At 34.2% G+C, this 132,500-nt stretch overlaps 2 protein-coding genes across 2 annotated transcripts in view; one reads left to right on the top strand and one right to left on the bottom strand.

Moving 5' to 3' along the window:
* The window catches only part of LOC109045522 (CLIP-associating protein 1-like), a 77,175-nt gene extending 73,911 nt beyond the window's left edge, over window positions 1-3,264 (top strand). The window contains 1 exon segment of the mRNA XM_042733462.1: window positions 1,544-3,264. Coding sequence (XP_042589396.1) covers window positions 1,544-1,630 — 87 coding nt within the window. The 3' untranslated portion in view covers window positions 1,631-3,264.
* Window positions 3,265-35,345: 32,081 nt separating this feature from the next.
* gli2b (GLI family zinc finger 2b) lies at window positions 35,346-120,446 on the bottom strand. Its single transcript, XM_042734660.1, has 15 exons — window positions 120,117-120,446; window positions 104,065-104,190; window positions 74,428-74,533; window positions 63,485-63,681; window positions 60,274-60,450; window positions 53,268-53,469; window positions 53,159-53,188; window positions 52,370-52,526; window positions 50,946-51,056; window positions 46,075-46,209; window positions 44,148-44,297; window positions 43,021-43,185; window positions 40,949-41,230; window positions 39,016-39,340; window positions 35,346-38,906 (listed from the first exon to the last, which is right to left on the bottom strand). The coding sequence occupies exons 2-15, from the start codon at window positions 104,177-104,179 to the stop codon at window positions 36,733-36,735; spliced, it is 4,326 nt and encodes a 1,441-aa protein (XP_042590594.1). The 5' UTR covers window positions 104,180-104,190; window positions 120,117-120,446; the 3' UTR covers window positions 35,346-36,732.
* Window positions 120,447-132,500: the final 12,054 nt, after the last annotated feature.

Genomic DNA, 132,500 nt, shown 5'->3' with positions numbered 1-132,500 from the left:
TATTTCTGTGATGCGCAGCTGTATTTTCAGCATCATTACTCCAGTCTTCAGTGTCACATGATCTTCTGAAATCATTCTAATATGATGATTTACTGCTCAAGAAACATTTCTGATTATTATCAATGTTGAAAACAGATGTGCTGCACAATATTTTTAGGAAACCGTGATACATTTATTTTTCAAGATGAATAGAAAGTTCAAAAGAACAGCATTTATTTGAAATAGACATTTTTGTAACATTATAAATGTCTTCACTGACACTTTTGATCAATTTAATGCATCTGTGTTGAATAAAAGTATTATTTTCTTTCAAAATATAAAAATTTCTTACTGATCTCAAACTTTTAAATGACAGTGTATATGTGATGATGCCCTTTTTTTGCCTCTTAGGTCTCTTAGAAAGCAGCATAATGTTCCAGTGTTATTTTATTATTATGGTTATACTATAATAGTTTTTGTAGATATTTTGTATGGGTTTTATTTTTTTTCTATTTTTATTTCACTTTTTACAGTGTTAGTAATTTTGTTTTGTCATTTTTAGTTTGCTTTTTTTTTTTTTTTTTTTTTTTTTATAAATGTCTATAGTTTTTATTAGGTGTTTAGTTTATTTAATTTTAGTTATTTTAAACTTAAAAAAAGAGAAATGTTGCCTTGGCAACTAGCTAATAGATATATATATATATTTTTGTAATGTTTTTTCAAGTATAGAAAATTATTTTATGGTTTTAGTTACCTACTGTAAAAAATGACAGTGAATTTAACAGTAAAAGACTGTAAAAATGCTACAGTAAAAACCTGTTAAATGGTGAATGGTAAATTCCCCTACTATATACAATGAAAAACTGTATTGTACATTACATGTATATTTATGGTAGTATACCTTTTTTTAAAGTGAAAAACAAACAAACATGTAATTTACAGTGAATAACCGTAAAATGACATTCCCAGATTTCCCTGCGTTAAATTTGAAATAGCTATTTCGTAGTTTTTACTTATCAGTTTTGTATATTAGGGTTGTGTGTTACACCTAATGTTGTTAAATGAGTGTTTATTGCATTATTTCAGTTTCATGCGTGTTAACATGAAGGTGTTTAGAGTTTGAGTGTGAATCACTCTGTGCACCTTCTATATATAATTATTTAAAAGCTGCTTGTGATGGGCTTTGGTTCATCATGTGACTTTCTCATCACAACCTGCTTTTGGTGGTTATCAGTGTATTACAAAGGTACAAAACAGATTTCAATACTTCGGTAGGTTGGTATATTAACATTATATCAGTTAATGAAATTACGGTATTTAACTGTAAATTTAAGTTAAAACCGTAAAACTTAAAATGTTGCTACCGTATTTTTTACAGGAACATTCCGGCAACTACAGCTGCTGGTTAATCGTTAAATTTTACGTTTTTTATTTTTTTATTTTTTATAATAACCCTGTAGATGTTCCTTTCTTTTTATTTTGTGAGCGTTTTCAGCAGTGCACCTGTGATCCCTTATAATACTGTCTATCTAGGCAGCTGACGGGTCTGATTTTCTCTCTACAGATGAAGCTGCTGAATCTGTACATCAAGCGAGCTCAAACCACCAACAGCACCAGCAGCAGTTCTTCAGATGTCTCGTCTCACAGCTGAATCACTCCTCCATGCGTCCTCAAGCTCTCCCCCATTATTTTGCACATTTGCGAGTAGATCTCTAGCTGCACGTGATTCAGTGAACAGGTGCAAACACTTACAACATTCAACTAGAGCCCGCTGAGGTTTGTGCTTGGCTGCGTTTGTCCAACATACTGTGTGTGTGTGTGTGCGCAGCAGTCGTGCCTCTGTGTGTAAGAGAAACTGTTTTTATTGCTCTTTTACTGTTGCTGTGGCGTTTATCGTCCTTATATTCAAAGCACACATAGTGTTCTGTCCGATCAGCCAATCAGAAGTCGTCTTACCTCTCTTTAGTGAATGTAACGCCCATTTTTACGTCTTTAACGCCGCTGCCTCAAGTTCTCTAGGATGCTCTTTTAGTGACAAGAATCATTTTTGGGCATTTAAGAATATGCAAGAACCGAGATTGTATTTTGTACAGTATTTGTTTTATTTCCGGCCAACAGGCGAAGAGCTTTTGACTGTAAGAATGATGAATATTAGCGCAAATTTAGTTCGAAATCTCACATTCCAGCGCCGCACAGAAGAGCCACGATTAGTCATCAACACTAACATGGAGATTTATGATAAATATCTCCTTTTCTTTTTATTTAAGGACCACATTCATGTTTTTTGCGTACAAAATATACAATCTGATAATCTGAGATATAAATAATTCAGTGAGAAAGTATTAGAATATTCCTCAGAAATGATCCAAAACAAAACTGAATCATTACATTAAAGATTCACTTACACACACATACACTAAATTTATGATATAAATCAACATAAAAGCAGAATTCTAAACTTTTTAGAGCGATAATTGTAACTAAAAATAATCCAAATTGGATTTTTACTAGTTAAATTGCTGTTTTAACCCAGTTGTTGTGGTTTAGGGAGGTTTGCGCCTGTTTGTGCCGTTTAAAGTGCTAAGTTAGTCTTTTTGTACCCAGTTTTAAATCTTGGTGCTTAAATGAATCACTCTGTGCTTTTGCTGGATGTTTAACTTCAGATTTAATTCCTTTCCCTGCTTTGATTTTAAAGGCCTTATGAAAAGAAAGTCACATTATTCAGTCTTGTTAGAAATCCCAAAGAACATTCCACACAAAAAAAAAAGGTGTTTTTGTGGAGTGAATCATCTACAATCCTTCTAGTGATGATTCATTTAGAATAAAAAAGAGAATGTATTTTAAACGTTTCTTATTTAGAAGATTTCTGGACTCCACATGGTTAAGGCGGTCGATTCACACAGAGCTGAAGAACTGATTCAGTGTCTTTCACTACACAAACGTCACTACTGTTCACTTCATTATATGTGAAGCTGAGAGAATCAAATATGATATTTGTAAATACTTTATAGGGCACTACTTACAGACCTGCTTGAATCTTTAATTCCGTTTGACAAGAGCAACTCAGATCATTGAGTTAACCCCTAGTTAACTGGATGAAGTTGTTTAACTGAAGGGAATTGTGCATCAACGCTTTGCTAATGGCGGTAGATTGAGACATAGAGCTTCACGTGTTTAATATCCACGTCTGTATTTATTTGACACTGCGGCTGTATATATGACCTGGTTTTGTTCATGTTCACCTGTGTAGAATTTGCTCTAGATAAACCAAACCTGAGTTTTCCACTTCTGTGTCTGCGTGAGTTTTATTTTGTGTCATTATTGCACTGGATAGGATATTAATGATTTCTGATTATGCAGCGGCTTGTCATCTGTTCTTTAAATATTCATCCAGGTGTTGATATTGAGGTTATTGATGGTGATTCACTGCTGGTTTAACGCTGACGTCTCTGTGTTTTCTCGTTCGGATCTGTCGACGTCCTCTGTGAGTTTTCATCATTTAATCAGGTCAGTCAGGGATTGTGATGAACAGACATGCAATGTTTTTAATTGCAGGATGTTTCGTCAGAGCAGGAAACTTCAGTAGAATAATATAATTAATTAATGGCCAAATAATGGTTTACTTTTTATATTTGGATAATAAAAATAACTGAAAATAGAATGTCTTTTTCCCCCTCGATCTGATGTTTTAACATAAGTGCTGTTTTAAATTCAAAAGCTGAATTTTAAGAACAGGCCCAAATCATATTTTACCCCAAAACCAAAAATAAAATAAAATAAAATAAATAAAGCCTGTTGTAGGCCATTAACAATTTGTGAAGACATTGTAATTATCATTAGGCTATCTTTTAATAATTTACCTTTGCATTATGTAAATTTGAATTTGATGCACTTGAAATGGAATATTTGATCTTAAATATGTTAAATTACCAATATCCTTTAATAATTTACTTTTGCAAATTTAATCTTAATCAAGGTTTAATTTCGGCAATGGTGGGGACGTAACGGCAGATATCCGACATTTAATTGTTTGATCAAAATTATCGTTAGGGACAATCTAGTAGTGTCTGATATCGGTGGGATCATGTCATAGCGTCTCTACTAAATTCTACACCCTTGAAAATCATTACAAGCGATGTCTGACTTTGGAAACTATAGTTCTCTCCTTAAGACGTGTTTTTTGGGGGGCGTTAAATAATGGCACAGTAATTTGACGAGCACAAAACGCGTTGCTTGATTCATTTGAATACTCTCTTCCCATAAATTTTCAGGAAGGGGAACTCCTAGAAAAGCATATTCAATAAGGTCAGGCGCAAAAATAACGGTGTTCATGCACTTTCAGAGCTAATTCTTCTCTGCGCGTCTTTAGTAAAACCTGACAGTACTATTTTAATGCCAAAAGACTGTTAGTAAAACTGGCCCCAAGACTCGTAGCGCTGATCCCGATTCATTCAATCGTGAAATGATTCACGAACCCGCTCCGGAGTTCTAAATAAAACGATTCACTATACGCGATTTGAAATCCCGATCTGAATCAAATGATTTGCGATACGAAATCCGATTGGAGCTCTTCGAAACGGATTCGGAGTTTCGAAAAGCTCCGTTTCGCTCATCACTGTATACATGCTTTTAAAATAATTGTCAAAATTCGAAAATAAATCGCTCTTTTGAACTAGTTGTTGCTAGTGAATCGCTTGAACTGATGAAGTCACGAGTTTGAATCACTCAATTGATTCGGTTTGTCTGTTCCTCTTTTCGCGTCTTCAGTCATGTTAACACGACACTGTCAGCTTTACTACTGGCTTAACTCACTAGTTATATGACATTAACTGATATATGCGAAAAAAGTATGATGTTTACAAATAAAACATCAGATATTTCCATGCCAAAGATGACATCCAACACAAAAATATTCTAAAAACATATTCAGGTGAGGAAACCAGTTTACTGCTAACTAGTGAAAAACTCCATTAATATGACGAGCTGCAGCTCAAAATACATGTTAGTTGGACACATTGCGCTTTATGATGGCGTTTGTAGCTTAATTCACTGTATTTGAAATCATTTGAGCTGCAGTTCAGTTGCTGACAGTTCAATAGGAAATCAGTGGAAAGCATCCAGTTACTTAATTGGGAATGTTAAATTTATATATTGTAATATATATTTGAGAGATGATTGATGTATCTGATTGTATTAGTCTATATAGAGTGATGATTTTCAATGTAAAAAGAGCAGATGAACACAAAACAGCAGAACAACATAAAATTAAAGAGAGTAAACTTTATCATTCAACTAAACACTTTGGCTCTTATATGATCCTACTCCACACATGTATTAAATGTGTATTTCTAGCGTATTTCTTTAACTTGTCAGGTAATATCAATTTTGTGACCTATTTCAGATGCAGCCAAAATTACAACAACAGTGCAGGGGTTGCATTCACATGAGTGTTTGATCAAAATGATTGCTAGGGACAATTTAGTAGTTGCTGGATATTGGTAGAGACATGTCACTAAATTCCACATCCTTGATCTTAAATGTTAATCAATATGATCAATATCCTGGGATAATCTGAATGTAAATTGTGCACATTTGAATTTGATGGAATTGGATACTTTGATTTTAAGTTATCAATACCTTTGGATGTTGTACAAAGTTTAATTTGAGAATTGGATCTGAAATATGTTTGATTGTCATGAAAATAATGACAGAATGCCAGAAATCTGGTCCTGTTTAATTTTATTTATTTTTTTTCCAGTTGATTTCGGGTGGAATATGACCTGAACATGTTAAAAGGCTTTGTGAGACGGAGTTAAAGCTCTCAGAAAGTCTCTCTCTGGCTCTGCTTCTCTCTGTCCGTCCGGCTGAAGGTCACGGGTGTCAGTAATGAGATGCTCTTTCATCTGTCACTCTGATGTCTGAAGACTCGCTGGACTTTCACTCCAGAACTTCACAAGTTTCAGTCTTTTAGTCATTACCTGCACGTCATTCTGTCCTTTGGTTATCTTACTGCTGCTTTTCTATCTTACTATGTACTTTTAATGGATTTATTGTTTAATAAGAGGTGACATGGCATCCATGATTGACTTTTGGAAGTTTATGACTGGAAAATTATTCATTATGAAGGTAATCTCACTTCTGTGTCCCACCAGCAGGTGGAGATAAAACGAAGCTGAAGCTCTTGAAGGATCAGATTCTGGACATGGAAGACTAGCATACTGCATACTGCACACTATACTCAAGGTTCATGACTTTGCATTTGGGTTTACCAGAGATTAGAAGAAAAAAAAACCTTAATATGGATTTATAGAGTGTGTTATGTAATTACACTGGGGAAAATGGTGTAGAATTTACTTTATTAAATACATTTTTAAATAAAACAAAAATTCAGGTATCACACTGAATTAAGTGTGACATTTTAAAGTAGAAATAATAGATAGGTTTTCTTGTAAAACCTACCCAAATAATGTTTTATTAACTTACTCACAACAATCTATTTTTTTTTTACATTTTAAAATTCCTTTATATTTCATGTATTACATGAAACATGAATACTGGATACTGTTTACTATTTTAGTCTATGTGAAACAGCATGTGGTATGCCATGTTAAATATTTCAAACATTATTTTTTTTATTGCAAAGTAAAAACAGCACTGCGTTTGAAATACATAAAACATGAAAGGAAAGAGTTAAAAATAAGCTTGTAATCTAAATTTGTATGACCAAATTATGAGTCAAAAAATAAATAATTGTGGCATATAGTGTAATATTTTGTCAAATGTAATATGCATACTGCAAAAAGTGTGCTAGTAGTATGATGCAATTCCAACCATACTTGTAGCTTTACTTACATAACATTTACAAACTTCACAAAGTCTCTGGTGCACTATGCAGATATCAGTATTATAAAGCTGAAAGAAGCTCAATCGTGTCTCAAACATCTTGTTTTATAGTCCCAGATATTAAAGTCATTTGGTCCAAGCGTCCATTCGTACTCTGAGATCATGGTGAAATGACACAACGCTGTCTGAATCATGAATGACACGATGATAATCATTGATGTCTGGAGAGGTACATGTGTCCTGACACCCCATCACTGTCCTGCAGTCAGAGGAAGAGCATCATCATCATCATCATCTGCGATGGAGATGCAGTGAAGCTGAAAATCTGTGATTGTATTAGTCTGTGAGATCAGCCGCTGACAGAGCCCTTAACACGGAGAAATTGATTTACTGTAGACTTCAGCAGTGGTGGAGTATCATGGGGATTCATTTATGAGCTCAACGATTCCTGTGGCAAAAAAAGCATAAAATAATTATGAACTGATATGAGATTGTGTTGATATATCAGTGCATGTAATTTTTAAGGTGAATAAATGCATCCAAAACAGTAATATATAATATTTATATAGATCAGTGATTTTTTATTATTGTTAAATGCTTGAAAAAACAACATCAATAAAAATTGTCATCATTGTTAAATCATAACAATACACCAACAGTCCTGGGTCATTCAGTCTTTTAGTCCAGAGAAAGTGCCCAGCCCTTCAGAAAAGCCATTCTCATTGCTTTTAATTCAATAAATTCAAAAAAACAGGTTTGCATTTAGAAAATGTAGCCTACATTTATGAATATGATATTTAGCTAACAGGATAAGATTTATGAAGTATCACCTTTTTTTCACATTCACGAAAACCAAAAATTACATTTCTATAAGTGAACTCAAAATTAGGATTCACATAACATTTGATAAAAATCAAGAATGTCACATCAAAACGATGTTGTGTAAGAGCAATTCCACAATAAATGTAAAGAGGTTTGAGAGTTCTGGTTATGTGAACATTAAGAGAACATTCAGTTTTATCATTTTGCAAACACTATAGGAACTTTTGAATGTTCTGATAGAAATAATAACAAAAAATGTCAGACAGATGTCCAACTAAAATGTTTTAGAAAACCAAAATCTTTTTATGAATGATGTATAAATAATGTTTTTGTGCTAACTTTATAAAGACCAAACAACTTTAAACAAATGTTCTGTCAATGTAAGGCTACTGAATGAACATTTGTTCAAGAACTTTGCCAGAATGTTAGCAGGGAACGTTCTTAGAATGTTCTGGCAAGGTCCTCTCAAGGTTATGTAAACAGACATTCTTCCAGTAACATTAACAGAAGAAATGCAGTTTATTCAAAGTTACCTGGTTTTTGAGAATTCTCAAAATGAAGCACAAAAATGTCATTGTTTGCATTTTTTAAACGTTACTACTACTTTCAGAACATTCAAAAGTAACATTCCCATAAAGTTTGCAAAAAATTGGAACGTTCGTATAACCTTAAAAAAATAAAAAATACTGGACTTTTTGAAAGTTCAGTTTCAGAAATAATATTTTCGACTTATTTTTGTTAGCTGGGATGAGGAGGGGGGAGTGAATAATTGCTTGCATGCTCATCTGAGATTTCGTATTTCCAGGTTGCGTCCTAAATCTTTGTTTGAGGTTCCCCGTACACCTGTAATTGTTTATTCGGAGGCGCGAGTCCCGGCGCAGGTATAAACCCGGCGGCGGGCGCTCATTAGCGGCGCTTCTCTCCGCGGTGGCCGCGTCTCATCTCCGCCGCGCCACCTCATCAACATTCACCCAGCCGGAGAAAATTAATTCTATTAAAGGGGCTCAATTCCCTCCGCCAGACCTCACTGTTTAAACATCTTTTTAGTGTATGATTAGAGCATATTTCCCAAACCTGGCCGGGAGTGGCGGCTGGGTCGGGGAAGTCGAGCGAATGAAAGAGGACGACTTCATTGTGCGATGACTGGACCATAAATCATCGGCCGTTTTCTATAAATCACGGCAGATGGCAGGGAGCGAGCGCGGGCTCGTGGGAGTCCGCCGGCCCCGGTGCATGCAGGGAAGCGCGGACTGCGGCAGACGCTGGCAGCCGAGCGGGTCATCGAGGAACGGGCCGCGGTGATGAGATGCAGACCCGGAGGTCCGAGAGACCCACCTCTCCATACTGGCCGCGTTTAACACGTCTAATCGGCCTGATTAATATGTATGCGCGCTGGCTCCCTCGGCCCATGTGAGGCCTGTCAGGCTGACATTAGATGTCTCGTGTTCAGGGATTCCGGGAGGTGGCCGTTCTGTCATCCATTCTGATTATAAAGATGTAATTGAGCAGACTATGAAATTTAATGCGGTCGCATTGCAGCATTTCTCAGTGCTTGAGAAATATACAGACTCCAATCAGCTCAGTGTCATCATCTGACCACAGCCAGACTTCTGCAGCACAATAATAAGCCCAGAAACATTATTACTGCGGTATTACAGAGAACTATTTACATTTACATTTGCATTTTGGATTTGGATTTTTCTACCCAGCTAACAGGGAACGTGTAACGTTTTTTGTAAGGTAATGTTTATAGAAAATGTTCTTAGAATGTTCATATCTTGGGTGAAAATAAAGTTAACAGGACGTTGTGAGAAACTTTTTTTGTTGCCTTCAAATAACATTCTACTCACGACAAGAAAATTGAAAGGTCAGTGTTTAAGAAACATTTCAAAACAATGTTTCCACAACGATTTTATAGCCTACGTTTGTTACCCGGGTCTCTGACGTTGTTCAGGTTGCTTGTTTTTCCCGGCCTGGTCTTGATAGGAATCCAGGTCAGTAACACAAATCATCTTTATGCATAAAACACTAGCTCACCAATAAGCGCTTTAATCCAAGTCCCAAATTACTCAGTAATAATCTTCTCTTGTATATATGAGAATGCAAACAAGATTTGAGAGTCATGGGAGCAAATTTGGGTCTGTTGTTCACATAAAGCATCATGTGACTTTAGAAGACCTCAAATATAGTACTTTTATGATGCTTTTACATTTGCGTTCATGCATTTTGCAGATGCTTTTATCCGAAGTGACATGCATTGCATTTAAGGTATATGATTTATTAGCTCTTGCATTCCCTGGGAATCAGAGCCATGACCTTTGACCTACAGGAATACAAAGATCTAGAAAGATTCAAGTATTCTCTTTACCTTTCACTCTCTACAGTAAACTAAACCATTGCACCAAATCTGCAGTTGGTCAGTTTTTCCCTTGTAGACTGAAGAGTTAGGCCTGTAAATTTATGATAAGGAATCTCTGACATGGTCAGAGGTCAAAGGTCATGCTTAGAAGAATCTAGTGTGTAACAAAACTGGCTGAATTTGGATTAGCATCTATTTCAGAAATAGCATGAGTAGTATGCTATTTTGTGCTAAATTACAACAAGTGGATATAAATGCAGGATTGTTTCATTTTCTAATTCAGTTTGATCATTAAAAATAATACAAGCACAATTTGTTGCACAATTTGTTGTATTAGGATCATTTATGACGAGGTACAGTTTTATATACAATAAAGTATTAAATCAAAGTATCTACTTTCCCATCACCAATGAGGTGTACACTTTCCAAAGCAAGTAGACAAAGTCATCATGCACTCTAAATGACTTGATTCATTCATGTTTCTGGAGATATTGTGAAAGATTAATTGGTGCATGTTATTCTAAATATCATAAAATCATAAAATGACACCCTGAAACGTCTGCTTTATAAATTGTCACTGGAAAAAAATATGTAATTTCTAATCCAGATACTGATGGATGAATTTCAGACGTAGGAATTTCTAGTGAATGTGCTGAACTGTTGTTTTTCACGCTTCTCTTGTGTCCTTTCTTAAACGAGACTCTGGTTTTGTGTGCTCTTCTCCTGCGTGTTGACCTTGATTCTACAGTGACCTCACTAAATAAAGCATCTCTTCCTCACACATGCAGACATCTTTATGGTTTTGCTGTTTATTGTGCGTCTGGAGTATTTAAATCACCTCTGAATTACACCTGTGGCCTGCGTTTATACCTCTGTTTATTTACTGACACTGTCAGCTTATGAAAAATGCTTTTTAAACTGATGTTAAATGTCACTTACTAATAGAACAATTTATACATGCTGCAGTTATACCAAGTCACGTCCAATTTTGTTTAACATTTACGTTGATGCATTTAACAGATACTCCTTTCCAAAGGGTTTCCTGGCAAACCACATGCAGATGAGAAGACTTTACACATGCAGAGACGTGAGGGTGAGCTTTTCAGTCATCAGTTCAAGTTATCAATTAAAAACATTATAAATGCATTTGAAATGTTTACTGAAGCATGTATGTTTCGATGTGTATTTGCACAAATCATCAAACAGCACATTGGTTTGGTCCTCCCCCAGGGGGCGTGTTATGCTGATAATTCACGTGCTCTCATGTGTTTATGACTCAGACTTGTTGCATTCTTGTATTATTTCTTAGATGCTCTAATATTGTTTACTGTAGTAAACTGGGACACTGCAGCATATTAAAGAGTCACTTGGGGACAAAAACACTTTTTTTTAATCATCTTTAAAAGCTGTCATAATATCTTCGTTCATTTGACTGATTTGTGATATAATTAAACATCATAAGTCACAAAGTATTATAAAATGTAATACTTATTTTAAGGTAGTTAATCTGAATGCAAAATAATGCATATTTGCAAATATATGTTTCAACACATATTTACATAAATATATTTCTAGCACTATATTTTTTTGCATATTTTGACAATATATTTTAAACATATAAATAAATATATTTTAAACATATAAATATATTCCATAAAATTTTAAAATATATTTTGCCCTCCATATATATGAATCAAAGAAAACACATTCATATTTGAAGAAAACTTTATGTGTTCTCTATAACGTGTGATCATATAACACATATGAATAAAAATCAACAAGAAACAAACTTTACAATGTTTAAAAAACACATTTTTAAATGATTATTATTACATATACTGCTTATTTTTTTATATATGTATAATCCAAAAATTAAGATGTATGAAATTATTATAAATCTAATCTGATCTCTAGAAGGCTATTTCATCAATATTTGCATATGCATAAATGTAGGATATTATAAGATTGTAAATGTGTTTTCTTGCCCCTGAAATAAATTATGGAATATATTTTGTGACCTAAATATAGTTATTTATTTAATAAAAGTTTTTAATTAAGCTTCACAACGTACAATATATTTTTTTAAATTTATTTAAAATTTATTTTGGCCAGAATTATTATCATCATTATTATTATTATTATTATTATTATTTTGCAGTATGGGTTGTTTATGTACATTTTACAACAACTTCAAGCACAGGTCATGCAAAAAATTTCGAGAACTATTGGTATTAAAATGATATAATCGATGCTTATATGCTTAAATAAAGGAAATAACATTTCAATGTGATGTGTAAGACTGAATATAGTTTGAGACGTGTGTGTGATTGTTGGTAAAGAATGGCTTCCTCTGAGCCTCTGGATTTATGTCAGTGTCCGGGCTCCAGGCCCTCGGACCCTCTGATCTGCTTTAGCTCTGGTGACCTTTGACCCCCGGGGCCATCAGGGACACGCGCTCTGCTCTGATTGGCTGAGAGCTAGTTTAGGAGTGTTCACCGTCAATCGCTCTCTGTGTTTAACCGCGACTGGGCTTCAGCCAGAGCTCACATCTGTTTGAAATTGCCACCTCTGCTAATTACGCACGGTTGCTTTTGTTTGTTATTGTTTGTTTTGTGATCCATAAACAGGGTTTAATGGTCAGAGCCTGTACCGGATCACCGGGGGGCTGCTGCTGCTCCCTTTCATGTCTCACAGTAAATGATCTGTGTTTTGTAATATGAAAAAACAGAAATAAACAATGCTCAGATCAGCATGCATTAACTCCTTCAGTGCAGATGCAAAACACATTTCATATCAGCTTTTGAGGACATTTATTGACTTTAATCCATGAGTGTATGTTATGGTTTGGTTTATCACTACTGATATTTCTAATTTGTAATCTAATTCTGAAAATAATATTAGTATATTTCTCTAATGGTTTAATCATAAAAATAATGTATATAACTGTAAGTGTTATCTTACTATCATTGAGATACTATTTTAGTTTTTTAAGATTATATATATATATATTAATAGAAATGAGAGATGTTGCCTTGATGTGTCGCTGAAATAAGTATTTTTTTATTTTATTATTATTAGTAACTTATATTTTATTAAATATTTCATTTAACATATATTTCATAATACAATATTTCAGTTAACATTTCTTCCAGTTAACATTATTTTTTTTTATTTTAGTTTTTTTTTAACATAACCACCAAATTAACAATGCTTTTTATTTAATAAACAATTAAATGCAATATTTCATTAATAAACCAATAATCAAAATCAAATCTATATATTATTGTCCAGCTATTTTATATGAATTTGGATACATTTGACTTAATACATAACATTAAACACACATTAAATCAAATATATATTTTTTTGTTTTTAATTTATGTATTGGTATTTTTAAATATGAAAAAAAACATAAAAAAAAATTACATTTTTTTAAATTAATAATTTGTCAAGGAAATTTTTTTACTGAGTTTTGACTGCTAAATACAACATGAACACAGGCTATTAAGATATTATAAACATTAACTTTACATATTTCTGTAAAGCTGCTTTGAAACAATGTGTATTGTAAAAAAAAGTGTATTACAAATACATTTCACTTGACTTTACACATTAATCACACATTAAAAACAAATATAGATATTTTCCATTTTTACTTAATAGATTTTTTTTTTTTTTTTATACATTAATTTGTCAGAGCTTTGTGACTGCTAAATGCAACTCTAAGGCATGAAGATATCATCAGGATTATATTTTTCTGTAAAGCTGCTTTAAAATAATGTGTTTTTTGAAAAGTGAAAAAAACAAAAAACTTGACTGAAAACCAAATCTAGATCCTTTGCTTTACCGCATACTTCATTCTCTTAACGGACTATAAACCTGGCCGATTGCTCTCAAGATAAAGTGTTTGTACATTTGAGTGTCTCTGAGAAGGTTTCTCTCGTTCTCTAGTCAAACAGAAGAGCAGAAGTGCAAAAGCAGAGCTCTCACATGCATCAATTCCTCTGGTAGATCACACTTAAAAGAGGAGCAGGCCCATTAGCCTTTTCTCTCTTTTCCCTTCCCTCTTTTTTTCTCCTCGTTCCTCGTTCATGTCCAGCTGGCGGCTCACCAGGGCTTCTCCTTCCCCGGCGAGACCCTTCAAACACTTCGTTAAAAGAGGACAACTGAGGCAAGTGTTTCAGCGTGAGTCCTTGGCTGAATAGTAAACTCAGTTCTGCTCGCGGACAGAAGACAACGAGGCGCTCGTGAGACTGGATCTGTGTAGAACTGCATCTGAACTTCACAGCCTGTAGATGTGATCGTGTTGAATTATCTGCAACAGCACTTCCTGCAGACACTGTCCATACTACATACTGTACACTACTAGTATGCAGTTTTAAGCTCTTTTAGTGTAATTGTAGAAACGTCCAGCTTCAGTTCGAGCTTCTAGTGTCAGATCTTGAGTGATTTTGATCAAGTAAAGGTCAGAATAACTGCAGTAATATCTCCAGATGAACTCTTACTGGACTTTACTTGATTCTCCATCAATCATGTTTTAGAGTCTCAAATCTGATCATCAGGATCTTTTGAGGAGCGTTTGTTTCCAGAAGCTTTACTTTCACTGTTCCTCAGCGGAGGAATGATCTTCACAAGCCTCCAGAACATCTCACATCTTCTGAGGAGCCTTTATTTCTTCATCTCTCAATCACTGCATTATATGTTTGGATCATTTACATCTCATCTTACTGAGACACATTACTGGAGATATAGAGTGACGACCCAACAGGAAACGTTCTCACAACATCAACTAATGTTTTTTAAAAGTTATATAAATGTTAGGACAATAAATTCTTAAAGAAATGATTATTAATGAACTTTATTAATATTTGATAGACATTGACATTGAGAGAAAATGTTCTTTGTACAACATTCTCGGAACGTCCTTTATGATATTATTTGTACTTAATGAAAGTTGTCATGATGTTGAGAGAACATTAAACAAACATTCTAATAATATTATATTTTGGATCAAATTTAAATTAGTACAGTGTTGCAAGAAATGTTTTAAGAGCCTTTAAATAACATTCTGATTACGATAACACTGGACATTTTAATGTTCTTAGAATATTAAAAATAAATGTTTAAATAACACTATATTTTGGCTGAACAAAGATAGTTGAACATTGTTAGAAACATTGTTTTAACTTTTAAATAACATTCTAATCAAAGCAAGAAAAATATATTTTACAAACAATGTTCCAACAACGTTTTTAGGCATATCTACATCATTTTCACTGTAATAAAGATCTCATTGATTTACATTAGAAACATCTGAATTTCATTGCTTTTTTCTAGATATCAGCATTTGCACCAAATTGCATATTTTTGCTCAGTTTAAGTGTCTGAATAAAACTGAGCTGCTTTTTCTCTTCATATTCTCACTATATCAGACTATATGAGCCATAAAATCCTGGTGGACCAAATATAATACTCAAAAGAAAACAAAAACATATGCAAACTTTTGAAAAACATATTTTTTTTCTAAAGGTTCTATGAACTGAACATTTATAAAAACTTTTGTGTGTGTGTGTGTGTGTGTTTACTATTATTTCATGTGTCAGGCTTTACAGGGTTAAATTATATTCCCAAGCTCTTTTGCATCCAGAAAGTGATGTATTCCCAAGTGAAAAAAAGGAGCAGGGCTTTATTGTATTTATAAATGGACTGATTTGATGTTAAAAAAAAATTGTCTTGTGCATAACATGCACTTATGAAATCAGGAACATGCCTTAGGAACGTAAATAGAAGATGCTGATTTCATGTTGACTATAAGATCGTTCAATGATTCTGAACATGTTTGTTTGCACATTAAAGCAAAACTCTGCAGGCCGGTCGGTCTTAAAATCTGTGTGTGTTCTGTGTTTTCTCTTTCATCCCGCTCTGAGGAGTGAACGCTGCTCCTGTCATTGTCTTTCCCTTGTTTAGGTTTCTGTTTCTGCTCTTTTTGCATTAAACCTCGAAGTGACGTATAGATTCTGGCACAGTGTGTGAGAAGAATTTCTAGACGTTTGCATGTGATGCGACTGGATTTTGCAGATAGAGCCGCTTCGGTTATCTGTGTGGGATCCTGAAAGGAGGGAAATGAGGAAGAGGAAGGTGTTAGAGGTCAAGGGCAGCAGCTGTGAAGGTGGAACGGTTTCTCCCTTATCCTCGTGCAGTCGGCTGTCAGGAAGCCCCCAAAACACTGACATTAATGCAAATTATAGTTTGATAATTTAATAACTCGGCCGGCTTGATCTGTCCGTTTTATTGTAATTATCATCAGCCAGGGGGTTGCGTTCCATCATGGTAAAATAAACATCATCTATCATCCTTGCTGATGATTAGCCCGTGACAGGCCGGGGAAGCTGGTTTGCATAAATCAGGCCTGATGCCGTCTGCATGAGTCCGGCTCTATTTTTCACAGGCCCAGATTAGATGGTGTCCGCTGGGCTTGGTATAAGGTCATTGCTGTGGCAATAATCAGAGCTGGATCAACAGTGTATTACTGCCATACATCCAACTAGTTAGTTAATGGAGTCTAAAACACAGCATCTGCTGGTTGACTGCAGGCTGGATGTGTTTCAGTGCTGCAGGATGACAGTGAATATCTGTTTAAAGCTTTGGAATATAACTTTCTTTCTTCTTTCTTTCTTTCTTTCTTTCTTTCTTGATAGAAGATATTTTTAAAGGAAGAGTTCACCCAAAATCTACATTTTCTCTCAGGTCATCCAAGCTGTAGATGAGTTTGTTTCTTCATCAGATTTGTAGAAATGTAGCATTGCATCCGTGTCTCTGCAATGGGTCCTCTGCAGTGAATGGGTGCCGTCAGAATGAGAGTCCAAACAGCTAATAAAAACATCACAATAATCCACAAGTAATCCACACCACTCCAGTCCATCAGTTAACATCTTGAGAAGACAAAAGCGTGTTTGTAAGAAACAAATCCATCATTAAGACCATCAACATCAACATCAACATCAACATCAATTTACCTTTAAACCATTGCTTCCAGCTAAAATATGTCCATAATCCATAATAATGCTTCCTCCAGTGAAAAAGTCCATATCGTGTTGTCTCTCAAAATCAAAATCCAGCCACATATTTGTTTAGAGCTGTTTTGGCATGTAAACGGTGCTTAATCTGTGCAGATTTCTCTCCTGATTCAGACCAGAACACATTTTCACTGAAGGAAGCCTTATTATTGATTATGGATTCATATTTTAGCTAAAAACATCTCAGTGATAGATTTGTTTCTTACAAACCCATGGCTTTTGGCTTCTCAAGACATTAACTGCTGGACTGGAGTGGTGTGGATTACTTGTGGATTATTGTGATGCTTTTATCAGCTGTTTGGACTCTCATTCTGACGGCACCCATTCACTGCAGAGCATCCATTGCTGAGACACTGATGCAATGCTACATTTCTCCAAACTTGATGAAGAATCAAACTTATCTACATCTTGTATGACCTGAGGGTGAGCACATTTTCAGCGAATTTTCATTTTGGGGTGAAATATTCCTTTAAGTTCCAGAAAAGAATTGTGTAAATCATATTGTCATGTTTGAAGAACAGACCCAAATTTAAAGGAGTGATATCATATGTGTTTTATTTATTTTTCTCCCCCATGCAGTGCACTCATAATGTTAGTAAAATGTTTTTGTGTGTCAAAAGAGTTTAGTTTAGATGGCAATTTTTCATCTGTGATTTGAAAATGTGAAATTAGTTTTGCATTGTCCTTCAGTTCATATTTTATAACACAATAAGCGCTAAATATGCTGCAAATCTCATGCATACTTCTGTAAATGCAGAATTTGCATATTTGCATGAACTATTAAGGCAAGACCTTACAGGTGAATATTAACTAGTAGATTAACCAGGTGATAAATCACAGTACATTAAGATAATTGTTTTGTATTACACATTTTCTGAAATGTTATGTTTGAAAATGCAGGTAAGGCACTGTATAAAGCCAGGTTCAAAATTTGTTTTATTTTGTTGACATATTAGAGTTAAAGGTTTTTACTGAGGGGATTTTGGATTTCTCTTTTTATCACTCCATAAATCAGAAAACACTGTCAACAGCTAGAAATAAGTACATTTTGATCATGTTTTTAGGAATAAAATGTTAATAAACAAACAAACCCCTCAGTAAAAACCTTCATGATATAGATGGGAATAAAACTGCAAATGTTTGTGCATGTAAGTGCTGCAGAAGTAGAAGAGAAAAGTTTTAAATATAGGCTATGTATTGTAACTGAAATCTACAGATGCAAATTGATAAAGTGAAGTGATAAAATCAGTGCAAATGCTATATGAACAAACCCCTCAGTAAAAACCTTCAGAATATAGACAGGAATAAAACTGTAAAATCTGGTGTATGTAAGTGCTGAAGAAGTGGAGAAAAAACTTTTGAACATATGTATTGTAGCTGAAATCTACAGGCGCAAATAGATAAAGTGCAGTCATAAAATCAGTGTGAATGATATATGAACAAACCCCTCAGTAAAAACCTTCAGAATATAGACAGGAATAAAACTGTAAAGTCTGGTGTATGTAAGTGCTGCAGAAGTGGAGAAAAAACTTTTGAACATATGTATTGTAGCTGAAATCTACAGACGCAAATAGATGAAGTGCAGTCATAAAATCAGTGTGAATGATATATGAACAAACCCCTCAGTAAAAACCTTCAGAATATAGACAGGAATAAAACTGTAAAGTCTGGTGTATGTAAGTGCTGCAGAAGTGGAGAAAAAACTTTTGAACATATGTATTGTACAGAAATCTACAGACACAAAGAGATAAAGTGCAATAAAATAAACACTTAAATGTATGTGTTTTATATTTTCTGTCCTCTAATGTAAAAGAATATATATTATTGAAGCAAAATAGGACAAAATCATAAAAACTGATTAGTTCATGGGATAATAAATAAATACAATACAATAAAATCTTGGAAGTCACTCTAGCTAACTTTTAGGAAACCATTACAATATATTATGTACATGTTGGTTTTATTCTAAATGGTTTCATTATTTGTCTTGATGTATCATTTATAGTAGAAAAATAAGTATTTCATGCAGTCAAACATGTTCATCGAATGACAGAGACAGCATGCGTGTTTGAACTCTTTCATGAGGGAAGAGCTCTGAACCTGAAGCCTTTCTCTCTTACCACAACAGAAGACGTTCGCATGCACCGCCAGTCTTTGTGAAGATGTAAGCTGCATTATTTATGTTCAAACCGCCGTTACATTGCTGACCCGTGTGGCATTGAGATGAAAGCGAGGTGGCCGCTGTGTTTTGGGTTTGGTGGGATGAGTTTGGGCTGTTTGGGTAAGTGGGTTTGTCCTGGGACCGCTGTTTTTTCCTTTAGTTGAACTCATTTTCATCAAGCCCTTTTAGTGCAAAACTCCTTAATTTCTTTATAATATTTCTAATATGAAAGCTCTTACAACTATATATTTTTTTATAATATAAAAATATTCACAAAAACAACATGGCTCATAATATTAATAAAATAAATATTATGAAGTGTGTACACTATGCAAAGTATGAGAATGCTGTATGCAAACAGAATACACTTTGTAAGATATTGTATCCCACAAGGCACTGCACTCAACATTACTTTCCTTTTCAATTACACTGTAAAGAATTATTTTTCAAAGTTGTAAATACAACAAAAATTACTGGAGTATGCTTTATAAGAAAATACTTTTTCAATCTTTCTGATTCAAATTTCTGTGCTAAATTGAATGTGTTATTTGCCATTTTTTTGTAATTATTTGTAAAATTTACTAGCAATTTCTACACCAATTTTTTATGTAAATAAGTAATATAATTTATTTTATAATATATGTTTTTGTACTGAATTTTTCATAATTTAAATATTATTTTCAATTGTATTATTTTTGTAATATTTTTAAATAATATCTTTCTAGGCATTGTACGTTTAAAAAATCACTACATACTGTACCATTTAATTATTTACTTATAGCAGGAAACAGTTAATTAGTATAATTGCATTTATTTCAGCTTTTTACTAACATTTTGAATATTTTATTCTTATATTTTTCTTTTTCTTTTTAAATTAAGTTACATTTTTTAGTAATTTTTGTTGTTTTTTTGTCACTTTTATAAATGTCTGTATAGTTTTTATAAATTTTTATTTTAGTTTTGGTTATTTTAGTAGTTTAGTTCATTTTAAACTAAACAGAATTTAGAAATGTTTCCTTGGCAACTAGCTGACATAAGTAAAAATTTTTTAACGTTTTATTTTATTTCTGTTCATTTTTATTTTATTTCCAATTAAACATTTTTAATGGTTTTATTTTTATTTTTATTTTAAATATAGTAAGCAACAGTTTTATTTTAGTATCATTATGGTTATTCTAGTTTTTATTAATATTGTGAATTAACTTTTTTATATTTTCCTTTTTCACTTGAATTTTTTAAAATTTTTAAGCAATTTAGTTGTGCTTATGTCATTTTCATTAATTTATTTTTTAAAATGTTTTTGCAATTTTAATTTCTTCTATTTCATTATTTTTATTTCAGTTTTGGTTATTTAGTACATCAAGTTAAAGCAAACAAAAATGGGAAATGTTTCCTTGGTAACTTGCTGAAATAAAATAAGGTTAAGTGTATTTATATTTTATTTCAAGTGACAATTTATTTATTAATTTATTATTTTTTTTTATGTTTTTAGTATGTTAACGATAGGCAATATAAAGTAGTGTGCGGTATGCATCAATTTGTTATTTGTAATTTTATTGTTATTGTTTTTTTTAAATCTGCATATATAGTGTTTAACAGTAGTATGCAGTATGCAGTGTGCATCCTCTCCTGCTGCAGCTTCATTGAAGCGTCTTTGGGCTCATCAGCGCCACTCATGATGTCCAGCTCAAGGTCTAGACTTGATCTCTGACCTCCTCGTGTCTTTTTCTTTGCTTTGACTCTGACCTGCATGCCAAGGGGATGCTGGGGGAATGTTTTCCCCACAGCCCCATAATGTGTGTGTTCAAAACACCTCTGGTGCTAAAAGCCGCCGGCGTTTTGTGAAGTGAAAATCTGCTCTAAATTTAACTGGATGACACACTCTTATTTCCCTCCTTCATAGACAGATGGAGGGAGAGATGAATAGATGACAGAGGGATGATAGACGAGAGTTTGTCTGTCCAACATGAAGAAATAGTCCAGGTCAATAAAACTGATAAAAAATAAATAATAATAATTAAATAAACAAAAATAGTGAATGCATTAGCTAACACGATCTAGCAATGAACAATAAATATTATTAAATAAATATAACAATTAATCATTTTAATAAATAATTAAATATTTATTAGAATATATATATGCTTTTAAAAAATAATATATTTGTATGTATTTAAACCCCAGAGTTTGTTTTGTTTGGCTGTGTTAAAATAGTAAAAATAAGGCATAAATGAAGAAAAGCATTGGAAAGTGAATATCTCTACTTGTTTGATAAGGATTTCATGACACGATTAGGATGATCTATTACTGAAACACGTCTCGACATCCAAAAGCGCAACCAAAACATCCGTCTCTTCAGATCAAAATGGATAATGCGTATCACAAGAGCTCTTTATCACAATTGTCCCTAAAAGTCCCCAAAACAGATGGTATGTTATTTCAAAAACCAGACCGGATGCTATTTTGCATAGAAACATGGCATGAATATTTATGTGTAATTATTTCATGACACTGACAGACCTGGAGTCCAGGAATCGTCTCGCGGGCCGCAGCGAAAATCACTGGCAGAATAAGAAATATAGTTTTAGGGACAGAAAAACTGTCCCACTTATGGATGAGGAGAACTGACTCCTTTCACATCTATACCCCTTTAAAAAAAAAATTAAATTAAAAAAACAACAAATATATACATAACAAAATGATCCTTGTTAATTTTTGCTTTGTGTCATACTTTTCAATTTGGTTTTGTGCTGTTTATTTTTATAAACAGAGTGAAGTAGTTATTTTTTTTTAAGTATAATTGAGAAGCTATTGTAGTTTTTGTTCATTGAATTCGTTTTTATTTTTAAATGTTTTCATTTTAATTGTCGTTAAACTTCTAATAATTTTGTTGTGTGCATTTAAAAAAAATGTAATATAGTTTTTACAAATTTTTTTTAAGTTTAAGTTACTTTAGTGCCTCACGTTGAACTAATAATTAAATAACTTATAAATAAATAAGTAACTTAATAAGTTTATTTATGTTTTATTTCAGTTAATGTTTATTTTATTATATTTTAATTCATTATTTATTATTATTATATATCATTATTAATAACCCTGTTTCTTTTTTATATTTTTCAGTATTGCATAAAAATTTCTTTATACATTTTAATAAATAATACATTATTTATAGAGTGATTTTCAAGGTACTCAAAAACTATATGTTTTTAAAGCAATATTTTTGTAGTTTTTGGGGGGGGGGTTTTGTGCTAATGTTTTTCTTTTTCTTTTTCTGAAGGATACATATGATGCTTGACTTTTAAAAAAATATTTATAATTAATTTTTTTTATGTATTTATTTATTCGTCAGTGAATATTTTTTTGATTGTTTTGAGCAGAGCATGTGTTGGTGTTCATGCAGGTCTACATGCATCTAAAGGACTTTCCTTGCACCTCTATACTGTGATTGATCCGGTCTTTCTTCCGGCTCCAGAGCCGATCTCAGTCCGGGCCGCTGCGTTGAGACGGGGTTATGGCGGCCAGATGGAGCTCGTTTGTGGTAAATCTAGACGAGCTTATAACACTTGAGTTAGCATTCCTGCTAAAGCTGTGCCAGATGCACTGCCAAACACACACAATCACATTTATGATGCTCCGGAAGGCTCAGGAAAGCTTTACTAGCGTACTGTTGTGTTACCATCATTGATATCCTATCAGAGTTTTTGTCAATATTTTGAATTAATTTTTATATTTTCTGTTTTCACTTTAATTTTAGTTAAAGTTTTAGTAATTTGTTGTGTGGTTTGGTCATTTTTATAATTTTATTATTATTTTTTAAATATAACTGTATAGTTTTTATGAATTTTCATTTATTAGTTTTTATTTTTATATTTTGTCTTCACTTTTCAGTCTTATTAATTTAGTTTTTTTTGTTGTTGTAATTGTTAATGTCTATATATTTGATATTATTTTTATTTATTCGTTTTAGCTATTTTAGTACTTCAAGTAGAAAAAAATGAGATTTGTTGCCTTGACAACTTTTTTTTTTTTATTTCAGTTAATGTTTAATTTATTTCAGTTAATGAAAATGTTTTTTATGGTTACAGTTTTAGTCTTAGTTTTAGTTAACTGTAATAAGTCTGAGAAGGCAAGTATATATCTATTTTCCATCATGGGATAAAAAAATAGAAAAGGTAATTGCAACATTTTGTCTCATAATGTGTACTATTTTTCGTGTAAGTTAATATTCCACAATATCAGACTTTTTATATAATTTGATTTCAAGATATAATAAACTCAGAATTGCAAGAAAAGCAAATACATTTAAAAAAAAAAAAAATTTAAATAGCCTATTCTTTAAAAATATTTGTACATTTTTAAAAATATTTCTGAAATATTTTTACTGAGCATTTTCAATGCATTCTTAGTTTTTTGGTAAAGGATATATATGATGCCTGCCTTTAAATTTTTTTTAATATATTTTGAAATATATTTCTACATATATTTGTAACTACATAGAATGTATTCTGATATTTCTGCTAAAGGTTTATTATTAAAGGTTTTGGTAAACGTTTATTATTTAATGCCATTTTTTTTTTACATATTTAAAAAAAAACATTTAAATATATATATTTTTTTCAATATTTAATTTTGTTTCAAACTTTGAAAAAATATGATTTTTTTTAATAATTAAAATATACACATATATATATATATATATATATATATATATATATATATATATATATATATATATATATATATATATATATATATATTTTTTTTTTAAATATATTTCTAAGTATACTTTATGGATACATGTGAGGCCTTCCTTTACATAAAAAAAAAATAATGTTTAAAAATAGATTTACAATTTTTTTCAGTACATTTATTACATATTTTCTATTATATATATATTTTTTGTTTTTATTTTATTTTTGTAAAATATTTTAATAATATATTTCTAAACACATTTATAACTTTATGGATTCATACGATGCCTTTTACGTTTTTTTTATTTTTTTATTTTTACAATATTTTAAAGAATATATTTATTTTATATATATATATACACACACATATATATACACATATATATATATATATTACATTTTTTTTGTAAAATGTTTGTACAATATATTTTTAGATATATTTATTCACTCATTATGGAATATATTTACTGAGCTTTGTTCAGTGCATTTTGAAATTTTTGATGAAATAAATGTGATGCCTGACTAAAAGAAGGTACTTTAGAAGGACACTTACTGATGCTACAGTCTTTATGTCAGGCCTATGATACCTTAAAATGCTGTCTAGGTAGGGAGCTCACTAGGGTTTCATAATGAAAACACACAGCTCTGTAGTTTTCTTTGGCTGTGGTTCTCCTGGTGTTGGTTAGACGATCCGCCGCAGGGTCCGTCCCCACCGTCGCTGACCTCTGGGCACTACAGAATTATGCATTTAGAAATATTAATATTCACCAGACCCGCCCTCCTGACCCCCGGCATCAGCCGCTCACTCTGATTGGCTACTGCTGTCGTATTATAATGAGGAGGGCAGAAGTCAGTGGGACAGAGCCATGAGATATTAATAAGTCTTAAAATCGGCCCCTGAGGGCCGCCGCTCTGCTCATAGCACCTTTAAATTTGCAGGATCTCCATCATTCTTGTGAGCCTTTGCCACGACTCTCATCTGCCTCTGGCTCGTGTTTCTGACTCGACGGAGCTTCAGACCCACACAAACCAGAAATCACTAATCAGCTCTAATATCTCAATTGCATCTCCTACACTGAAAAAAAATCTGCTGCTGGAAACAATTTTTTTTAATACTCCAGTAATCGTTATTAAGAACTTTGAAAAAAAAAAAAAAAATGCTGTTTTGTTTTGCAACATAGAAATGTTGATAACATGCAACATTAACACACATTAAAACAAATATGTAACCAAGGACCACTAAACCAGTCATAAGGGTCATAAGGTTTATACATCATCTGAAAGCTGAATAAATAATCTTTCCATTGATGTATGGTTTATTAGGACAAGACAATATTAGGCTGAGATACAACTTTTTGTTTTGCTGAGCTTTGTGCAATTCATTCTGGGATTTTTAGTCAGTGATACATGTGCTGCCAGACTCTTTTAAAAATATTTTTAAAATATTTTTTAAAATATATTTTATTTTGTTGATTTTAACAATTTATTTTTAAATATAAGTATTTACTTCTCAGTGAATGTTTTTACTGTGCTTTGTGCAATGCATTCTGGAATTTTTTGGTGAGGATACATGCAATGCCAGACTTTAAAAACAAATATATTTTAAAAAATATATTTTAAAATATACATTTTATATTTAACAATATATTTTTAAATATTTAAAAAAACAAATATATATATATTTTAAAAATAATTTAAATATATTTATTCACATGTCAGTGAATATTTGAGCTGATCCACATTAATTGTATAGCGCTGTTCTCTTAATGTATGACAACTAGTGACTCATTTGAATCATTTTTATTTCTTGAGGAATTTTAGTAAAAATATTTGAGATTTAAATAATCTCTTTAATATCTCAGTTGTGTCCAACACTGAAAAATACTCCAGTAATCTAATTAACAACTTAAAAAATAATTTTTCATAATCGCACATTACAAACTAATATATATATATATATATATTTATTATTATATATTTAATGTCATTTAAAAAAATGTTTATTCACTTGTGAGGGAATATTTTTTAGTTTTGTGTTTTAGTTTTTTTTTTTTTCATTTTCACTTCACAGTGAATATTTAAGCTGCTTCACATTCATTTTATAGCTCTTTTCTCTTACTAGATGACAACTAGTGACCCATTTGACTAGTTTTTACTTTTTTATGTGAGGAATTTTAGTAAAAATATTTGCAATTTAACTGAAATGTCACAAGATGAGCTATAAAAACCTCTCTAAAGACAGTCTGTGTGAAACTGATCATTTCATCAGTTTCAGGACAAGGTTAGACATGATTCTTGGAGGCGTTTCGTTTTGTCCGCCCGTCTGTCCTGGTGTTTCTCTGTCTGCTGTTTGACGTGCCTTTACTGGCCTTGTCAGGGTTTGAGGGTCATGTTTCTGCTCATGACAGGAAGGAAGACGCTTCAGCAGAGACACATTCATCTACACACTGCATGAGTCTGTTTGGAAACATCTGCTATTATTGGAGGATATAATGACTTTATATATACAGAATCTGCACAATCATTATTATTTAAAAAATACAAGATGATCAGAAATACTGCATTTTGTTTCTGTGATTCTTGCAGTTTTCCAGCATCTTCTGGTCATTCGAAGTCTTTCCGGCAGTGATTGTGTGTCGTTGAGATCCATCATCAAACTGAAGACACATGAGGGACTCAAACACAGCTATTACAACACTGGAGGAATCTTCACCTACTTCCAGTTGTCACGTATAATCAAATTGGCACCTTAATTTATGTTAAACTCACTTCAAAAATGTAATTAAATCTCTTGGAGGTTACAAAAAAAAAAAAAAAAAAAAGTAATTCTGGCGCATTATGAAAAACGTCATTTTTTTTTAAACAGTGAAAAGATGCTAATATTAAAGGGGAAAATTATATATATATATATATATATATATATATATAAGCTACATCTTTTCACTGTTTAAAAAAATGACAATTTTCATAATGCACCAGATTTACTTTTTTTTATTTATATTTTTTGTAAGTAACCTGCAAGAGATTCAACTACAAGTCAGTTTAACATTATGTAAGGTGAAATTTGCAGCCGATTTGATTATACGTAACAACTGGAGGCAATATTATAATACATACATACATACATACATACATATGTGTGTGTGGAAAATATGTAAATAAATAAATAAATAAATAAATAAATAAATAAGATATTTTGTATAGTGATTAATGCTGAACTAACTAACTAAATAAATAAATAAATAAATAAAGCATATCCCTGCAATTCTCATTACTGTAATTAAAGAAAATACATAAAATAATAAATATCAAAAAAATCTGAAATTATTATTTCAGCCTATTTTAGTACTATTAAGATATTTTGCGTAGTGATTAATTCAAAACTAAACAAACAAATAAATAAATAAAAATGAGCACATCCCTCAACGATTCTCATTGCTTTAATGCATAAATAAATATATATAAAAATAAGTAATGACTACCCTGCCTGTTTTAGAACTATTAAGATATTCTGCATTGTGATTAATGCTAAATAAATAAATAAATAAATACGCAAATCCCTCCACAATTTTCATTACTAAAAACACGCTTTAGTGTCTTACTGCTTTATTTTACAACAGCTTTGAATGTGGCTCGTTCAGTCAGATGTACATATCTAATAAAGTGTATAAGCGATCTGGAATATCATAGTTTAATGTGCCACATGCAGAAACTGTTTTCATTTAACAGCAGGTGAAGAGACATGACTCTGTGAAGTCCTAACAGTGTCATGATGCCACCGGGGTCGGACCGAGCCGAACACCCAGAATCTGTCCGACACGACGCAGCTCTCCGAGCCTTAGATTAAAGACTCCGTTATAATAAAACACGGGGCTCAGATCATCAACCTGAGTCTGATGAGGAACCTCGGAGGGTTTCGGCTGCTTTAAAGGTGTCCTTCCCTTTCATCAGCAGTCTTTCAGTCAACACGTCACAGTTAATGCGGATCAGGAGCCGCGGTTCTCCGGGGCTTTGCCCGCAGGCGTCTCTCTGAGACCGGGAGAGAGATCTGAGAGCAGGCCACCAGAAGAAGAAGCTGGAGAGTGCTTGAGGAGTCTCTCTCTCTCTTCATTAATTAGCTCTCACAATAGCTCGTCAGGGTTCGAGTGCTGCTCGTGATAGACTCCAGAGACGTGTGAGATGAGAGCGTTTCTGAAGCCTGTTGAGCTCCACACCGGCAAACGCTGCTTTCGAATGCATCTGTCTGTGGATTAGAACTTGAGCATCTTGTTTCAGTGAGTGGAACAGTTCAGTTTGTCTAGCTGGGTCAGTTTCACAAAGAACACCTGCAGCTCCTATTTCACCCCGAAATTTAAAACAAATAAATAAATAGATAAAATTAATTAGGCTATATCCATTAATTAGTCTTATTACTGTAATGCAAATAAGTAAATAAAATAAAACATAAAACATTATAATTTTAGCCTATTTTAGAACTATTAGGATGTTTTGCATGGTGATTAATGCATAAATCAATCAATCAATCAATCAATCAATCAATCAATCAATCAATCAATGTTAAGCATAACCCGCCACAATTTTCATTAATGTAATGCAGAAAATAAATAAGAAATGATTATTTAAGACTAGTTTAGGATTAAGGTACTTTGCATAGTAATTAATACAGAGACAATTAAAAAAGCACATCCCTCCCCATTTCTTATTACTGTAATGCAATGATGGCAATAATAATAATAATAATAATAAATATTTTATTAGAATATTTTATTTGAGATTTTAAGATATTTTGCACTGTGATTAACACAAAAAATAAAATAAAATAAAAAATAAAAAATATATATTTTTAATGATATTATTACACACTCAGAACTTTTAAGATATATTGCATTGTGATTAAATAAATAAATCAATCAATAAATAAGAACATTCTTCCACAATTATCTTTACTGTAATGCAATAATAATAATAATAATAATAATACAAAAAAATATATTGACATTTATATTGAGCAAACTATTTTTATCCAGGGTAACTTACAAATGAGAAATACAACACAGTGATTTATCCTGAAGTGATTCATCAAGTGATTCATCAAGTGATTCAGTGATTCATCAAGAAGGCAACAGCACAAGAAGTGCTAAAAATACCAAAGTTTCAAACATTATCTAAAAGAAAAGCACACTAATAATAATTATTATATACATACATACATATATGGACTTTTGGGGTGTAATGTACTGTGGCAGGTTTTTCTGAGATTCAACAGTCAGACTGTAATTCTGTAATAATACAAGTGAAGTATGCAGTGTTATGATATACTATATACTCTTGCATACGATATGTTTCTGGACTTATAATGACTCAAAAATGAATTTAGATTTTCCTCAAACCCAAGCTGGAGTCCAGAGGAGAAATTTACATGTTATTATTATAGTAAAATGAATGACCTATCAAGGATTCCAGCACATGATCCATCAAAGAAGAATAAAACAGGCCGTGTGAATGTCGTCTTACAGTAATAATGACGTAGAGCTGTAAAAGTGGGACAGAAGATCCACAAACCCTGAAAGTCCTGAATAAATCTTAACTGGACCACAGGCTAAAACGCCCTGGTTCTGCATTAAAAATAAATAAATAAATAAATAAAATAAAAAACTAAAAATTAAACTTAAATAAATAAATAATTGATTGATTGATTATTTCAGCCTATTTTAGAGCTTTTAAAATATTTTGCATAATAGTTAATGAATATATATATAAATAACATAGGTCTCTAGGATCAAACATTTATTATTTTAATTTGCATTTTAATTCACAAATCACTTTAAATGCTCTTCACCTCTACAAGTGGGTGAGACCAAAACAGCACAAGTGTTATGCTGGGACACTCAAATACTTTATTTCACTGATTTAAACACTTTTTTTTTTTCCCTTTTCCAGAATTGAATGGAACCAAATTGCAATTAAGTTCACTTAAATCCTGTGAATTTGTGAATGAATCAAAAAAATTACAATATACGGTATAAAAAGGATAAATAATGCATTTAAAAATGTGATTTTAAAGAGATAAAGAGTAAAGCAGTTAAATTTCCACTATAATTCATTGCTGTTCATTTAAGAGAGATGATGGGTCAATGACGTTTCCAATATCGACTGTTATGTCAATAAAATAAAATAAAATATTTCTGTTATATTTTACACTAAGTATAAATTTTCAAAATAATTTCTAACATGTAGAAAAAAAGAGAAAGTTTAATCTCTAGAGTTTTGTAGCCTCATAACGACATCAGCAGTAACCTGGACATGTCGTCAGATGAAAGGAGAATCTGATCTGTCTTTGATGTTTTCTGAGTTTCCAGACACTGACAGCAGCCAGTTTGTGTGCGAGTGCTTACCGCAGGTCAGGAGCAAGAAATCAACCCGTGCTTGATTTAATCCCTCACAATAGTGACCGGCCGTAAAGAAGGTTTTCATTTATACAGCTCGAAAAATGTTCCTGACTGGTGTCTTAGTGCATTTTCTGCAATATGGAAAAATCAGGCTGCATCAAAGCTCCGCAATGAAAGGCTAGTAAAGTATGTTAACATGAAGATATGACAAAGATTTTTGGTACACATTATCTTTAAGGTGTCCGTTTTGCTGAGTGTGGTCATAGAATGAGTAAAAATGTTGATGGCAACAATAGTGACTGTCGGGATAATACAGTGCATTTAGGTATATACATATACATACAATTGTTGTTGCACTAAAATGTTGCAACGTCAAAGTTACAGTGAATACTGCACTGAATTAAAATTTCAAATGTTACAAATAAGTTACAATATTAATGTTGTAATACTGGAAGCACTAATATAAATATTTTATGATATATTTTACAATAAAGTAACAATTTTTAAAATAAGTTGATGGTTGTATTTTTTGTCTTTTATCTCAGTATTCCTATCAATGTTGTATAAGGGGTTTTTATGCATAAGAGTAACCTCAGAATGTGATTAAACATAGCAGGGCTAAGATATATACTGTAGGCCTAACAATTTTGATAACTGCAGAAAAACAGTGTGTTAATTCAGTATAGTACACATTATCCCACTGGTCACAATTGTGACCAACCATAAAACACAATTTTTCCCGCACTAGTCCAAAATTACTAATGACACATTATTTGGATATTTTCGTGTCTGGGAAAATTTGGGGATTAAATGGGTTAAGCGCGTTTTGAATTGAACTATTTTTAGAGTTTATACAAAAAAAAATCTGTTTTATAAGAGAAGTCACTGACTTTTTGTGACAGATGGGATACAGCTTATGGCATTTCTAATTCATTCCTATGGTATCCGTAAACGGTGATTGAGTATCGCACAACTCTGACTGAAATTCAATGACGTCAAGGCTGTAATGTGATTGGTTATCAAAGGGGTCATATGACGTTGCTAAAAATAACATTATTTTGTGTATTTGGTGTAATGAGATGTGTTTATGCGGTTTAAGGATCAAAAAACACATTATTTTCCACATACTGTACATTATTTGTTTCTCCTCTATGCCCCGCCTTTCTGAAACGCATCAATTTTTACAAAGCTCATCATTCTGAAAAGCGAGGTGTGTTCTGATTGGCCAGCTATCCAGTTCATTGTGATTGGCCGAATACCTCAAGCATGTGACAGAAATGTAATGCCCCTTAACATACTGTGATGGCGTCTGCCGGCACGATGAGACAGAACCAATAAAACCCATTACAAACAAAGGCATTTGTTTCATCCAGTGGGGACATAATTACTGATTATAATGACTTATACTGTATTTTTACGCGTTGCGTTGCGTATCACGCCGCGTAACATAAAACCATGTCTAAATTTGTGATCGGAGAAACAACAAACAACTAGCACTACTCTACACTGCTCAAAACTCTTTGAATTATCAGTGGCAAATTCTATAAATATGAAAACGTACTTACAGGCTGTGAGTCAGAAGAGCCAGACTCTCCTTGCAAAGTTGGAACTGCCCCACTTTATAGAAACAGACATTGGCATTTTAGGCTACTCTCACAAGAAACAGTCCTCGTCCTCCATAAAATGCGCTGCACACATCTGAATATTTGGGTCAGAATTTTAAATAACAGTGTTGAAATACAACTTTACCACTGATTTCTAGGTGTGTCCTCTTTTGAAAGGCCAAACAATGTAGTATCGCTTTCACAACGAAACACACAGGGTCTCCACAACATGGCGGCAGCGAATAAAAGTTACACCTTCTTTCTTTACGTGAACATTTGGGCAGTGTTATGCAAATCTTCCCACATCGTGACATAGACATGTAGGGCGTGTTTAAACGAGGCGATTTAGAAGGGCGAGGACCAGTCTTAACTTTTATAAAGAATGTCTCTTTGGGTTTGAGCCTTTGCAACTTTAGGGATCTTATCTATGCACGAACAGTGGACTCCAAAAAGAAAAGAAAAATTTTAATTGCATCATATGATCCCTTTAAGACACACGTGATCCAAGTTAGCTGTTACGCTTTCTCCAATAGCAAGTAACACAGACCATCTCATTTCCCATTGTTCTCTCTTCTGACTGCCGTTATCAGCCTCTCTCAATTTTTTTTCCTTTTATTGAAAGTCAAGAAAACACTATCGTTGAGTTTTTCTTTTGCTATTTGAGCAAATGAAAAAGGTTTCCGTGACCTCTCATAAGATCTCGGGAAAAAACTTAAGATTTATTTCCGGAACATGATACATGATGGGATATACTAAGCTCCAGATTGGTATTCTAGATAGTGTGGATTTTAGTGTGCATTAAGGGCACTGCGCTTTGGCATTTTTAAGACCTGGGACAGTCTTGCACATGTACACATGCTCTCAAGTGGCCAAGACTAGTTGGGTTAACTTCAATAGCAGTGAATGGGAGATAACCACAAATATATTTTATATTATTAATATTATAGTGGAACTAACTTTACCCTGTGCTGACATAATGTCCGAATTTGTTTTTGTTTTTTTTGAAAAATGCTAATCTCTGGCCCAGTGCACTGACTAGCGGCGGTCTGTTTGCGTGTGTGAGCGCGCGTCTCGTCCTGCAGTGTGTTAATTAGCGTCTCTTTCTGCCCGTGTCTTTAATTGATTGATCGGCCGGTGTGTGTGTGGAGTTCTCCGGTCTGCTCTTGCTGCTCACCCAATCCGTCACGCCGCTGCTCATGCGGACAGCAGCACTACATTACAGCATCGTTAGCTCAACGATCTCCTGAGCCCCGCTCTCAACACACACCATTACCAAATCCCACAAGCCCACGCTCTCCTTCTCCTATTATATCTGTCTGTCTTTCTCTGCAGCTCTCGTTGGACTCTGAGGGGAAGTTAATGGTTGCTGTATTCCTGTCCCATATAAAGTTTCAAGTGACACTGTTTGGGATACTTTTAAGAGAAACGGTCAAAATTTACCTTCACGTCAGGTCAGACGCCATTTGAATTTAACTACAAGACTAACGGTCTTTACAACTTAACCTTAAGCCGAGTTCAGACTGCACGATTTTCAAAGTAGTCGGGTCACTGTTTTTTTCACACTGCATGACTATCTTGGCCAGCATTCAGTCGCTGCTGTGTTCACACTGCACGATGGATCGGCGACAGAAGGTTTCACACTTGCATGACTTTACAATTGGAAGAATCGCAGACAACTCTGTCTGGCACGCAAACTACGTTTCACAACCAAACACACGTGAGATGTGACAATGAAACAACACGATATCACGCATGCAAGACCAGAGTTCTCACGTGAGACTGGGATTATTATTAAAAATTTTAGCCCGCAAGAAGCTAGCAATACGAATTGCCTGTGCGCTGATTTGCAGCGAGAAAAAGAAAAGAAGCCATGCTTGCTGATATTGTGGTCTATTAGTCCTCCCCGAACTCCCCCGCTGCTCTGTAACTTGCTCTCTCATTGGCTGTCGGTCATCGCCGATGTAGTTTTCAGTAAGAACACTTTTCACACAGCATGATTTTGAACCACTGACAGGTCCAGATATTTAGCATGCCAAATATCTCACGGGCGTCGGCGACTCGTCGGCGATTCTCTCAGATCGCGTCTTTGCTTATTCACACTGCGTGATTGTCACTCGCGTAAACAAGCACCGATTTGCCTGTGATTTCGGGCATTTGTCAGCGATTTCACAAAACCTGTCGGCGAGCCAAAAACTGGGCTAAAATCGTGCAGTCTGAACTCGGCTTTACAGCTTTCAAAACTGTTTTAAGTAGTTTTGTCTACTGAAATATATATATTTTTTTCTGTCTGAAAGACATTTAGTCAGCTTAACAATGTTAAACAGTACTATCCATCCCTCACGAAAAAAAAAAAGAAATAAATAGATGAAAAACAAGGTTAATATAGTTAAACTATGGTAACCACAAATTAACCATGGTATTTGTAGTAAAACTGTGGCTATACAAATAGTATACACCAAAAAAATTATTATACACTCTTACTTTAATAAAACCATGTTTAATTTTTGTAAGGGATTGAAGACAAGGGATTTAGCACATGTAGGCTACTTCTTTCCCTCACAGCCTAATTTTCATTCCTGTCAAAATTTAAATATGGTGCTACCCTCACTTAAGTTCAAATTTGTTAAGTTGTATTGACAGTGTTTTTGGCTAGAAGCGTTTCTGAAATTGAAAAAAATATATATGCGAATGCATTGCACTTACAATGGACATCTGTATAGCAGATGTTGGATTTGGATAAATAAACATATAAACAGTGTTTATTTATTTTACATATTTCTTTTCTAGAATTTTATATTTCATAGCCTCATTACTTTTCACCTTTATCCAGAGGAGGAATAATGCCACAAAAACAGTTCATGCTTGGAGTTTAGTAACATGAGATGTGCCACAATGTTCTCAGAAAAGTACAAGCTTGTAAAGATGACATGGATTTCAGCTTTCATCATGTAAAACCAATAAACCTGGTAACCTGAAGGTAGACATAAGGATAAGATGTAAGTGATGTAACAATTCTTACATAGAGAAAATCCATCTATGGGAATTACGTCAGAAATAAGTCAAAAAAATTGTCACTGGCAATCAATAGCATGTCAGAAATGCCCGTGATAATCAAAAACCATGCAAATATGAAATGAGTAAATTTAGTATCATCTTTATAAACAAATCGCTCTAGATAGCATGCACACTTTATTTGTCTTATATCATTAAGGCAGATGCAGTTGTCTCAGAAGGTCACTAGGGTCGCGTCTTTACAATGCCCTTCAACCCACTGCACGTGCTCTTGCAATTTCCCTTTTGTCCGCTCTCAAACTTCAACGCTTTTTGCCGATTTTTCTTTTTTCTTTTTTTTAATCCTCATAATATACCTCCCAAGCCCATTTCACCTCCCATATAAAATACCAGGAAATACACTGGAGATCAAACGAGGCCTCGGCTGAATTCACTGTCAGAATAAAACCATTTGTTCCTGAGGCTTTTACTCTGAAGACCTCGTCCCTGGACCGTTTCCTTCTTCAAGTGTGTGTTTTATGTGGTTTAGGCAGGCGCTCCTCTGAGGTCAGTCTGCCACTGTTCATTTGAGAAAACATGGTGGTTTACTCCAGAACCTGCTCAGTATGCACAAGACGCGTGTTCAGTTCTCTTAAAGTAGCCTGCTCTCCAATGAAATGAAAAGAAAAACAATTTCTAAAGTCATGTGACTGCTGCCTGACTTGTCTTCAAGTGACCGACATGTGGCATACAAGCAAGGGAAATGCATTAGCAGCACAGGATAAGAGCAGATTGCATTTACGTTCTACATCCATTAACACTCAGGACTTAACACTTAATTCCTGTAGCTCAATCAGTAAAGCATGGTGCTAACAATGGCAAGGTTATGGGTTTGATTCCCAGGGAAAGCAAGAATGGATGTGTTCACTGAATGCAATGTAAACTGATCTGCATAAAACCAAAGGCATTAAACTCTTAGTTGAATATTCTTCATGAACGTCTTGCGTATAAAATGAAGAAGCAAACAACACTCTAGTAGAAAAGCAACAATATTGTATTTCATTAAAAATGTACAAAAGATATCTACATGATCCAGACTTGTTAAATGAATCTGTGTACAACAGGATAGTTTAAATGTGTTTCTGTATATTGAGTTCAACAATCCAAGATAATCAGTTGTGCGGTTTGCTCAGGCTGTTTGGTTCAGACTTTAGGGTCGCAGTCTCTTTAGAGCGCCTGTGATTCCTGTGATTCCATTCAGGTCTTCAGTAAATCAAAGCAAAATGAGGGATTTCTAATTCTCAACTACACTTTCAAGTGTCAAGTTTTACATTTCATAATATTTTATCTGCATATTTATTTGGAACCGCTCTCCTGTCTAGTACAAATAAGGATAGGAAGCATAATATTACATTTAATTTACAGAATATACAAAACCTCTTCATATCCATTGAAGAGGACAGAAAGGATACAGTCCCATACTGCTAGAGTAATGTAATTCCTGCATATGCTTGTGCACAGCGAGGCACTTGTTCCTGTGTTCATGTCATCAGTTCAGAAGTCGTATAAAAATACAGGACTGTCGCTTATCAAATTCTCTGTCTGTTCATATGTGCTGTACATACACTGGTCTAAGGCAAAGTATGGCTTCTTGAACAAAACAAAAAGATGCTACCAAAGTTTAATACTAATACTATACATAATAAACTTTTAAAAAGCATGTAAAAATGTTTATGCAATATTTTGTCCATGTTCAAAGTCATACACCTTAAAAGCTGTTTCTTTAAATCTTGTGCTTGTACTTCCTGTTATTCCTATGACATCATATTGAGGAACTTGCTCTCCTCTGCGAGCGCAGTCAGCATGGAGCTCATGTCTCCGATGGCCATGTTGCCGATTCCCACAGGTACTGGGGGCAATGTCACTGAGTTCCTGGGTGTTGTGAGACGCGAGGAATTCTGGGATAGGCTGTGGAGGATGGTGGGGCTTAAAGTTCCGGACATGAGGCTGGAGTGATCGCCATCATCCAGCATGGCATCAAAGTCGATCTGCGGATGCTCTGCTCCATTTGAATCCACTGTGCTGGAGACCTGATTTGTTTCAGGGGAGCCCACAGCAGCCATGGCTGCGCTCTCTGCATCTGCCATTCCCAGACTGCTGGAATGGAACATGTGAATCTGCCCAGTGTAGAACATGCCATTGGTATTTGTACGGGTGACACCCACATCGGCCAATTTTTTGGGACTGGCTTCGGAGGTGTCATATGTGGGGCTAAAGTTGGATTGTGGGTAACCAAGTTGCTGCGCTGCAGTTGTTGTTGGCCCTGAGAGATGCCGGCTGTAGGGTTTGGGTTCTGTGGGCGGCCTTGGCTGTAGCAGTCTGTGGTTTCCGTTCAGCGTGGGATTCTGGGCTGGAATGCCATAACCTTGCTGGTTGATGTTCATCTGGGAATAATTTCCCTGACTATTTGGAAAAGTGGGATTGCTTTGACTAGCCACCGGCTGAGCTCGTACCCTGTTATTCTGGACGCTGCCAGGCTGTGCTGTCAGCGTTTTACCAGACGGACTTAGCAAATCTACACTGATGTCATTCGAAGCAGAACCCTGATGGTAACCATGCAGAAAGTTAGCCTGCTCTGTGTTAGCCGGGCATAGCGGATGCCTCTGGTTGATCCTCTGGGAATTAAACTCGCTATTCCGTTGCACGTGACTCTGCTGGGCAGCGTGAGTGAGGTTGTGACTCATCAGCCCAACTTGTTGGTTGGAGTTGACGTTCTGAAAAGGACCGAGGTTTTGTTTTTGTTGGAGTGCGGTGAGGTCTCCCCTCCCTGATCCCTGCTTGGTTTGGCCGTTAGATGAATCCACTGTCCCTGAACTGACCTCATTCCACTGCACCGGCATCTGGCTTTTAGTGTCACTGGGGGAACCTGGAAATGTCTGCTGGGAGCTTGGAACTGCAGTTTGTCGCGTTACTGCATTCATGTTGCCCTCCACCAAGGCTAGGCGTCTCTGGTAATGGGACTGCTGCGGGGAGCCAAAGCTGTGGATGTTCTGTCCAGGGTGGTGGCGGTACGTGGTCCCTGCATGTTGGACAGAATCTCCATTTTGGGATGTAAGGTACTGAACGACATCATCAGGCAACATCACTACATCATCAAGACCATTGATTTGATTGTCCATGTCACTGGCCATGGTTTCCATCACCACATTCTCAGAAATGCTAGGAGGTCGGGGTGGATATAGGTGGTGGTTTACATTAACCTCGGACTGGCTGTTGATTTGTGAAAAGTGTCGACTAGATGCAGGAGGGTGTACCGACTGATAGGGGTTCACATTGGACATGCTGTAGTAACGTTGCTGGAGGGAATGCTGCTCTGTTCCTACTCTTTTAACTGGGTCGCTCGCTCTTCGAGTGATGTTTCCCGTCACCTCATGGGGCAAGACACTACGGTGAGCATAGCTGGTGTCACTACTCCTTCTGGGAACTGAAGGGGGATGGATAGGGAGCATGGCTATTTCATGGGAATCCCCTAACAGGGCCATTCGAGTCCTCAGGCTCATGCAGTCCATATTAGGAAGAGGGGTGGGTGGAGCACCTCCTGTGGCAGCAGCATACTTGGCTTTGAGTCTGTAGTGTTGGGCAGGAGTCAGACTGAGTAGACTGTGGAGTCCTCCACATTGGCTGGCTTCACTGGACCTTCTAGACAAATCGGTGGAAATGGGGTCGTAGGAGTCGGCCGAACTGATGTTGTTAAGACGGCCACCAGGTTGCGAGGTTTGGCTGGACCGGCGGCTGGAATAGCAAGGCGAGATTCCAGATGAACGACGACTGAAGGTGTAAGCTGAGCTCACGGTGCTGGCTAGGCTGTCACGACGCTCCACCAGCTGACTCAGAACCGTAGTCTCTCCAGGACAAAGGTCGCCCAAGCGTGGGCTGGAGATGGAAAGCCCTGGATCACACAGACCACCAGAACCTTCCAATAAAGAACCTGCAGCAGAGAATAGCTGAATTTAGAGAAATAAAAACTAAATTTGGGGGATGCATCAGTGGTGGAAATGTGATCAAATCATAGTTTTCGTTTCCGTTTGTTTACTCACCAGTATTGATGGGTGGAAGCTTGGTGCTGGGGGCAGGAGGAGTTGGGTTTGCCCAGGAGCACGAGTCCCTCACCGACTTCAGCCTTTCCTGCTTCAGGTGCGCGAGTCTGTAAGCAGGGCTAGCGTTCTTCCGAAGATGGAGGCCCAACATCCCTGTGGAGACGGTGGAATCCATGAGGGGCGCGTCGTCCAGGGTGCTCAGATCTCCCGTGCTGCCCCCGCTGAGTCCCATCGGCTCTACTCCACCGTCATGGTGGGAGGCACTGCCAAGTGGTGACGGCTCGCTGCTACATGATGACTGACCACCAGGGCTGGACTGATGCATCTGAGGGGGACAGATGAAAAGTTTGATTACCCAAGAAGCTCAATGGAGAGAATGACCTAAAAGGGACGGAATGCAAACACAGCCCCATGCAAACACACAACCCTTACAATCACTTTCCCAAGTGTAAATTGCAAATAATGAGCATACTGAGTCGAGGTTTGGGAAAACACCCTTCCTCTAGACACATCCCACTTCTTTTTCATCCCCCTCACGATCTTCTCGGAAAGCTAGGTTAAGTGCCTGACAAATCGTTATTTCCTATGGCAACCTCTTTGTGTATTATGCATGTGGCCTGGCATGAATACACAAAGGGGAATGCTCTCAACATAAATAAGGTACGCATGTCTTTGTAGTCACGTCATTTGACGGCACATCTCTTGAATGAAGCAAATGTATTCTGTCCCCACGTGAACGAGGGGAGCCGTTCTTGATCACAGCTTGATCACTGGCACGATTTGTTCAGGACACAAAAACAGTCCCACTGATATAATATTAATCCCCTAATGGCTTTTATCCTTGAGTGCCGGGTGGGAGCGTTAGATCTCGGGACTGTGGGGGGATTGGGCTGGATTGTTAGGGTGGAAGCCCATGGGAAATTAGAAGCCCTCTGTGTGCCAACAGATCTCAGGCAATTACACAATGAAGGGGTCCAAATTTTTTAAAGCAGTGATGAATTCAACACCCAAATATCTTTGACAGAAGAGGTGTATTATCATACTGTTTCCCGAATTTGATTTTACAGCACTGTGTGTGTTTTTCATGATATAACCCCACAGAAAAAAAGAACAGATTAAAAATAAAAAAGAGAGAATCATGTATAAGACATTTACCATGCATGCTGTAAATGGGCAGCTGACATAAACAGAAAAAGACAATATTAAAAATATTTATAGAAATCTAATTTAAATATTCTGGGAAACCGGAGACTATTTAAAAAATGGACTGGTCATGAATTTACATATTACCCTTAAAAAATCAATTAGCGTCTTGTTGAGTGACTCAAAAAATCAAGTTCTAATTAGCCAATCTCTTGGGGATCATTGAAAATATTGCAATTTTTTTAGTTTGAGCTTGTTAGTTTGAAATGAAGAAGATACATTTGTAATGTATGTGCAGTTACTTTCATATTCATATCCTTTACACAAATATATTTTGATGTTGGAAAAAAGGTAAAAATCCTTTCATTTGTCAACTGCCCAATAAGAATAACTGTGGAAACCAACTTATATTAAGACATTAAAACAGGATCCGCGCTCACCTCAGTAAAGTCTGTCCTTACGGAAAGTGTATGGGAGAGAAACAGGAAAGAGATAGCAGGAAGCACATGTAGAGAGAGCGGTTAAAGATGGACAGATCTCTGCAGCATGCTTTGTTAGTATGTCTGGATTAGCATAACCTCTGATGGACAAAAACATTTTAATGTATATTTAATCAGCAATGAATAATATATTTGAGAGTACAGATTACAGGCATGCAAAAAAACGATTCTTGTTATTCAAATTACATACATTTTGTTATGCATCCATAAAGATCAAACACAATCGTTTTTTGGGCCAGAAACATACTTGTGTAAAGTTTGTTTTGGGCCTCGTTCACACTAGATCTTACCATAGAGTTCTCTGTTTTTATGGACTTGACCTGCAGATAGTCCTCGACTCCTCTAGTCGTGCTGTTGGCTTCGAGCTTCTCCTCCGCCGTTCGGCCTGAAAGCTTGGTCCCCGCTTCGTTCTCTCCATTTTCCTTGGGCGGATGAGGTCGGGATGGCAGGTCGCCGCGTTGTTTCTTGGTGACGTGAGCTTCGGGGCCGTGGACGGTTTTGACGTGTTTCCGGAGCGAGCTGGGATCGGTGTAGCGCTTCGTGCAGCCCGGGATCTTACACACGTAGGGTTTCTGCAGAGATAAATATCACTCGGTTTCACACGACGCTCTAACAGTCAAATGTACGACTCTGAATTAGAGTTTTATCTCTTCCTGTTAAGTCAGATTATCTTCAAATGGAGCGGTGGATGAATACACAATTAGAGGAATAAATTACGGTGCGTACGATGACATACTGATTGTGCAAATGCTAAGCGTTTGTGATGCATGGCTGTTTACTAATAAAGTTGAGACGAAATGATCTTTCTCCCTCCTTAAACTCGTGATGGATCAACCGAGAACAGAAATGGCGCCAGGTTTCATTTTCTATGCGCGGTCTGCAGGTGGTCTGTTTCTCCGTTGGGGACGTGCTTGATTCTCACTAATGTATTGTGGGTTGCCGTACTCATTAGCTTCACAGCTCATTATTCACGTGCACACATTGCGCACACGTTGCCGGTTAATGGGACAGCGTTGGGCGTCCAGGAGCAATCACTACACATGATGAGGGAATGCGTAAACAAATCTAATTCTGGCCTAAATTTGTTAGCGTATGCTGAAAATGGCACATTTACATAGCATTAGGCAGTTAGCAGATCCTTAATGCCACAGTGAAGTAGATTATCTGATCCTTCCTCTGAAGAACGACTAGTGGGGCGGCATACACCCGAAACTCCCGCGTGGATGACGCTAACTGATCTAATGGAGTCGACCCACGTCTTCGTTCTGAGTTTATAGGAATATTTTGTCATAAGCTGCTACCCAAATGTCGCTAGTTGATTGATAGCGCTTTGTGAAGAACAAACTGAAATTTAAGTTGTTTCTTGAGTTAACACTCATGGTCACCATCCACTTCCACTGTTTGTAAAAGAGCATCTTAAATGTCACATAATCTGTCAAGATGAAGTCTAGGTCACCCCAATATTAAACAAAAATATTTAAAAAGAAAATTAAGGCTATAGGACCATTAAGATGGATTGCATTTCGACAGTATTTTCATGATTCACCTACCTAATTCTAATTACTATTTTTATTATTACCATGAAAATGTCATTTTCATTACTAAAATGCAAACATATTTAAAATATTATTTATTAATTTACTTAAAAATATTTATACACAATGATAGCATCTGCTGTACTGTTTTTTTATTTATTTTCAATTAACAATTTATGCTTATTTAAATAAGACCTTTACAGTGTTTTGATTGGCTGTAATACTGTAAATTATGAAAAAAATCTGAAGTAATATATTTTTATTAGTAAAATATTAGTTATTATATTTATTATTAGTTAATTAATATTATATTTATTATTAGTAAAATATTTATATTACTTTACTAAATTAAATATACATCAAGGTATCATTTGTTGTGCTGCTGTTTTATATATTTTAATTTAACATGGTGTGCTTATTTAAATAAAACGTATTACAATATTGGCTGTAATACAGTAAATACTGAAAAAAAAGGAAAAAAAAGAAAGAAAAGTAAATATCAATGCAAAAATATTACTTTTTAATACTTTACTAAGATATTTATACATTATGGTAGCATTTGTTATACTGCTGTTGTATTTATTTATGTTTATTGAAATGTATTAGAGTATTTTGATTGGTTGTAATTCAATAACTTATGTAAAACTCAAAAGTCAAAAAGGATATATATATATATATATATATATATATATATATATATATATATTACATTATGGTTTGAAATATTACCTGGATGTGTTCATATCATGTATGAAGTACAGAATTCTGTGAATGTCTGTGTAAACACTTTGACTGCAGAGTTGTGCCAGATGCGAGTGTGTGTTTACCTCGTTGGAGTGTGTGCGGTTCTGGTGTTTGGCTCGGTCCGAGGCGTTGGAGAAGGCCTTGTTGCAGCCCTCGTGCTCACACACATAGGGTTTCTCTCCGGTGTGTGAGCGTAGGTGTGTTTTCAGATTCTCCAGACGTGAGTATGCCTTAGAGCAGCCCTCGAACTGAAACACACACATTCATTAAGCTCATCTGACAGATACTTTTATCCAAAGCCACTTGCTTTGCAATGTAAGATTTCCTTATTTATTTATTTATTTTACTTTTTTTTCCCCTGGAAAACAAACCCGTGACCATGGAGTTGCTAGTACCATGATTTTTTGTTTGGAATTCACACATAATTATGTATTTAAGTTTTCTTAGCTGTTGTTTTCGGACATTTCTAAATTATTTTTATTATTATCATTATTATTATTGTTCATATAAAAATCCAAGTTATCCTAGCTGTAGTTTGAGGACATTGCATTTAAATCTTGTTTTGTTTTTTTTTTGTGTGGGGTGGGGGTGGCTGTACTATTGTGAATTTTTTTTAGTATGTATGTATTTATTTATTTATTTTAAATGCACTTTTAAAGTGTAAAAATCCAAGTTTTCTTAGCTGTAGTTTGAGGACATTGAATTTTTTTTTTTTTGGCTGTAGTTTTGAGACATTAAGTATTTATTTATTTCTTTTTCGTACATTTAAAATGTTTTCATTATTAATATAAAAAGTTAGATTTTTGATATTATTATTATTTGTTTATTTTTTTTCTTTAAGAATAAAAATGCATTTTTTTAGCTTGTAGTTTTAGAACATTTAAATATATATATATATATATATATATATATATATATATATATAAAAAATCCAATTTTTTTATACATTTTTAAAATATAAGAATCATAAAAGTCGTTTTAGGTGTAAATTAGGATCATTTGCATTATTCAATTTTTATTTATTTATTTATTTTATTTTGTATACATTTTTTAAAACATAAAAATTCTTAGCTGTAGTTTGGGGACATTTACATGTTTATTTGTAATGCTTTTTTAAAGTATAAATGGTTAGAGTTAACCTGTACTAGGTCTACAGTATGCCCTCATGCAGACAGCTAGTTATCTGTAGGTGTGTGTGTGACTGACTCACAGTGCACTTGTGTGGTTTCTCTCCAGTGTGTCTGCGCATATGAACCACCAGCATGTACTGCGCTTTAAAGGGCTTCTGCTCGCGCGAACACTCCTCCCAGCGGCACACGAACTCCTTCTTCTCCCCGTGGATGTGTTCGTTATTGATGTGCTGCGAACACACAAACACAACAGCTCACTTTCACTCTGTCTCAGACGTCTTTTCTCCCTTTGTAATGTCAGCGTTGTGTTTAAGGTCTAATTGGCCGTGCCATTTTCACGTGTCATGCGAAAAAACAACACAATTGGCGTCGTTTGGACGTAAGACTTGAGAAAATAAAGCAATTTGAGCTTCTGAGGAGCCTATTTGCCTATTGGCCAATTGAAGAGCAGTGCTATCCATCACGAGCGTCTGTGTTCTCTACATCTGACAGACGGGAATAAGAAAATGTGATGGTGTGTGATTGTGAGAGAGTGCATTTTTAAAACGAGAAACCTCAGATCTCAGAGAGACACAAATTTACAATTACTAACACTCTCTGCGTACTTAAGCAAACGGCTTTTAAGGGATTCTTGGGAATGTACACAAAGTGGCTCCAGTGCCTTTCAAACGCTGCAGGATCGTTTCTCTTAAATTTTCTTAATCATGTTTAAAGCCTTAGTGTCATTGAATTGGGTCAAAGGTGTTTGTCTGGTGTGTGTTCACGACTAACTGCTTTCTGTGTGTTGGTTTGATGTGCTTGATCTATCCCAGCATGCACTTGTCCTGTGGCGTTTCTGTGGCATTCCAGCCGATCAGTGAAGCAGAAAGAGAGACGGAGAGAAAGAGCTGTCCATGCCACTGAAGCACACTGATTCACTCTCACTGTCCCTTCAGCCACTAGATCACACACTCACGTCTGTTTACACAAGTGATACTCACTGATAACGGCTCGTTACAGGCTTAAAGAGGAACAAACACTTGTGTTCATTCACATGCGCGTTCAACAGTCATTCACAAGTGATCTGGAGCAGTTCAGTGTTGTATAACATGATGGAAAGTCTACAGATGTGTGGGTGGATTGTTTCCAGCTCCTGAATGATTCTGAATATTGAATATACAGATGATTAAAAAATTTACCTAAACATTAAATTATTATAAATAAGATTCTGATTTTTAATTATAATTAATATAATATATTTATTTTATAAACTATATATAATATTTAAAATACAGTTATGGCTTTACATCAACCTCTAACATTCAACAAACCTCATATTTTGGTTGGAAATTAAAATAACTAACCTACTGGACATTAAAATCCAGTATTTGAAAAAAAAGTAAAAATTTAATTATTATATATAAAATCTTTAAAATATAATTAATGTTATCTATTAATTATATAAAATATGCATAAAATTCATTATGATAAATTGTTTCAGTGTTGACCAACTTTTATTGAACCAAATCTTTTTAGAGTGATTTAAGTCTTTATATCATGCATTTATTTTCTTGGATTGTTAACCTGTGGTATTCTAAAGCTGCTTGGCTCCACTTATCATCTGCTGAGACAGATTTACCCCGCGCCCTTTGGGTCACAGGTCAAGAGGTCAGAGGTCAATGACACCTCTCACCACTCAGCTGCCTCGGTCAAAAATGAGTCAGTAACTTTAGGTAAAAGACGGGACACCTGTGGACTACATTGCACACAAAAACAGTAAACGCTTTGTCATAATGTCACGTCCAATCTGGTTTCTCACTATAACTGCAGGTGAGGCAGGCTCTTCCTGTATAAGATGCAAAAAAATGGGAAGTGTATAGAAACTAATAAATATTGATTCTGCCGGTATTCATTGATAAGTTGACCCTGTTCCAACTGAGCGCAGCTCTGAAACGCTCACCTGTGTCAGCCGTCTGTCAGACTATCCCATAACAGCCCTCACACACACACACACACACACACACTTACATGCACCAGCTGTTCCTGCGTGTCGTACTCTTTGCTGCAGCCCTCCCAGTGGCAGTTGGTCTCGTACACCACCTCAGCCTCCTGTTTGCAGTCATCCAAGTCTTCCTTCAGGTCCACTGCGCCGCCCAGATGGTCCTGAGGGGGAACAGCAGCGTTACAGCATAAACGCTCTTTAGCGGACTGCTTTGTTAGCAAGAGAAAACGGGTCTCATTTGGTATTAATTGCGTGAATTATTTGTAACTGGATTATTACACAAGAGATCTTCTGATGAAAAATTTCCAGTTATTTTTAATGAATTTAGAGTATTCTTGCATAAAACCCACCCTAAACACCTTCATATAAAGGCTTTCCTATACAGCCTTTCTTTTCTTACTCTTCATATATAAAATTTAATATATTTACCATTCAGTATCTACAGTATGTAAATAATTTTATCTTAACTCATTTATAACAACACCCAAAGTATGTAATTTTTTTGTACATGTGGTATCAGTTTTTCTTACATTTTTGTTAATTTATAATCATTTCTAGTAGAAAATTATTGATGAATCATATGTTTGTGAAAACATTTGCACACAGACTTACAGACTGATGAAAATGTTCAATGACTGTCATGTCTTTTTGATCAGTTTATGCAATATTTACGCAAATTAAATTTAGCAGTAGTATTTTTCTTTAAAAATAGTCCCAAAGGGAGCCAAAGCATCAAGCTTTACATATTGGGAAACAATGCATAGACTTAGACGCAACACACCCAGCTGGCATCGGACGAAGGAAAGAAGTTGACACCAACAATGGACAGACGTTACATTTTGGATGGAAATGAAAATCGAGCTGATGTCAAAACCCAACGCTGGCTTGTTGTCAATCCCCAACATTGGCTTTAAATTAATTTCTAACATTGAACACCCGTTGAATTTTGGTTGGAAATTAAAATCTGTTTGACGTCAAAACCCAGAGCTGACTTGATGAGCAACTTTCAAAATAGGACAGACATTGAAATTTGGTTGGAAATAAAAATAGAGTCAGCATTAAAACCCAATGTTGGCTTGTTGTCTACCTCCAACTTTGAACACATGTTGAATTTTGGTTAGAATTGAAAATTGGTTTGACATAAAAGTTCAAGTGTGGCTTGATATCCACTTCCGAAGTTGAACAGATTTTGAATTTTAGTTAAAATTGAACATTGGGTTGACATCGAAACCCAAAGCTGACTTGATGTGGACCTACTGTACAACAGACAGACATTGAAATATGGTTATAAATGAAAACTGGTTTGATGTTAAATCCCCAGATTTGACATAAAGTCAACTTCTAACAGTGGACAGATTGGTTGGAAAAGAAAATCAGGTTGATGTTAAAACTACACATTGGCTTGACGTCAACCTTTTAACATTGGCTTAATGTTAACAGTGAACACAAGTTGCATTTGGATTGCAAATGAAAATGGGTTTGACTTCAAAATGTAGCATTGGTTTGACGTCAAACTCCAATGGTGGACAGACGTTGAATTTTGGATGGAAATGAAAATTTGGTGACATAGAAGCTCAGTTTGGCTTGATATCAACTTCCAAAATTGAACAGATGTTGAGTTTTAGTTGGAAGTGAAAATTGGGTTGAGATCAAAACCTAGAGCTGACTTAATGTCAACTTCTAACATAAGACAAATGTTGAATTTTTGGTTGGAAATGAAAATCAGATTGACGTTAAAACAACGTTGACTTGAGGTTGACCTCCAACATTGGCTTTATGTTAACACTGAACACAAGTTACATTTTGGTTGGAAATGCAAATCAGGTTGACGTCAAAATGCAACACTGTTTTGACGTTACCTCCAACACTGGACAGACTTTAAATTTTGGTCAGAAACAAAAATTGTGTTGATGTCAAAACCCAAACATTAGACAGTTGTTAAATTTTGATTGATAACCAAAATTGTGTTGACATACAAAACACAACATTGGCTTGATGTTAGCCTCCAACATTGGATAGAGATTGAATTTTGGTTTTTCGACTTAAAACCAACAAAATATCAACGTTATCTGTTATTACTATTCTATGTGAAACTGACATTGGTTTTAGACATACATACACACTGCACTTTAACTTTAACAGTTCAACACCGAACTATTAATACAATAATCTACCTGCTACCACTGGATTCCATCCAATGCACATCCATAACATTTCTGTACCCAGCCCACGTACACTCTGTTGCACCTTAGCATATTTTCATGCGTATATATGTCTACATAATGTAGAATGTTGTACATTCTGTGTATAGTGTATAATGTGTAGTGCTAACTGTATGTATGTACATATTTGCGTAAAATGTTTAGTGCTAACTGTAAGTATGTCCAATAGTACACTGTGTGTACTGACTATATGTATGTGCATATTGCATATTTTCACCCTGTTGAAGTCTGTATGGTTATATGTTAACTGTTTCTGCAATTTCTGGTGCACGCTCCCAAGAATTTCACTCACCAAGGCACATGTGCTGTGGTGATGTGACAATAAAAGTGACTTGACTTACATTCAACCTATTTTCAACCAAATATCTTACGATATTAGCAGGCACTGTGCACAAAAAAGGCATGCAAAACGTGCTGTTGTACTCTATATCGGCACTCCTGATATATACAGTATACAACGCTGATATATATATCAGGACGAAGACGAACATTGGACTGATGTAAAATTTTGGTTGTAAAAAAATTGGGTTGATGTCAAAACCCAAACACTAGACAGACGTTGAATTTTGTTTGCAAACAAAAATTGTTTACATCAAAAATCCAGAATTGGTTCAACATGAAAAAAATAACATTAAAAAAAGTAGAATCTTGATTAATACCATGACTAAAAACCAACAAAATATCAATGTCATCAGTCATCACTTTTCTACGTCAAAGTGACGTTATATATTCAACCTATTTTCAACCAAATATCAACATTTAATGATGTTAGTGGCCATTGGGCAGAAAAACGACGTGCAAAACGTGCTGTTGTGCTCAATATCGGCACTCCCTGAACGTTGATATATTATTTACAACGTACAATATTAGACAGACATAAAATGTTGGTTGAAAACAAAAACTGGTTTGACGTCAAAATCAAAACAATGGACAGACGTTGAATTTTGTTTGCAAACGAAAATCATATTGACATTGAATTTGACATAAAAAAATGCTGAATCTTGTCAACGACAAACGGCATGCGAAACGTGCCGTTGTGCTCTATATCAGCACTCCCTGAATGCTGATATATTATTTACTCTGCCAAAATTGTAGCACGAAGACGAAGCATTAATTGTGCGCTTGTAGCGATGCGTGTGTGGTGTTAAGAGCGATCGGACCGCTACACTGCTGTGGGTAGCGATGCAACACACACACACGGCATGCTGACTGCAGCATGTTTATCTCTGCCCCGTGAGCTATCTTCATCAATTCTGTTGGCCCCAAGACGACGCCAGCCACCTTATTCCCCATGCATCAAGCACCAACCTGCCTCACCGCTAAGAGCAGCCGCAGATTTGTCAAAAGATGAGCCGTGTGCGCGAGAGAGAGAAAGAGAGAGGGAAAAAACTCTCAGGTGACAATAACGGCCGGCCAATATTTCATTAAAATGAAGTGCTCTGGCACAGTTTACACGGCCGCAAGAGAAACGTGGCAAGCGAGCCAGCGCGTGTAAAGCTCTTATCAGCTGGAGTTTTTCTTGCGCGGTGCGTGTGAAGAAGGGGGTCAGGGGACGCCGGTGGCTCCCGGGGGCCTCCTGGCCCGTCATTGATCAGTACGGAGCGTTTCCGAGAGAAAAATCCACAGTTTTTTTTTTTTTTTTTTTTGGAATAACAGGATGTATGGGCCTTTCGCCGCCTGTTGTTTCTTTAAGTTTACCGTCTTCTGTTCCATAATAGTCAGCTGCCTACCTAGACAGCATTTTAAGGGATCATAGATTATTACAAGTCAGATTCAATAGAAGCATCTCAAAGCTATCCAAGAATGCACGGCTACAACGTTAGAAAAAAATCTAATATGCATTCAAGAGATGCTGATTTTAAATGTATATTATTCAGTAATGAAAAATATTGCCACTAAAAATAGTTAAATAAATCTAATTAAAATGAAATTTAACATTAATGTTTATTTATTTATTTTTAAATACACCACACACACACAAACATTATTGGTTTAATATTTTTGTATTAATATGAAATATATATATATAATTATTTTAACAGTATATATTAATCTAATAAATTATATTTTATTTTAATATTTACCATAAAAAAAAAATTAATTAATTTTTGTAATATTATTATACCAATATATTAATACAATACATTCCACTTTATATTAATATTAAAATGAAGTATAATTATAAGTATAATATATCAAATCTGCAGGGAATATTAATCTAAAATTAATTAATATATAATAAAATAGTTAAATCTAATTAAAATGGAAATGATTATACTAACTTAATCATTTAATATTATAATTAATATATATATATATATATATATATATATATTATAAAATAATTCATGAATTAATATAATTATATTTTAATGACATAAATGTATTTATTAATATTAAATATTAATATAATACATTCTACCTTATATTAATATTAAAATATAATATAAATGCTTCAGTTAACATTATAATTTAAATAATAAATTAATTCATTAATTAATATAAATATATTGATATATTCATATAACAAAATGTATTTTATATTCATATTAAAATTTTATTTACTCAATATGTGTGTGTGGACCTTGAGGTTCCAGTTGGTTTAGGATGTAATCTTCTATGATGTAGACAGTCAGCTCCCCAGGTTTTGAGACAGAGCCACAGTATTTTCTTACCGGAGAACAAGGAGACACAGGTCGCGGCCCGTCCAACTCTGTCTTGACCTTTGACCTCTTGTTGTTCAGGGGGTTTACCGTGCTGCTGACTGCAGAGTCGCCATTTGTGTTCTAAAGAAGGAGTGAAGGAAAGAGAGAGCAGCAGTCAGTATGGAGACGCCACCGTCTGCAGTGAGTACATGTGATGTGAACACAGCATCGTTTAGCTCCGAAGTGCTGACAGACTCAGTGTGTGGTTTGGAAACGCTGAACGTAACAGCAGCACAACCACATGTCCTTAAAGTGTACTTACAGAAAGTACTGGTAATATAAGGTAACTACATGGGGTAGGGTTAGGTTCAGGGTTAGTACCTAGTTATTGTAATTACTATAATAAGTACATAGTATGCACACGAGGAACAGGACTGTAAAATAAAGTGCTAACAACATTATAATAAAATATGCTAATTTATAGTAAAATATTTATGAATTTATATATTATTTGAAAAGCACTTTTAATAAATCATTTTATGTATAAAAGGTGCTATACAAATAATAATAATATATTTTAATATAATATAATCATTTATTGTGAAATAATAATAATTATTAGTAATAATAACTGCATAGCAACTTTTAAAGATAAATTATTAATGTGTATAAAAGTTGCTTAAACTACTCCTACTAATTGGTTATTATCAGTACAATAAATATAATAGTATAATAAAATAAATATTTATATATTTATTTTAAGATTATTATTACAGCTAAAATATAATATAATAAAATATAATAATTTATAAAATATTATTATTATTATTATTACTACTTCTGCTATTTGAATAGCACCTTTTATAAATAAACTAATTTTATAAATAAAACATAAATATGTAATATAAATATATAAACAATTAATCTATAAAAGGTGCTACACAAATATATTAATAATAATTTGCACAATTGTTATTTAACATGGATTAACATTTTTATTATTTTATTAATAATAATACAATTATTTGTATAGCACCTTTTATACATAACATTAACAGTAATAATAATAATATAAAATATATTTTTTTATAAAATATTTATTAATTATTATTATTACTACTATTACTAATTATTATGTATATGTATTATGTATAAAATGTGCTATAAAAATTTAATAATAATATTAATAATGATAGTTTACAATAAATTATTTAACCAATGATTATATTTTCATTACTTTTAATTATTATTATTATTATTATTATTAATTTGTATAGCAACTTTTGAACATAAAATTAATATAAAATTAAATTAAAAAAATATTAATTTAATATAATATAAAATAAAATAAAAATATAAAAATGAATGTTAATAATTTTAAAAGAATATAAAAATAATCTAATAAAAAGCCTTGTAAGAAAGTGATGTGCGGCTGCTGAGTGTGGCTGTGTTACCAGGGTCTGGGGGTCTCTGGCGGAGGGCGTCTGCAGGGAGGAGAGGCTCAGCGGGGGTCTGCTGGAGAAGCTGGGAGACGGCTGGAGGAGCGGCGGCGTGTGTCCAAACGCACTGAGGACACTCCACCGGAACAACAGATTCCGATAACCCAAACGACTAACTGAATCAAACAAAAAAAACTAACAACCAAACCAAACAAAAACTGCAGGGTTCCAACCCAGTCTTAAAAAGCATTGTTGCCAGGGTCTCGGTGTTCTTGGCTAGTTTTATAATGTACTATACCAAATATGGAGAAAATCACCTTTAAAGTTGTTCAAATGAAGTTCTTAGCAATGTATATTACTAATCAAAAATTAATTGATTTTTGATGATAAATTTGTTTTAAATCATCAAATACAAAGTAAATAAAATGGTAAAGAATTTAAGTAAACTCAAAATGGATTTCATGGGGCCCTAAATGAAAATTCAGCTTTATGAAAAAAAGTTCGATTTACATTCATTCTCAAGGTCTAAACATTTCCTTTTATATTGATGGTAAATGAATATTGTGATAAATATCCATATCGTATGACATGGGGAAGAAAAAATATTGTCAAATTTTTCTGGCCATATTGCCCAGCCCTAATTTTAAATTTTATCATGAAAGGTGCTGAAAAATAAAAGACAGATACAGAATACAGATTAAATAACTAAATATGCACACAGTACATATAAACAAGTCTGCCAAAAATCCAAAACATAGAATGAAAAAAATCTAAATGTTTGTTGCATTAATGGAATAAAGCTGCTGTGAGCTGTGGTTGGGGCCAAAAATTGGGCTATTTTTCATTCTTTTTGGGCAGGTTTTTAGTAAGCTTTGGGCTGGAATTTTTTCTGGGACCTGGCAACCCTGAATACCTGATGCCTCCGACGGACAGGTGTCCATAAGAGCTGCTGGCGGCCGAGCTGGAGCGAGAGTTGTTGATGTAGGCCACCAGAGAGTTGGGCGAGGTGCGGATCATGGTCTGCAGGTCGATGCTGGCGTCTGAGAGCGGAGAGATGGACAGAGCTCGCTTCCGACTCAAACGCGGTGTCAGACGAGGGCTGGGAAACCGCGACACTGTTGAGACATCAAATCAGAATAGATTTTACTCTCTCAATAAATGTTTATTGTGCAATTCATCAATTATTAAAAAAAAAAAAAAAATTCCATTGGGATTTAAAAACCAGTTAATATCAGTTGATCAATCAAAAATATTTAAAATATTACTTTAAATAGAAAATGGTGTTATAATATAATATAAAACATCTAATAATATTTAAAATAAAATATTGTATTTTTTTACAGTGTGTAAAAATAATACAAATATTTTAAGTATTATTTTTCAAATAAATAAGTATTTAAAATATACCTAAATAATTAATTTATGAATTAAAGTGCCCCTACAGTTTGGTAATTTGTTAATACTGTGTATTATTAATATAAGGCTTTATAATATTAATTAAAAATAAAAAAGTTTAAATATTACATTAAACTATTAAAACATATATTTATAATATTTACAAATAAAAATGTATTTCATTAATTATAAAATAACATTTAATTATTTAATAATTAACATTCCCCTATAGTTACTTTGGTAATATTGTGGGTAAAAAAAAAAAAAAAAAATATTTACTTTCAATTTTATTTTACTTTTCAATGCATCAATGCAAATTTTTCAGGATTTGAAATCCAATCAATATCAACCAGTCAATAAAAATATTTGAATATCAGGATTTTAAATTCAATCAATAATTCTGTTTAATCGATAATGGAATCAGTCCACCAAACTGCTAACATGATCAGGTCAGGTGATCAATACTTCTGTTTCTCTTTCTCTCGCTCAGGAGAATCTCAGCGTGTCATTTCTAGTTTCGCCCAGCGCTGAGCTATTTCAGGAACCGTGTGTGTGAGTGTGTGTGTGTGTGTGAGGCACGACTGCATGATCGATGCTCTCACACACCCTCTGCGACTCACAGCTCCGCAGGAAAGAGCCGGACCCCATCAATAAGAGCTCAAGACTGATTCCTGGCCACGGAAAACAGAATATACTGTACGCAGATAACGAGACTTCACTGGGAAACTGGCGTGAATTCATAACAAACTTTATGAAAAAACAAAAACAAAATGGCACCAGTTTTGGGACAGTATCTGTTTCTTTCTGTTTCTGTTCTTTCTGTATCTTTGCAGATCACCGTTTTGAGGAAGTTTTTTTTCAAACTGTGCAAGAAAATGCTCTTAAAGTTCATTAATACTTAGTAATAAAATTAAATGTTATATTTTAAATATTATTCTAGAAAATTATTTTAAGAATATTCTTAAAAACTTGTGTATTTAAATGTTATTTTTAATAAAATCTTTTATTTTAAAATAATAAACATTTTAAATAAATAATTAAAAACATTATTGAAATAGTTAAAATATTAAGTAAAATATATTTTACAGTATTTAAAAGTAGTAGTTAAAATATTACTTAAAATTATTATTTTAGTTTTCAATTAATATATATATCACTAAACAAATTTATTAATACTAATAAATATGTCTTTATCTTCAAATATAAATATTTAAATTAAAAAAAAAATATATATATATATATACAAATCAAAAAAAAATTACATTTTAAAAGTGTCCCTACAGTTACCTAAAAAAAGTAAAAATAATAATAAATAAATAAAATCAAGTCAAAGCATACTGAAATTGAGTTTAAAGTGACTCATTGAATTCAAGGCCGAACAGGATTAGTGAAAAAATAAACCGGTTAGGTGAACTGTCTTAATCGTCTCCATCTCAAACTCAGCATGACCTCATTTTGATTTGATTTGAGATAATTAATCCTTTCCAATAAATTACCGTAATTATCCAGATAACAATCAAACTATTGCAGACTTGACTTTGTTTAATGAGGGTAATTTACAGAACTGATTCTGGCTCGTAAAGGAATGTGTGTGAATAACAAGTGTGTGTTTGCGTGTCTACGGCTCACGATCATCTTAGTAAGATCAACTGGGATTCAAAACACTTTCTGAGAGATACAGTTATCATCAAATGTCTGCGCTGTTAAACCGGACGTCTGATTATTCAGGTAGCTAGCTTGCTAACTTGTGTAGAGTATGTTTCAGACTGATCTGTTTGCTATTTCAGTGGAGAATTATTTAGACAACTGCAGAAAACTCAACAGGTGCAAAGCATTACACCCGGTGTGTGTGTGTGTGTGAGACTCTGGCAACCGGACGTCCATAATGATTTCATCACGTGCCGTGCCAACACAAGCAGGATTACACAAATCATTTCTTTGTGTGTGCATGGACTGGTTCCCCACAGACCTCAGTGCTAATAAATAATCCCTCAGCTTTGTTGCCGTGAGGGTCATTACTCTTAGCATGGGCTAATGTTTGCTGTCATGTTCAGGCATCGGTCGGAGCTCCTAACACGTCTTTAGCACTAAGAGCCGCCTCAGGACCCAAATCCAGAGAGAACAGACACTAAAAATACAAAAGGCCAAGAAAACCAAACATAAAACTCACAACATCAATGTCTTACTGGAGTCTTTTGGAGCCACTGATGTGTGTCCAAATGTGGACATTATCATATTGGCCAAACGTATCAAGAGCGCTCAGCAATGGCAGCGACATTTGTCTCTGTTACACCTTCACCTCAGTGGAAATGAATTTTTTAATGTGATTTTTCCCCCCTATAGAGGACAGATCTGCTTTCAGATACATATTACACACATTTGAGTATGTAGTAAGCCATACTGTAGAATTGCGTTCCGATAACATGCACCAAGCGTTTGCATTTAGCTAAATTTCTGCGAACAAATGTCAGTTTTTGGAGGTGACAATGTCCAAACTTCAGAAAATTAGGCACACATGCACACCAGGACAATATCAGATTGCACACCAAATTTGAGCAATTTCCACCTATAGGTGGCGCTATAACAAAAATAACAAAAATCAGAAAACTGTAACCGCGATCAAGTTTACCCCAAAATTACCTCACCTCAGCAGAAGTTATTTTATTATAGTGACCTTACAACCCCAGAGAGGACAGATGTACTTTTAGAGACATACTACACATGCTTGAGTATGTTACAAGTCATATAATTGTATTTCGATTCCATGCACCAAATATTCCCATGTAGCTAAATTCATATGAACAAATATGGGTTTTTGGATGTGACAATGTCCAAACTTCAAAAAATTTGGCACACATGCACAAAAGGACAGTCTGAAATTGCACACCAATTCTAAGCAATTTCCACCAATAGGTGGCGCTACAACTAAAAACAAATATCAAAAGTGTCACTGTGATCAGTTTTATCCCAAATTTTACCACAAAAAACAAATGTATCTGCAATATCCACAGAACCTTATACTGAATTTTTCCGATTGTGGTGACACTCTCCACTTTTCTAATCTTTTTGAACCATATGATTGCCAGTAATTGCTATATTTTTTATGCTAACAGTGACTGTGGCATGACCAAACAACATATAACCATGGAAAATTAGGTATTTTTAAACTCCAAAGTAGCTTTTACAACCTTCTAACTGCTATGAACAAACATGGGTTTTTGGATGTGATGATGTCCGAACTTCACAAAATTTGGCACACATGCACACCAGGACAGTCTGAGATCACACACCAAATATAAGCAATTTCCACTGATAGGTGGTGTCATAATTGAAAAAAATAAATAAAACTGTAACTGTAACTGTAACATCCACAGGACTTTATGCTGAATTTTGCCAGTTGTGTTAATGTTCTCCACTTTCCTAATCCATTTGGATCTAATGATTGCAATATTTTTGATGGTTACACCAGTTCTTGCTGCTTCATTGTTTATACAATTAGTGTACCCTTGGGTTAATCGTGACTAAACGGCATATAACCATGGAAAATGTGGTGTTTTTTCAAACTCTGAAGTTTCCTTTACAACCTTCTAGCTGGCTTTGCTTGACTTATCATATCTCTCATTCTCTTTCTATCTCTTTGTAACTGACTCACGCTGTTTCCCGTCAAAGCGCGGGACACGCTCCACTGTCAGCGTCCAAACACATCTGTGTAAAAGCTGTCGGGAAGCATCAGCGGCTCCGGACGGGACGCAGATCAAAGCCAGATGGAGTTAGCACAGCTAAATGAGCTATTCATTCATGTTGCTTCAGCAAAGCCCGAGATCTGCACGCACACACGCCTGGACGTCACGCTAAAGAGCGAGAGCGGACCGAGATTGTTTGTTTTTCAACTCGGATTGTTTGAAGGAGACAAATGTTTGTTCTATAGAGAGCCAGAGACCTACTGTATATCACCATGTGTTTGTTTGAAATAACACCTCCGTCTCTCTGTGGACTATTAGTCACAGCGGCTTGTCATGGTATTTTCACTCTGACTGATTCACAGAACAGCAAAGAACTGTGTTAAATACAGAAGAGACAGTTAAATAAACACAACATAATGCACCTGTTAATAATGTGATGCTTCAGTGACTGTGATTCAGATGTACAGAAATTCCAAAAGCAATAAATCAATAATTATGAATATGATAGCCTGACAAATGTTCTTTACAATACCTCTAACTTACCAGGCGTGGAGTGATGAGTTATCTGTCCGTGAACACTGAATATGAAACTGGTGCGTGACAAAACATAAAAACAGCAAATCTCATGATATTTGATGCTTAATGTTTAATGAGGAGCCAGATTTTGGACCAATGAAATGTCAAAAGGGGCAGAGCTATCCAGTGGAATGCACATAAATAAAAACCAAACAATCTACTACTTGCTCGGTCACTCATCACTTGGTTTGTTAAGGCAGTATACTCCATTATTTAGTAGTAATTTTTAAATGAAATTTCATGACCAGCTCCAGCTTCACTATCTTGAACTTTACAACTTGTTTTACTAAACGAGCAGTTATGGATAATTTGGGCCACTGCATTATTCTTCCCACAGAATCATGTCCACTTCCTGTCTGTCCTAAACAGGGTAACTAAAACAATAAATAAATAAATAAATAAATAAATAAATAAATAAATAAATAAATAAATAAATACAATTTAACTAAAGAGTAAAAAAAAAAAAAAACAACCAAAAAAAAAAACCTTTTATTTCAGCTAGTTGCCAAAATAACTAGTGACTAAGATAACTAAAACTGAAATTAAAGTGAATAAAACAATATAGATATATTTAAAAATCTAAAATAAATAAAAAAGAAAAAATACAACAAAATAATAACAACTTGAACTAAAATAGAAACATATAATAAAAACGAATTCAAAATATTAATAAAACTATAACGGTACTAGTACTATTTTTTAGCTCCATTTAAGCTTAAAAACTAAAATAACTAAAACTGAAATAAAAGTAAAAAAAAACCCCCAAAAAAACAGTAAAGATATATTTTTTAAAAATGACAAAAACAACAAAATTACCAAATCTTTAAACAGAAAATATGAAAATAAAAACTAAATTAAAATATTAATAAAAACCATAACAGTACTAGTCCCATTTTAGTTCCATTTAATCTTAAAAACTAATATAACTAAAACTATAACTGATAAAAGTGAATTTTGCATCCGATGGCCCCTTTAAAAAACTAAAATAACAAAAACTAAAACTGATATAAAAATGAAATAAAACTACATAAATACATAAAAAAATGAAGAAATGACTACTAAAACTTTAACTGAAATTGAAATAAGAACAGAAAATGTATAAATAAAAAACCTTCCCCTTTTAAGGCAATTTAGGAAGCGCTGGATGACAGAAAGAAATAACACAGAAACGTCTGGCGTGTGAAGCATCCTGCCAGTGTTTGGAGAGCATCAGCTGCAAGCGGATGCTGAACATGAGAGTTTATTTATTTTACTGTCTGCCGGTGTAAGAATCTTAGAGAAATGTGTGTTTAAAAAGTCCTTTGAAGTATTATCCTGGAAAGACGCTTTGGATAAAAGTGTCTGCTTAATGAATAAATGGAAAGAAACATGGATTCTCTTAGCACAACAAATAACATGCATTTTAAAAGTTATACAGACAAACACACGCTGTAAAAAAAATTACGTAAAATTTACGGTAAAAAAGGCAGCTGTGATTGTTAAAACTTTACCGTAAAAAATATGGTAGCAACATGTTAGGTTTTACGGTTTTAACTTAAATTTACATTTAAATACCATTATTTCATTAACTGATATAATGTTAATATACCAACCTATTTAACTCTCTGGAGTCTGAGGGTGTTTTGGGGCCCTGGAGAAGTTTTGACATTTGTGTTTTTTTTCAGTTGCTTATAAACATTTTAATGAATGTACTGAAATCTGTTTTGTACCTTTGTAATACAATGATAACCACCAAAAGCAGGCTGTGATGAGAAAGTAACCTGACAAGCCCATCACAAGCAGCTATTAAATATTATTATACAGAAGGTGCACAGAGTCATTCACACTCACAAACACTAAACACCTTCATGTTAACACGCATGAAAGTGAAATAATGCGATAAACATTCATTTAACAACATTAGGTGTAACATACAAACCTAATATACAAAACTGATAAGAAAAAACTATGAAGAAACATTGTTATTTAAAACAACAACAACAACAAAAAAAACATCAAATTTGAAATGTAACACAGGTAATTCTGGGAATGTCAATTTACGGTTGTTTACTGTAAATTATACATTGATAATATACAATTATACATCCAAAAACGGTATACTATAGTAAAATTACATGTAATGTCCAATACAGTTTTTCACCGTATATAGTAGGGGAACTTACCGTTAAGCATTTAACAAGTTTTTACTGTTGCATTTTACAGTCTTTTACTGTTAAATTCACGGTCGTTTTTTACAGTGCATGCCTGTGTGTCTGTGGAACTCACCGTCCACCGGAGTGAAATATTCGGGCAGGTGAGCGGCGGCTCCGGCCCCCTGCATCAGCAGCTCTCCGTACGGGTTCCTGTGTCCCGTCATCAGGTGGTAATAGTCTGCGGGGGTCGCGCCGGGAGGCGGAGGGGGCAAACCGAACAAACCTCGCTCCTTCAGATGCTCGTGAGCCACTGCCGAGCACAGACATAGAGAAGAGAGAGTTAAAGAGGCATGTATTCATGGAAACAGGACTAAATCTTCAGGATAATCACAACTATGAGCTCATTAACATATGACCAACCCACATTTGCATTATACACTTCCTCAGTTTTCAGAAACTGATGAAAAACTGTGTGAATTATGCCTAGAGCAGTGTTATTTTAGTATTATTTATATAACATTATAGTATTATATACTATTATAACATTCTTTTTTGATATTGTGAAGTGGCTTTTATTTTTATATATTTTTCAGTATATATTTTAATTTTAGTTTCATTTTATTACAGGCTTTTGCCATTTTTTATTAGCTTTTTAAAATAAATAATATTAATATTAGTTCATTCATATTAATTAATATTAGCTTTAATTCAGTATATTTTAAGTTTTAGTTTTAGTAATTTTAGTAACATATTTAGCATTCAGGGTCATTATTGTTAACTAACTGAAACAAACAACAACAACAACAAAACTAAATTGCTAAAACTTTAAAATTAACATAAAAGCAGAAAATACATAAATAAAAACAAATGTAAAATATTAATAAAAACTAATACAATAAAAAACGAATTAATAAAAATAACAGTATCTCAATGACCATCATCTCTTAGTAATTTTATGTGCTTTTTGTTTTGGTCATTTAAATTTTTTATTTTATTTTAAACTTTAGTTTTATTTTTAAGTACTATTTAAGCTTAAATTTTATTAAATTTATAACATTTTAGCATGTTGCAATAACTGAAAAAAAAAATAATTCTAGTTTATTTAATTAATTTTATTTTATTTAATTAATAGTTTTAGCTACAAAAACACTGATGCAGTGTCAGCCAATCAGAACAGACATCATTTGCATATAACCTTAAAGTCTTAAAGGTGCAGTAGAAAAATAGCCTTGGTGGAAAATGATCATTCAAAAATAAAATATCTGTTTTGGTGCAAGAAACATTAACCAACATTATAAGTGAAGCTGTACAGACTCAGTCCAGAGGCGTGAGGTCAAGGGCCCTACAGTAAGAACATGTTGACATCTGCACCTACTAAACGTCTTATAAAAGTGTCAGCAGCAATCAGACACAGCATGTTTAATGCTGAAGAATAAGTTACAAGCGCTTAAGACAGAAACATGCTCCATGTAAGCATGCAAACGCAGTGAATGCTGGTCAATGCACTGCAAGTGTGTCATATAACACCTTTTGAGGATCTCCCAGAATGCAAACGAACAACAAAACAGTCCCTTATAAAAAACTATCCTTCACTATAGAAATAACTCCCTCTGCCAATGAACACAATCAGAAAGCGTCCTGGATCCTCTCTCAAAGCCTCTCATTTCTATATATTCTGACTTGAATAACAAGCACGCTCTTAAAAAACAAGCCATAACTAACGGCCTGCCTTCGTCTAAAAAAAAGCCAGATCAGACTCGACCGCATCCAATTCAACGCCAACCCTACCCGTCCGCATTCGCTCGGGCTCAAATAGCCCCATTCCTCTTTCTCGTGGCTCTTTTACGTCTTTATCGCTGTCGGGATCTCCTGCGCGCTGCTTATTTGAGTTTAAAGGAGCAAACACATTACGGCTGACAGACTGTGAAGCGTGATTTATATGTCACTCCGTCGGCCTGTAATTGTAATTCAGCTCCGAGGAGAGGCCTGTCGTCGCTTCGGGATGGAAACTGGAAATTCTGCCTCGTATTCATTTCCAGAGCGGCCCTCGAAGGGCAAATCGCAGGACGGGAAAGTTTCACGTGTTTGACAATTCATTGCAATGCATTTGCAAGTGGCCAAACCCAAATACATGCACACATACTCAGACAAAACAGCAGCTTTCAAAATTACGATCATTAGAAGTGAAGTTTTGAAATGCGGAATTTGCAAACCCTCGGCTGAGGCTCAAATAACCCCCATCTGGATCTGGAAAGACTAGTTTTGGGTCAGTAACACTTTTTAATGTTTTTGAAAGATCTTTTATGCTCACAAAGGTTGTATTTATTTTACAAAAAATACTATAAAAATATTAGAATTTCATACAGCTGTGTTCTCTGTGAATCTCTGTTAAAGTGTAATTTATTTCTGTGATGTGCAGCTGTATTTTCAGCATCATTACTCCAGTCTTCAGTGTCACATGATCTTCAGAAATCATTCTAAGATGCTGATTAGCTGCTCAAGAAACATTTCTGATTATTATCAATGTTGAAAACAGTTGAACTGCACAATATTTTTGTAGAAACTGTGATACATTTTATTTTTCAGGATTTACAGATGAATAGAAAGTTCAAAAGAACATAACATTTTGCAACATTATAAATGTCTTTACTGTCACTTTTGAACAATTTAATGCATACTTGCTGAATACAAATATTAATTTCTTTATTTTTTTATTTTAGTACAAACTGCTTTGACTACAGAAATAATTTGCAAATAAACAAATAAAAATGGTTAATTAAAAAAATATTAGAATGTAATATTTCTCTGTACAAAAAAAAATTAAATACACATTTATTATTTTATTATTTATTGATATTTATTAAGCATTATTATAACTACATAAAATGTACAAAATAATAAATAAAAACAAAATAATAATTATGATTAAATATTATAATATAGTATTATTTCTCTGTACAACCCACCAAAAAATAAATAAATACATATTTATTATTTTATTATTTATTGATATTTATTAATTATTATTATAACTAAATACAAATGTACGTTTACAAAATAATAAATAAATACAAAATAATAATTATTACTAAATATTATAATATAGTAATATTTCTCTGTACAAAATCCCCCCAAATATTTTTTAATACATATTTATTATTTTATTATTTATTGATATGTATTAATTATTATTATTACTAAATAAAAATTTACAAAAAGAATTATTATTACTAAATACTATAATATCGTAATATTTCTCTGTACAAAAGAAAAAAAAAATGGAGTATTTAAGAAAGCTAATGAACTGATGAAAAGCGAGTGCTGTGTGCTGGAGTTTGACTGACCTTCGGCTGGACTCAGTCCTCTGGCTGCTGAGATCATGGAGAGCGTGGGGCTGCTGTGCGCTGAGCGAAGGTAATGCTCCACGTGTGGAGAGACGTAAGAGTGCGGCGGGAGGAAGCTGGACTCGCCGGCGGCTCCCGGAGACAGACGGATCAGAGAGATGTCAGAGATCACCGGGCTGCCCGCCAAACCTGCAGGACTGGAGAGAAAAACAGATCACCAACAGCACATTTACCAGAAAAACACAGTCAGAATGAACTGAAAACCAGCTTCAGAGATTTAAACAACCTGCTCTGAAGGTTAAAGATTCTCGCTTCTCACGCCTTCCTTCTAATGAAAGTATAAACTGTCAAAAACGCCTCTTCTCTTCTTCCATAGTGCAAAGAGGTTATGGGGCTGCATGAGTCGAGGAAAAAATTCAATTGCATTTTTTTCAGTTTGAAATTGTGATTTCGGTGGGTAAATGTGATAAAAATGTATTATTATTATTTTATGGCCATATTGATACATAATCACAATATTTCGCATTTTAATTGTATTTGCATTTAATTACATTAAACTACACACACACACACACACACACACACACACACACACAATAATGAATAAATTGCACATTTTAATACTTACTATTATTAAGTGTAACACTTCAGACAAGATTCTATTTTTTTAGAGGATCTGATTTTTCTCCTAAAATTTTAAATTGTAATCACAATTTTCATCAAAAAAAATCACACTTAGATTTTAATTGCAAATCAGAAATAAAAATATAAAAATGACTAAATAAAAAAATATATATATATATTACTAAATGCTATTATATGATAATATTTTACTGTAATAAAAACGTTTGAGAATTTAAGAAAAATAATATACTACTACTACTACTAATTTTAGTTTATATATCAACGTTAAAATTACAATACAAATATTTATGGATGCTTAATTTCTTCATTTTTAAAAGTTTAACTGCTGAACTTTTATTCTGACAGAAAACTTTACAAAGCATTTTTTTGTTGTTGTTGTTTATAAATGCTTCTCAATACTATTTTGGAAAGATGATTGTTGCATGCTCTGAAACGTGCAAAGCATGTGTGATTTTGGTTTTATTTGCATAGATGGTGCATAGATTAGCTGGAGAACCATGAACCTCTGAGATCATTTCTGTGCGTTTGCTGAACATTTAATTTGCTGTATTCACTCAGCAGATCTTTAAGCAGGTTTGTCTGTCCCGTCAAACACTTTGACACACGCTGATCACATTATTCAATGTTTGACACAGAGCGTCTCGTTTATGAGAGTTTGCCATAACTAATATTCCTGAGGTTTGGGGCTGGACTCGTCTGAGGTGTGATGGGAAAAACTCTCAAACACAATCCAGACCACTTTCAAACCACGGACACACTTGCATTTGCCTCTTTTCCATCCCTCCTTCAAGGAAACTTCTCGCTGGAGCTCAGGATCATTTCACTTTAAGCTCTTGATGATTTCTGATGATTCCCAGACGGGAAAATAAAGCGGTGGGATTTCAAATTCAACCACATGCCAAACGTTTGAGGAGGGTATATATATATATATATATATATATATATATATATATATATATATATATATATATATATATATATATATATATATATATATATATATATATATTTTTTTTTTTTTTTTTTTTTTCCAAATGGAAGTGTTACAAATAAATAGAATATATGATAAAATACATAATAAGTTTATTATCCACAAAAACTTTCTTTATGCTCTTACAATATTATTTTTTCATTTAAAAGTCATAAATTATATAATAAAATATAATGTATAATTAAAAAGTTTAATATTCCAAAATAATAATAAAAAAGCATACTTATACTATATATACTTAATACTTACAATATAATATATAATAAAAAATTTATTGCAATTAAAATTAATGTTATACTTGAAAAAAGTCACATTAATAAGATTAATGTTACACATTTTGGAAATATTTTAATAGCTATTTTCATTTTATTCTAATTGAAACACTTGAAATTTTTAATTATAGGACAAAATTTGGACTTTTTTAGGATGACCAGATTTTTCTCTGAAAATGTATATTTTATGAAGTATTTTAAAAGCTTTTCTTTTATTATTTTAATTAAAACACTTGAAAATAAAAAAAATAATAAATAAATAAATAAATAAATAAATAAATAAATAAATAAATATGCTTGAAACCTTGAACAAATGCATTCAAGTTTTAAAGGATCTGATTTTTCTCCTAAAATTCTTTGGAACAGATAAAAAAACACAAATGAATCGACAAAATCTCAGCTTGTTCTCTGTGGTGTCTATGAGAAACAACAGACATATTTCTCTTTCCAGTGCATTTTTTATTCTCATTCACGATCATTAAACTTTATTCAATTGCTCCACAGCCAATATCTTATTAGCAAGTTACTGATGTTTTTCCAGCCAGTTTTAATGACATGGAAATCAAACCAGCAGCTAAAGATGAGAAACTATGATTGTAATGATTTCTCTATGATGCAACAGAACAAACGAATCGGTTTGACTACAGTAAAGTCTTCTTGTTTCAAATCTCTGACCATAATAAAACATCTTGATCTTCTCAAAATAAAGCTGAAAAACTGCAAACAGCGAGCATGTATGTATATCAGACACATGCATACTTAATACCGGCCTCTCTTTCAAACAAAAGACACACAGCCCGGGCGGTGCTTAAATAAGTAATGTAATATTCAGATTGAACACGCTTAGCCTGTGGAGTGATTCTCATTTTCATAGCAAGAACAACAAAGACGGGTGCTGAAACATGGCCTGTTCTGCACCGGGGGATTGTGGGACCTCACGAGCCTCTTTCACACCTCCTTTCACACCCTCCTACAGAGAGCCGGGGCTTCAGGCTCCCAGAATGCAGCGCGGTAACGGTGCTGATAAACGATCAGAGCCAGAATCCAGTAAATCTCAGCATCCTGAGACTCTAAACGCAGCCGGATCTGACGGGCCACTCAGAGATTCAACACGCCTGCAATCACTCACACACCTCATACACAGAGTGTTCACTATATGTGTCCCTGCAGCACAGAAGCAGTCATAAGTAGCACAGGTATATTTGTAGCAATAGACAACAATACATTGTATGAGTCACAATTATACATTTTTCTTTATTCCAAAAATCATTAGGATATTAAGTAAAGATCATGTTCCATGAAGATATTTAGTAAACCTCCTACTGTAAATATAGTAAACTTAATTTTTGATTAGTAATATGCATTGCTAAGAATTCATTTGAACAACTTTAAAAATGATTTTCTCAATATTTAGATTTTTTTGCTCCCTCAGATTCCAGATTTTCAAATAGTTGTATCTCAGACAAATATTGTCCTCCTAACAAACCATACATCAATTGAGAGATTATTTATTCAGCTTATTTATTTCAGATGATGCATAAATCTCAATTTCAAAAAATTGACCCTTTTGGCTGGTTTTGTGCTCCAGGGTCACATGAGGAGCGAATGAATTTGGTCACAAATGTAAGTATTTAGACAGGAGCAAATAAGGGCAAGTTGTTTATTTTTCATTGGCTCAGGTTAAAAAATATAGATGTGAATCATAACCCTAATTTTTTTTATAACTGGATGATTTTTTTTTTTTTTTCAGTGTATGACTTACATAGAATCTAGTTTATTGTATTATATTGTATTGTATATATATATATATATATATATATATATATATATATATATCATTTTTAATTATATAATTAAAAAAAAATACTTTTTAAATTTTTTAAACAATATTCTAAATAAGTTTACATGTTGTATGTACCATGTACATTTCCAAACATTAATTTTTGACAATACTAAATAAAATATGCACTTAATTAGCAACAGGGAGTGATTTTGGACACAGCACTGGACTGCCGTCCTAATATTTATGGCACATTCACTTTTTTTGGCTGTGATTTGATTAGCACCTTTGCATAAAGACGATAGCAAATACCTGTTATCTTCCTGCCATAACAGCGAGAAAGCACAATCACAGCACATAAATACACACTCATTCCCTCTATTAATCTGCCATTATATTGTCCTGAGTAATGAAAGCATCGCATGAGTCCAGCATTTCTGCGTTTATTGTTCAGCAGCGTGAGTGTGTTTGACTCCGTCACGAGGCCATTGTTTGTGTGGAGCAGCAGATGGGGAGAGCACCTGTTTCCAGAGCGTGCCAGGCTGTCAGGTGCCCATGCACTGGCATTACTGAGCGATTTAGTTTGCTTTAACACCCATTCACACGCGCCGCGGGGCTCCAGAGCTTCACATACACACTCGCTCTCCAACATCTCAAACACTCCTCCACATTCAATACAGACAATCCTGAGAAACAGAGCACAGAAATCTCACAGGTGTCTCCTCGAGAGATCTCAACAGTGTCTCAGAATGTGCTCCATGTCACCAGAGCATGCAAAGTCACGTGATGAAATCATCTGAGCTGCTCCGCATTCATTTTATAGCTCTAACCTAGTCAACATTTGAAGTGGATCGAAACCTTTCATCAAAGTTGTCTAAAAACCCAAACCAAAATGTGTTCATGTATTAGGACAACTTTGATGAACTTTTTTGATCCAAATGTTTTGATTTAAATGTTGGCTACTATATATTCTCATATTTATTTATTTATTTATTTTTTTTTTACACAGCAAATGCTATATTTAATTAAAACATGTTATAAAATTTAATTAATTAATTATTATCATTATACGGTATTTGTGATAAATGTATGGTAACAAGAATAATATACATAAAACATTTAAATAACAAGTTATTACTAAAAAAAATACATTGAAAATAAGCACTATATATAGAGTAAATAGATAGATAGATAGATAGATAGATAGATAGATAGATAGATAGATAGATAGATAGATAGATAGATAGATAAAATATGAATATCTGTGTGCAGTGTGAAATATGGTATAAAATGTGTCTAAATAATAAGAATAATACACATGAAGCATTTAAATAACTTCATAAATTATTAATAAATAAATTAATTAAAAAAATACATGGCATTTAGAGAAAATCTGTGTTAATATAAATTAAATATAAAATATGTAAAAAAAAAAATGTGCAAATATAAAATATATCTGCATTTCAGCATGTATACAGTAAGTGTAAGAACAATTAACAACTGAATGCCTTAAATATTATTTTCATATTTCATGTTTGTTTCTGTCAATTGTGGGGAATTTTTCAAAGACTTCTATTACTTTTATACTGACCAAACAATATTTTCTATCCCCTAACCCTAAACCTACCCCTTACAGAAAACCTGTTTGCATTCTTGCACTTTCAGATAAACGTCATGTACTATTTTTACAAAAATTTTCCCCTTGTGGGGACTGCAGGCTGGTCCCTACAATGTCAAACATTTCAGGTTTTACTATCCATGTAGGTCCCCACAATGGAGCATAAACAAGTACACACACACACACACACACACACACACACACACACACACACACACACACACACACACACACACGTATCTATATTTCATTGTATATGTCCAGTATGAATGCATCTGAAAACTACTGTACACTGATGTACTAGTGGCTGTATCTCTGTGTGTATCTGTTTGTGTTTGTGTGTGTGTGTGTGCGGTGCCAGTGATAAATTGCTCTATGACAGGAACTCGTCTCCACCTGGGGGCTGATACTCTGATTTAGATAAATCACATTTCTGCCACATAGCCACAGCGTGCTCACACACACACACACACACACACACACACACACACACACACACACACACACACACACACACACACACACACACACACACACACACACACACACACACACACACACACACACACACAGACAGTCCCCAAACTCTCACAGAACAAACAATACTTCCATACTTCCTCACATACAAACACAAGCAGAGGACAGCGGCCTACATACTAACACTGCTTCAGATGACTGATGCTTAACGTCAAACCTCAACTGAGAAAACCTGATTCCCGATTTCAGTCTCACACCATCTGACTGACACCTAAACCAATCAACCACAGCTTATGTTTTGAGACAAGAAAATCAGAAATCAGACATAAATATAGCTGCAAGCAGCGATACAGGGGCTGTAGCGCAGTGCAGAGAAGGAAGAGCCAAAATCAAAAACAGCAGAAACTGAATGACCATAAAAGTAAGCTGGTACAGAAGTATAGCTGAGAACGAACTCAGAATGAACAGAAGTTCAAATGGAAATGAACACAGCATGGATAAATCATTTATTTCTAATCTAGGAGCAATAAATATTTGCACAATGTGGATTTGGATAACAAAGTAATCAAAACAGCATAGCACCATTTTATAAAGTTGCACCACACGAGACTCAAATCCACCACTCAGCTGACACACATTCAACCGGCTGCAGAGGAGAAGTTTAGGTGTGAGAATGAGCTCACAAAAGCATGACTTAGCATGCTACTGATTTTTATGGTTCATATGTCAAATGGTTTAAAAGATATTGCAATTAATGACAAATTTAAAAATGTATTACACATGGTGAAGCTGATCCTGGCAAAACTGATATCCACAGATTCAGCATGACCCAATGACTAACTGTTTAAAAGTTATAAGCCAAATAGCAATTTTTCATGTCTCACAATCCATAGGTGGCGCTGTTCCCAACTTTGGCATGGACCCACATACCATGCTGTTGATGAAGTGCATCAAGTTTCATTTTGATTGATCAAAGTTTGGCTGAGATACAGCCTCTGAACCAATTTTGGGTCGACCTTGGTTAAGCTCACAGCAACATAACTTTTTTTTGACTAGTAGGTCAAAAAATTAAGTTCAGTCATTTCTGCAACTCAGTCCACTTAATGTAAGATATTCAATGTGATCATCATGAGGTGAGTGATCAGGTGTACTATGTTTAATTTTTCTAGAATTAAGGGTTCAAGAGTTATTACCATTTCAATGTTGCATTTTTGAACTGGTGGTGGCGCTATAGAGTTGGTCCTAGAGACCCTAATGTTGGTCAGATCACTATTCATGGCCATCACTACAAGTGTGCCAAATTTCATCATTTTCCTATGTTCCGTTCATAGGGCTGCCGTAGACTCCCATTGGACAAAAAGAAGAAAAATCAGTACAGATATATATATATATACATATATTAGTCCAACTTTATGTCTACAAGCTTTCAGTCGATTAACACAGAAAATAGCTTCAACTCACCCCTCAGTCTGTAAAAAAAAAAGAAGAAAAAAAAATACAAACAGAAATTTCAACAGAGTTTCAACAGCATTTAAAACCATTTTCACAGTGCTGCACACTTCTCAGCTGAACTTCCATTGTAAGTACATTACTGCAAACGTGTTTCTTGTTCGTTTTTACAAACTTAAGGACAATTGGACTAAACCACAGAGGCAAAGTATTTTCTGAAACCAAAGACACTTTTTCCCGCAGTGTCGGATCAGTGGAAGCGTCCTGACGTCTCGCCGGAAGCTTCCTGACACTCTCTTGGCCGAGAAGCAACGCTGACAAGTGGGAGGTTCGTTGGGAAGAGCCTTCCTCTGCCTGGGAGAATTCCCACGGCGCTCCTGTCCTCTACGCAGATGAATCGCACCGTCCGTTGTCATTTGAGCCAGCTCCAGAAAAAAAGCTACGTTTTCTCCCCCTCGCTTTGTCAAAGGCAGGGAAAAAAAATGAAGAACGAAAGCAAGATATCCATAGGGGAAGCTTCCTACGGCCGCTCGGCTGACAGCTCTGACAAAATAACCAGCACCCTCATTATTTTATATGCAAACAATGATAAAACGAACTGTATGGAGATGTCATGTTAGACAATCAGCTTGGAGACCCTTGACATGTCGCCCGGCGACTGTAACAAAGTGTCCCGGCTTGCCACGGGCGACACCGCGCTTAATTTGCTGCACAATGTGCCTGTAATTAGATGAATTTGGCTCAGGCAGAGGAAAAGACAGCCAGATCAAGGTCTTGATGAATTAGGGGTCCACTGTCAAGATCAAATCACATTAATCAAAGCGAGCGAGTGTTGAGACAGCTAGTCTCCCCCCAACACGGCTCTATGTGTGATGAATAGGCTAGCTGCTAGCGGGCCGACCGAATGTATCACCATCAAAATCTGTGAATTTAAATGTAACAACGCTACTTCGAGAATTCTATCGATTTATTCTGCTCTTTTAAGATAAACCTTCCTTCGAGCCTCCAGACCCCGTTTCAAAAAAGACGAGGAGGGAAAAAAAGCTCTGTGGTGTTGTATTTAAGGGAAAACAACAAAGTGTAACTTCAAAAACTAGCGTGGCCCAGTTTATGTTCTGTTTTCTACAATACCGCCGCTGCCGATCCGCTAGAAATTCACGTGGGATGTGTGAAGCTCTGAAGGTCTGGAGGTTAACCTACATTACCACTGTTGATCACCACACCTGAACCGGAGGATGCTGGGAAAACCGAAGACCTTCGGGCTGGACGGCTAAGGAAGATCTTTGTTTGGAGAGCCACGACTAAACCTTTAGGAAAGAAAAATTTCTGGAATATCTCAACTGTTTCTCCTAGACATCAATGAAATCAAATGCTCAAGTCGCCTAATTCTCAAATCTTTCTCCCATAGATATCTATAAGATATCTCAGCAATGTACTTGGCTTTTTCCATCCCAGTCTGCAGTCAAGTCAGAGATCTCAATATGAACTCAATCATTTCTCATTAAATTCTCAAATGTGCTCAGAGTTTTCTACCAAAATCTGCAATCGAGGGTCAAAAGTCTCAATGTGAACTCAATCATTTCAGATTAAATTCTCAAATGTGCTCAGCATTTTCTACCAAAATCTGTGATCAAAAGTCAGAGATCTTAATATAAACTCAATGATTTCTCATTAAATTCTTTCTACCAAAACCTGCAATCAAAAGTCAGAGATCTCAATATAAACTCAATCATTTCTCATTAAATTCTTTCTAACAAAACCTGCAATTAAAAGTCAGAGATCTCAATATGAATGCAATAATTTCTCATTAAATTCTCAAATGTGCTCAGCGTTTTCTACCAAAATCTGCGATCAAAAGTAAGAAATCTCAATGTGAACTCAATTATTTCTTACCAAATTCTCAAAAGTACTCAGCGTTTTCTACCAAAGTCTGGTTATGAGTCAGAAATCTCAACATGAACTCAATCATTCCAAACACTGGAGATAAAATTGATACTCACTATGAACATAATAAGAGATCTCATTATGAACTAAATTATTTCTCATCATGTTTTCAATAAGATCAAATGATTTTAGAGGTCCATAAATGTATTTATAAATTTATAAATTTATATAATAATAGATAAAGTTGAGCTGCAAACCCCATTATTCTTGTTTCTCCTTGTAATCTCACATATGTCTCTTTTAGTTCAGAAGAGAACTCAGCAATGTGCACAGCCTTTTTCCATAAAAGTCTTCAATGAAAAGTTAAAGATCTCAATATGAACTCAATCATTTCTCATCAAATACTCAGAAGAACAAATGATCTAAACTGCTATGTAATTTCATAGGTTTTTGCATGTAATTTGTCAATTGGGTCTCACTGAGGAATTCCAGGAGAAACATCTGAGACAAAATTGATACTTCAAAAACCCCCAGAAAACTCAATGGTGTGTCCTGATTCTCACATTTCTACCCACTAATCTCACATGTGCCTCTTCTAGAGTTTCAGAAGAGATCTCAACAATGTGCTCAGATTTTTACAAGACACTGCATTCAAATTCAGAGATCTCAACATGAACTCAATAATTTCTCATAAAATTCTCCAAATATGCTCAGCATTTTCTTCCAAAGTTTGTTTAAAAGTCAAAGATCTCAAAATGAGCTCAAACATTTATCATCAAATTCTCCCAAGATCAAATGATCTGAGCTTTTACCAACAGGCTATTGAACGCGTAATTTCAATTAACGGTTTAAGGCTTTAAGGAATTTGTGGAGAAACAACTGAGACAAAATTGAAACTTTAACAAAACAAAACTATAAACACAATGAAGCGTCCTGATTCTCAAATTTCTTCTGTCATCTCACGTCTCCACTAGTTTCAGAAGAGATCTCAGTCCGAGATCTCAATGTGAGCTCAATAATTTCTCATGAAATTCTCAACTGAGCACAGCATTTTGTACTAAAGTCTATTTATAAGTAAGTGATCTCAACATGAGCTCAAACATTTCTCATCAAATTCTCCCAAAGTTCTATCAACACACTAATTTTATAGATTGTGCATAGAATTTATATCAATGGTTAGACAAAATTGATACAAAATTGATACTCAAAGCTAAAAACTTATTAAACAGTGTCCTGAGATATGAAAGAGCAAACTGTGAGCAATAAAACTTGATAATCATAGCATACTGCTTTCCTCTAAGATAGCTACCTGAAGTACACACCATACATGAAGACATGAGAGTCCCTCACAAAAATTTATGAACTAAGTTAAACTGGAAAAAGTATCTGCTCAATGCCTTAAAGGTAATTCAAAGAATTAAACGAGACGAAGATGAGAGAAGAAAAGTTTATATTCTCCTCTCCAGATGTTTGATCCAGTGATCTGCACTAATCTCTTTCCTGGATTCTGAGATTTACCCAGCCTTGAGTTTTGCATCTGGCACAGAAACAAGGCAAGAGTTTATATGTTTTCTAAACGGTTAAACCAAGAACCGAATGACGTAGCTCAGATTTCGTTTTAAATCTGGACGTCCATTTCAGTCGTATGCTTTTTATGAAGCATCATTTCAGGATCATCTGATTACCCTGCATTTGAATGCTGCATGTCTGCGTGTATTCTGACCGCAGGGATAAACAAAGCAGACGCTTTATTTGCGAGCGCAGAGATTATTTATATTCACAAACGCTGAGAATCAGAGCCAGAAATGGACAGAGCTGCAGGCTCACCCGTGCAGAGCGTGGAGCGCATGGGGCTCGTAGTGGTATCTCCCCTCGTGGTGACGCACGTCGATGGGGATCGGAGAATGGAAAGTCGGGAAGATGTGATGAGGGCCTGCAAGAGAGAAAGAGAGGGAGAGAGAGAGTTGAGAAAAAGCCAAGACTTTCAAAAATAAATTTCAAAGGCAACAGCGCTACAATAAAGTAACATGAATTTCAGAGCGCGCTGAGCAGTTTCGTGTAAAATATTGGCACTATCACACAAGAGTGGAGGAATAAATAAATAATCAAAGTATCCTAAGAAATCCTACATCCCCAACATAAAAGATATCCAACTGGGCTTTTGACAAAGACCTGCAGCTAGACGCTCTTTGAACTCGTACAGATGATGGACGTTGTGAAGAAAAAAACCATCCGGGACGCAAACTGGGGCTGACAGCGCAGGGAGAGAATATTCTTCAGCCCGGCATCGTTGCCTCATGCTGGGCCGTGCCAACCGGAGCATCTCCCTACTGAACCGACCACGTCCCTGACACTTTACTGGCTCCGAAACGAGTCCAAAACGAAGGTGCCAGGGCGATGTGAAATCAGAGGAGGTCAGGCCTTTGAAATCAAACCTCTAACTAACAAGAGAGAGTTTTTTTTGACTAGAAGCTGTTACCCGTTGCCTCAGCGTTTTACAGTCTGCCGTATATGTTGGCTGTCGTTCCTTTTCATCATAACTCCTTTGGCTGGATCATTTTATTTGAGCCCGAAGAGAATCAGAATCAGCACTTTGCTGTAATAAAGCCTCCGTTGGCTCGGGACGTCCCGTTAAAGGCCAACAGAGCTTCATTAGCAGTTATGATAACGGGAAACCACATTTGGTGGTTTCTTTGCCATATGCAAAGAGCTGTTTGCAGTGGTAAAGTCTTAACTAGTTTTCCCATCTAATTAGTCTTTCGCTCCTGGAGCTCCTTCAATCTTTTCATGCATGCCCTGCGAAAATAAACGGATAAAAAAGAAACGGGTCCAAATCAAAGCAGATTTAAAAGCTTTCCTGTTCTCTAGGCTTTCACATTTTTGATAAAAAAAAAACTGATTACATGTAATTTGGATTACGTAATCGGATTACATTTTATAACGCTCAATCAGATTACAGTTACTTTTTGTGGATTACATAATTCACACAAAGTAAATCATTCATAATTTACTGATTCCCGCTTCTTCTTCTTTTTTTTAGATTTCCTTTCTAAAACTCCTACTGTGTGTCATACCATTTAGCTTTGACTACAGTATATTCCCAACATAAAATTGTCATGTAAATAAATTTGCAAACCATGCTTCTGAATTTGGGTGAAAAAAACACCTCTTGAGCAATCAAACCGTGCATGGAACAAATAATTATGTAAGTTACTAAAAACTGCCGATGTATGGTTAATGCATTTAATGATGTTGATATATATGCTTTTTAAAATCATTATGGTATGATTGATGGTAAGTTTAAAACAAGTTAGATAAAAAAGGTAATCTAAAAGTAATCTTAAATGTACTCAGATTACCTAAAAATGTTACTAACTGCAGTTTTCATCATGTCATCTGCAATCAGTAATGGATTACAATATGTAAGTAATCTACCCAGCTCTGGTTACTAATGTGTTTTGACTGGTGTTACTATGTACAAACTAACACTAACAATAAGCACTAGTACTAGTAATGCTTGATTTAGCAGGAATGAGAGGAGGGTAAGTGAATCAGCTGATCTCTGGACTGTATTAACATTCTTTAGGGCGGCACCACTGGGAGGGTGAGGGGTGACCCGGGGAGGTCAGAGGTCATGGGTCATTATCCACACCTGGGGTTCACCAGCAGCTCCTCCAGAGGATTCACACACTCAACAGAAGCAGTGTGAGTCAGCAGTCTCTCACACTCTCCCTCGCTCTGCTTCTCTGTCAATTTGTTCAAACCCTTCAGAATGGCAGACAAGAGCATCCCAAAGGACAGGAAATGACCCGCTGCTTTTCCTGTCTCTCTCTTTCACTTCACATTTACATAATGTAAAACTTAAAGGGACAGCGCGCCAACAATACAAAACTGAAGTCGTTTATTCACCTTGATGTTGTTACAAACCTTCAACAGAAGACAAATGAAGACGTTTTGTAGAATGTTGTCGGAAGGGAGTATTTTTCAACTATTTTTTCCCCAATTCTATAATACTTTTATGGTGTTTTAAAGCTTAAAGGGATAGTTCACCTCAAAATTAACATTTTTTCATCATTTACTCACCCTTATGTTGTTCCAAACCTGTACTGTATGAATTTCTTTCATAAAAGATAAAAAATATTTTGAGGAATTGGTAACAAGACAGTTGATGGTAGCCATAGGGGGAAAAATACTATGGAAGTCAATGGCTACCAGCAACTGTTTGGCAACCAGCAACATTCCTCAAAATATCTTCTTTTGTATTCAACAAAAGATGAAAACTTGATTCACCAAGATTTTTCAGTCACTAATGACAAAATCCTCATAAAAAAAAAAAAAAAAAACTTTTATGTTGTTTTTAATCAGTCATAGATCCCATCAGCCTGAGCATTCTGCTAAACGTCTCATTTTGATCTACAGAAGAAAAAAACAAAAACAAAACGACAACACGAAGGTAGTTACATGACAGAGTTTTCATTTTCAGGTCATCTACCACTTTAAGTCGCCCTCAAGATTAGTTTCTTTGACTAAACTCAGCCTGTTTTGTTCTGTTTATCTTATAGTTTGTCTGCAGAATCACAAACTTACCAAAGGAGACACTGAAACGCTGAGATCTAAGTGCTTGCGCTTAAATTCAGTAAATCAGACGTGATTCTAAGCGATCTTTATTTATACAGTCTGCGTATTCTGCATGTTTTTAGCACCATCAAATCAGCTGCGTGACTAGCCAGAGTCATGAGTTCCCTTTATAGTTTTTGTCATGGAAAATGCCTCAGGTTGCCTTTAATTGATGAAAAACACCATAAAAACACACCTGACATGCACAACAGTAATGCCACACAGCTGTCGAAAGCACAACAGCAGTCTAAAACACGCAACTGGAGCACAAAGCTCTGGCCTGACCTTTACACTAAAAATAAAGGTTCTTTATTGGCATCAATGGTTCCACAAAGATCCTTTACCATCTATAGAACCTTTTCATTCCACAAAAGGTTCCTCTAGTGAAAAATAAATATACACAACTATATCTGAAATACACTTATTTCATGCTAAGTATACTACAAATACATTTTTATATTTATGTACTTAATACATAAATGTCCTGTAATTGTATTTTTAGTGTACTAAACTGGAATACTTAAAGTCTGCTAAATTGGAACAACTAATTTTGTACTTAATGCAGAAGTAGTGCTTATTAAATATATACTTAGTATATTTTATTGTGCTAAAGTGGAACTATTGCAAGTATACTTTTAAATACTTTGCATTTAAAGTCCGATATTATTCAAAGATCATACAATACTCATCAAAAGTGACATTAAAACACATTTTAGACTTGATATTAAGAAAAGTGCATAGTGCACAAGTAGTATGCCAAGTAAAGTTTAATTATAATTTTTACATTATTAAGTCTCCAGTTATCTGTGTTCAGTTCCAGTTACAATGCACTTTACTTAATATTAAGTCTAAAATGTGTTTTAATGTCACTCTTGATGAGGATTGTATGATCTTTGAATAATATCGGACCTTAAATGCAAAATATTTAAAGTGTACCTGAAGTATACTGTACTTGCAATAGTTCCACTTTAGCACTGTATATTGTTAATTGTACTTCAGCACTACTTCCGCACAATTAAAGTGCATTAAGTGTAAAATTAATTGTTCTAATTTATAGTAGCAGACTTTGTTTACCAGTTTAGTACACTAAAAATACAATTGCAGGACATTTTACTAAGTGCATAAATATACAAATTTATTTGTAGTATACTTAGCATGAAATAAATGTATTTCAAATACATTTAAGTATATTTATTTTTTACTAGGGGGAGAAACTGCCTGAGATGGCCTGTAAACGCTGCGAGGAGGGTGCATTCAGTGCCCAGCCGCAGTTAATGCGCCATTACTAATGCAGCGGGTGAATTATTGCAGGGGCCGATGGGAAGAGAGGTCGAGGACAAAGAGAAGGAGTTGAGTGGGTCAGCGGAACATGACGGAGCCGCTGCAGGAATTCTCCCGCGCTGAAGTCACAGACCACTGCATGAATCCTAATCACGCGGGTCCGGTTAGAGCCGACTTTGCGCTTTAATCACGACTTTGGCGGAGGAGGAGATGCAAAAATAAAACAGGGGAAAGACACAAACCAGGGTAATTGGAAGCATGAAAAATACACAACTTAAACCCAAACGTTTGTGGCTCCGTAAACACTCCGGACCGAAATGAGACAGCAGAGAACGCAAACCGGCTTTGGTCCCTGTCATTAAAACGACACGTTACCCCACAGCCTCATTCATCTGTGCCCGCCCTCAATTATCCACATTACCACTGTTATTTCCAGCCGTCACATTTTTCATGTCAGCACAAACACCCACCCCGTTCGCGACCCGTTCTGTAGAGGCTCGGGGGCCGCTGACGTCCGGGCCCCCGTCACCGGAGGAGCAGGCAGGATTATTCGATCATGCCGACAGCTCCATTGTTTCCCCTGCAACGGGAAGAACAAAAGAGGATCGCTCTGGAGAGTTCAAGAGGCGCGTTTACCAGCTTCTCTGAGCTCTATCCCCCAGGGCTGCGGCGCGGCTGCAGAGTTTCCGTGAAGCTCCTCGCATCTATTAGTCTTTAGGTGATAACATTTGTTTTCACATCTGGGCGAATGGCGCAGAGGGGTGCCGCACTTTTTCAGTGTCGGGCTGCGTGCTTCTCCAGAGCAGATGACTTTCTCATGCACTTCTTAACCTGGCCACTTCTCACTGGGATCTTTATCATTCGAACATGAAGTGATGGAGCTTCTGAACACACACACACACACACACACACACACACACACACACACACACACACACACACACACACACACACACACACAAAAGCATACTGGGTTCCTCAAAGAACCTTCTAGTGAATAGTTTTTAAAATGAATTCCTGCTTTTGAACATTAGAGAAGATATTTTGAGGAATGTTGGTAGCCATTGACTTCCATAGTAGGGAAGAAAATACTATGGAAGTTAATGGCTACCAGCAACTGTAGTGTTACCAACATTATTCAAAGTATCTTCTTTTGTTTTCAGCTGAAGATGGAAACTCGTAGAGGTTTGAAACAACATGAGGGTGAGTAAATGACAACAGAATTTGTATTTTTGGGTGAACTATCTTTTTTTTCTCCATAAAGAACATTTTGTGGAATGGAAAGTTTTCATGGATGCTAAAGGATCTTGATGGAACCATAAATTGCAATAAAGAACCTTAATCCTTAAGAGTGTAGAATAACCATTTTTGGTTGCCCAAAAAACCTTACACTGTACAGTTCTTTAAGGAACCACTTTTCTTGGTGTGAAGAACATTTCAATAACCTTTTTCACTGTAAAGAACCTTGTGGAATGGAAAGGTTTAATGGAAGTAAAAGGTTATTGATGGGACCATCAGTGCCAATGAAGAACCTCCATTTTCCCCCAAAGAACCTTTCAGTACACAATTCTTAAAATAACCACTTTTTTCTTAGTGTGGAGATGAATTTCTCTCAGCTGTTGAACATAAAGAAGATAGGAAAGGTTGGTAGCCAGACAGTTGATGGTAGCCATTGACTTCCATAGTATGGAGAAAAAAAATTCTATGGAAATCAATGGCTACCAGCAACTGTTGTGTTACCAACATTCTTTAAAATATCTTCTTTTGTGTTCAACAGAAGGTGGAAACTCATAGAGGTTTGGAACAACATTAACTATCACTTCTTCTCAATGAGGAACCTTTTGTAGAATGGAAAGCAATGCAAAAAATCAATGCAAACAAAGAACCTTAATTTTAACAGTGTAGAAGAACCACGTTTGGTTCCTCGAAGAACCTTCCAGTAAACAGTTCGTTACAACACTTTTCTTAGTCTGAAGAACATTTTAATAACATTTTTTCCTGTAAAGAAGCTTCTGTGGAATGGAAAGGTTCCATGGATGTTAAAGGTTCTTCAGAGTTCTTAAAAGTATATGAATCGCAGGAGGCTCTCGATCAGATAAACATGGTCCCTCTTAACTCTAAACGGCTCTTTCTGATGTCATTCGGCTTTGAATATTCGGGCCAAACAAGCACAACCCCTCTCGTCTTTGTTGTGCCCTAATCCAAGGATCTAAAGGGGTAAATGGTTTCATTTTACAGGAAGTACTCAGCAACAATAATGGCCCTTTGAGAGGCCGGGGTCTTTGCAGTGCAATTAAAAAGCTTTGGGCATTACTCACAGAATCAGGAGGGGAAATTAGACAGGAAATTCCTGTAGAAAAAGCTGGCCTCAGGCCTAACTAAACATCGCCATGCCAACCAATACACACCAGCGGACCCAGTGCATTCTGGGATGTGACTTTCTAACAATGGGTATCTAAAATACAAGTCTGTGCAATCTATCTATCTGTTGTTCCATCCATCCTTTCCATTACTCCATTTATTTATCCGTCGTTCTATCTATTGTTTCATCCAACCTTAACATCCACTATCCATCCACTATTCATCCACCCATCCACTATCCATCCTCCATCTATACATCCATCCATCCATCATTCTATCTATACATCCATCCTTCCATCCTTTCCATTACTCCATCCTTCCATCCATCCTTCATTCTACCAATCTTCTATCCAACCAACCCATCCATCCATACATCATACCAAACTGTTGTTGTTTTTTCTATCAATCTGTTGTTCTATACATCCACCCATTCATTGTTCTGTCCATCATCCATCCATCCATCCATCCATCCATCTTTTGTTCTATCCAACTATCATTCTATCCATACATCCATCCATTCCATTACTCCATCCATCCATCCATCCATCCATCCATCCATCATTCTATCTATCTGTCGTTCTAACCATCCATTGTTTTATCCATCCATCCATCCATCCATCCATCCATCCATCCATCCATCCATTGTTCCATCTATTGTGTCATCCATCCATTGTTCCATCTATCTGTCATTCTATCCATCAATCCATCCATCATCCATCCATCCATCATCTGTTATTCCATCTATTTGTCATTCTATCCATCAATGCATCCATCCATCCATCCATCCATCCATCTATTGTTCCATCTATTGTTGCATCCATCCATCCATGCATTGATCTAGCTATTTGTCATTCCATCCATCCATCCATCATCCATCCATCCATCCATCCATCCATCCATCCATCCATCCATCCGTCCATTCATTGTTCCATCTATTTGTCATTCTATCCATCCATCCATCCATCCATCCATCCATCCATCCATCCATCCATCCATCCATCCGTTGTTCCATCTATTGTGGCATCCATCCATCCATCCATTGTTCTAATTATTTGTCATTCTATCCATCAATCAATCCATCCATCCATCCATCCATCCATCCATCCATCCATCCATCTGTTGTTCCGTCTATTGTGGCATCCATCCATCCGTCCATTGTTCTAGCTATTTGTCATTCCATCCATCCATCCATCCATCCATCCATCCATCCATCCATCTTCTTTGAGTATCAATAAATTTTAATTCCACTTCCTTACATTCAAATACGAATTGCAATTCTACATTTGCTACCTCAGTTCAAATTCAGAAATTAAACTGGGGTTCAAAAGTCACTCTCAGTTCAATTCTGAATGGCACTTAGGAGTATTTGGTTGATTGCAATTAGTTACATATGAAAATAAAACATAACCAGAGAGTTAACCCTTCTTAAGTAGCTTAAACCGGCCTGAGGTGGCTTACTGGTCCAATCTGGTTCCACTGGTCAGGCTGGTCTGGTTTGATGGTTTTAGAGGGGTTTTGTGCACATGGCCAACTAAACCATCTGAAAAACATCTTAGTCTGGTTTAAGCATTTTTTTTTCAACAGGAAACTTCAGGCCGAGGAAATGCATCACTTCAAAAAAGCCCAGCATGCTGGAGGTAAACCAGAAGGACAAACAGAGCACAAGATGTGTGTTGTTAGCATGCTGTTTGTGTAATCTAGGTACTTAAGACCACAAGAGTCTGTAAGACTGATTACAGCCCGTCGTGATCAGCCCGCCACCTCAAGCCCCTGATTTATCACCTCTGCTCGTAATAGTGCTGCTTAACACACAGGTTTGTCCAGATTAAGTAATTACCCTAAAGCTGAAGTTTATTATCTTTAAGACTGGTGCTATGATAAAAAGAGCCCTGTCGGAGAGACGGAGCGAGCAGAAGCGCTGATGCGAATGAATAAGGGTGATAATTAAAATGCGATGCATTAAAGTGGCGTTTCTGCGGGCGCCGTCAGCGTGCGTGGTTTCTTACATTCATATTAGCCCGGCGAAACCCCTCCAAGGGGGCGAGGGGATAACAGCTGGCCCAGAGCTGCAGCTGAAGGCACGAATTATTCCTCGAGCGCATCTGTAAATTAAACAAAGATGCGGCTCTTTTAGAAGAAGAGCACAATCGCACCTGAAACCATCCATTGTGTTCTGCAGGGTCATGGGTAACTAGACTCTCAAACAGTGCTTTACTTCACCTAAAGTCAACATGAAAATGCATTCAAACACCTTTTACTTGCGTCATATAATAATAAGTTTTATCATGTCGACTTTAAAGCAGGTTTGGTGTCATAAAACAACATTATTGCTATTCCAAACTGATCTAATGATCAGTCAGCATCCAAAACAGTTTGAAGACAGATTCCTCTTTCAATATTTCTTAGTTCCGTTAATAATTCATATGGCTGTAAATAAAAATAAATAAATAAATAAATAAAAAATAAAATTTTTTTATGAAAGAATGGGTTTCCTTGATATTATGGCTAAGGGTTACAAAATTCAGGAAAAAAAATATATATACATATCAATATGACTTTAAAATAAAAATAACATTATTATTATTATTATTATCATTAGTATTAGTAGTAGTAAAATTAAACAGGACTAAAATAACAATGATGTTAACATTCAAAAACAATTTTTGTCATTTGCTAATTGGCCATTTCTTTCATAAAACACTTTAAAGTCAACATGAAACGTATTTTCATAATCTAAAAAGGGAAGTTTTATTTCATGTGGAGTTTAGCGCAAGATGTTTGGTGTAACAGGGAGGTCAAGACGAGCATCAGCGTCCTTGTCCTTGTGTCTCTGATCGATGGCTTCAGGAGCACAGAATAGCCCCTGTCACGTCCTGCTTCACGCTCTCTGACTCTTGAGGATCACTACTAAAATAGAGCACCTCTGAGGCCGGGACGATCAGCACTCAGAAGCGCCAGAGCGGACAGGACAGCGCGGGACGAGACGGGACGCTGCCCAGACGCCAGCCGTTATCTGTGTGATTGACAGCTGGAAATACTTCTTGAGATGCTGGCTGTTTTTTGGAACAAGCTTGACCAACTTAAACTGGTTTGAGTAGCTAATAGCTGGTTTGTTGCTGGTCCAAGATGATCTAATGATCAGCTAGCATGCTACGAATGGATGGATTCTCCAGTAGCAACTTCTGTAATTCATACGGCTTTAAAAAAAAAAAAAAAATCCTCCAATGTTGAAGTTAACCTTATTATGAAAGAATGGGTTTCCCTGAAAATATAGTTTAGGGCTGTACAATTTGGAGAAAAAAAAAAACGTGAATTGCATTTTTTAAATGAAAATTAGAAATGCAATTAAAAAAATAAATAAAAATAAAAATAAATAAGCTGTGATTGTTTGTACCATTTCAAATTTTGACAAAATATTTTGTAATTATATATCAACATGATTTAAAAACAATAATAATATTTATAATTATAATTATAATTATAATTATAATTATAATTATTATCATTATTATTATTATTATTATTAACATTTTTATTATTAACAAAAATATATAAAATAAATGTTATTATGTTGATTATAAATATAGTTATATATTAGATATTTATTAACAAAGGCTACTGTAAAATTTCTTAATAATAATAATAATAATAATAATAATAATAATTATTATTATTATTATAATTATATGCTTATTATTATTACATAATAAAATAATATAAACAATAAATATTACTAGTGATTAATTATTGTATACTTATTTATTTATACATATATTTATATAAATATTATATATTTATTAACAAATGTTTCTGAATTATTTTCTAATATAATAATAATAATAAATTAATATATCTTATAATTATTACTATAACAAAATGCAAATATAAACATTAATTATAAATATATTGATAAAATTATTTTACATTTATTAAATGCTACTGTAATATTATATATAATTGTAGTATATAATTTTACAGTGCAACTTTAAAATTACAATACTAATATTTTTGGTTGTTTGAAACACACAGTGTACATATTTATCGCAGCTGTATTGCAATTTCAGATTTATTTTAATGAACTGTGCAGCCCTAATATGCTAATATACAAAACTACTTTATAGATGCTAATAATACAGGGACAAACTCTTTTCTCCTCAATCCGAGTGTTTATAATTATAAAGAACCATGACATTCTTTAACCACAAGCAGACAAATAAGCTTTTTCTACAAGATGGATTTGATTCAAAACATCTGTCCTGCAGCATGTGGACAAATTCGAATGCAATCCAGGGGTTCATTTGATAGAAACAGACTCATTCGGTCTCATGTCCCCCCACAATCTCACAGCAGAAGGGTTTTTTTCTGGCATGTGAGGAGCAGAATGAGAAACATCTGTCTCGCTCACGTCGGCCCCTTAGCAGGGGATCGTGGGTAATCAGCACACTTTGCAGGAGGGCCCCACGTTTACTGTGCACTTCAGAAAAAGAGTTTTTCAAAAGACTGTCCTGTTCCTCAGAAAGTCTTTTATGCTTGCATCATGAAGCTAAGGGGTTTTAAATCAAAGTCCGCATGATGCAAATATAGCTCAGAGGTTCAATACTTGAGATTTGTTGTCAAATTCAGCTTCATAAACTCACTTACACGTGGTGCTTGCGCTCTAATCCGTCTCAGGAAAGTGTAAAGTTGATCTAGGTTGTTTTGATCTGCTCATAAAGATCTCAAACATCTGCTAACGTGCTTTAGATGCTCCAGTAAACGGCCTTTTGACCCTTCAGATTTTCTGCTCAAACTCAATGTCTTTGTGAAGTTGTTCACGCAAAACACAAATGAGCAGATTTCTGAACTGAGCATGCATGAACCGTAAAGTTTACAAATGCACAGAAAGGTGTAAATAATTTAGCCTGCTGATGAGAAACAGTGAAGAAGTTTGCCAGAAAACACAAGCTATGATGAAAAAAACACAAATAAAACTTGCATTGTTTTGAATGGTGCTATATGAATTAAACTGACAAATGACAATCCTTTTCCTTTTCTATTTGTAAGGCCCAATATTTTGTTATTATATATCAATATCAATATGATTTTTTATTTTATTTTAAGTTATGATTCTTATTTTTTATCTTATTTTATAAAAATATAACTACTGTAATATTTCCTTATATATATCATATTTGCTTAATGGCAAAAAAATAAAATAAAATAAAATAATAAAATAAATTAAAGTAAAATATAAAATAATTAAAATAAAATAATACAATTTTGTTGTTTGCTAAATACCAAAATGTGCTTCCTGATCAAATTACATTGTTTTTAATTATGATATGTGTGTGATTCTATTATCAAAATGACTTTAAAATAATAATAATAATATGATTATGGTTCTAACTATCACTAAATAAAAATAAACAAAATAAAATGGTAATAGTTCATAATATAATATATAGAATTTATTTTACAGTACTTTACAATACTATTTTACAAAATATTAATGGCTATCTGGGAAACACACAGTGTATATATTTATTTAATTAAATCACAGCCATGTCACAGTTTTTAATTTATTTTAATTATTCCTGCAGCCCTAATATGCTTAATGTTCAAATACGCATTATCAATATAAACACAATTATTATCATTTGCTAAATGGCAAAATGTGCTTCCCAGTTAACTTACATTGTTTTTAATAGTGCTATATGAATATAACAACTGACAATACCTATCTCTTAATTCTGTTACATTTGTGCCAAAAAAGTGAAAAAGAGAGCAAGAAATGTATTTCCAGAGTAAAATCAATTAAAGGCACACTGACTTCAGGTGTGCAGATCAAAATGATTCAGAAGATAATTAGATTAAAGGGTCTCCCCGGAGAACCAAAGACAGAAAAATAAAAGGTATTTAGATCTCAGATGACTTTGTCGCTGTCTGTCTGGAGCATCATGAGCGATACAGACGAGCCGTTAATTGATGCTGTTTAATTGAGTAATTAACTCTGCTGACGGTTCGCATTGCTTAAGGCAGAATGCGTCGATTAATCAGAGACGAGGCTGTTGACCCTGTTTCGTCGTGGCCTGGTTTGGGACATGCTGTAATTAGCTTTTACGCTCTCGTGTGTCGTGTGTGTTAAAACTAAACTAACTAGTCTTAAGCAACATAACTACTGGCTTTATGGCACTGTTAAAGAGCTAGCAATGGTTGGACTTTTTTGTGGAGCTTTTTTGAAATTTTTGTACTTCACGTGTCAAGTAAAAGTCAGAATAACTGCAGTAATATCTCCAGATGAACTCTTACTGGACTGAAGCAGCTCAGCCTTATTTGATTCTCCATCAATCATGTTTTAGAGTCTCAAATCTGATCATCAGGATCTTTTAAAGAGCGTTTGTTTCCAGAAGCTTTACTTTCACTGTTCCTCAGCGGAGGAATGATCTTCACAAGCCTCCAGAACATCTCACATCTTCTGAGGAGCCTTTATTTCTTCATCTCTCAATCACTGCATTATATGTTTGGATCATTAAAATCTCATCTGACATATTATTGGCGATATAGAGTGACCACTGATATTTATATGATTATATGTCTCTTTATCATTTCAGGTTTGATGAAGTCACTTTTATTTTATTTTATTTTACATTTCATTTTATCTGTATGTTGTTTTTACTTTATTTTGTTTTCTATTTCATTTTAATTTATTTTATATTTTAACTTATGTATTAAATATAAATTAAATATATAATTTGTTTTTGTTTTTTTACTTTTTACGCATTTATTTTATTTTTTTATTATTATTTAATTTGTTTTTATTTATTTTTATTTATTTATCATTTTATTTGAATAATGTAATTCTTTTGCAAACAAAATTACCCTTTTATTAGCTTTCATAATCAAATATAAAGTTATTTTTCCTTAGATATATACTGTTATAAAGATGTCATTGATTTACATTACAAGCATCAAAATTTCATCACTTTTTGTCCATATAAATATCAGCATCTGCACCAAATTGCACATTTTTTGCTCAGTTTGGGTCTCTGAATAAAATTGATCTGTTTTTTTTCTCCATATTCTCACAATATCAGACCATTTGAGCCATAAAAGCCTGATGGATCAAATATGATACTCAACAATAAACACATATGCAATTTTTTTTGTCTATAGGTTCAATAAATATAAAAAAGGACTATTATTTCATATGTCAGGCTTTGCAGGGTTAAAAGTGAATTAAACATGCAATAAAACTCAGCTGTAATCTGTGAGCGACTTTAATGTGAAGCCGAGAGAGTAAAAAACAACTGCACTTCATAAAACCATCAGATTAAAAATAATCAAAGACAAAAGCATGTTTTTCTTCTTGTTTTCATGTAAATCTAGCCGCTCGCTGGGACTGTACTGATGAAGGCTACTGTGATTACGGGGGTTTGGGGGCGTTACGGAGTGCCTGATTATGAAACAAGAGCACAACAACAGGATCCATGAGGTGACCCCCCACGTCTCATCCCGACAGGAGCGGCTCGGGACGGGGCGGCATATGGCGCGAGTGGGGCCTCATTGGATTTTCCTCTGGTTTCCCGCTACAGCAGGCGGAGGATTTGTAATGGATCCACTCTAATAACAGAACATGGGACTGTCAGGGGTGACGCGACCGCGCTCATTACAAACACTGTAATCACATTCGGTGAGACGCAGGGGCATCTCATTTCTCACAGCAGAGACAACAAATGTGCGGATGGCTTCTATACAGATAAGTATAAAGACAGAATGGAGAGACAGACAGATACAAGCAGACAGATGGACAAACAGATATAAGCAGACAGACAGACAGAGAGACAGATAGATAGACAGACAGACAGAAATAAGCAGACAGACAGAAAAAAAAAAAAAAAAAAAAAAAAAACAACAGACTGAAGACAGACAAACAGACAGAAAGACAGACAGACAGAACGACAGACAGATAGATATAAGCAGACAGACAGACAGACAGACAGACAGACAGACAGACAGATATAAGCAGACAGACAGACAGACAGACAGAAATAAACAGACAGACAGACAGACAGACAGACAGACAGATAGATATAAGCAGACAGACAGACAGACAGACAGACAGACAGACAGATATAAGCAGACAGACAGACAGAGAGACAGATAGATAGACAGACAGACAGAAATAAGCAGACAGACAGACAGACAGACAGACAGACAGACAGACAGACATAAACACACACACACACACACACAGACAGAGACAGACAGATAGATATAAACAGACAGACAGACAGACAGACAGACAGACAGACAGACAGACAGATATAAGCAGACAGACAGACAGACAGACAGAAATAAAAACAGACAGACAGACAGACAGACAGACAGACAGATAGATATAAGCAGACAGACAGACAGACAGACAGACAGACAGACAGATATGAGCAGACAGACAGACAGACAGACAGACAGACAGACAGATATAAACAGACAGACAGACAGACAGACAGACAGACAGACAGACAGATATAAGCAGACAGACAGACAGACAGACAGACAATAGACAGACAGACAGACAGACAGATATAAGCAGACAGACAGACAGACAGACAGATATAAGCAGGCAGACAGACAGACAGACAGACAGACAGACAGACAGACAGACAGAGACAGACAGACAGACAGATATAAGCAGACAGACAGACAGACAGACAGACAGACAGACAGACAGATATAAGCAGACAGACAGACAGACAGACAGATATAAGCAGACAGACAGACAGACAGACAGATATAAGCAGACAGACAGACAGACAGACAGACAGACAGACAGACAGATATAAGCAGACAGACAGACAGACAGACAGACAGACAGACAGACAGACAGATATAAGCAGACAGACAGACAGACAGACAGACAGACAGACAGATATAAGCAGACAGACAGACAGACAGACAGACAGACAGACAGACAGATATAAGCAGACAGACAGACAGACAGACAGACAGACAGACAGACAGACAGACAGACAGATGGGTGTGGGCAGTGATTCTCCTCACAGACTGTAGTCTGTCTCTCCACTCCACCTCACTAGCATCAAGATCAGCATGAAAACAACAGCAAACCACTGTGTGACATCATCCCATTGAGCCCTCATGGGCTCGTGCCACGGGACGTCCTGCACTTCACTGGAGAGCTGAGGGGCCACTCGAAGGAACCGGCCCGTCTGAGCACAAAGAGCTTCATTCAAGAGCAGATCTTTTGTCAGCCGTGAGGGTAAAGTTTTGCTGAAAGCAATCGGAGCCCCCTTCAGCGCCGGCGTTTGTCCGAGCCGCTGACGTCGAGAGGAGCTCGCTGAGTCTTTATGTGGCCCAGCGGAGCTCGGGATGTTTCCAACTCCTCGGCTTTGAACGCAGCTCTGGAACTGATGATTTGCATAACGGATAAACACCACACTGACCCCGAGTCTGTTCATATCGCTCCGCCGGTCTGATCTAAGCTTCGTTCGCTCGCACTCCACTCTATTTGTCATCACATCTGGTCCATAAACCCTTATAGCTTCTGTCTCGGATCTCTGTGGTAACACTAACCAAAGCGTTGGCTTAACTAATAGGCACTCATTAGCATTTCAGTGTTTATGAGGGGGGAAAAACCATAATGAGTTTCATGTTGAATAAGAAACTGAAAGTAAGCAGCTGAAGCTGGTTAATAGTTTCTCTGGGGTCAGTGAAGACGAGTGCGAGGGTCAGAATTTACCACAGTGTCTCAAATCTCTCATTAACAGGTTAGGTGTTAGTCAGAGATCACATGACAAGCTGTAAAGAAGAAAAAGCTCAATTAAAGATAATGAGCCACTAGATTTTTACGTTTTCTGACGAATATATTGATGCATATCAGTGCAAAACTAACCACCAAAATTTTAGATGCACTGCAAAGAATTGAGAAAAATTTGTGTTTTTGTTATTTCACAGTGCAATTATCTAAAAAAATACTTAAATTACAATGCATAAGGTTGACATGCAAAAGAGAAAAGTTTATTTTTCTGACCCCAATGGAAGATATTTTTCTTATTTTATGCTATAAACGTTTTTTTTTTTTTTATAGCATAAAAAAAGACTTAACTCTTGTGTTTTGCTGAAAATCTTTTACCTAATTAAATCTCTGATTATGTCAAATTATCACCAAATCTTGGATTCAATCTTGTTTTCTTTCAATTATTACAAGTTTAGTATTTCTTTTTGAAACTGGTTGATCATAGGTAAGTTTTTGAGTGTAAAAAGCACTAACTGTGGATCATTTTTGCAATATTTACCCTATAAGCTCAGATCAATGAGGCCTAAGTTCAGTCAGTTCCAAAAGGAAATATAATCAGTGCTTTGGGAATCCCACCCAAAAAGTACAGAAATGATCAAAACATTTTTTAGGAAGTTGTTATACCAACAACTTTATGTCCAATGCAATGACTTTAAATATGACCTATTCCAGCACATAAAACACAATGAACTCTGATTGGTCACTTCATATGTCAATCAAACGGTCAAAATTAGTTGTGATGAGGATCAGAATTTTTTTTTTTTTTTTTTCACAAAAACAGTGTTTTCCTTCATTTTCCCAGCACAGACTCATTCAGCTTTGATCTGTCCTTCATATCTGAGGATGAAAATGTAACACAAAATTCAACACAAACTGAAGTTGCACACAAATCTAATCCAGTAGGACAAAAATGAAACGGGTCGGTCGGAGACAAAACCTTGAGCTCGTCAAGATAACCGAGCTAATTATCATGTTCAGAACTAATAACAAGCACTTTGTGGGTTTAACGGGAGCGTCTGGTTTCTTTTTCATCATCTGGCTGAATCGTGGGTAACGTGTGGTTTCTCCAGCTGCGTTAATGTAGAATATTTCACAGACATTCACAGAATACCTCAACATTTAGTTTCTGAGCTGCTCTGCTTCCTTTCATATTTAAATCATATAGCAATAACTGATGTTTAAACTAAAGTCAATGAAGAAAATGTAATTGGATTTTGCTTTCTTAAAGCAATAGTCCAAACCTGCATGACTTTCTTTCTTTTGTGGAGCACAGAAGATGATATTTGGAAGAAAGTGATTTTCATTTTTATAGATTTTTCCTCCCAAAACATTTTTTTTTTTTTACCTGATGGCATCCTACTTAGTTAAAAAAAAAATAAAAAAAAATTATTGGTGCAATTTATCTGTGAAGATTTAAAAGTAAAATGTAAATGTTTTTATATATTATATTTCCTTTATATATATCTAACAAAATATAATATATAAAAACTTTTATATTTTTAATTGTATGTGAATATCTAGTTTTATAATCTAAGAAATTACATTTTTGGAAAATAAAATGTAAAACTTTATATAAAAAATATAACACACACACACATAAAGAAAATATCATAAATAATAGCAATATTATATTATAAAATATAAATAATATAAAATAAATAAATAAAGGTTTTTATATATTATATTTTGTTTATAGATATCTAACAAAATATAATATATAAAAACCTTTACATTTTTAGCTGTCAAATATTCTATAGTAAAATATATAAACGTAAGCATATATATATATATATATATATATATATATATATATATATATATATATATATATATATATATATATATATATATATATATATATATTTTTTTTTTTTTTTTTTATTATTAGTGTGTTAATATCTAGTTTTAAAATTTTTAGAATAAAGAAAAGTTATATTTAAAACATTTTGAAAATACTCATCAACTTGATTCATCAGTGGACGTTGCTCTAAAGAAAAAAAAAAGTTTATGCAATCATAATGTGCATCATTTCTGACGTACGATGTGATCTGTGATTATTTTATTCACTCTGGATTTGTGTTGCTTACTCAAAGCACATGAGGGATCATGAGAACGGTTTGTGTGCGGCCCGTGGAGCCACGTTCAGCAGGCGTCTCTTTATGTAATATCTGAAGATGTCCTTGTGTTAATTATCTTCACTCGTTTATACAGGCGTCAGAAACACGCCGTCCCGACATGCAGCGACCACAAAACCCATCCAGGCCTCGTCTGCTGGCAGGAACGCAGCTTTACACTCCAGGACTGCTGCAGCTCCGAATCCTGGCAGCACTTCTGAAGCCGCCCGGGGCCACACAGAAGAACGAGGGAACGTTAACCCGAGGAAACCCTGAACCGAGCCGACTGTGAGACATCAATCAGACACGACAGACTAACAACCCGAAGACAGCGTGCAGGTAAACCACAGAAACACGCTTTAGAGAGACGTACGGACAGCTGTGTGCTCTCAACAAGATCTGCACTGAAGCATCAACCGTCAGATCTTTCTCCTAAAATCCCAGAGGAGTAATAAGACATGAATGAGTCAATAGTTGATCGAGTTCATATATATCGGGATCTTGGGAAATCTGAGCACAGTTTGAGGTGTTGTTGAGATTCTGATGGTGTCCCACTTCAGTTCACAACAAAACACCATGCAAACAAATTTAACAGTACAACTCATCAAAGAAGATATATAAATATTTTTTAGAAATAGATATAATTTTTATTTGTTTTTATAGTATACATCATAATATAATAAAAATATATATACTTTTAAATTTTATGTACACTTTTAACTATAATTTGTTTATAATATAACATTTTAAGTACTTTACGGTTTTCAGTTTTAACATTTTATATTCTAAATTTTTTAGATGATCTAAAAATGTGAAAAATATAGAAAATATAATATAAAACTTTCTATAAAACATTAACAAAATTATAATATAATATGATAAAATATAAAAAATTGTATAATAAAAACTTTTTAAAAATTAGTGTGTAGTTTTATGTTTTATTACTTAAAACATGTTTACCTATATTTTATTATATTACAATATATTCTATTATATTGTATTCTATGAAATTATTTCAGTTTTATATATAATATCATATATAAAAATTATAAAAAAACTTTTTAAGTTTTATTTAATATGTAAAACAATATATATATATATTATATAATATATATTATATATATATATATATATATATATATATATATTATAATATATATATAATATAATATACTTTTTAAGTGTCAGTGTGACAGTATTTGAATGCCTCTCATTGTCACCTCTTCCACACAAACACACGCTGCTGCTCTCTGTTCATCCACAGATGTTTTTTATGGATGTTTGGCTCTGGAGCCGGACAGAAGTTTGGCTGAAATTAAACTCTGTTACAGGAAGAACATGACTCACTTTAACAGTTACGAAGCACAAAAAACGCAATCTGAACTCCAACAAATCTGGTACACATTTCCTCACAGGAGTCCTTACAAAAACGGACCGCGACAACCAATAGTTTACACTTACTTCATTTTAATTAAAATGAAAACGAGGCTCTGCAGGACAGAAGTTGAGTGCATTTTTTATGGATTATGTGTTATTTTGATATCATTGAGATACTATTATAGTTTTTATTTTTATATTTTCTGATTTCATGTTATTTTTAGTTAAAGTTTTAGTAATTTTGCTGTTTTTTTATTATTTATTTTTTTTGCAGTTTTAAAATATGTATGTAAAGTTTTTAATCATTTTTATTTCAATTTTAGTTTGAGTTATTTTATTACATTAGATTAAACTAAGTTAAAATGAGAAATGTTGCCTTAGAAAATAGATTAAATAAAATATATTTAAGCGGTCATATTTTATTTAAAAAAAAAAAAAAAAAAAAAAAAAATATTTTTTAAATGTTTTAATTTTAATTAAACAAAAAAACCCTGATTTTGAATTAGTTTTTAGTTTTGCATTTTTTCATTTTAATTTTAGTAAAGTTTTAGTAAAGTTTTCAAAAGTTTTTTTTTTTTTCTTTTTTTTTAATAGTTGTTTTTTTAATCAAGATCTACTAAAGGACAATGAGAATTGTTGCTTTGGCAGCTAAATGGGAAAAAAAAGTTTAATATATATTTTTTAATATTTATTTTAGTTAAAGTCTCTTTTATTTTATTTACAGTTTTAACTATAATAATTCTGGTCTACTCGATACATTTTATCGTGTTACTCTCCTAGATCGTGTTACACTGGAGACTGGAGTAATGCTGATGAAAATTCAGCATTGCATCACAGAAAATAAATTATAGTTTAAAATATATTAAAATAAAAAACACTTATTTTAAACTGTAATAATATTTAAATATTTTTTTCAGTATTATTGATCAAATTAATGCAGCCTTGTTGAGCTTAAGAGACGTCTTTCAAAAACATCTGAAAAATCATGCAGACCTCAAACTTTTGAATAATAGTGTAAATAGGAGATGAATGCAAAACATTTAAATAATAATAAAAATAATACAAATAAAAATAAAAAAGGGGAGAAGAGTGGTGGTTGTTCTCTAGATAATAAAAACAGGCGTTCAGGTTAAATGTTGCATTATTTGGTGTTACACAGAAACAGCCTCTAAACTGCAACACGGCCAAACTCCCAGAGAGCGGCTTCTGTTGGGAATACAGCAGATGAAGGATTGGAGGTTTGAGCCTTTAGGGATGGAAGCCTGTGCTCCGTAAAAACCCCGTCAAATCCCAGAGGTTTACACTTGGGAGCACAGAGCAGAGCGGGATGAATAGGTGGTGGGAGTCTGCTCAGATCCCCTCCAGCACTCATATATCTCTCCAACACTTGTAAACGGGCAGGAATGGGGCGTGTTGTTTTTCGGGCAACTCTCCTCTGGGCGAGATTTATGTCTCGGCTTTGATGCCTGAATCAAGCGTTTCCAATGCAACAAATAATATCTGATGCACTTAATTGCAGTGTTTAATTGAGCACAGCTGGTTTTCGCTCACATCCTTCTTTATTCTTTGGCCGTATCGCGTTATTATAACGCGGCCAAACCCTGTGAGCTCATAATAACATCACGCCATCGCTAAACAACATGTGTTTGTGTGTGAAAACTCAATCCCTCCGGCTTTTTAATTATTTCAGCAGATAAAAACGTGGCACGGTCTCTCTTCAGAAACGGCTGATATATAATGCATAAAACCCTCGCGGTTTAAGAGCAGTGTTTGATATAAGGCTTGACTTTTTCCTCTTTCTCTTTCTTGTGATTTCTGGGCTGTTCGGAGTCTCTTTTAATGACTCAACCGCAGCGCGAGAAACAACCTCTTTCTTTTCTCACTAAAGAAAAAAAAAAAAAAAAAAGAAGCCCTGAAGTTAAATTCAGACCTAATCTTTCTCTCTTTCTGGGCCCCAAATCAAAAAAAAGAGCGGCCGAGCGGCTTGGAGTGAGTATATCTAATCTTTCTCTCTTTCTGGACCCCAAATGAAATCTCAGATTAAAGCGGCGCGAATCGCACAAAGCCATCAAGCTAAATGTTTACAAAATGTATGTAACCTGCAGAGCCATTATTGCTGCCCAAAACTGCTTCCATGTGGGCAAAAATGGAAATAATTGGGGTCTTTGTTACAGCTGCGGCGCTCTCATTGCATACACATGTGCCATACATGAGACAGAGCTTTATTCTGGATTAACTCTCACTTTCACTAATGCACGCTTCCAAAACACATGCTGATACTGTGGTACATATGAAAAGTACCATGAAAATACTATGTTTTTATAAGTAAGAATATAGAAAAATGAGCACAGAAACGTCAAGCACAGGAGACAAAACTTAATACAACTGTATTTAAAGAGACAACTTGTCTCAAGATAGACAGATAGATAAATAAATGAATTATAGAACAAAAAATCAATAAATGATAGATAGATAGAGAGCAAATGAAAGAAAGAGCAATTGACAGAATTAGCAAACGATATATAGACAGACAGACAGACAGACAGACAGACAGACAGATAGATAGATAGATAGATAGATAGATAGATAGATAGATGTTTACCAAGCCGAAAGTACACCTCATTTCCCAGAATGCATCAGTTTTCTGAACATGATTCTGCAGTTAAACTCCTAAGAACAAGTGAATATTCTCTAAAAGCAGTTTTGGAGCTTCAGCTGCTCTGGGTTTCTGTGGTTTGTTTCTCTTTGACCTGCTGCACTACTGCATTTAAACACAGTACAGATGAGCACTGTTTTAAAGAGAGAGAGAGAGAGAGAGAGAGAGAGAGAGAGAGAGAGAGAGAGAGAGAGAGAGAGAGAGGGCCTCTGTAGGTCTGCAAAGCCGTCCTGTGAGAGACTCATTTAGAAGGAACGAGGGACAGAAGGGAAGAAAGAAAACTCCTTCTCAGGAAGATTAGTGGACGTGCTTCTGCAGTCGGAGCTGGACACAGAGCTGCTTCGGACACATTTTTCTCTGCCAGCCGCTCTGACCCCTGAGGCGAGGAGTTACCGTGAGAGCAGCCGCTCGCCTGCGTCAATTATTCACTGTCACCGCCGCCACTTCATCCCCTTGATAAAGAAAACTGTCCTTATCTGTAACCGGCCTCTCTTAAAAAACTATTTACACGCTGCAGCCCAAAACCATCCATCCCGTTACAGAACGCATCGGGCTTGAATAATGCAACATAAAATGTGAGGTGTGATGCGTGAGGAGCAGATAAGACGTGCTCATTTAAACGCGCTCAATAACATGCACAAGCCGAGTTGTGTTTGCATGCCGCAAAATATGCGTTTAAGCATATGCATTTGCGCTTGACCCTGTATTGTCTGTGTGGCGGCTGTAAAGATGTTAAGCATCCTGCCCGCCGGTTCCCTCAGGACTGACCCGACTCAGCAGAAAACACGGTTGCAGCGCCGCTTAGCACGGCCATCAATCACGCCGCAACACGACTAACTCACTTTCAGCATGATGTATGTGGAGAGTCACTGATTCCAGTTAATCAAGTCATTACCCGCAGGCCCGTGAGCAACCTCAGCTGCTCCGCTGTGCAACCTCACCGCGCCGTAGAAATGCATTGATTTTTTTTTTTGGTCTATATATATAGCGTGATATTTTGCAGCAAACTTTGCAATCTCACTTCTGCAGAAAGAATAATTGCACTATTGAATACATGAATAATACTGGAGAAATCTGCAATTCAGATAAATACAAAACACTACAAAAGCTGCTCCTTATTGCCATTTATCAAGATGCATGCGTGCATGCTGCATTTGAATGCATTAACAAAAGCCAACATTTCCATGGATTCAGGGCCTGAGGCTAAACTGCCAATGGCCATTGACTTGAGAAAATGTAAAAAACTTGAGAAAATGTGGCCATAACATTTTTCCCCTAGTCATAAAACTGTACAATGTTTCATAAAAAAAAAAAAAAAAAAAAAAAGACAGAACAAATTGTGAAAACACATACTAATTAATTAATAATTAAATAATAACAATAATAAATAATAAATACATTATTTACTATTATTTAATCAAATTATAAAAAACAAACCAGAAATATTACTATAATATTACTGAAATAAAAAATATTATTAATAACAACAACAATAATAATATTTAATGTATATTTATAATAACACATATTATTTTTAGCAGTAGCATTTTTATAAATACTGTATGTGCATTATTTCATTTAAAAAATGTAAAAACATCTAATTGCAATTTTTCTAATTAATTCTAATTAATATTTTTTAATTAATCAGCTTATTTAAAAAAAACACATCTATAAAGAAATATCACTACAATACTATTGAATAGTGAAGTATTTAATAATAATAATTTATTATTTTTAATAATTTATATTATATATCATTTAAATAAATATTATATTATGTCATTTATATCAAATATGTATATAAATATTATTATTATTATTTATATAACAACATTAAGTATTTAATAATAATAATTAATTATTTATAATAATTTATATTACATATCATTTAAATAAATATTATATGTCATTTATATCAAATATTTATATAAATATTATTATTATTATTATTTATATAACAACATTAAGTATTTAATAATAATAATTAATTATTTATAATAATTTATATTATATATAATTTATATAATTATTTTATTATATGTAATTTATATAGAATATATTTATATAATTATTATTATTATTATTCATATAACAACAGGACAATTACTTTATTTAATGTTTAAACAATAGAGCTTTTAACTAACCTCTCTTTTGAAATGCTTCTCTCTTGTTGACTACAGATTTATAAACTCATTCTCATTAAAAACTTGGGAAGATGTCGGGAGCATACTGCATTTTCAAATGCACGTTGTAAGCAACTGAAACTCTTATATACTCATATAATTACAACACTAAACAATATCGCATTCTCAGCCATTGTTCGAATTAGTAAAAAAAAAATCGCCAACCAACTGACCAATTTGTAATCCCATTTGGCGCTTGGCGAGCGTTCATTTTAGACCCTGCGGGGAATGCATGAACTGATTTATCATGAATGCAACGTGATAAAAGCATCTGCCAAATGCATCCATGTAAACACAACATGCAAAGTGCATTCGGACGCCACGAGCTCACATCCCGGCTGCATTTATGACCCATCAAGAACCCTCACGCCGTCCAGTAAAACACCGCAGAGACACCGCACAGGCTCCTGCTTGCATTGTAATTGAATACAAGCATTGTTTTCCCTTTTAAATCAGGTGAATCGTGCTCACATTTCCATAGAGGTCTGTGAGAGCGGGCCCCAGGCCCCTAACATAAAACAAATGACCGGCTCTCGTGATAAATGGTTCTATTAGCAATCCAGATTGTTAACTCAGATATAACAGAGCCGAGGGGAGCGGCGCCCATTTATTTTCCCCTCCTCACACAAATAGCTTGTTTTTTTTTATGTGTAAATAACATATTAAAAGTCTGCATTAGCCGTGTTGTCTGATAGAGAGGAAAGCGTCGGGGATAAATAACGGTCATAGCGGTGTCTTCGCGGTGGGCTTGACTGAGGTGACAGCGGCTCCGCAGATTGTTGTAAACTCCACACTGACCGTAAAGCCACCGAACGCAAGCGTATATTAAAAGCGCCGACTCCAGGCTCGAGGGAGTGTGATCCCGGGTTCAAGGACCTCGTCTCTCGGGCCCCGCGCTGCATATTCACTTATCAGAGTCTGTGGGCCGGGATAATAAAGCGGATTAAAGCGATAAGTAATTGCTCTGTCGCCAAGCGCTAGCAAACAGCTGAGGCTCGATCCGCCGCTAAACTAGAGAGCATTTATTTACAGATCGGATAGGACTAAACCAGCTCTGCTGGATAGACCAGGTTTACACTGGGTCCTAGTATGAGGACTAACGTTTCGGGAGAAAATCGCCAGACTTTCTGGTGAAGCTGGCTGAGGAAGTCTTTGCTGGTTAAGCTAGTTAGCTAGGGATAGTTAACCCAAAAAGGAACATTTTGCCGTCATTTACTCACCTAAAGTCATTACAAACATTTATGACTTACTTTTTTCCAAGTTATTTTAAAGAACGTTATAAATCAACCACAAAATTGTACAGAAAACAATAAAACACTGAAACATTTTTCAAAATAGCTTCTTTTGTGTTTAACAGAAGATAGAAGTATATTTTTTGTTTGTCTTTTGAATTAGATTTTATTTTTGATATTTTCTGCTTTCATGTTAATGTTTTAGTCATTTTGTTGTGTCATTTTCATTAGTTTTTGTTGTTTTTAAATATGTTTGTATAGTTTTTATTCATTTTTATCTCAGTGTTAATTTATTTTAGTGCATCAAGGTAAACGAAATAAACATTTTAGTCATCATTTTTTATGTGCTTTTGTAATTTTAAAAGGTTTTTAATGTCTATATAGTTTTAATAAATTTTTAGTCATTTTTAAAATACATTGTTATTTTAAGTAATTTTAGTCCTTCAACTTAAACTTATTTCAGTTATTTGCCAAGGCAACATTTCCAATTTTAATAGTTTTTTTGTTAATCTAATATTTTAATTTATTTTATTTTATGTTATTGCAGCATTGATCATTTTTATTGTATTTTTTATATATTTATATTTAATTTCATTTTATATTTTATTTATATATTTTGTTTTATTTATATATATATATATATATATATATATATATATATATATATATATATATACATATATATATATATAATATTTTTTTATGTTATATTTTATTTCATTTATTAATATATTTATATAAAAATAAAAGCAATAAAAAACAATTTTTACAATATTAATGATTAATTTATTTTATTTCAATTACTGAAAATTATTTTTAATAGTTTAACTATCAATTAATAATAACAAACTGATTAAGTAGAGGTTAGACTTACTGAAGAGCTCACCCCTCCACCCCCCACCCCTTTTTTTTTACAAAAAAAAAAAAAAATTAAAACAAATTTTTAAGTGTTTCTAAATCTGAAATTTAATCTTACAAAAATAATTTCAATTTAGTGAGGTCTCTCCTGTTTCACATGTTTCTCACATGAGAGTTTCAAAAATATATTTTTGGTGTTTTTTGTGTTGTTACCCAGAGCATAAAGAAAGCATGTTTTCAGCAAAACCTCGGTCACATCTGAAGTGTTTTTGTTCACAAATACAGAGGATCTTCTAACAGCACACTGCTGCGGGCCTCATTAAAAGTGGTTTTAATTAGTTTGAGCTCTGATTCGAAGCCCTCAGCTGTTCTGATCTGGGGTTTGCTGTGGTTTTCTGCTAAAAAAGACTCAAGTCAAAACTACCTGTTAGTCCGTGTTCAATATTCATCCGCCTGGAGTCTCTCAGAACAAACACTGTTCACACTGCAATCACAAACGTCCCCGTTTCATGCCATTCTTTGATACACAATTAATGACCGTTTGAAATAATGGCAGGCCACCAAAGTCTTTCATGAATCAGAAAGCAGAATCACCATTTCAAAGGTCTCAGACGGGCCGCCGTCCACCGCTGCGACCGCTGCCTTCACTAATTCATAACCGTTATACTCTGGAGGTAAGAACAAGCTCCTTCGGCCTCATTATAGACAACTTTTATCACGGGTCCACAGACATGTTTTAAACATGCTCGCTCTCGTCTGCTGTCACACTCCTTCTTCTCTGGACGGGGTTTGATGACCCCAAAGCACACGCTGAGATGCTGAAAGTTTGCATCCACGACAGACGAGTGTGAAAAGTGCATGATTACGGCAAGCATTCAGGATTATGGTATATAATCAGAGTACCGTATGAACAGAGATCTCTGTAATATCTCAGTGGTTTCTCTTATACTGCAATGAGATTAATAGAGAACATTTATTTAAAGACCCTATTACAATATAATATAATCAGAAAAAAAAGTATAAAAAATAAAATAATAATATATATATATATATATAAATAAATAATATATAGAATTAAATAGAATTTAATTAATTAAAATTAAAAAATGTAATATATAATATATATATTATATATATATATATATATATATATATATATATATATAACCAATCATGAAAAAATTAAAATTTAATAAAAATATAATTGTTGACAATTTTAGTGATTTTTGTTGCTTTTAGTATTTTATATACATTTTACATGTATGTATGTATGTATGTATATATATATATATAATATATATATTATATATATATACATATACATATAATGAAATTAGTAAATAGATATTTTTTCCAGTAATTTTATACATTTTAAATGAATATTAAAAGGAAAATTAATTTAATTTAATTTAATTTAATTTAATTTAATTTAATTTAATTTAATTTAATTTAATTTAATTTAATTTAATTTAAGTTTTATTAATATACTTAAAATAGTAGCCTAAATATATAATTTTTCAGTAATTTTATACAGTATTTGTTTTTGTCATTTTTATTCGTTTTTTAAATATTACTATATACTGTAGCATTAATTAATTTTTATCTCAGTTTTAGTCATTTTATTCCTTTAACTTAAATTGATTAATTTTACCTAGTTGGCAAGGCAACATTAAAAAAAAAAGTAATAATAATTTTAGTTTTTCTAAATGAAGTTTTTTAAGCTGAAATGTAATTTTTCAACAGCCAGATATAGTTAATGAGGTGTCTTATTGTTTTTCTAAGTGCTGAAGTTATAGTGATACTTTATTTTATTTCAGCTTTATTTTTTTTACAGCTTTATTAAAAAGTATTACTATTTTTAATAGTTTAAGTTTGATTAATATTGAAGGGTTTATAATTTTTTTTTAAAAACTATTAATATTTCAAAATAATTTTCTGTCTACTAAAATTTAATCACAATAGCCAAGCATAGAATTAAGGAGGTCTTTTATATTGTTTATAGCTAGATCAAATCCATCACGCCTCGAGAGCAACGAAAGAGAACTCTCCATCTGATGCCATCAGTGCTGCTGCTTAGTTCCTTCAAACAAAGTTAGGATCTCAAATTCACTTTCACTTCAGTCTCACACATAATTTCCCCCGCAGCTCAAAACGAATCATATGAATCATGTACGAGTGAAAATCACACTCTATAAATTATGCCGATCGACTGTCTTGTTGCCACTGTGTGGCCTATTTTTCCACTCCTTTCTTCAACAAATCATGGATTTTTCTTTCCTTTACAATGGCAGGCCACCAAATTCCTTCATCAGTCTCAAAAAAAAGCTCAAAATCCAGCAGAGGTATTTCCATTTCAAAGATGGACCTCGGCGCGTGTCGTCCGCCGCTGCTATTTTAACTAATTCATAACACTTACACTCCGGAGGAAGGAACAAGGTCTTTGGGCCTCATTATTCAGCGCTTTTATCGCTCTCCTAAAGACATGTTTTAAACATGCTCGCGCTCTTTCTATCCATGCGTCCGTAGCTCCTGATTAATCTCAGAGCAAACAGAGCGCTTAAAGCCCTGGGCTCGTGATTACGTGTCGTTGCACGAGGACGACTCGCTCGCTATTAATGAACGTGAGTTTAGGATTCACATCAGGCCCGACGGAGCCTCACCTTTGACTCTTGGGGGCTTTCAGCCCGGCTTATCAGGAACGGCCGGCACCATATTTTATCTTTAAAATGCATATTTCATGGGCATATTCTCTTCTTCGGCTCACAGGAGTCTTTAAGCTCTCGGCTGGTGAGACGAATAACCCCAGAACAACTCAAAACATCAACTCTTAAATCTCACTTACGCTGCATGCAATGCAATTGGTCTTGTGATATGCAAGAACCAATGAGGTCAGATGCACCAGATGCATGCATGAAGGTGATTTGAGACTGCAATGCAAAGTGATTGGAAGTGAAAGCGAGGTGTTTTGGGGAGGAGGGGGACGGGTTCGTACCTCTGGCCAGGGATGATGGGGAAGGTTTTTTGGGCAGCTCGCTGAAGCTGTGTCCATCCAGAGCCGACGTCTTACAGTCCTTCTTCTCTGCGGCGGAGGAAACGCTGGCCTCCATTCTGATGTGTTCTACGAGAGAGAGACAGAGATGTCATCTGAAATATACTCGCAGATGTATTAATAAGGTAAAGCAAAGAAATAAAATAAAAAAGAAAACATTGCAAAAAATTTAATGAACTAAAACATAAAGTGACATATAAAAAAATAAAATATATAGAATAAAATGAAATAAATCTGAAAAAATAAATAAAACTAAATTATATATAAAATAAATAAATAAAATAAAAACAAAATAATGCATAAAATAAAATATTGAAAATATTACAATTAAATAAAACATTAAAGAATATTAAAATATTAAAATAGCAATAAATATAAACTATAAAAACAAAATACAATTTAAATAAAATGAATAAATAAATAAATAATATATATATTAAAAAAAAAAGTGAAATATAAAAAACGAAATGAAATATAAAATGAAATAAAATACAAAAAATTATTACAAATAAAATAAAAAAGATGAAAGAATAATAAAATATATAATAAAATATAATAAATACATGAAACTATATAAAAAATATAAAAATAAATAAAATATGAAAATATTTTAACAATCAAATATAAAACAATATGAAATATATGACATAATATAACAAACATACAGTATATAACATAAACATTAAATATTGAAAATAATAATAGCTAGGTGGTAGCCAGGGTGTTGCTATGCTGTTGTTACGGTGTTCTGATTGGTTGCTCACTGTCCAACCTGAAATCTGATATTCTGATCTCTTTATAACACTGCAAGATGACACACTGATCTTTAATACTTAATGTTGATTTAACCTAACCTTCTACACTAACTACAAACAATCCTAACCTCAAATAAATTATTATTAACAAACACAAATTACTACTGCATGCACTCAACCTAAAGTTTATGAAAGCAGGCCTCAGTGCTGCATCACGACACGTTACTGAAATGTCTGGAGTGAGCAGAAGCAGATTCGTTTAGTCACTCGACCGTCTCGCTTCTCGCGGTTTTTAAGGCAAGGTAAGCCGATTAGAAGAGGAACACACGAGTGAGCCTGCATGGCATCTGTTTCCACTTTCCTTCGCCAACAGCGATGCTCCATACGGCCGCGGACACAAGTCAACATCAAGTCAAAAATCCCTTCTTTAACTCATATTCCTGCTCTTATCATGAACAGTTCATCAGTGCATTGCGTTGACTTAAAAACATCTCGGCGATTATTTCCCGTTGACGTCATCGTTCCCTCATAGTTTTTAAATCAGGGTGTAACGCTGGCGTCAGGATGATGAAGATGCTCCATAAATCCTGTAAGCCTTTTATCTGACCCTGCAGTCACCTCTACATTCATCCTGCACTGAAATCAGCCTCAGTCTTTACAAGCCGAGGACCTGGCTCTGAATGTTCCTCGTGCTGCCAGTCAGCTTAAACTCAAAATCTTACATCACTTTATTTTATATCCTTGTAACGGTACATACTTTTGTATTAATATAATTTTAGCATATTAGAATGATTTCTGAAGATCATGTGACACTGAAGACTGGAGTAATGATGCTGAACATTCAGCTTTGATCACAGGAATAAATTACAGTTTAACAGATATTTTGAATTGTAATAATATTTTACAATATTTCTGGCTTTTATTGCATTTTAATGCAGCCTTGGTGAGCATAAAGGTGTTCTTTCAAAAACATTAAAAAATCTTAAATTAAACTTGACAGTAATGCATATATCATATTATAGCTATTTTTGCTGTAAATTAAAAAAAGGTTCATTTTGATTTCATATTTATGAATAATTCAGTTATTAAATTAACTTATATAATATAATATATAAAGCAAATTATATTTATTTAATAAAAAATAATTTAATAAAACCTTTAAAGAAAAAAAAAAGAATGATTACCTTAATTAGTATAATTATATCCACTATTTTAAATAAAAATAAATTATTCAATTACTATAAGTTGAATAAATTTAAGTAAATAAGTAATTATTCTTATGTTATATTTATAAATTATTAAATTAACTTTGGCTTATTTATTAAACCTAATTTGTTTGTAATGTTTCATTTGATAAATTCTCTTCTATTGAAAAATTATTGAATTATTATATTATGCAATTGTATTAATTATAACTACCACCAATTATATGTACTATTTAAATGTTTAAATTGTTATTAATTAAATGTTATAATTAAATATTTAATTAAAATAATTAAATTAAATTTGACTAATTATTAATATTTTATATTTACAAATAATTAAATTACTCGGTTTACTTATTAAACCTATTTTTTTTTTTTTGAATACCTAAGAAAGTTTTGAATGTAATTTTATTATTTATTTATTTTTTTATTTTTTTATTTTTTTTTGTGGAACTTCATGCAATGCAAAATACAAAAAATGTCAGATGTTTTTTTTTAATGTGAAGCAAAACACCTCAATTCAAAATAACAGAATCAGAATCATGACTTTATTTCAGTAAATGTTGACTTATTTGTATTGCACTGTGTATTTTCACACTAGCCAATGTTCTTGTCACATTTATATGTAAATATTTATTTAAGTCACATGGTATAACCCAGCTCCAGTGCACACTCGACAGACAGCAGCAGGTGTGATCTATCTAGTGTGCAGTTTGACAGAAATCAGTGAAAGACGAACACCTCTGTGAAGAGCGTCAGAGATCTCAGGACGATCCGGTGCGGGTCAGAGAGACCCCCTGCGTGTGAAGGGATAACACGGGTGTCAAAGACCAAACACACAGATGGCCATGAAGCTACCGCCAACAGTCACGCGACTCGTATTATTTATACAGACCGCCAGTTTCACTTGACCTTTTGACCTCCAAAAATCAACATCATGGTATAACAGCATTAAGAATAAGAATGAATCAGAATCAGAATCAGAATGAGCTTTATTGCCAGGTATATTTACACATACGAGTTTACACATTTTATATTTACAAATAATTAAATTACTCGGTTTACTTATTAAACCTATTTATTTATTTTTTTTATTTATTTTTTATTTTTTACCAGCCATTTGAATATTTAAGAAAGTTTTGAATGTAATTTTATTTTTTATTTATTTAAACATTTTTTTTTTTTAACTTTATGCAATGGAAAATACAAAAAATGTCAGATGTTTTTTTAATGTGAAGCAAAACAGCTCATTTCAAAACCGGTCAAAATAACATTATAACAGAATCTGAATCATGACTTTATTTCAGAAAATTTTGACTTATTTGTATTGCACTGTGTATTTTCACACTATGCAATGTTCTTGTCACATTTATATGTAAATATTTATTTATTTACATTTATTATATGTAAATATTTATTTAAGTCACATGGTATATTTATTTAAGAACACATTTATTTATTTAAGAACACATAATCACAGAAAATACTTACTTAAAATTACGATTACTCAAAATATTATATATAATTCAGATTAAATAATTATTTAATACAAATATTGTAATTAATATATGTAATTAATCTAACAAAAATTTACACTTTAAAAAAAAGCCTAATTTAATTAGAAAATTAAGATATTTATGTTCATTATTTTTATTTAATAATAAATGATAATTAAATATTAAGAATGAATGTATAAATAAATTATATACATGTAGACAGACACACACGCATATATGAAAAATGGATAAATAAAAATGTTTTAAGAAAAAAAAATACTTTAACAAACAACTAACTAAATATTGAGATTAAGTATCATCCATCCATTCAGCTCTATTCAATCAAATTACTTTTCAAACAAAATAAAAACGTTAAGAAATGCTAATTAGCTATTGTAATGAGTAATGCCAGTGAACAATCGTCATTTCCATTTGTAACGAGCCTCAGATGGCCAGCAGGATCTCCGAGAGTAAATAATGCTGATCTTCAGATACACAAACAGTCATTCAGCGCACATCAGAGCCTCAATACAGGCTTCAGCCGAAGAGAATCAACAACTCAACTCTACACTTCCCTCCAGACTCGCTGAGCGCAGATCAACCGGCAGACCCTGAGCTTCACATCCATTATTTGATGACTTCTGCTTCTCTGAAAGAGGTCAGTGTGTCGACTGTGTTTCAGATGCAGTGCTTTCTCATTCACAGGTGGGCAGCTGTTCAGTAAAGCCCCCTAGTGAGGGCACATGTGTCACAGGTCATTTCCTGTGTGAACACGCACCGTAAATCCAGAGGAAATCCAGCTGTTTGCTATCAGCCTCACATGTTCTCAGAGTGTAACTGCGCTCAGATTGCGTCTGAATTACCGTAATTATGAAACGACAGATTACAGCAGCGTTTAAAACGCCAAAGAGGAACTGTGTGTCGCTTTGCTGCTCGTAACAGAAAATCCTTTGTTTTGGCATTGATTTAACTCTATATGCTCATGTGAAAACAGTTAACAAATAAAGAAAGCACACAGGGCTATAATAAAGCCTATGGAACAGAAATGCAGAGGGGGAAACTGCTGCTGACAGCTGCCATGATCTCACAAAGCTGTAAAAAATCACTGCAATCTTAACAGTAAAAGACTGTAAAAATACACTGCTAAAAACCTGTTTAAGTTCCTTTGTGCTACAGTGAAAAACTAACAGATCTAGAAAAATTCAGGTAATTTTAACATAAAATATTCTTAAATGTACATTTGTTTTGGTATTAAACCGCAACTAGTGGAAAAGCTTTCATTTAAATATATGGTTTTCAACAAATAGTTAAAATTTTATATATATATATACATATATATATATATATATATATATATACACACACACACACACACAGCATATATATATATATATATATATATACAGTATACACACACACACACACACACACACACACACACACACACACACACACAATCAATCAATTAATTAATTAATTAATTAAAATTTTTGGTTTAGTTTAACTTGATGTTTTAAAAGAAGTTAAATGTAAATAAAAATGAATAAATACATTTATTCTATTTTTTTTATTTTTATTTTTTACAAAAACTACTAAAATGACAAAAAAAATAAAATAAAGGGGGGGGGGGGTTAAAATTTTAACGAAAATCTATGATAGCATCTCAAAATAATATTGCACCATCAGTATAAGCTTGATTTGCAATCACAGTCCAATGCATGTAGGAGCTTTAGGAAAGATTTGAGTTTTTTTTGCATGGCATGAAAACACTTAGAGTACAAAAACTTTTTATTCATCTTGAGCACAAGATGAAAACACATTCATCCCCACATAATTAAAAAGCAACACGTTCAGTGTGCAACTTCAGTCTGAGAAACTACGAGAGAGAAAAACAAGCATGTTATTCCTAGAAGTGAATGCATCAGGACGGGTGGGGTTTAAAGGAGAGAGACATCCAGAGAAACGAATGTTTCCATGCTGCAGGTGCGGGGAGTTTCAGGAGAGCCGTCTGGCTCCTCACACTGATTTACTCACTGAACCCCTGCTGAATAACTACAGCACAGCCGTCCCACAAACAAATGACTCTCACAGAACCTGAAAGGTCACAGAGCCAAATCCCACATCCCTCGCTAGTGTTCAACCGCCGCAATCCTTCAGACGCTGGGCTGAAGTGTGCTTCCTCAGTGCACAAACACACAGAGCTGAACTCCACGCTTCATCACAGACACGGAAAGATCTCAAACTCATCAGTTCAGAAGGAAGGTTCCTACAGGAAAAACTTTAAGGAGTTTGCACTTGTCAAGAATCAACTTAGATGTTTCTTTAAAAACACATACATGAGTCAAAAGGAGACGAATAACAAGAGTGCACAGCAGACTAGATCGATTGGTGAGAATCCGATGAGAAATGTTTGAGTTTGAATTTCTGATTTTCATATAGTAGACTTTGGTTTCTTGGCAAATTTGAGCACAGTTTGAGACATTTTGAGATCTCTTGTAAAACTCGATCCCAACCTTATTTGAAGAAGTAAAAACAAATAAATATAATCCCATGTATAATTGCATAAATATATAAATAAATATATAAAATATGCAATACCTAAATAAATGTAAAAATATACATTCATATATAAACAAAAATATATAAAATATGCAATACACAATTAAACGTTTTTATATACTATATATATATATTAGTGCAGTCAAATGATTAATCGTGATTAATCGCATCCAAAAAAAGATTTTTGTTTACATAATAAATGTGTATTGTACTGTGTATATTTATTAAGTAAAAATACATACACTTGTCTTATATACAGCATACATATATTTTGGAAATATTTACATGCATAAACATTTATATATTTATATTCTTATATTTTATATTATATATAAAAATATTTAATAAATATATATTTTTTCTTAAATATATACATGCATGTGTTTGTATTTATATATACATAATAAATATGCACAGCTCACACACATATATTCTGTAAACAAAAACTTTTATTTTGAATGCGATTAATCGTGATTAATCGTTTTACAGCACTAATATATATATAGTATATGCACATTTTAATCAACTGAGTACTTATTAATTGATTTATTTATATCCTAATATATTTTAAGTTAATGATTTCAACTCATTAAACCTTTCTTTCCACAGTCATTCGCCCCTGGCCCAATGTTTGACAAAAATCATTCTGGAGGTTTCAATATGAAAAACAGAAAAGTTGATTTTTAAATGAATTACAAGACAGGTCAGAGCCGCCGATTTGGTGTCGTTCCAACAGACTATTGCATTCCTCGACGATTTAATGAGCTTGAGTCCATCAGGATAATAAATCTAGCAAATTCCAGGGAATATGACTTGTAAGCGAGTGAAGCTAAGTCACAGACAGTGGACATGAGGGGATATGGCTGGAGTTACAAACGAGATGTTCGCAGACAGCAGTGAGTCATGCGAGTCTGGATGGGACAAGGTTTCATATGGAAGGCTGACAGGGCCAAAAGTCTTTAAGTGGAACGCGTGGAATTTGACCATGTCAACACACACTGTTCGTCTATGTGAACATGTCAACATGCACAGCGGCCAATTAAATTGCAGTATTTGAGATTATATTTGCATGTGACGGCATGGTACATTGGTATATGCTTATGCAAGAGCTGCACGATTATGACAAAAATTATATTTAAACTTAAATGATTATTCCCTTGAAATTGTAATTGTGATTATTAATTATGATTATCACAATTTACAATGATGTTTTGAATAGCTTTATACCATTGTTTGAAGCAACTGTATGCCATATTCTTATATGAACACAAGCTGAAAACACTCTTTCTGAAAAACTTTAAAGGGGTGCTATTATGCTTTTTCACTTTTTCAACTTTAGTTAGTCTGTAATATTGCTGTTTGAGCATAAGAAAATATCTGCAAAGTTACAAAGCTCAAAGTCCACTTCAGAAGGAGATATTTTATTTAACAGAAATCATTTTTCAAAAACTACAACGAACGACTCGTTTGGACTACAACGCATATTTTCCGGGATTTGTGATATCACATATGTCGACGAATGGGACGAGACCTGGTTGAGCTGCACTAGAGAAAACAACGAGTGTTTTCACTAATTTGGAGACGCGCTAGTGTTCCCAAGACAGACAAGCTTAGAGTGGTTACAATCATCCAGGTTTTAATAGCACTCAAATTGATTTGATTTTGATGCAATATTTAAATTGAAGCTGGCAGGCAGCTCTGGTAAGGGGCATGACATTTCCCGACCAGGTCCCGAGTGGAGCCAATCACAGCACACACTGGCCCAGCTAACCAATCACAGCACACCACGTATTTCAGAAGGCGGGCCTTCATTTGATACAGGAACCATTAGAGCTGTTCATGCAAAGACTGGGAGAGAGGTGTTGTAATAATGTAAAATATGTGAAAAATAATGTGTTTTTTGAACATCCTAGTATGAGAGCCTGTTCTAGTACACCCCCAAAACAAAATCAAGACTTTGTAAAAGCATAATAGAACCCCTGTAACTGCTTTTCTATGGCATTGGTTTGGTTTCTTCTTTAAATAAAACAGTAAAAATATGTGTAGTATTACAATGTCATACTAAAACCAAAATTAAAATGATACAAAAAACCCTTAAAAAAATACAAAACTTGATCATGAGGGATAGTGCATCAGAAATTTGTTCATGAGGCATGACGCATCAGTACTTTGTGTGTGATGTCAGTCTTATGTCATGATTTGTCATGTCCTTTTTAGTTGTTTAGTTCAACACAGATTCTCAGGTAAAAGGAACATTCTTAATTTATATTGTCATTAATTTTCTCTAGCACAGTAGATATCAGTAAAAGTGCCACAATAAATGAAAGAAAGGATTAATATGTTGGTAGATCTAGAGGAAAATCTGCTTTAAAAAGTAATGCATGTTCGAACACGGCCATAATATGCATGCGTTGGGAAACATGTATAAATTCGTCATGTTAACATAGTAAAACCGCATCTTTACACATACACAGTGAAAACTACCGCCTTAACATGGCCAGAATGTGAATGTCTACACATACAAAAGTAACGCATTCAAAATGACAGCGTTTATGCGGATAATCAGTGTGTGCTGATAGTCAAATTTAAAGGGGTCATCGAATGAACATTTTCCGCACGTTGATATGATTCTTTAGGGTCTTAATGAAAAGTCTATAACATACTTTGGTTCAAATTCATCAATGGTAGTGTAAAGAAACACCTTTTTTAACCCTGTCAAAAACAGCTCTGTTCACAGCGACCTGTTTCGGTGCATGTCCCTTTAAATGCTAATGAGCTCTGCTGACCCCGCCCCTCTCTTCCATGGGATGATGAGCTGTTTTCATGAGACTGTTTACTTTAGCCGAATTTAAATGCGGAACTTGCTAATTAGCACATTATTAGAAAGGCTGATTTGCAAAGATTCATAAAAAACCTTACTTCTTCTGTAGGTGAGGCTGGATCACGAATGATTCGCGCGAACATAGACGATGACAAAAATGATCCACTGTGTCTTCAGCGGCTCAGATGTTGGGAGTAAATGATGACGGCTTTGTTCATTATTACATCCAACAACAAAACATCTCAGTCGCTTAGGAGTCATTCTTCTCTACACCTGCACTGGCATAGAAACAATGGCGACTGATGACAGCTCACTCTGGGCGGGGCTAAGGTAAAACGGCACTGTTTGTCAACAATCATGGGAGGGGCCTGATCTGAGAACGATATCATTATTATTGTGGATTTAAAAAAAATAACTACCCCTATAACAATCACCATATAAAGACTTTTTACACACACTGCCAACACACGTTTCTGTTTAAACAACATATAAAAGTGAATTTTGCATCTAATGACCCCTTTAACAGGTTCCGTTTAAAGACTTTTGACCTCGACCACCTTCCATAGTCTCAGAGCTAATGCTTCAGTGAGTTTAGGTGATAGTGGAGCCCCGCGGCTCAGATCATCCCCCGCTGCTAAGTGCAATATCCTGTGGACAATCTTCATCGGCGCAGGCGATGCCGAACAGATGTTGCGATTGCAGCCCCCACCGAAGTTCAGGGCAGGAGGATTCCTCCCGTCTCCCCGAATCAGCCGTCAAAGCCATTACATCTCACATGTGCCAGCGCCGCACGACCCGCGGTGGGAAGAGCCTCAGCGCCGGACATCACAGGGGTTTTTAACAGCACGCTTTGATCCGCTGGCCAAATGGTGTTTTTAAGAGACACTTGTGCTTTTGACACCAGGACTGTAATGTAAACTTCCTCTCTGTTGTTATTGAGCAGCGAGGAGCCTCTTCTACCGTCCGCCCGGGGGTTTCAACCACTTACACAGCTTTTAGTGTTGAGACAGTAGTGGCTTTCTGTAAAGAAAGCTGACAGGAGTTTACAAACAATCTGAAAAGCTCATTTAAATGTGAAGAATTAATATAATATACTCTAAAATTAAACAGTAATATATAAACAATTATAATATATGTATACACACACACACACACACACACATATATATATATATAGATATATATATATATATATATATATATATATATATATATATATTTATATATATATAAATAGATAATTTTCTATATTTATAATTATATATAATTTCTATATTATAAATGACAGCTGTTTTTGTTCATATATTATAAATTATTTTTATTAAAATATTTTGAAAATAGAAATATAATGTTACAAAATTGTATATTTTATAAAAAATATTATTATAATATTATAAAAATATAATTTTTTTGAAAATATTATTATATAAGAAATTATAATATGAAAATATTATCATAACGTATATTTGACAATATAATTATATTAAATATTATAACATCTAATTCTTATACACACATGTATATATAACCATTTTTGTGCATATATATTATGAAATTAATTCTGTAAAAAACACAATTATCGATGTAATATAATACATTTACATTTTAATATATGTTAATAAAATACTAAATATATTATCAAATAAATTCTTAAGTAAAAATGTTTATGTATTAATTTACAATTATATTTAAATATAAACATATGGTATATTTATATATATATATATATATATATATATATATTATATATATATATATATCTATATATATATATATATATATATATATTTTTTTTTTTACATTTTATAAATAATAAATATTTTTGTGCATGTATTAAAACATAAATATTACAATTATTACAATTATATTTTGAAAATATTAGTAATATAATAATATATTAAATTATTAAATATTCATGTGTTAATATAATTTATTTAATATATTATGAAATAATGTTAAATACAAACTGCTTTCAACTTTAAATCTCTCAAGTATGCTGTTACCCTACAAGACATAAATGAGATTTCCCTAAAACAATTACTGGAGACTGAACTGAATGGAGAGCAAATACTGAAGACCACAACAACAACAACAAAAAATAAAAAAATAATAAATAAATAATTCTCTGATCTAAACAATATTGGTTTTTTAAAGACCAAAATCTGCAATGAGAATTCAGAGATTTCAACATGAACAAAATTATCTCTCATCAAATGATCTTGCATGTGAACTATTGACCTATTTGGGTCTGTTTTTAGAGAAACTTCTGACAGATAGTAGATATCTAAATACAATTCTAAAAAGTCTGGATACAGACCTGATCAAGAAGAAACAACAGCAAACTCAAGCAGGTCTTGACCTCTAGTCCTGTGATTGCAGAAGATAAATCATCACATGGACCTAACGGTGAGCAAACATGCTCCAGTGCAAAGACAAATAAATCACAGAGCCCTGTCTGTTTTACAATAACTGAATCTCAATAATGTAAACATCTGCACTGCGTGTCCGGATCTGTTGAACACGTCTGAACCGGCGCTAAGCCACGAGCCAAACCCTTGAGAAACCGCCGGGGATTTTCTGCTATCAGGCATTTGTCTGAAACATGTACGATTCTATCAGCGATGATGATCCGTGAGCATAAACCACGGCTCTCTGCTGTCAGAAGTTCTTTAGGTATTAAAGGAGTATCATCCGGTTACCGCATCCCTTCAGGAATTCATTAAGTCCCGAATCAAAGCCAGCCGAGATTCATAGCGAGCCGAGCATCTCCTCCTGCCCCCAGCGGCCCGCCGATCTTTGATTTCAAAGCGTCTCGTGGCGAGTGATGGCCTTTCAGGAGACGGCGATGCTCTGATTTCATTCTGTGTAATTAGATGGTGCTTGATGCGTGATTGTCTCTACTTGATGAAGGCTCGGATGCGGGATCTTTTTCCCAGGAGCTCTGAGTGGAGTCGTTGAATTAGTCCACTCTAATGCAGTTCTACAGTGCAGCGGGAGGTTTGCAACACACTTTTGTCTGAACGCCAAAGCTCAGATGCTTAGAGCTCATTCTGTAAAATGTCCACTGATGATAATTATGTATTGTGTAAAAAATATACACTATATCAAAAAAAACACCATATAAAAATATATATTTTTTAAAAAAAAAAAAGCAATCATTTTAATAAAATAATCTAGCTATGCATATATAATATATAAAATGAATGAATGAATTAAATAAGTAGCCAATATGAGTAAATAACCAATATGAGTAAATTTATATTAAGTATAAAATATGATGTGTATATATATATATACACACACACACACACACACACACATATATATATATATATATATATATATACACACACACACACACACACATATATATATATATATATATATATATATATATATGCTATTCTAGCTATGCATGAATAATAATATATAATTTTGGTGGGTTTAAGTATAGAGTGTACAAAATATATATTTAATAACTTGTTTATATTTGTGTGTGTGTGTGTGTATTTATTATAGTTATGGTTTAGAATATTTAAATTCAAATAAATATATACATAAATAAATATCTGAGGTTAACCTGATCAAGAAAATAACATTTAGTTGGCCAAATAAGGCCTGCCATTGAAATGATCAATTATTCAAATTGTCAAATTGTCAACTATGTTACCTGTCAACTCATACAATTTGTCCATAACATAGCTGACAATCTCACTAATAGGGAAAACATATTTTCTTTGTAATATAAAAATGGTGTTTAATGATTAAGATTGATTAAGTTACACTGATACAATATACTGTACCAATAGTTGTTTTACTGAGAAAGCATGTAAGCAATAAAATACTAGAAACAGGACTATTTCATAACGTCTCCCTGTACGATTCACCACAGAAAAACCCACAAGCCCAGCGGCACAGAGCGCAAAAACCACAGAGGAAGCTCAGCATGACATGTGAACAACATCCACAGCGCTCCCAGAGCCCAACGGCACAGACGCGGCCAATCAAAGCCAGCGATGCAGTTTACATCAGTGGCGGATCCACACCGACTCTTCAAAGAGCAACTTCACAACTCAACGAAAACCAGCCTCAGCTCCTCAAGCTGACCATTAAACATCAGCCCCGAGAAGAAATATCGATATCGAGCAGCGCCTCTCAACCCAAAAATACATGTCAGGTCTGTTCTGATAGAGTCACAGAGATGAATAACAACACAATGCTAAATGCACGGCAAAATACGATCATCAAAACATGAATAGCTACAAGAGCAGAAAAAATAAAATAAATAAATAAATAAAAATTAATAAAATATATATATATATACACACACACACACACACACACACAACTTTTTGGGGGGTTTAAAGTAAATAATAACAACTATTTTATAATATTAAATGTATATAACTTGTTTATATATAACATGTCCTATTGTAGCTATGCATATACGATTATATATGCATTTAAACCCCAAAATATACAAATTTGGGTTTAAAATAATATCCTCCAGCATACTGTTGAGTAATAAACTACAAAACACATTGAATTACTTATTTATATTTTTATATATAAAATAGGCTAACCTATGAATTTATTATGCATTTAAAAAACTATATATATATAATAACTTTTTATTTATTTATTTATCTATCTATTTTTGACACCTTAAGATGTGTGTGCAATCAAACTCAAGAATATTTTCACCTGACATGTAGAAGAAAGTCAAATCAGACTGATGTTGATGATGGACAGGTTGCGTGATGGCCTCATCCTCAAAAACCATGACTAAAACCACACAAGATCAAGGAAAATACAACCCAGACAGCATTAAATACAGGTTAAATGTATTACTAATGTCTCAGGTTTTGCTGGTTCTGTACAGTGAAGCAAAGCCACAAATAATTATGTTGCTTGAAAATTTTGCAACTAATTAGGAGACAGTCGTCATCAATCATGAAATCATTTAATGCCAGTGATTGGTTACACTGGTATATACAGTAGGGTGGCACCTTACGATCTGATTGGTTAAAACTGTGATGCTCGTTTGCACGGACACATTATAGATAGACTGTATCTGAAGGAACGGACAAAATCACATTCTTAAAAGTTCACAATTTTAAGCTTGCACTGATGGTGCAATGCAATCAACAAGAGACAATTATGCAGAGTGATTAAAACAAGCAGAAAGATTTCAAAAGGATAGCAAATCATCAGCAAATAACGTTTAGTTGATGGTCAAGCAGATACAACAATAAGAAGATAATAAAACTCCAGCAGTATCTTTTGTCCGGTATAAAACAACACACGTTTTCAAGGGTCAGCGGCTCTATTCATGCGCCACAATAGAGGGACTTCAGAGGAGCTCGACTTCCCCGGGATTCTTGACCTATTGACAGCGGACTGACCTGATATACTCCTGTGAGAAAGACTATTGTGCTCCGGAGTCAAGCAAGACAAACAAGAGGGGGGAAAAAGAGTTCCCTGCGGTCTCAAAGAGTCTTAAGTCAATCCTGAGCAAAGCCCTTCAGAACGGGACGTTAATGGTCATCAAACTCCAATCACTTTCAACCGGGTGTCACTTAAGAGGTCTAAAAGCATCCTATTCCAAAATGAAGGGGGTTTTCTAAAATATGCATGAAAAAGCATGAAATGTTTTAGTGCAGAGAGAAAAATTAAGATACTTCACATATGAAGTGGCCTTTTTTAACCAATTCTTAATTACCCTAAATCATTATGTAAAATTTGGAAATTGTCCTGAAATTCCTCCATAAATAGCCTGGAACTATGTGCACGGCTCCAGACATCTGGCACGGAATAAAAACAGCTTTAAGCAATTCTTCCATGGTTTGTTCACCTGGAAGCAGCTAATTGGTGGCGATGTGGCGAGCGCTGAATGCCGATTCTCTCTTGCTCTTGTCTTAACTTCTGAATCGTCTCGGCGGGGAGTTTTACTCAGTTTCCATTCAGGCCTCTGGTATTTTCAGCTCCTCTGCTTTCGCACCATTCGCTTCATTAAATTCTTCTCCAGTGAGAAAGGGCTTGACGGAGACTGAGAGAGCGGGATGTGTGAAAAAGGCTCCGGGGGAGATGAAAGAGGCCCCTGCGGCCCCGGGGCCCCGGTGACCATCAGCTCGGCCGGACCTGAATAATCCTGAATGGGCCTGTCGTTCTTTCACATCCTTTATTCTGACTGCTAGAACTCTTCATTGCGCACAATGGCAAATGCACTAAAACTGTTTTCTCATGCTAATGGATGTGAACTCACTCCCACCAAATGCTTTTTGCTTTTTCCTACAGTTATTTAAATGGGCCAATTAGAGCTTTTTTTTGAGCCTGTTATGGCTCCTCGTTTTCTATATCTCAGTGAATTTTTTTAACACGCAACAAGCGGCGTAACGGCCGAGAGAGATCACAGAAATCGATTGTATTTCAGGAGGAAAAGCAAACAGTAAACAGAGAAAGAAAAAGAAAGTCTGAAGAGCAAACATAGGGTCTTTGGATTCTCAACAGCTCTCTGAACTTCTGTTTGCATTCATTAGCCTCTATTACACTGTTTACTTAAGCTAGTATCAATCAAAAACGAGCAAGGCTATTTTAATGCCCCCCAAAATAAAAAAATGCACTTTTAGTGCATGCACATATTTTCCCTCCATAAAGTTAAACTTTAAAACTTTAGAAGGAAATTAAATTGCACATGCACTAAGAATTCTGGACTATGAAAAATTAAATGCACAAGCATTAATGAATAATCTAACGCATGCAGAGTCTTTCTAACACGCCTGGATGAGCAGATGTGTTTAGGACTGGTGCCTGGCACCTTCTGATCACATCTTCCCCCATATGGATCAAATTGCAGCAGAATGTTTGGGATTCCAGTGTCAGGAGTCAAACAAGAGTCAAAAAAGCAACTCTATTCGATTCTATAGCTCGTACTTTTAATGCAATTTAACTCCTAAAATTAACTCTTAAAGTAAGAGTTTTGTGTGCCAGAAAAAAAATAATAAAATAAAATAAAAACATGCAAAAGAGCCGATGGGATTTTCTTTCCATACGAGTCCATAAACAATAACACTAATGTAACAATAAAACTATTTTAAAAGCGTTAACTGTTCGTCAAACACGCACGTGCATTTATAACATGTTCATATGAATCACTCACCAGCTCTGAAGAGTGAATCAAACCTCCAAACTCGCACAAACACGATCAAACTCTTTCTTCAACTTTCTGGCTCCAGAAAACAGAAGCGCGTCCCGCGAACATCCATCAAAAACCCGAGCGAAGATCTGCGCGGAAAGCGTTCGGCGAAAGTTCAGCGGACACTCTCGGATTCTTCTTCTAACTTTTACGGTCCATCACTGAGAGCGAACGAAGGAAGTTTTCTTCTGCAGAATCATCGGAGAAGTTTGGGAAATAGAAACAACAGAAGAGTTTGGGAGCGCGACTGTTTGCGGCGAGACCCCCGGTGATCTGTTTTCAATGCTCTCTCTCTCTCTCTCTCTCTCTCTCTCTCTCTCTCTCTCTCTCTCTCTCTCTCATGGGTCGGGCTTCACACAGAATGATCGCACTGACAAAACTTACATCAAGTTTTTCTACAAGGTCATCCTGGAAAAGTCAAAGGCTGCATGCAAATTTTGCTATGAACTTTCTAAACACGTACAAAAAAAATATATATATATATTATTAAAACTTAATTAAAAAATAAATAAAATAAAAGTGCATTTAATTGAATTATTTATTTATTTATTATTCATTTATTTTATATAGGCTAATAGTGCTGAAAAGCAGGAAAACAGACCATCAATATCGATGCATTTCGTCCCAGATCTCACCCGCTTAAATCAGCCTCATTCATCACTTGTAGCTGACTGTGGGTCTGCATTTCGAATAGAAAATGGAAATGGGGTCAAAACTAATTCGTGTGAAGTTTACAGCAGATAAAACAACAATTAATTACGCTTAATTAACTCACTTAGACGTGAGCTGCTGGACTAAAATAGATTATGCTTAAATCACCATTAAAACCGGGTTATTTCGGTACACTTCAGTATACTGTAATTACACCTACCTTTAATATATAGTGCATATTAACATGATGATCCACATTTCAAGGTGTGCAATTTTCATGCAAAGAGGAAAATAGACATTTTGCTAAAAACTGTTTTCTTTATCATTTTTAATCAATGCATGAAATAATTTTAAAAGAAAAAAAAAAAAAGACAAATCTGAACTTAAAAGCGTGATTAGAAATTTATATTATATTAGACTAAGAAAACACTTACTGAACTTCCCAAAATGTATGGCAGTACGGGACATTAAATGTCTGTTAAAATGTATTATATTAATGATAAAACATGCTTTTAAATACAAGCTGATGGCAGCAGTATTTTAGAAATTGATTTTAAATTTGCACAAATCTGCTAGAATCCCATGTTAGTGCAATAAGTGTCTCTTAAGTAAGTAATCTTCATTGCATTTGGGGTGAACATGAGACAAGACAATGTGTGTGATATAGAGGCAAGAAGCCGTTGCACGCCGTACAGCTCTAATAATGACATCACCTCTCCGGCTCGCCATATGAGCTCATGTTTAGTGCACTAGCTAGTGATCATGCAACTCTACACTCTAAGGAAAAGAGGTAAAAATCTGTCACTAGGGCAGTTTGCTGTCAAAATGTACTAATATGTGCACTTTAGGCACTTATATGTACAATTTAATGTACTAATATTTTTCATTCAGGGGTAAATAAGGTACAAATATGTACCTTTTAGCTTTTGTACTCTAGGGTAGATACCTGAAAGTGTACAAAGATTTTAACTTTTTTGAAACACTAGTTTAACTCAAGACTTAATGCATTTGGATCAAATCTTGTAAGAATTATTTATGCATTAAGAGAGACCGGGGCTAGCTGTCACAAAGGAAAGTTTCCAGTCGAAGGTCCAAATGATTGAATCTAATGATTATTTTCTTTAGCACTGGTTTCGTTTGTTTCAAACACCTAATTCACATCTGCCTTAAATTATAATAATGCTTTGTTTTGTAATGATTCAATGCACGAAACTAAAATTCCAATAAATTCCACCAGATTTCAATTATATAGATTTAAACTGAAACGTTAAACGAGTATTTTCTATACATTTTAGGTTAACACAGGCTATAATTCTACTTATTTTACAATTACTATTATACTTGTTTTACAGCTTATTTCAACTGAAAAGCCTGTAAAAGGTTGCTAAATAGTAGATTTGAAATGTGACAGCATGCCACATAGTCAGTAAATGTTAAAGAACCACTGAAACCGTTTTTTCCTAAGCAATAATTGTGGAAAATGTTCAACAGCTTTTTAGTTAAAACTTAAGACTTGTGTTGACACAGAAATTGACTATATATTTATTTAACAGAGGAAAAAGGTGTGACAACTAGCCCCGGTCTCCTCTACAGCTCATTTTTCTACTCTGAATACAACTGTAATTTGTTCTTTCTTTTCTCTTTGTCCTGAGTCATCAGTTTCCTTTTTAATAAAGTGCCTAATAACCACAAAACACAGTCTAATTATTTTTCTGATGATGTATTTTATGAGTTTTAAATCAAATTGTTATCGCTCATCCACCCACCGCTCGTGACCTTCTCAAAATACATCTGACACCACAGAAACTCCCTCAGCATCCCGGAGATCCTTCCAATGAGCACGAGTCCTGTCAGAATCAGACTTCACGTGACCATCAGATGGACCTACTGAAGGGTCATTACTGTCATGAACAAGACCAGAGTTATGCGATAGCGCCATCTAGTGCTTGATGTTAGCAAGAGAGATGATGCAGAAGACTGATTTAAACTGTAAAGGGTTTATAAAACCATACTGAAGTCAATAAATGCATCACATTGAACAGACATACTCATCCAAAACCTTTGCATGACAGGAAACTGCTTTCAGACCGGCTTCACAGGCAGCATGACGTCACATCTGGAGGAAATTACAGTGAGCTTTAGAGAGAAATGCATGCATGATTAATAAATAAAAACAGAGCTTTTTTTTTTTTTTTTTTTGTTAGAAATGTATTTATTTTCATCGAAAAAGGGGCATTCATGCTTTATTTTAGCATTATTTATGGCCTACTAATATTGTTGTTATTAATATTTTCAATTAACTTTTATTTTTATATTTTCAGTTCTTTAAATTTTAGTTTAACCTTTAGTAGTTTTACGACTTTTTAGATATTACTACTTAGGTTTAATTTATTTTCATACAAATAAATAAATAAATAAATAAATAACTACTAGATTTGTTTTTTTTTTCAGTTAGTTGTTTAATTGCTTCAGCTTAAATTTATTTCAGTAATTTGCCAAGGCAACATTTGTAATGAATTTTTTTTCATCTAGTATTTTTATTTTATTTTTGTGTGTACACACACACACACACACACACACACACACACACACACACACACACACACACACACACACACACACACACATATTCAGCTTTATTTCAACATTAAAATAAGATTTTTAATAGATTTAGTTTTAGTTTAGCTGTAATTTATAATAACCCTGTTAACAAACTACTGTAAGAACGATATTTCTATAGCATTTTAAGTCTTTTAAGCTCTTCAAAGCTGCAATAATTTGCTAAAAATACAACAAAAAATATTTAATGAAAATATTACTACAAAAAATCATCATATTAGAATGATTTCTGAAGATCATGTGAAACTGAAGACTGGAGTAATGATGCTGACAATACAGCTTTGCATCACAGAAATACATTACACTTTAACAGAGATTCACATAGAAAACAGTTATTTTAAATTGTAATAGTATTTGGCAATATTACTGTTATCAAATAAATGCAGCCAAAAATCGTAAGTATTCCAAACTTTTGACACAAATACTTATCTAAAAATGGCACGCATAGGATTGTGGGATATCACGGGCAGCACTGGATTCTGAACATGCCTGATGTCTTTCTCTGTATATAAAGGGAACATTTTCCATCTTTCCCGGAGTATTTCACAGTAACTTTATCTTAGGCCCACATGCTGGATGACATTTGACCTTTAATATCCGCAGTTCTCCCGAGCGGCTTCCCGTTCCAGCGGTGTATTAAATCAGATATGCTGCGCTCATAATGAACGCCTCGTCCCAGCGCTGACCCCCGTGACCTCTGGGCTTCATATCTAATTGATTTAGATCCGGCCGTCGTGATTGAGCTCTAATGGATGACGTGTCGGTTCAGACGCTCCGGGGTGGGGTTCGCCGTGACCTCACAGCGCAGGCATGAGATGAAGGTGGAAACACGTCAGGATGGATGTGCAGATCGCAGCTTTAATCCGTGCAAAAGCACTTCATTAGTGTGGAAGCATTACAGCCAGATAACATCTGAAGATGCAGTGTGGATTAATTTCCAGAAACACGGACCGGGTGGGATCGTCCAGGATCGCTGGAACAGAAAACAGGACGTGCAATAAGAAATTAAACACTTTAAATGAAGTTATCATTGTTAGAAAACTACATTCGTTGACATGCTGTGTTATTTTAGCATTATTTATCATTTTTTGATTATGTTTATTGGTTTTTAACAAGAATAACATACATAATAACATATCAAAATTACATAAAAAATCAAATAATAATAATAAAACACAAATCGACTCCACCCCCAGGATAGTGTGCATACATAACAACAGCACTGTCTTTAATCCAATTAAGTAAGATAAATCTTCAGGCAATAAAAAACAACTTCTGAGCAAGAGTGTCGAGATACTGTGTACCAAACCTAGGATGAAGAGATAAAGGTCTTTACATAAAGTACAGTGGGTACGGAAAGTATTCAGACCCCGTTAAATTTTTCACTCTTTGTTATATTGCAGCCATTTGCTAAAATCATTTAAGTTAATTTTTTTCCTCATTTATGTACACACAGCACCCCATATTGACAGAAAAACACAGAATTGTTGACATTTTTGCAGATTTATTAAAAAAGAAAAATTAGATATCACATGGTCCTAAGTATTCAGACCCTTTGCTGTGACGCTCATATATTTAACTCAGGTGCTGTCCATTTCTTCTGATCATCCTTGAGATGGTTCTACACCTTCATTTGAGTCCAGCTGTGTTTGATTATACTGATTGGACTTGATTAGGAAAGCCACACACCCTGTCTATATAAGACCTTACAGCTCACAGTGCATGTCAGAGCAAATGAGAATCATGAGGTCAAAGGAACTGCCTGAAGAGCTCAGAGACAGAACTGTGGCAAGGCACAGATCTGGCCAAGGTTACAAAAAAAATTTCTGCTGCACTTAAGGTTCCTAAGAGCACAGTGGCCTCCATAATCCTTAAATGGAAGACGTTTGGGACGACCAGAACCCTTCCTAGAGCTGGGCCGTCCGGCCAAACTGAGCTATCGGGGGGAAGAGCCCTTGGTGAGAGAAGTAAAGAAGAACCCAAAGATCACTGTGGCTGAGCACCAGAGATGCAGTCCGGAGATGGGAGAAAGTTGTAGAAAGTCAACCATCACTGCAGCCCTCCACCAGTCGGGGCTTTATGGCAGCGTGGCCCGACGGAAGCCTCTCCTCAGTGCAAGACACATGAAAAAAACACCTGAAGGACTCCAAGATGGTGAGAAATAAGATTATCTGGTCTGATGAGACCAAGATAGAACTTTTTGGCCTTAATTCTAAGAGGTATGAGTGGAGAAAACCAGGCACTGCTCATCACCTGTCCAACACAGTCCCAACAGTGAAGCATGGTGGTGGCAGCATCATGCTGTGAGGGTGTTTTTCAGCTGCAGGGACAGGACGACTGGTTGCAATCGAGGGAAAGATGAATGCGGCCAAGTACAGGGATATCCTGGACGAAAACCTTCTCCAGAGTGCTCAGGACCTCAGACTGGGCCAAAGGTTCACCTTCCAACAAGACAATGACCCTAAGCACACAGCTAAAATAACGAAGGAGTGGCTTCACAAAAACTCTGTGACTGTTCTTGAATGGCCCAGCCAGAGCCCTGACTTAAACCCAATTGAGCATCTCTGGAGAGATCTGAAAATGGCTGTCCACCAACATTTACCATCCAACCTGACAGAACTGGAGAGGATCTGCAAGGAGGAATGACAGAGGATCCCCAAATCCAGGTGTGAAAAACTTGTTGCATCTTTCCCAAAAAGACTCATGGCTGTATTAGATCAAAAGGTGCTTCTACTAAATACTGAGCAAAGGGTCTGAATACTTATGACCATGTGATATTTCAGTTTTTCTTTTTTAATAAATCTGCAAAAATGTCAACAATTCTGTGTTTTTCTGTCAATATGGGGTGCTGTGTGTACATTAATGAGGAAACAAAAAGAACTTAAATGATTTTAGCAAATGGCTGCAATATAACAAAGAGTGAAAAATTTGAGGGGGTCTGAATACTTTCCGTACCCACTGTATAACCAAATATAATCTTCTTTGAACCTGGCTCCAGAATCGTGAGATTAACGGACAGAACCTACTCTTACACTTTGAACAAACTAATGACCTTTGCGGATTCATTTTGTTAAGAATGTATGTGTGGAGTAAGAACATATAAAACTGAAGTGTTTAAAACATACGAGTTCAGCTGAATGATAAAGTTTAGCCTCTTTAACTGTATGTAGTTCTGCTGTTTTGTGTTCATCTGCTCTTTTTACACTGACTATCACTCTATACAGACTAATAAAATCAAAAGCCTGTATAGTGATCGGTGAAAAGGCTTTTCGATACACAGAATCAGTTCACGATTCAAATAATGATTCACTGTTTCGAAACACTCCAGTCGAAATGTATGTCTCGAATCATTTGATTCAGATCAGGTCTTCTGAGCGCATATCGCACTTTTTTAATTTATTTAGTTTTTCCTTTTTTATTAAAGGCATTAAAGTTACAAAACAAAGAAAAATGAAATAACACAAAACACAAAACCTTAACTATGGTTTAACTATAGTAAAAGTGTAACTATGTATTTTTTATAACCACAGTTTTACTTCAAATACTATGGTTAAACTGTGGTTAGTGTAGCAAAACCATGGTTCATTTGTGGTTAACATGGTTTACCAAGTGTTTAGTAAACTTTTTTTTTTTTTTTTTACTTTCAAAAGAGCACACATATGAACATAGAGATGTTGTTTTCACTGCTTTAGGATTAACAGAACTCTGAATAGTTTGCTTGTACTCGTCTAGATCAACTTTGAATACAGAAGAGAGAGATTTAGAGACAGATTTTTGTTTATGTATGTGAAATTTAGCTGACAGGAAACACAAATTAAAGTTATATTTTCTTATATTCTCTTCTGAGTGGTTAAACAATCCAAAGAAAACATCTTTAAAGCAGAAAGAAAAGTCACTTAGAAGATGAGATCGGATGAACGTGAAACAAATCTGGCCAGAGTTTCTCTTTATCTATAATGGGGAAAAAATATGTACACACACACACACACACACACACACACACACACACACACACACACACACACACACACACACACATATACATATACATATATATACAAAAAATAAATAAATAAATAAAATTACTAAAACTTTAACTAAAATTAAAAAAAATGTACTATTAAAATAAAAAATGAAATAATTGACTAATTACTATATCTTCTTCTATGATTTGATTCTAAAATACCCCCCCCCCCAAAAAAAAAAAATAAAAATACAAATAAATAAACATTGGTGAGATCTGCAATTTACATCCATTTAAAAAAAAAATAAAATAAAACATAAATTCTGCCATTTTCAATTATGTTGAAATCATACTTTTTCAGGTTCGATCCTACAGTGTTTTTTCACAGATTTTTCATACAATAAACGATTTCTGTGAAATGCAAACGCAAAGTTGACACTGATGGATGGCAACAATGCAGTGATTTTGTATATTATAACTTATGATCTAGTTTTGCTCTCGTCTGATTCTCTGAATCATGTTTACGTCAAAGTATCTAAAGCCTGGCCCTATAACTGCTGCACAACTACATGTTTTATTTGATTCTTTACTGCACTTATTAGATAAATGCTCATCTCTTGTGTTTTACATTAGACATACAACCTTGAATCAAAAAGTAGTGCGATCATATACCAAAAATACCCATAAAATGTGACCTCGAACCCTAAAAACATCCCTGAAGATGATCTCAGCAGAATCATTTACATTTCTACCCAATAAAGAACTTGTTTCCAGGTCGCTTTCTCTCTTATGAATCTATAGTCTGTCCAGATCTTGTGCTGTATTTGTCAGCACAGACAGCTCTGCTCCTGCGAATCCCAGCGGCGGAACGAGACATTAAGGACATGCTGGGACAGAAGTAATGTGCCTCCATCAGTTCACTGTCGGCTCGTGTATCCCAGAATGCCTTCTGACTCCAGCGGGAGCCTCACCAGGAAGCGTCTGCTGCCCTGAAACACTGAGGAGACGAATAATTTTACCAAGCCTAACTTTTCTCTTTACAAACATGACTTTTACTCAATCAGCTGGAATTTTGGTGAAATCTAGTTGATTTACTATTAAACCAATTAATCCAAATATCCCAAAAATCTCACACGTGTTACTTATCAGTAACTAAACCATTAAAAAATTATCATTACTTGAAACAAAGTAAACGTTCAATAAAATATAAACAAATGCAAAACTGTAAACTTATTTTATTTCAGCTAATTGCCAATGCAACATTTATCATTTCTCATAGTTCAACTTTAGTACTCAAGTACCAAAATAACTACAACTAAAATTAATAAATAAAAATTGACATAAAAAGACATAATTAAAGTTAATATTTAAAGAACTCAAAATGACGAAAATGCACAATAAAACGGATGAACTTTAAAAAAAAAAAGTATGTAGAATATATTTCAATATATGAACCAAAAAATAAGAAAAAATAATGAATTAAATTAAGTAAACTAAAACTAACAAATAAAAATGTATATATAAAGACATTTGATGCACTGCTAGTAAATTTCACAAATAATTACAATGAAACAAGTATTGTATTAAATATTGAATTAAATGTCAATTTAAAAACATATTTAAAACAAAAAAAACTGTAATAGTATCTCACTGATACTAAAAACAACACTGTTCATAACTTAAAAATAAATAAAATTATAAATAAAATAAAGTAAATAAAAATGAAATACTAAAATAAAATAATTGTGTTTTTTAAATTTAAAATAAATTTGTTTTACAGAGTATCTCAACAATACTAAAATAACATTATGTACATTTTAACACGACCCACTAACCTCAAACGAACACAAAACTGTCTTTATGTCCAAAAATAATTCAAACGGTACAAACATCAACTTTTTAAAAAATAGGTTTGTGCTTGTTTATGTAGAAAACTGAGATTTTATTTTTAAATGTGACTGAAGAGTCCAGATACTCGTGGGGTCACTGTATGTGTGGTCAAACCAATGCAGGTTTAATACTAACTCATGAGAATGTGAGCGGATCATTTTTCTCACTCGCAGCTTCATGAAGTCTGTTTAATGAGACGCTTCTCTTGGCAGAGTGTCTGAGTCGCCGTTAGCATGAGTGTCAGGTGAATAGCGCCGCGGTTTCATTGGGTTTTGGACAGTTTTCTCATCCGTTCTCCCACAGAGAGCCACCTTCAGCGAAAGCCAACTATCACTGCAGAACCCGCAGAACACCAGCAGCAGCTGATTGACAAGCCACTGTGCATGAAAAACGCCTGCTCCTTCCAAAAATATTTGCTTGAGAGATAGCATTTTTGTGAATAATTCATCAGTGCATTTTTTTTTCTTGTTAATAGATAAAAAAACAACAACATTTTAACAGTTTCCAGTTCCACCACAGTCATCAGGTAAGTTTTAGCTTATAAATGATAAAATGTTATTATTACTTTATTATAATAAAAAATAAAAATGCAATTATAAAATATTATTAGTGCTGTTAAATGATTAATATATATGTATTTATATTTAACACATTTCATACACAATGGTAATTCAAAGTGCTTTACATAAGAGGAAGTAAAATAATCATAAAAAATAATCATATCAATAAAACAAGGAATTTAAATTAATCGCATCCAAAATAAAAGTTTTTGTTTGCATAATTAATGTGTGTGTGTGCTGTGTATATTTATTAAGTATATATAAATACAAACATATGCATGTATATGTTTAAGAAAAATGTTTATATATTAAATATATTTATTTATAATATAAATTATATTAATATAAATATATTAATTTATGTAAATACATGAATATATTTTTAAAATATATACTGTATGTGTGTATTTATATATTTATAATAAATATACACAGAACACACACATATATTATGTAAACAAAAACTTATTTTGGATGCGATTAATCGCGAATAATCATTTGACAGCACTATATATTATTATTACATAATTTTATAATAAATAATGAATTTACTTTTATAAATATTTTTACTATGAATTTGATCATTTTTCATTAAAATGTGTTTAGTCCACCTCTGAATTTAAAGTTTTACTTTATTAAAGTTTATTAACACTTTAGCTTGTAGAAATATATAATAATAATAATAATAATAATTTTTACAATTTTATTAATTTTATTTTTATTTTGTATTATCTTATAAATCATTAAAAATGCACTTAATTTGACCTCTGAATTACAATTTCAGTGTAAATTTAAATGTATAAATTAATAAAATCATTTTTACTACTATATATATATATATATAGGCCTATATATATATTGTTTTAAATCATTTTCCTTTAAAATGCACCTATACTCCCCCTTAGAATTTTAATTTCCAGGTAAACTTTAGTCGTATTTTAGCAAAATTTAAATAATGATAAAAAGTCAACTAAAATTGTTTATTTAAATGTAGCTAAAATACATTCATTGATACATTGAACTACTTATCTTAGAAAAATGTAGTAAATTTAATATATATATATATTGAATATATTGAATATATACTTGATTTAAGAACGTTTAGTTATTTATACTGAAACATTAGACACAAATGCTGAGGAAAAGCACTGTTTTTGCAGTTCCAGGAGAAACCTCCACTGAGGGGCAGCAGAGCGGCTGAACGGAGGGCGGTTTTGGGGCGTTTGTTCAGAATGATGGGGCTCAGCAGATGAATGAGGGATTAGAAATCACTGATAAAGACACGCTGGGCTCTCGGGCGGCTCTCAGTGGAAGCAGCACAGTCGGGACTGCCGGTAGATCTTCCGCCCAGCTCATTGTTGGGGCTCACAGGCCGAGAGAAGCGTCCACGGGAGGGAGTTTAACCCCCGTGACTGCACTCAAGAGCAGCATTGTTCTCACAGATCCCCTCAAACCCGCCTCTGAGACGCACAGATACTACAGCTTCTGCAGCACAGTCCGGACGAGCCGTGTGTGCATGTGGGGAAAAAGGTTAACTTACAAACATAACGTCTCCCGTTGTGATTTCTGCAACATTTTGCTGTGCTTCAGGTGGTGCAGGTGGCTTCAGTCCACATGTAGAGATGCTGCAGTCCTGTAGGGGGCGACACAACAACATCAGGCTCCTGAGATCCAGAAGATCATGCAACTGTGCACAGAGCAAGATTTCAAGAAAAAAATAACTACATAAATGTTGCTGCAATTAGTTATAACAACCTGAAAATTTGTGGAGATAACTTGAATAATCAAGATAACTAAAGTTAACCTTAGTTTAAGTAAAAAACGTGCTTTTCTTAAGTTGAAACAACACCTTACTTATTTTAATGTTACATTTTAAGTGATAACTAATCACAGCAATATATATATATATATATATATATATATACATTTATTTATTTTACAAAAAAGTGTTTAAAATAGAAACTAGTTTACTGCATATTATGTACTGTAAAAAAAAAAAAAAAAAGGTAGAATTCTTCTTCAACATTAGCAAAATGTAACAACTTTTCAAATTCAAAAAAGGTTTGTTTTGTAACTATCCAAAAGTAAGTTGTTATTCAGTATATACACTTTAGTATTATTATTAAAGTATCACAATTTATAAATATTTAGAATCATTTTTTTATTTTTATATCTTCAGATTTTAGTAAAATTTTAGTAATTTTTTGTTATGCATTTTTTGTCTTTTTTATAGTTTGTTTTTTGTCTATTTTTTTAGTAATTTTTTTATTATTACTACACCAAGTTAAACTAAATCAAAATGAGAATAACAACTTGAAATATTTATTTTTTATTTCAGTTACTGTATATTTTATTTTAAGTATTTTTTATGGTTTTAGTTTCAGTTTTAGTTTTTATTCACTAAATAACATGATTAATTTACTGAAGGACATGACTAAACACACATTTTGTGTTTTTTAAACACATTGTGGTGGTTTGTCCCTCGACTGACCTCTGAAATCTCACCTCTGCATTTCTGTCAAACATTTGTCAGCTCATTCTGGCTTCCAGCGGCACAAAAACAGTCTCTAAAGGCCTTCCTGTCCGTTTTACTGGCTGTGTGGAACAAATAAGGGGCGTAAAACTAGCCTGGTTTTAATGGGCACTTCAAACAGTTCAAACACA

The sequence above is a fragment of the Cyprinus carpio genome, chromosome B11 (genome assembly GCF_018340385.1).
Source record: "Cyprinus carpio isolate SPL01 chromosome B11, ASM1834038v1, whole genome shotgun sequence".
Lineage (NCBI taxonomy): Eukaryota > Metazoa > Chordata > Actinopteri > Cypriniformes > Cyprinidae > Cyprinus > Cyprinus carpio.
Note: the sequence above shows the minus strand (reverse complement) of the source record. Positions and strands in the feature narration are given on the sequence as shown.

Coding starts and splice junctions, on each gene's coding strand:
- gli2b (XM_042734660.1), bottom strand. CDS start 104,179: ATGGAGGCCAGCGTTTCCTCCGCCGCAGAGAAGAAGGACTGTAAGACG. Junction 63,682..74,427: donor GCGCTCCACGCTCTGCACGG/GTGAGCCTGCAG, acceptor TTTTCTCTCCAG/TCCTGCAGGTTTGGCGGGCA. Junction 41,231..43,020: donor ACCGCACACACTCCAACGAG/GTAAACACACAC, acceptor TTATCTCTGCAG/AAACCCTACGTGTGTAAGAT.